This window comes from Lissotriton helveticus, chromosome 7 (genome assembly GCF_964261635.1).
Source record: "Lissotriton helveticus chromosome 7, aLisHel1.1, whole genome shotgun sequence".
Lineage (NCBI taxonomy): Eukaryota > Metazoa > Chordata > Amphibia > Caudata > Salamandridae > Lissotriton > Lissotriton helveticus.
Genome location: NC_136068.1, coordinates 29,787,429 through 29,931,607, shown reverse-complemented (window position 1 = coordinate 29,931,607; position 144,179 = coordinate 29,787,429). Strand labels below are relative to the sequence as shown.

The 144,179-nt window shown below is 44.4% G+C and overlaps 1 protein-coding gene across 2 annotated transcripts; it reads left to right on the top strand.

The window, feature by feature from the left end:
- The first annotated feature begins 24,445 nt into the window (after nucleotides 1–24,445).
- LOC144766590 (cell adhesion molecule CEACAM8-like) lies at nucleotides 24,446–106,511 on the top strand. Of its 2 annotated transcripts, XM_078650383.1 has the most exons (8): nucleotides 24,446–24,593; nucleotides 58,708–59,046; nucleotides 66,990–67,283; nucleotides 72,515–72,799; nucleotides 86,902–87,021; nucleotides 96,035–96,105; nucleotides 96,598–96,651; nucleotides 106,195–106,511. In XM_078650383.1, the coding sequence occupies exons 1-8, from the start codon at nucleotides 24,536–24,538 to the stop codon at nucleotides 106,315–106,317; spliced, it is 1,344 nt and encodes a 447-aa protein (XP_078506509.1). In that variant the 5' UTR covers nucleotides 24,446–24,535; the 3' UTR covers nucleotides 106,318–106,511. The 2 variants fall into 2 exon arrangements, with proteins under 2 accessions (XP_078506509.1, XP_078506510.1); XM_078650384.1 differs by lacking the exon at nucleotides 66,990–67,283.
- Nucleotides 106,512–144,179: the final 37,668 nt, after the last annotated feature.

Sequence of the window (144,179 nt, the reverse complement as noted above, 5' to 3'; positions counted from 1 at the left end):
GTCAAGATGTGTATACCAGAATAGGCTAACAGACAACCCTTCCCACTTGTTGCTAGCACACTCTCTGAATGACCTTATATGAATTGTAAGCAACATGCTGTGCCTTGTACCGCCTTCATATGAGCCCCTGTGTGGGTATAAAAGAACCAAGTTCCTTCTCGTCAGTGTGCTACCTCATACTTTATCGAAGGGTGTTGTGTGAAAGTAGTTCCACCTCTTGAGGTTTAATAAACTCTGTCTTTTCTATTCCAGTTTCTGTGCCAACTTCTTCCTATTGGTCTAAAGGACTTTAAGCAGAGAAGGGCGAATCCCTTGCACTAGTAGGCCTGGCTGGGGTTTGCTACGACATAGGTAGAAGGTAAGTTCCAGTTAAGTAGGTAAGTAGATGATAGTCGATAGCCCCACCAGGGCAGCCTCCCTACTGCACACTCCAACTGACACTCAGCACCAGGCATCCATGCATCCTATGACATCACCAAGCATTCAGCATTCCACTCATCACCAAGCACTCCAGCACTCATCCTGGCCGAGCAGTAGGGATGATGTAGCTAAGGGAAAGGAATAGCAACAGTTAAGTTACAAAAATAAGCATGGGATGAATCTTAATGCCTTTTCCTTACGTTCATGTGGTTATCTATATAGCATTGCGGAGGCCCATCTACTCGTGCCAACATGGTAATGAAAGATAAACATATTGGGGCCGATTTTTAGTCTGCCCGCCACCATAGCCGTGCTGTGACCGGCCACCAGTGGTGCGGCGGTCCCGCACCTGCAATTAGGATGCCACCGTGGCGGTGGCATCCTCTATTCCCAGCACAGCACAGCACCGCCCGCCACAATGCTAGAAATGTACTGTGTGCATTGTCATGCAAAAGGTGACAGTCACCGCGAGGTGTCAGCCACCATGTCCATGACAAGGCAGGGGGGTACCATAGGTACCCCCCATGTGCTCACTCCCAACCCCCCAATACCCTGGGGGCCCGCAACGGTCTCCCAAAAGCAGACTCCGCATTGCTCTCCATGGCGGGGTCTCTGCCATGGAAAGCCATGCTCCGCTGCCCATGCTAATATGGATGGCGGTGTCTAGCAGACACCGTCACCATATATAGCCCCGTTTCCGACCCCTGGTCGATTGGTCGACCGGCAGAAAACCGGCGGGCGGTCTTTCCGTCCTCCGGAGTCCCCCCGCCATACTAATATGGTGGGGGGAAATGGGTGGCGGGTGGGGAAGGATGTAGGGCGGATCGCCACCGCCATGTGGGTGGTGGTGATCCGCCCTACATCCTAATCGACCTCCATTGTGTGCAGCTGAAGCACTAGGGGGCGCTCAAATGTTAAAGAAACGCTGCTTGGCACCTTGAAGTGGAAGTTAACTAAACCTTTGGCCAAAGACAGAGGGATGTTTGAGACTCCTCACCCTGTAGGCTTTGCAGCATGTTTCTGTTGCACTATCTTGAAAAACATGCACACAAGTTTCAGATTGTGCAAGATAACAGCAGGCACAATTCAAGCCCTCAGATTTGCAGGTTGTGGGGGAAGCCCTGCTGAAGTCAGAGCACGTGTCTTCCTTTGTTGAGGAATTGGAGCATGAGAGGGAAATGCAAGGACTCGGGCTGTGGGGGTCTGACCCGCCAGTGGCCTAACAAAACCTCTGTGGGCCCCCCTGCAAGGTAAGGTAAGGGGGCCCCCACTACCCACTCCCTAACTGCCTTGCTGCTTCTGAGTGTTTTATTTGTTTGCAGCTGGACAGCCCAAGGGCCCCCTCTGAAGGGAACGGTGTGGGGCCCACCCTGCCCCGCCGGGGCTGCGGGGGCCTCAGTCACCCCCCGTGTCCAGAGCACAACATGCGGAGCAGTGGATTCAAGCTCAGGAGATCCTGCTGTGCGGTTCATCAGCAGCGCCGAATAATAATAAACACTAACAAGCAGCGACAGTGAGGTAGGTCAAAGGTCGAGCAATGATGGACACCCAAGATATGGCACATGTTCTGCTAAGAAGGAAGCTTACGGTACTCATTTATGGTCCCCACAAGGACAACAGACAGACTGGGGCGGTGAACCTTGGACTTAAACAGGTCTCCATGGGTTACAGTGATAATGACTAGTCTTTGTATTGCATACTCCACCAGACTAGCGCCTTTACAGCGCTGTCAATCACGTATGCTACTGCCATACAACTTAATTGGGCACTCATATCCACCTGGGAAGGATGAAAGGCTGAGTGTATTCCGATGTAGTGTGAAACCTTCAACCTCGGCGTCTGTGGATATCACCTGTCTTGCGAAGCAGGTGTACAAACAATACTTTCAAGGCTTTGGCAGATGACTGAGGCAGTCCACTGCCTTCTCAGAAGAAAGCACAATTGTGGAATTTGCAGTGGTTCTGACACTTGTGGGATAAACACCAGTACTTAAACATACATTCCCTCATTTATGAGACCCCTTGTGGCACCGGAACGTCACTTTTTTGACGTTCCGGTGGCGCAATGTGCAACAGCACATTTACAAGGCCTACGTGGCTTTTCATGGCCTTGTAAATATGTGCCCCTTTCAAGCAGAACACTGCATGAAAGGGGCGTTCCATGAGTGTTGCTGTGGGTTTTTCCTACACCACGCCCATGGAATCCCAGATTTGCGAGAAATTGCAAAGCTGGGAATCGTCAGAAATGAACGCGCCCTCAGGGGAAGCATTAGGGAGGCGCAACAAGGAGAAATGTTTTCATTTCTCCTCGTTTTTTCCTCTTTCTATGTGTGCTGCTGATGGAGCAAAGGAAATATTAAAAAAATTGTAACCCCAACGAAGTTAATTACCTCATAACCTTAATGATACTAATTGTGTGAAGTATGCAAACTAATCAACAAATTGCATTTTATCTAGACATTTACACGTGGAAAACTAACTGCTACTCTAAAAAATTAAACAAATTAATAAAATGTGCTGTGAAATAACATATGTAGAAATATAAATGATTTGCATGTATCTCTTTGTTTGTAGTAAATTCATATAGGGCCAGATGTAGGTGGACAAATACCGAGCGGTAACGCAAAAATTCACAGAATTTCTGCGTTACCAACAGGTATTTGGCTGAGTGCAATGTAGGTGAGTTTAAACCTACTTGCAAAATAAGGAATCGCAAAATAGCAATTTCTTATTTTGCTCTTGCATTTATGGAATCTGAAATACTGATTCCTTAAATGCAATGTACGTAGCACTAAAAAAAAGTGCACTTCAGTCTTAAGGAATCGCTAATTACCACCAACTTCAAGTTTGTGGTAAGTAGCGATTTCCTTTAAAAAAGAACTTCTTTACTTTTTTTAATGTGCCATGTGGCACACATCCATGCCCTTAGGGCATGAATGTGCGCCACATATGCACATTTCAGGGGTGCTCCACCCTTGAAATAGCTCCCGTTATTAGCGATTCCGTAATACCGAATCGCTAATAGTGAATATCTTCCCGTTCATTCCTATGGGCCTCGTAGCCCATAGGAATGAATGGCTAAGTATTCCTTAATAACGAATCTCAATTGGCGATTCGTTATTAAGGAATATTAAGGACTCGCTAATATTTTAGCAATTCCTACCTACAGTCAATTTAGCGAGTCCTTAATAGCGGTTCGGTAAAAATCGCTATTAAGGACTCGCTAAATTGAAGTAACCTACATCTGGCCTTTAGTGGCATAGAATGCAGATGATAAGTAAAACTGCTTTGAATGTAGCTTTCCGCTAGGTGACTTCTAACATGGATATTTAGAATGGTGGGCCAGAAACAGAAGGGCTTATTTTCCTATGTCTAATTTTGTTATGTTTACTTTCATACTAGTTCCCAATGTGGGCTTGATTGGCCTTGTCTGAAATTGACTCCACAGTCAAAGCAACGACCTGCCTTTACAATAAAGTCACTACCAACTACAACATTACCATGCGGAACTTCACCATGCAAGTCGTTACAACAACTTGCTGTATGGGGCGTGTAGTTGGACTTCCGTTGGATTTTTAAGGGAAACACCATCCCTACTGTTGCGTAGACTGGAGTTGGAATAGCAATTTATACTTTTCCAAAGTCCAGCGCCCGCTAAAGCAAGTTGTTGTAACCACTTGCGTAGTCAAGTGATGCGTGGAAACGTCGCAGTTGATAAGTGCATGCGTTGTAAAGGCATACGGGGTAAATGCATCTGGGGTTCCGTCATACAACCCAATTCATGACATCGCAGAGCACTACATCGCACTTGACATCAAAGGAAGTGACATCACAAGTGACAGCAGTTCGTATGATCTCACACGTGTTTAGAAGGGCTATAAGTACTACATTTGAGCACATTACAATAGTTAACAAATGATATTTTGCATCACAGTTGTGCCAAAAAAGTGGTAAACCTTGACGCAAAATTTGGGCCTCGACGTCTTCATTTATATTTTTTAAACTCTGCCACAAACAAATTAGCAACAAGGAGAAACATGGCAGTATATCTGTTCTGCTTAATTGGTTACACAGTCTGCATTTTAAAATATTTTACAGGGTTAAGTCACCTTCCGAAGAGATCAATAGGTGCCCAGTATATCTCATGGAAAAATAATAAAGGTGAGATAATTCTGGAGGTTAGTGCACTTGCTGGTGAGATATGTGGTTTGTCTAGTCTCAGTTTTAAATAAAGTAGCATTAAGGGTTCAAGTGTCTCCTGCAAACAGGTATATGGCAGATTTTTATTTTATGTAGATGGGTAATTGGGTTACTGTTTTAGCACAGAGATCCTTCTGTTATCTGCAGTTCATTCATTGTAACCCTTCTAATATAGCACAGTGAGCTATGAAGGACATGTGACTCCTACACCTTGTAACCCTCACTGTCTCATGTCACACATCCTGTACATGTCAATGTCTCATCAGGGGCAGTGAGCACTACATTCATGCAGTGTGGGAGGGAGGAGAGACTGCAGTGGAGAGGCTGCAGTGAGTTAGGAGAGGCTGCAGTGAGGGAGTAGAGGCTGCAGTGAGGGAGCAGAGTCTGCAGTGTAGAGGAGAGGCTGCAGTTAGGGAGGAGAGTCTGCAGTGAAGAGGAGAGGCTGCAGTGAGGAAGGGAGGAGAGGCTGCAGTGAGGAAGGGAGGAGAGGCTGCAGTTAGGGAGGAGAGGCTGCAGTGAGGGAGCAGAGGCTGAAGTGAAGAGGAGAGGCTGCAGTGAGGAAGGGAGGGGAGGCTGCAGTGAGGAAGGGAGGAGAGGCTGCAGTGAGGGAGTAGAGGTTGCAGTGAAGAGGAGAGGCTGCAGTGAGCGAGTAGAGGCTGCAGTGTAGAGGAGAGGCTGCAGTGAGGAAGGGAGGAGAGGCTGCAGTGAGGGAGCAGAGTCTGCAGTGAAGAGGAGAGGCTGCAGTGAGGAAGGGAGGAGAGGCTGCAGTGAGGAAGGGAGGAGAGGCTGCAGTTAGGGAGGAGAGGCTGCAGTGAGGGAGCAGAGGCTGAAGTGAAGAGGAGAGGCTGCAGTGAGGAAGGGAGGGGAGGCTGCAGTGAGGAAGGGAGGAGAGGCTGCAGTGAGGGAGTAGAGGTTGCAGTGAAGAGGAGAGGCTGCAGTGAGCGAGTAGAGGCTGCAGTGTAGAGGAGAGGCTGCAGTGAGGAAGGGAGGAGAGGCTGCAGTGAGGGAGCAGAGTCTGCAGTGAAGAGGAGAGGCTGCAGTGAGGAAGGGAGGAGAGGCTGTAGTGAGGAAGGGAGGAGAGGCTGCAGTGAGGGAGTAGAGGCTGCAGTGAAGAGGAGAGGCTGCAGTGAGGGAGTAGAAGCTGCAGTGTAGAGGAGAGGCTGCAGTGAGGAAGGGAGGAGAAGCTGCAATGAGGAAGGGAGGAGAGGCTGCAGTGAGGGAGGAAAGGCTGCAGTGAAGAGTAGAGGCTGCAGTGAGAGAGGAGAGTCTGCAATGAGGGAGCAGAGGCTACATTGAAGAGGAGAGGCTGCAGTGAGGGAGTAGAGGCTGCAGTGAGGGAGCAGATGCTGCAGTGAAGAGGAGAGGCTGCAGTGAGGAAGGGAGGAAAGGCTGCAGTGAAGAGTAGAGGCTGCAGTGAGGAAGGGAGGAAAGGCTGCAGTGAAGAGTAGAGGCTGCAGTGAGGAAGGGAGGAGAGGCTGCAGTGAGGAAGGGAGGAGAGGCTGCAGTGAGGGAGGAGAGTCTACAGTGAGGGAGGAAAGGCTACAGTGAGGGAGGAGAGGCTGCAGTGAAAAGGAAAGGCTGCAGGGAGGAAGGGAGGAGAGGATGCAGTGAGGAAGGGAGGAGAGGCTGCAGCGAAAAAGGAGAGGCTGCAGGGAGGAAGGGAGGAGAGGATGCAGTGAGGAAGGGAGGAGAGGCTGCAGCGAGGGAGGGAGGAGAGGCTGCAGTGAGGTAGGGAGGAGAGTCTGCAATGAGTGAGGAGAGGCTGCAGTGAGGGAGGAAAGGCTGCAGTGAAAAGGAGAGGCTGCAGTGAGGAAGGGAGGAGAGGCTGCAGTGAGGGAGGGAGGAGAGGCTGCAGTGAAGAGGAGAGGCTGCAGTGAGGAAGGGGGGAGAGGCTGAATTGAGGGAGGAGAGCCTACAGTGAGGGGGAGAGGCTGCAGTGAGAGAGGAAAGGCTGAAGTGAAGAGTAGAGGCTGCAGTGAGAGAGGAGAGTCTGCAGTGAAGAGGAGAGGCTGCAGCGAGGGAGCAGAGGCTGCAGTGAAGAGGAGAGGCTGCAGTGAGGGAGTAGAGGCTGCAGTGAGTGAGGAGAGGCTGTAGTTTGGGAGGAGAGTCTACAGTGAGACAGGAGAGGCTGCAGTGAAGAGGAGAGGCTGCAGTGAGGAAGGTAGGAGAGGCTGCAGTGAGGGAGGAGAGTCTACAATGAGGGGGGAGAGGCTGCAGTGAGGGAGGAAAGTCTGCAGTGAAGAGTAGAGGCTGCAGTGAGAGAGGAGAGTCTGCAATGAGGGAGCAGAGGCTGCAGTGAAGAGGAGAGGCTGGGGGTAGGGTGTAGAGGCTGCAGTGAGTGAGGAGAGGCTGTAGTTAGGGAGGAGAGTCTGCTGTGAGGTAGGGCGGTGAGTCTGCAGTGAGAGAGGAGAGTGCAGTGAGAGAGGAGAGTCTGCAGTGAGTGAGGATAGGCTGCAGTGAGGGAGCAGAGGCTGCAGTGAAGAGGATAGGCTGCAGTGAGGAAAGGAGGAGAGGCTGCAGTGAGGGAGGAGAGTCTACAGTGAGGGGGGAGAGACTGCAGTGATGGAGGAAAGGCTGCAGTGAAGAGTAGAGGCTGCCTTGAAGAAGAGCGGCTGCAGTGAGGGAGGGGAGGCTGCAGTGATGAGGAGAGGCTGCAGTGAGGAAGGAAGGAGAGGCTGCAGTGAGTTAGGGAGGAGAGTCTGCAATGAGTGAGGAGAGGCTGCAGTGAGGGAGGAAAGGCTGCAGTGAAACGGAGAGGCTGCAGTGAGGAAGGGAGCAGAGGCTGCAGTGAGGGAGGGAGGAGAGGCTGCAGTGAGGAAGGGAGGAAAGGCTGCAGTGAGGAAGGGAGCAGAGGCTGCAGTGAGGGAGGGAGGAGAGGCTGCAGTGAGGAAGGGAGGAGAGGCTGCAGTTAGGGAGGGAGGAGAGGCTGCAGTGAGGGGGAGAGGCTGCAGTGAAAAAGAAGAGGCTGCAGTGAGGGGGGAGAGGCTGCAGTGAGGAAGGGAGGAGAGGCTGCAGTGAAAAGGATAGGCTGCAGTGAGGAAGGGAGGAGAGGCTGCAGTGAGGGAGGGAGGAGAGGCTGCAGTGAGGGAGGGAGGAGAGGCTGCAGTGAGGAAGGGAGGAGAGGCTGCAGTGAGGAAGGGAGGAGAGGCTGTAGTTAGGGAGGGAGGAGAGGCTGCAGTGAGGGGGATGGGCTGCAGTGAGGAAGGGAGGAGAGGCTGCAGTGAAAAGGAGAGGCTGCAGTGGGGAAGGGAGGAGAGGCTGCAGTGAGGGAGTAGAGTCTACAGTGAGGGGGAGAGGCTGCAGTGATGGAGGAAAGGCTGCAGTGAAGAGTAGAGGCTGCAGTGAGAGAGGAGAGGCTGCAGAGAAGAAGAGAGGCTGCAGTGAGGCTGCAGTGAAAAGGAGAGGCCGCAGTGAGGAAGCGAGGAGAGGTTGCAGTGAGGGAGGAAGTAGAGTCTGCAATGAGTGAGGAGAGGCTGCAGTGAGGGAGGAGAGGCTGCAGTGAAAAGGAAAGGCTGCAGGGAGGAAGGGAGGAGAGGATGCAGTGAGGAAGGGAGGAGAGGCTGCAGCGAGGGAGGAGAGGCTGCAGTGAAAAGGAAAGGCTGCAGGGAGGAAGGGAGGAGAGGATGCAGTGAGGAAGGGAGGAGAGGCTGCAGTGAGGGAGGAAAGGCTGCAGTGAAGAGTAGAGGCTGCAGTGAAGAAGAGAGGCTGCAGTGAGGGAGGAGAGGCTGCAGTGAGGGAGGAAAGGCTACAGTGAGGGAGGAGAGGCTGCAGTGAAAAGGAAAGGCTGCAGGGAGGAAGGGAGGAGAGGATGCAGTGAGGAAGGGAGGAGAGGCTGCAGCGAAAAAGGAGAGGCTGCAGGGAGGAAGGGAGGAGAGGATGCAGTGAGGAAGGGAGGAGAGGCTGCAGCGAGGGAGGGAGGAGAGGCTGCAGTGAAGAGGAGAGGCTACAGTGAGGAAGGGAGGAGAGGCTGAAGTGAGTGAGGGAGGAGAGGCTGCAGTGAGGGAGGGAGGAGAGGCTGCAGTGAGGTAGGGAGGAGAGTCTGCAATGAGTGAGGAGAGGCTGCAGTGAGGGAGGAAAGGCTGCAGTGAAAAGGAGAGGCTGCAGTGAGGAAGGGAGGAGAGGCTGCAGTGAGGGAGGGAGGAGAGGCTGCAGTGAAGAGGAGAGGCTGCAGTGAGGAAGGGGGGAGAGGCTGAATTGAGGGAGGAGAGCCTACAGTGAGGGGGAGAGGCTGCAGTGAGAGAGGAAAGGCTGAAGTGAAGAGTAGAGGCTGCAGTGAGAGAGGAGAGTCTGCAGTGAAGAGGAGAGGCTGCAGCGAGGGAGCAGAGGCTGCAGTGAAGAGGAGAGGCTGCAGTGAGGGAGTAGAGGCTGCAGTGAGTGAGGAGAGGCTGTAGTTTGGGAGGAGAGTCTACAGTGAGACAGGAGAGGCTGCAGTGAAGAGGAGAGGCTGCAGTGAGGAAGGTAGGAGAGGCTGCAGTGAGGGAGGAGAGTCTACAATGAGGGGGGAGAGGCTGCAGTGAGGGAGGAAAGTCTGCAGTGAAGAGTAGAGGCTGCAGTGAGAGAGGAGAGTCTGCAATGAGGGAGCAGAGGCTGCAGTGAAGAGGAGAGGCTGGGGGTAGGGTGTAGAGGCTGCAGTGAGTGAGGAGAGGCTGTAGTTAGGGAGGAGAGTCTGCTGTGAGGTAGGGCGGTGAGTCTGCAGTGAGAGAGGAGAGTGCAGTGAGAGAGGAGAGTCTGCAGTGAGTGAGGATAGGCTGCAGTGAGGGAGCAGAGGCTGCAGTGAAGAGGATAGGCTGCAGTGAGGAAAGGAGGAGAGGCTGCAGTGAGGGAGGAGAGTCTACAGTGAGGGGGGAGAGGCTGCAGTGATGGAGGAAAGGCTGCAGTGAAGAGTAGAGGCTGCAGTGAGAGAGAAGAGTCTGCAATGAGGGAGCAGAGGCTGCAGTGAAGAGAAGAGGCTGCAGTGAAGAAGAGCGGCTGCAGTGAGGGAGGGGAGGCTGCAGTGATGAGGAGAGGCTGCAGTGAGGAAGGGAGGAGAGGCTGCAGTGAGGTAGGGAGGAGAGTCTGCAATGAGTGAGGAGAGGCTGTAGTGAGGGAGGAGGGTCTGCAGTGAGTGAGGAGAGGCTGCAGTGAGGGAGCAGAGGCTGCAGTGAAGAGGAGTGGCTGCAATGAGGAAGGGAGGAGAGGCTGCAGTGAGAGAGGAGAGTCTGCAATGAGAGAGGAGAGTCTGCAGTGAGTGAGGAGAGGCTGCAGTGAGGGAGCAGAGGCTGCAGTGAAGAGGAGAGGCTGCAGTGAGGAAGGGAGGAGAGGCTGCAGTTAGGGAGGAGAGTCTACAGTGAGGGGGGAGAGGCTGCAGTGAGGGAGGAAAGGCTGCAGTGAGGGAGGAGAGGCTGCAGTGAAGAGTAGAGGCTGCAGTGAAGAAGAGAGGCTGCAGTGAAAAGGAGAGGCTGCAGTGAGGGAGGAAAGGCTGCAGTGAAGAGTAGAGGCTGCAGTGAAGAAGAGAGGCTGCAGTGAGGGAGGAGAGGCTGCAGTGAGGGAGGAAAGGCTACAGTGAGGGAGGAGAGGCTGCAGTGAAAAGGAGAGGCTGCAGTGAGGAAGGGAGGAGAGTCTGCAGTGAGGGAGGAGAGGCTGCAGTGAGGGAGGAGAGGCTACAGTGAGGGAGGAGAGGCTGCAGTGAAAAGGAGAGGCTGCAGTGAGGAAGGGAGGAGAGTCTGCAGTGAGGGAGGAGAGGCTGCAGTGAGGGAGGAGAGGCTGCAGTGAGGGAGGAAAGGCTGCAGTGAAGAGTAGAGGCTGCAGTGAAGAAGAGAGGCTGCAGTGAGGGAGGAGAGGCTGCAGTGAGGTAGGAGAGGCTGCAGTGAGGGAGGAAAGGCTACAGTGAGGGAGGAGAGGCTGCAGTGAAAAGGAGAGGCTGCAGTGAGGAAGGGAGGAGAGTCTGCAGTGAGGGAGGAGAGGCTGCAGTGAGGGAGGAGAGGCTGCAGGGAGGGAGGAGAGGCTGCAGTGAGGGAGGAGAGGCTGCAGTGAGGGAGGAGAGGCTGCAGTGAGGGAGGAGAGGCTGCAGGGAGGGAGGAGAGGCTGCAGGGAGGGAGGAGAGGCTGCAGTGAGGGAGGAGAGGCTGCAGGGAGGGAGGAGAGGCTGCAGGGAGGGAGGAGAGGCTGCAGTGAGGGAGGAGAGGCTGCAGTGAGGGAGGAGAGGCTGCAGGGAGGGAGGAGAGGCTGCAGGGAGGGAGGAGAGGCTGCAGTGAGGGAGGAGAGGCTGCAGGGAGGGAGGAGAGGCTGCAGGGAGGGAGGAGAGGCTGCAGGGAGGGAGGAGAGGCTGCAGGGAGGGAGGAGAGGCTGCAGTGAGGGAGGAGAGGCTGCAGGGAGGGAGGAGAGGCTGCAGGGAGGGAGGAGAGGCTGCAGGGAGGGAGGAGAGGCTGCAGTGAGGGAGGAGAGGCTGCAGTGAGGGAGGAGAGGCTGCAGGGAGGGAGGAGAGGCTGCAGGGAGGGAGGAGAGGCTGCAGGGAGGGAGGAGAGGCTGCAGTGAGGGAGGAGAGGCTGCAGGGAGGGAGGAGAGGCTGCAGGGAGGGAGGAGAGGCTGCAGTGAGGGAGGAGAGGCTGCAGGGAGGGAGGAGAGGCTGCAGGGAGGGAGGAGAGGCTGCAGGGAGGGAGGAGAGGCTGCAGTGATAAGGAGAGGCTGTATTGAGGGATACTAGTTCTACGTGTAAGTACGCTAGTTCTGGAGAGACCTCGAGCTGATGGTGGGTAGCACACATGTACACTGGTTGACTCTTTCCTAGACAAAAGGTACAAGGATATATGGCACTGCTACCAGAGCGTTGTGGTACAAAATAAATGAGATGAAAGCAAAGTATTAGGGAATTTGTTGAGCACATGAGAAGCCGGCTCCAAGCAACACTGTCTGCTGGAAAAGGGACACAGATCTGTGCAGGGATGAGGAGTTGCTGCAAATGCCACACACGTGCATGGACAATACGGGGCCGATTCACAGAACTAACTTAAGACAAAATCCTAAATTTACTATTTTTGGTATTCACAGAAGTTAGGATTTTGCCTTAAATTTGTCTTAAGACAGACTTAAGACAAACTTAAGACAAAATCCTAACTTAAGTCTGTCTTAATTCGGTCTTAAGTTTGTCTTAAGACAAACTTAAGACAAAATCCTAACTTCTGTGAATACCAAATGTAGTACGTTTAGGATTGTGTCTTAAGTTTGTTCTGTGAATCGGGCCCTACAATCGCACAAAAAGTTTTCAATTGACAAATAAAGAATCAATTTCCAGTCATACCACTAGGTGGCACAGTACACACAGAGCTAGGAATGGGAAAGAAATCGGATCCAAGCGAATCTAAGTATCCGCATGAGACCCCCGAGTGCAAACGCCACAGAGTGACTGCAGTGCTGGTGGTGAGGTAGAAGGCCTTGCATTCCTTTGAAAACAAAAGTAAAGTGGACCTGCGGCCCAGCAAATTGCAGAGTAGTTACCACAAACCATATCCGGAAGCAGAAACAGAAGAATGTAGGGGCATATTACCAAGCCTGGCGATATTAGATTATCGCTGCTTTAGAGGCCGTTTTCGGCCGCTAAGCGGCGATAATTCTATGGCCCTATTAGCAAGCTGTCGCTAACAACACTTAGCGACAGCTTGTAGGCGATAGCGAGCGGTTTGGGGCTCGCTTTGCATGTCAGCGATATTTATCGCTAATGACATGCAAAGTGGGCGTACCCAACCTGTTAGCGACTGAAAGCAGTCGCTAACATCGCTATCACCTATTAGCAAGGCAGGCGTAGCGATGGAAATATTTGCGCTAAGCGCGAATATCTCCAAAACCTACCGCCTGCTCAGACCAGTTCTTAGCCAATATATCCAATGGGAGGTGGATATTCTTACTAAGTCCCCATTGGCGATAATGCATGGATATCGCTGGATTACCAGTGAAATTCACGCATTTCGCCGCTAATGTCGGGTATTTTATCGCTTTAGAGATAAACGTTGCTAATAGCAAGGTATCTCTGCGATAATATCTGGCGAAGCTTGGCAATAAAAAAAACTCGCTAAGCCCATTTAGCGATAAATATCGCTAGCTGTTGGTAATATGCCCGTTAGTGTCTCAGTATAAGCAAGGCGAGCAGAATCCCATCAACCACTAATGTGACTACAAACAAAGCAGGTAAAGGTGCACTCCACAGCAAGATCCATCAGAGGAGGGTACGGTGGATGATGTCATCTGAGGTCAAGGTGCAGCCAACTTGGTCATCCAAACATGGAAAGCATATAAGAGCCACCAGCTCATGCCCCACAAAGAGCTACATTAACCCTAAGGGGGCCACCCAAGATGGATACTAAGGACATGCAGTTTGGGAAATCTAACAGAGCCAACATTGACAGAAAAGAGGTAGAAATAAGCAGCACACGCTGCATCTAGATTAAGTGAGCGATTCAGAGCAGTAGAGCTGTTGTTATAAACTGCTCTAAATGTGAGGAGACTGCAAAAACTACAGATGCAGAAGCAGTCTGCCTGCTACCTCCCTGGGCTCTACTGGCGTCGGCTGGAGAGGCCGGGACCCCAGCTGCACTGCCTTGTACCTCTCTCAGTAGCAGGATGCAGAATGATGGCAGGAGCAGTGCTTAATTTGAGCCAGGGGCTCCTGGTTCTCAGGCCCGCTTGTAAATAAAGACTAATATTGAAATGGGTCTCAATCGGACCTTAGATTGATGTTCTTAACTCTAATAGCTAATAACATGGATCACTTTATATAAAAACATTAAGGTTTCTCCTGTCAGTGATTTAGTTACTGATTTTGTTGTTGTTGCAGGGCCCGATTCACAGAACTAACTTAAGACAAAATCCTAAACTTACTACCATTTCAGTATTCACAGAAGGCACTTACTCATTTTGGTATTCACAGAAGTTAGGAGTCCTAACTTTAGGACTCCTAAATGCCTTCTGTGAATACCGAAAGTCTTAAAGTTAGGATTTTTTCTCAGTTTAGGAGTCGTAATTCTGTGAATACCAAAATGAGTAAGTGCCGTCTGTGAAAACCAAAATGAGTAAGTGCCTTCTGTGAATACCAAAATGAGTAAGTGCCTTCTGTGAATACTGAAATGAGTAAGGCCCCGATGTAGGTAAATCCCATTTACCGATTTTGAAATACCGAATCCTACCGATTCGGTATTCAAAAATCGGTAAATGGGATGTAGGTCCCAACATCTGGATTCGTTACCGAATCCTTAACAATTCTTAAATTACCGATTTGGTAAATACCGAATCGGTAATGCCCATTCATTCCTATGGGCTTTGAAGCCCATAGGAATGATTAGGCATTACCGATTCGGTATTTACCAAATCGGTAATTTAAGAATTCACAAGGGTGCAGGGGGTGTCACTTTGACACCCTCTAGCACCCCCAAAACGGCCATGTGTGCAATGTGGCACACAGACATGCCCTAAGGGCACGTCTGTCTGTCACATGGCACATGTGTACATGCACAGATGTGCATGTACACAGGAATCGTTTTTTTACCATGGATTTGTATTCCATGGTAAAATACCGATTCTGTAAGCCATGTGCTGCCGGAACATAGGCTACCTACATTGCATTTTCGGTAATTTTACCGAATCGTTATCATTACCGAATCGGTAAATATTACCGACTCGGTAAATTTACCGATTCGCTAATGATAACGATTCGGTAAAATTACCGAAAATGTGCCCCTACATCTCCATAGCCCTTTACCGATCGGAAACGGCCGAAAATCGGTATTTTCGGCCGATTCCGATCGGTAAAGGGCTACCTACATCGGGCCCCAAGTGTCTTCTGTGAATACCGAAATGGTAGTAAGTTTAGGATTTTGTCTTAAGTTAGTTCTGTGAATCGGGCCCGCAGTGTTATATAGCGCGGACTCGACCCGAAGGTATTTGAGCACTTTACATGAGCACCAGTTACATTACACAAGAACACATTCATTTCTGGTAGGCATGGGGAGATTAAGCGATTCTCCCAGAATCACAGGATGCTGAGCCCTACCCGGACTCGAACCTGGATCCCCAGCTCCAAAGTTAGCAGCTCTGGCAGTTATGCCACACCCTCTTATGTTTAGCATGTATTATCTTGCTCAAAAATACTATTTAGGTTGCACATTATATGGATCATAAGCATTTGCAATGCAATAGGTCTCACATTTACATGGGTTTAAGCTATTGGCATTGCAAATGACAATGCCTTTTATTTATGTTAACAACCAAAACATAAATAAAGGCTTTGTCATTTACAATGCCAAGAGCTCAAACTGCGTAAATGCGAGACCTATTACATTGCAAATGCTTGTTTTATGTATATTGAATTATTAAACAATTGTTGTGCTGATGTCTAAATTAGACAGACAGACTGTTATAAGTGCTGGTGTTGACAATTAAGTGCTCGTGCCAGCACCGGAAACTACCTGCTCGAATTAGGCACTGCAATTACCAGTTTTACATAGTTAGGAAAGCTCACGGATGGCCCTTTGTCTGCACAACTGTCCCACTTTCCTTGGAAGAGAAAGGCTGCTATAAAAAGAAAGTATGAAGGAGGTCTGAGATCCAGCCAGTCACTGTGCCACTCGCAGGTCCGCCTCAATTAGATATAAAACACGGGTCCCTCTTGTGGGGCCAAAGCCACTTTATCAAAAGATAAAAATATTGGGGCAGATCTACAAAGAAGTGCAGCAGCGCGGCAATGCAAGCCCTTTGGCTGCGCCACACTGCGGCACTTACGAAGCACAGGGATGCGACATATCTACAATAATATGTAGCATTCCTGTGCTCTCCCATGCGCTTGCGCACAAACTGCAGCCATGCGCCGGCATAGGCACCCTTGCACCATGGTGCAAGGATGCCTGCGCCATGGGGAGATTGTTTTTGTGCAGGAAGAGGCACCAAAAACAATCACTGCTGGTATTTTCCGATTTCAATGCGTGCTGTAGAATGCAGCTCGCTTTGAAAGAGGAAAAAACGAGGAGAAATGAAACATTTCTCCTCGTTGTGCCTCCCTACGCCTCTGACACGCATTTCTAGATTTAGGATTCCTCGTAAATCTGAAAATGTGTCTTGTTCCATGTGTGTTACGTGGGAACACCCACAGCAACACCCATGAAACACCCCTTCCACGCAAAGTGCTGCATGTGAAGGGGCCGTATTTACAAGGACAGGAAAAGTCACCCAGGGTGGCTTTTCATCTCCTTGTAAATTTGGAGAAGTGAAATGCGCCTCCAGTACGTCACAAAAAGTGACATACTGGTGGCGCAGGGGGCTTGTAAATCTGCCCCATAGTCCCGAGACGATTCCTAAATCCCAACTCTGCCGTCAACGCCTGCCAGGGATCACCTTTGGGCAGGAGGCGGTCACTGGGGAATGCCACCTGCAGGAAACGGCCAGTACATGCTGGATGAATTCCCGCTGAAAACTGAAAATGACATCAGAGCCATGGCCTGGTCTGTAAAACTGGTGGGGGGGGGGGGGAGTGCGGGGGGCAGATTTCTCGACAATGCTGCTGGGATATAATGATAATTTGTATTATATACGACAAACAGGGCGCGGGAGCGGAAGTGAAAGCACATTATTTTGTGAAATAACCTACATTTTATGGGGGCATATTATCAAGAACGGCGTTAAAATTATCGTCGCTTTAGGGGCAGGAAACTGCGGCTAAAGGGGCAATAGGTGTCTTGATAATATGCTGTAGAGAATTCCAACAGAACCCCATGGTCTGGTGTTAACCTGGGCTACTTTGGGAATTCACAAGGGCATATTATCAAGCCTATTATCGCCGCTTTAGCAGCAGTTTCCTGCCCCTAAAGCGGCGATAATGTTATCGCCGTTCCTTGATAATATGGCCCTTAGTTCTTTCCAGACTGAGAGATGAGAGTGTGTGCTCTCTAAACCGTGTGTAAAAAATCCTGGTGAGACACTATAAACAGCTCACTCACCATAACCGACTGAAATCACCTGCCCCCAACTATTTATCACCAGATACATTTATTAGGGGGGTGTAACAGCCCAAAAGCGCCCACCTGAAAGCACCACCCCAGCCTGAAGAACATGGAGGTCCCCATTCCAGCAGCGGAATAGACCGTCGTCCCCGGATGAGTGCATTTGTAAGGTAGTGCAGAGTTGGAATACACGAGTCTCATTCTCCAGTCTCTGTCGCCATCTACTGGTGCTTTGGTTTTAAACTCCTCTGGTAAAAAGGCCTCGGGATGCAGCGCTCTTACAAAACTCACTCACTGGTTCTGTCTGAATGAAGCAGCCATGGCGATAGGAGGAAAAAGTATTCATTTCTCCACTTATTTTGCTCTTTCCATGTGTGCTGCATTCTGCCGCACACATAGAAACAGGAAATCGCCTTTAAAGATTGTTTATGTCCAGGAAGGTGTCCCTTCCTGCACTTAAATAATTTCCCCTGCTGAGCAGCCCCCCCCCCGTGCAACATGACGCAAGGGTGCCTGCGTTGGCGCTAGGCAGCTTGTTTAGCGTCTGCGCTAAGGGAAAGACATGGGGCCTTAGTTATGAGGCCGTGAGTCACTTTTACGCCGCAGGTGCGTCACTTTTTGTGACGCACCTGCGCCGTAAAAAAAATGTGCCTGGTTGCACAATATTAACAAAGTGACGCATCTGGGTAGATACGTCACTTTGTAAACCCCTGCACCACATTATACCTGCGACAGGTATAATGTATGCAGGGGGGGGGGGCGTTCTGACGCAACAAAGGGTCATAGAAGTGACGCCGTGAAATCTATAACATTTCACTGCGCCACTTCTAGGACACAAATGCATCGATATCTTACGCCTGCCTCACAGCAGGCGTAAGACTAATGCAGGCCCTTTCACATGGGGCTTGACCCATGTGAAAGGACGCATTGCTGCAGTTGCGTCACTTTTGTGACATGCTCCAGCAATGCGTCACTTTTGCGCCATACTGATACGTCAGAAATACTAACGTATCTCTATCTCCTTGCGAAGTGATGCGTCATAAAGTAAATATGATGCATCAATCATGATGCAAGGAGTGCGCACTGAGAAGTGATGCATCGCTGCTTTCACGCAGCGATGCGTCACTTCTCATAAATGAGGCCCATGGGTGTGACGTATTCTTGTAAATATGGCGCTTTCCATTGTTTTGAAAATGTCAGAGTGCAGCGTTGGCAAATTTAGCATTATACCGCGCTCTGAAATGTTCTTTTCCATATCCCCCCTGGGTGTGTTGTATATCCACAGGCAGTACAAGAGGTGTTAAAGTCAACTTAGGATGAAAACCTTTACCCGATGGGCCTGGAGATGCACCTATCAGCAGCTGGACGACTCCACGAGAGCGGCAGACTTGGAAGGAAGAGTAAATAATGCACAGTTACATTACAGTAATATTACAACGCTTACAGAGCATACAGTAACATAACAGTAATATTGCTTACTAGACTTACAGAGCATCATTTATGTGCAGTCACACAACAGTAATATTACTATACTTACAGTCGCACTTTATCAATTGTGTTCAGTTACACAACTGTAATATTACTGTACCTGCAGAATGTAATTTATCATTTGTGTGCATGAACACAACACTATTATTACACGCTTTCAAATGATACTGTGCATAACAGTAATATTACTCTCTGCACTGACAGAGCATACTGTTTCATTTGTGTGCAGTAACATAACAGTAATATTACAACACTCACAAAGCGTAATATTACAATACTTACAGAGCACACGTTATCATTTTGTGCACCCACACAACAGTACTATTACTATACTTACAGAGTGCACTTATCATTTGTATACAATAACATAACTGTAATTTTACCTCTTTCACAGTGCGATATTTATCATTGTGTGCAGTAACACAATAATAATATTAACATACTTACAGAACCTACTTTATCATTTGTGTGCCGTTGCTCCTTGGATATGAATTCACCTTAAAGAAATGAAAAGACAAGAGGCGTTCGGCAAAACAGGAACACGTTGATTTAATTAAACACAGTGGCCTGGAGAGTCTTGAGAGAATGTGTCTGAGGACAGTCTCTCAGATTAAAAAGTGTTGGCTGGTTATATACATCTTGTGATGTACAATAAAATTATTTCTGCATTCTTGAAAAAAGCATCTCTGTTGGACTTGGCCCTTTTGGCAGGTTCATCCCTAAACTTTTTGCCTTTCTCCCCGCCTTATTTCTGACATTTTGTTGGTGGTTTCAGGCCTCTGGGCACCTTAGCACTACTGTCCAGTGTAAAGTGCGTGCACTCTCTGTGTTACATTGGTGAGATTGGCCTGCCCTCCCATAGGAATTCATTGGGGATTCCCTGATCAGTGTGTGTCAGTGGAAATTCATGGTGTGGGAGGAGCAGCGTGGTCGAGTTTAGTATCTTTGGAATTGAAATAATAAATGCTGCACAATGGTGTGCGCAGATTTATTGTGGTTATTTTAGAAATGCCACTTTTAGAAGTTTTTCAAAAAAGGGGAGAGTATGGCCCATGCGGACAGAAGTGGGGTAAGGGCCCAATAACTTTACACGAAAAACAAGAACCCACACTTCGATGAATTTCACACCATATGTTTTTTAGGGATGAAAAAAGATAAGCACTATTTAATGTGTTTACCTTGGCGATTAGTTGCGAGGTAAACACATTAAATAGTGCTTATCTTTTTTCATCCCTAAAAAACATATGGTGTGAAATTCATCGAAGTGTGGGTTCTTGTTTTTCGTGTAAACTTTTAGAAGTTGGCATTTGTGTGTACTATGTGTCTGCCGGCCTGATGTGAATTGCATGTCTGGTTTGTGAGGGACAGGGGCTGGGAGGTGTGTGTGGTTCCAGGAGGGGCAGGGCGAGTCAGCGCTGGGCTGAATGGGACATCTACAGTAGGAGTAGTGGGAGGAGTAATCCCCTGACCCTGAATAGGAGTGTGCCTGCCCTGTACAATGCTGGCTCCACCCCCTGTGGTGTGTCTGATCACCTAGCCCCCACCTGACAAAGGGGAAGATGAGCTTGGAAAACAAAGTGCTCCAAATTCCCCCTGAAACAGTTGCATCTGGTTCCCCCAAACCCTACATTTCAGACAAAGGAATCCTGAATATAAGTATAGGGGCTGCGACCCCACAAAGTTGTTCGATGCTGGGAGCTAGCTGCTGCTGGGGCCCAGGAGGAACTTACCTCCCTGCTGGAGGGCCCTGTGTGCTGGCCTCCCTGGTTCCAGCGATGCCCCCTGGACCCTGGAGGGCCCTTGCGCCCTGGGAGCGCAGTGTCCTTGGACTTCAGGACTTTTTACTGCTTCTTGCGCCCTGTGAGCACTTTTTTTTTATTGTCCCAAGAAGTAGGAGCGTGGGCTGTGCAGCGCTGAGCTGCAGTCCTTTCAGAGGGGATCCCCATCGTAGGGTTTCCCCTGTGATGCTGAGGAGCGGGTACCCACCACGCGTTGGGAATTGTTGGCAAGTGCCCACCCCGCGTTTTCCTGTATTTTCGCGGGTGCCCACCCCGCTTATTCTGATATTCGAATTGAGGATGCCCACCGCGCATTTTGCCTGCTTCCCGGGTGCCCACCCCGACTTGATGTTTATTTTAGCTAAAGCGGGTGCCTACCCCACATGGTGCCGCAGAAGTGAAGGCGACCCGAAAGTCAGGCAGCTTGCCTGACTGTGGGCGGGGCGTAACCAGGAAGCCGCGGCCGAAAAGGAAGTCCCGCTGCCCAATATCCGTCCGGAGCCTCGCAGGCTTCAGGTTGAAGTCCCGGGTCCCAGGTGGGGGCCGGGGTGAAGTAGGGAGAAGATCTCGGCAGACGGGAGCTCACCCTGCCTGCGTGGTTGCTGCCAGACTCAGAGCTGGGCTCCCGTGAGCTGAGGGAGTCCCCGAGCAACCTCCAAAGAACCCCGCAGGCGCAGAGAGCAGCAGAGCTCGGTGGGAGGAGGGCCTGCCAAGCCCTGGTGAGTGGAGCTGCCGCTTGGCACATTGCCAGTGCCAATTCTTAGGTCTGAGTGGACCTCCGAGAGAGAGCCGGCCATTTCAACAAGGCGGCGTAATTGTGTTATTGGGCTTAGAGAGGCCTGTGCCTTCCAGTTTTGGCCATTTTTCTACAGCTGCCCCGCTTGCTAGAGGGGAGCTGCACCGATGGGGGCAATATCGGTTAGAGAGTCCCTGTGGCGCCCTGAGGGCACAGTCATGCCAGGGCCCAATAATTTTGGCCACAGTTGCGCCACTTGACAGTGGGCAACTGCAATGTTTTTGCATAGTTGTTCTGTGGGCACAGTGAGTGCCCAGGCCCACGTTCTGTTTCACAGTTGCACAGCAATTAGCGTCAGCTGCTATGTTTAGGCCAACCTTTTTTGGGGGGCATTTTTTGTATGAGATAGGAGTGAGGTACACTCATCTGCCCCAGCGCAATTGCGCACATGGATTCTGCTGCATTGACAGCCGCCCTGACATTTGGGACATAGGGTATTTTAGCCCTCTGAGAAGGCCAGTTGACCAGGGGGACTGTTGAGTTGATAGGGCGCCATTGCCCTAATGTGATTAATGTGGTGCGCAGGAAATGTGATTCATGTACTGTGTTTTATGCACCGCGATTTATGCCTCTACTGTGGCTTATGTTATGAGGTTTTTGCATACTGTGGTTGATGCTTGTGAGAGTATTCTCTATTGTGAGTTATGCCCCTAATGTGAGTTATGCTTAGGCGGTTATGGTCTAATATGTTTAGGCCTATGAGTTTGGCGCCTAATGTATTTTACGCCTGATGTTTAATTGGCTGGTGTCATTGTCTTTCGTAAATGCTGCCTTCTGATTGATTTTGAGGCGTGTTAGTCCCTCCTTATTATGGCCATGTTGTCATCTGTACCATCCCATGGTTACTGTACCCTTTACTTCCAGTGTTACGCAGTACGGTATGTGTTATTTAGACAGTGAGCACTACTTTTTCCGTGCCGTCTGCGAAGATTTTTTTCAAGGTGGCTGGGAAACCGTGTCACACTGACAGTGCGACTGTGACTGACAATACAGCGCCAAGCTGGATCCTGTTTTACCAGCCATTGTGTGACGCTGCACTTCTCAACAACTGGGCAGCCTTGACTCAATGCAAATATACATGGATTCACTGACGCTTTGGGTGTCAGAGGGCACAGACAAAGGCGACCCTCTGACAGCCTTCTCCTCAGCAGCACCATCACACTGAGCAAGATAATCATGAGCACCATATACTCCTTGAAAAGAGCTGTTACAAAAGGGGGAAAACTAGAAGCGCCGATACTCACTATCTGTGAGTGCGGGCCCATTTAAAGCACTGGTTTTAACACCCCTGAAGGTGCGAGCTTTGTTTTTAATGCATTCTGGGCCGCCCATATCCACACTCCCCACACTGCATGCCATGGGCACCGTGAAGCAGATCGGGCAAACACAGCTGCTACATCTCACATTAACCCCTTTGGTGCTGATGACGGCCCCCGTGCGTCATGCACTACGGCGCTCGTGTGCTGATGACAGCTGGGGGCCGTCATGAACCCGCCTACTTCAAAAAATGCCGCACAGGCACAGAATCGCGGCCGCACCCAAGAGGTTAAGCAGGCACTCAGTGTAAACCCGCCTGCTGTGATCCCTTCTAGCCTAGAGCTGCTGCTGCGTCCTGATGGGTGTCAATAAACGAGGCGGCAGCTTTGTAAGAAGAAGAGACGTTTTTTTATAGATTCTTCATGCTATGTTATGTTATGTTCATTTTTTAATTTGTAAGGCGCAACAGCTACCCAAAAAGGCTTTCCCGGTGCCAGCTTGAGAGGAACAGAAAAGAAGGGACAATTATTGGTTTAACAGCCAAGTTTTTAAACATTTACGGAAATTCTCATAAACATTGTCCTGGCGTCGCTGTTGCTCTGAACAGGATGGAGGCGCCGGCCCGCTGCACGCCTCTAGGCGCACAGGTACATGAATTAAGAATCCTTTGGCCGGGGTGGGGGCGGCCTGAGCCTGGCTGGCAGCTGATTTCAAAGCTGGAATGGATAGCCGAGCACCGCCCGACACCAGCCTCCACAGCCCGCTGTCCTGGTAGGCTAAGACAGCTCTAAAAACAGCAAACAGGGAAGTGCTGTCAGAGCAATCTAGCACAAGCGAGCAGGGGCGGCCTTAGGCATGTGCAAGCTGTGCACCTGCACAGGGCCACCAAACCTCAGGGGCCACCACACCAATATATATCCTTAATATAATAATCCTCTGAGGATGGATACATATTTGCGTGGCAGCCCCTGGCAGGGATTTGGTGGCCTACGGCTCTGTTCCACTTCCAAACACCTCCCCCCCCCCCACTCTTCACTGGCCTCCGCGCTCCGCCCCGCCCCGACCCCCTCTTCCGGGGCCCCCTACCTACACTCCCTGCCCAGGGCCGCCATGAGCCTAGAGCCGCCCCTGAAGCGAGGCTTGAAATGATTCCAGGTAAGAGCCTTGCTCCAGTCATGTTTAGATGCATTTTACAGAGCTGGGCTCGCCTCATAACAAAGAAGTGTATACAAACAATGGATCACAGCTTTTGGGTTGGTAATGTCATGCTTTATGTGTACTTGTTTGTTCTGACAGCATCAGATCTTTTGATTTTTTTTTCCTCGGGTGATTTTTAATGTGTTTCCCATCAATTACGCAAACCAGGAGGTCTCCACCCTATATTGGAATCAATGTGTAAATATCTGTAGGGCTGTGTTTTAGTATACTTTCATGGTTTTTAAATGTGAAAAAACGAATAAAGTTTATTTTGATTGATTGATTGTGTAAATATCAGGCAGATGCTTCCTTCCGAAGTGCCTGGAAATGCAATGTCTGCCTTGAAAGGAAGTTGCACAGTGCAGAATTGGAAAGCTCGGCCACGCGCTGGGTAGATTTTGGAGAGGTTCATAGCAGGCGCCGTGTTGAAATTTGCATGACATTGTGAATGAAGTTAATATGGGAAGCAAGATGCGTCACTGATCGTCTATAAAGTGTGTGCAAAAAAAGTCTTATTGCCACAAGTCAGATGAGCGATACTAAAGGGGACGATGGACGGAGCACTGGAGCAAATCAAACACTCACCCCCAGCCACAGATCTGGGTTTAATCCATCACCGTTCTTTAGCCCACTCCGCAACCCCAGTTCAGACACGGCTATATGCATATCAGTCTGACCCTGTGAGGCATCACCGGCAGGCTGACTCTCCAGTGCTGGGAGCCCCCTCAGTCCTGAAGAGGAAGCAAAACAAGCATTTGCAATGCAACAGGTATCGCATTTAGGCGAGTTTGAGCTATTGGCATTGTAAATGGCAATGCCTTTTATTTATGTTTTGTTTTGATTTTTAACATAAATAAAAGGCATTGACGTGAATGCGAGACCTATTGCTTTGCAAATGCTTGTTATATTTCTGGCTGGCATTTACTCCAGGCAGAGTTAAGGCGAGTGGCAGTGAAGGTGGACGAAATAGCCCTTCCCTAACCCCCATCCCCAGGGGAGTGGCCCCTTGGGGCCCACCAGACCAGCCCCCTCTCCCTCATGTGCACTCCCACGGCGCCCCCATTGTTGGCAGCTTCTGTTTCTGCATCAGAAGGGGGTAGAGGTGGACATTGTTAACCTCTTGTTAACCACAGTGGTGTGAAGGGCACAGGCTCGGGTTCGCCCAGGGCGCTGTCCACGCAGGGGCTGGCCCTTGGGACGTCTGTCAGGTTTATACCTGTCTGGTGATTGTTTTATATCTTCCATATGTACCTTATCTGGGTATTATGGGGAAGCGAGCCCCGTGCACACGTCACGGGTGCATTTACAGCCCTCGGGCCCTGGAGGAACTTCCTGCTGATACCTGGAGCTGCCTAGGGAACCCCCAACCCCTCCAGAGCCCCCACCTCATGATTTGAACCTGCGGGAGGCAGAGGGGCAGAGGAGACCTCCCGGAGGGGCCATGGCTGGAGCGGCGGCGCGGCTGGTGAACCTGGCCTGGGTGCTGCACCTGCTGACAGGTGACATGGGGGGGGGGAGGAGGGCGCTCCATGTGCTGACAGGTGACACAGGGGGGGGGGGGAGGGTGCTCCATGTGCTGACAGGTATCACAGTGGTGAAGGGTGAGAGGCGATGTCTATCAGACATCTCTTTCCGCAGCTTTCCCTCACACTACAAACCCGCCCTCGTCTCTCTTTATTAGATTTGTGATGCAGCCGTTGTGCACTTTGTAAAGGGTAGTCTCTGCCACATGGCGTGAGTTTCTGAGTGAGTGTACAAGAGCAGAGTTTGCACTTTGCAAAGAGTAGCCTCAGACGGTGTGAGTTTTTCAGTGAGTCCAGAAGACGAAAGTTTGCACCTTTTAAGCCTCTGGTGGCGTCAGTTTTTGAGTAAGCTAGCAGAAAAGAGTTTGCCTTTTGTAAAGAGTAGCCTGAGATGGTGTGAGTTTATTAGTGAGTCTAGATGAGGAGAGTTTGCACTTTGTAAAGAGTAGCCTGAGATGGTGTGAGTTTATTAGTGAGTCTAGATGAGGAGAGTTTGCACTTTGTAAAGAGTAGCCTGAGATGGTGTGAGTTTCTTAGTGAGTCTAGATGAGGAGAGTTTGCACTTTGTAAAGAGTAGCCTGAGATGGTGTGAGTTTCTTAGTGAGTCTAGATGAGGAGAGTTTGCACTTTGTAAAGAGTAGCCTGAGATGGTGTGAGTTTCTTAGTGAGTCTAGATGAGGAGAGTTTGCACTTTGTAAAGAGTAGCCTGAGATGGTGTGAGTTTATTAGTAAGTCTAGATGAGGAGAGTTTGCACTTTGTAAAGAGTAGCCTGAGATGGTGTGAGTTTATTAGTAAGTCTAGATGAGGAGAGTTTGCACTTTGTAAAGAGTAGCCTGAGATGGTGTGAGTTTCTTAGTGAGTCTAGATGAGGAGAGTTTGCACTTTGTAAAGAGTAGCCTGAGATGGTGTGAGTTTATTAGTGAGTCTAGATGAGGAGAGTTTGCACTTTGTAAAGAGTAGCCTGAGATGGTGTGAGTTTATTAGTGAGTCTAGATGAGGAGAGTTTGCACTTTGTAAAGAGTAGCCTGAGATGGTGTGAGTTTATTAGTGAGTCTAGATGAGGAGAGTTTGCACTTTGTAAAGAGTAGCCTGAGATGGTGTGGGTTTATTAGTGAGTTTAGATGAGGAGAGTTTGCACTTTGTAAAGAGTAGCCTGAGATGGTGTGAGTTTATTAGTAAGTCTAGATGAGGAGAGTTTGCACTTTGTAAAGAGTAGCCTGAGATGGTGTGAGTTTATTAGTAAGTCTAGATGAGGAGAGTTTGCACTTTGTAAAGAGTAGCCTGAGATGGTGTGGGTTTCTTAGTGAGTCTAGATGAGGAGAGTTTGCACTTTGTAAAGAGTAGCCTGAGATGGTGTGAGTTTATTAGTAAGTCTAGATGAGGAGAGTTTGCACTTTGTAAAGAGTAGCCTGAGATGGTGTGGGTTTCTTAGTGAGTCTAGATGAGGAGAGTTTGCACTTTGTAAAGAGTAGCCTGAGATGGTGTGAGTTTATTAGTAAGTCTAGATGAGGAGAGTTTGCACTTTGTAAAGAGTAGCCTGAGATGGTGTGAGTTTATTAGTAAGTCTAGATGAGGGGAGTTTGCACTTTGTAAAGAGTAGCCTGAGATGGTGTGAGTTTATTAGTAAGTCTAGATGAGGAGAGTTTGCACTTTGTAAAGAGTAGCCTGAGATGGTGTCGGTTTCTTAGTGAGTCTAGATGAGGAGAGTTTGCACTTTGTAAAGAGTAGCCTGAGATGGTGTGAGTTTATTAGTGAGTCTAGATGAGGAGAGTTTGCACTTTGTAAAGAGTAGCCTGAGATGGTGTGAGTTTATTAGTAAGTCTAGATGAGGGGAGTTTGCACTTTGTAAAGAGTAGCCTGAGATGGTGTGAGTTTATTAGTAAGTCTAGATGAGGAGAGTTTGCACTTTGTAAAGAGTAGCCTGAGATGGTGTGAGTTTATTAGTAAGTCTAGATGAGGGGAGTTTGCACTTTGTAAAGAGTAGCCTGAGATGGTGTGAGTTTATTAGTAAGTCTAGATGAGGAGAGTTTGCACTTTGTAAAGAGTAGCCTGAGATGGTGTCGGTTTCTTAGTGAGTCTAGATGAGGAGAGTTTGCACTTTGTAAAGAGTAGCCTGAGATGGTGTGAGTTTATTAGTGAGTCTAGATGAGGAGAGTTTGCACTTTGTAAAGAGTAGCCTGAGATGGTGTGAGTTTATTAGTAAGTCTAGATGAGGGGAGTTTGCACTTTGTAAAGAGTAGCCTGAGATGGTGTGAGTTTATTAGTAAGTCTAGATGAGGAGAGTTTGCACTTTGTAAAGAGTAGCCTGAGATGGTGTGAGTTTATTAGTGAGTCTAGATGAGGAGAGTTTGCACTTTGTAAAGAGTAGCCTGAGATGGTGTGAGTTTATTAGTAAGTCTAGATGAGGAGAGTTTGCACTTTGTAAAGAGTAGCCTGAGATGGTGTGGGTTTCTTAGTGAGTCTAGATGAGGAGAGTTTGCACTTTGTAAAGAGTAGCCTGAGATGGTGTGAGTTTATTAGTGAGTCTAGATGAGGAGAGTTTGCACTTTGTAAAGAGTAGTCTGAGATGGTGTGAGTTTATTAGTGAGTCTAGATGAGGAGAGTTTGCACTTTGTAAAGAGTAGCCTGAGATGGTGTGGGTTTCTTAGTGAGTCTAGATGAGGAGAGTTTGCACTTTGTAAAGAGTAGCCTGAGATGGTGTGAGTTTATTAGTGAGTCTAGATGAGGAGAGTTTGCACTTTGTAAAGAGTAGCCTGAGATGGTGTGGGTTTCTTAGTGAGTCTAGATGAGGAGAGTTTGCACTTTGTAAAGAGTAGCCTGAGATGGTGTGAGTTTATTAGTGAGTCTAGATGAGGAGAGTTTGCACTTTGTAAAGAGTAGCCTGAGATGGTGTGGGTTTCTTAGTGAGTCTAGATGAGGAGAGTTTGCACTTTGTAAAGAGTAGCCTGAGATGGTGTGAGTTTATTAGTAAGTCTAGATGAGGAGAGTTTGCACTTTGTAAAGAGTAGCCTGAGATGGTGTGAGTTTATTAGTAAGTCTAGATGAGGAGAGTTTGCACTTTGTAAAGAGTAGCCTGAGATGGTGTGAGTTTATTAGTGAGTCTAGATGAGGAGAGTTTGCACTTTGTAAAGAGTAGCCTGAGATGGTGTGAGTTTATTAGTAAGTCTAGATGAGGAGAGTTTGCACTTTGTAAAGAGTAGCCTGAGATGGTGTGAGTTTATTAGTAAGTCTAGATGAGGAGAGTTTGCACTTTGTAAAGAGTAGCCTGAGATGGTGTGGGTTTCTTAGTGAGTCTAGATGAGGAGAGTTTGCACTTTGTAAAGAGTAGCCTGAGATGGTGTGAGTTTATTAGTAAGTCTAGATGAGGAGAGTTTGCACTTTGTAAAGAGTAGCCTGAGATGGTGTGGGTTTCTTAGTGAGTCTAGATGAGGAGAGTTTGCACTTTGTAAAGAGTAGCCTGAGATGGTGTGAGTTTATTGGTAAGTCTAGATGAGGAGAGTTTGCACTTTGTAAAGAGTAGCCTGAGATGGCGTGAGTTTATTAGTAAGTCTAGATGAGGGGAGTTTGCACTTTGTAAAGAGTAGCCTGAGATGGTGTGAGTTTATTAGTAAGTCTAGATGAGGAGAGTTTGCACTTTGTAAAGAGTAGCCTGAGATGGTGTCGGTTTCTTAGTGAGTCTAGATGAGGAGAGTTTGCACTTTGTAAAGAGTAGCCTGAGATGGTGTGAGTTTATTAGTGAGTCTAGATGAGGAGAGTTTGCACTTTGTAAAGAGTAGCCTGAGATGGTGTGAGTTTATTAGTAAGTCTAGATGAGGGGAGTTTGCACTTTGTAAAGAGTAGCCTGAGATGGTGTGAGTTTATTAGTAAGTCTAGATGAGGAGAGTTTGCACTTTGTAAAGAGTAGCCTGAGATGGTGTGAGTTTATTAGTGAGTCTAGATGCGGAGAGTTTGCACTTTGTAAAGAGTAGCCTGAGATGGTGTGGGTTTCTTAGTGAGTCTAGATGAGGAGAGTTTGCACTTTGTAAAGAGTAGCCTGAGATGGTGTGGGTTTCTTAGTGAATCTAGATGAGGAGAGTTTGCACTTTGTAAAGAGTAGCCTGAGATGGTGTGAGTTTATTAGTAAGTCTAGATGAGGGGAGTTTGCACTTTGTAAAGAGTAGCCTGAGATGGTGTGAGTTTATTAGTAAGTCTAGATGAGGAGAGTTTGCACTTTGTAAAGAGTAGCCTGAGATGGTGTCGGTTTCTTAGTGAGTCTAGATGAGGAGAGTTTGCACTTTGTAAAGAGTAGCCTGAGATGGTGTGAGTTTATTAGTGAGTCTAGATGAGGAGAGTTTGCACTTTGTAAAGAGTAGCCTGAGATGGTGTGAGTTTATTAGTAAGTCTAGATGAGGGGAGTTTGCACTTTGTAAAGAGTAGCCTGAGATGGTGTGAGTTTATTAGTAAGTCTAGATGAGGAGAGTTTGCACTTTGTAAAGAGTAGCCTGAGATGGTGTGAGTTTATTAGTGAGTCTAGATGAGGAGAGTTTGCACTTTGTAAAGAGTAGCCTGAGATGGTGTGAGTTTATTAGTAAGTCTAGATGAGGAGAGTTTGCACTTTGTAAAGAGTAGCCTGAGATGGTGTGGGTTTCTTAGTGAGTCTAGATGAGGAGAGTTTGCACTTTGTAAAGAGTAGCCTGAGATGGTGTGAGTTTATTAGTGAGTCTAGATGAGGAGAGTTTGCACTTTGTAAAGAGTAGTCTGAGATGGTGTGAGTTTATTAGTGAGTCTAGATGAGGAGAGTTTGCACTTTGTAAAGAGTAGCCTGAGATGGTGTGGGTTTCTTAGTGAGTCTAGATGAGGAGAGTTTGCACTTTGTAAAGAGTAGCCTGAGATGGTGTGAGTTTATTAGTGAGTCTAGATGAGGAGAGTTTGCACTTTGTAAAGAGTAGCCTGAGATGGTGTGAGTTTATTAGTGAGTCTAGATGAGGAGAGTTTGCACTTTGTAAAGAGTAGCCTGAGATGGTGTGAGTTTATTAGTGAGTCTAGATGAGGAGAGTTTGCACTTTGTAAAGAGTAGCCTGAGATGGTGTGGGTTTCTTAGTGAGTCTAGATGAGGAGAGTTTGCACTTTGTAAAGAGTAGCCTGAGATGGTGTGAGTTTATTAGTAAGTCTAGATGAGGAGAGTTTGCACTTTGTAAAGAGTAGCCTGAGATGGTGTGAGTTTATTAGTAAGTCTAGATGAGGAGAGTTTGCACTTTGTAAAGAGTAGCCTGAGATGGTGTGAGTTTATTAGTAAGTCTAGATGAGGAGAGTTTGCACTTTGTAAAGAGTAGCCTGAGATGGTGTGAGTTTATTAGTGAGTCTAGATGAGGAGAGTTTGCACTTTGTAAAGAGTAGCCTGAGATGGTGTGAGTTTATTAGTGAGTCTAGATGAGGAGAGTTTGCACTTTGTAAAGAGTAGCCTGAGATGGTGTGGGTTTCTTAGTGAGTCTAGATGAGGAGAGTTTGCACTTTGTAAAGAGTAGCCTGAGATGGTGTGAGTTTATTAGTAAGTCTAGATGAGGAGAGTTTGCACTTTGTAAAGAGTAGCCTGAGATGGTGTGAGTTTATTAGTAAGTCTAGATGAGGAGAGTTTGCACTTTGTAAAGAGTAGCCTGAGATGGTGTGAGTTTATTAGTAAGTCTAGATGAGGAGAGTTTGCACTTTGTAAAGAGTAGCCTGAGATGGTGTGAGTTTATTAGTGAGTCTAGATGAGGAGAGTTTGCACTTTGTAAAGAGTAGCCTGAGATGGTGTGAGTTTATTAGTAAGTCTAGATGAGGGGAGTTTGCACTTTGTAAAGAGTAGCCTGAGATGGTGTGGGTTTCTTAGTGAGTCTAGATGAGGAGAGTTTGCACTTTGTAAAGAGTAGCCTGAGATGGTGTGAGTTTATTAGTAAGTCTAGATGAGGGGAGTTTGCACTTTGTAAAGAGTAGCCTGAGATGGTGTGAGTTTATTAGTAAGTCTAGATGAGGAGAGTTTGCACTTTGTAAAGAGTAGCCTGAGATGGTGTGAGTTTATTAGTGAGTCTAGATGCGGAGAGTTTGCACTTTGTAAAGAGTAGCCTGAGATGGTGTGGGTTTCTTAGTGAGTCTAGATGAGGAGAGTTTGCACTTTGTAAAGAGTAGCCTGAGATGGTGTGGGTTTCTTAGTGAATCTAGATGAGGAGAGTTTGCACTTTGTAAAGAGTAGCCTGAGATGGTGTGAGTTTATTAGTAAGTCTAGATGAGGGGAGTTTGCACTTTGTAAAGAGTAGCCTGAGATGGTGTGAGTTTATTAGTAAGTCTAGATGAGGAGAGTTTGCACTTTGTAAAGAGTAGCCTGAGATGGTGTCGGTTTCTTAGTGAGTCTAGATGAGGAGAGTTTGCACTTTGTAAAGAGTAGCCTGAGATGGTGTGAGTTTATTAGTGAGTCTAGATGAGGAGAGTTTGCACTTTGTAAAGAGTAGCCTGAGATGGTGTGAGTTTATTAGTAAGTCTAGATGAGGGGAGTTTGCACTTTGTAAAGAGTAGCCTGAGATGGTGTGAGTTTATTAGTAAGTCTAGATGAGGAGAGTTTGCACTTTGTAAAGAGTAGCCTGAGATGGTGTGAGTTTATTAGTGAGTCTAGCTGAGGAGAGTTTGCACTTTGTAAAGAGTAGCCTGAGATGGTGTGAGTTTATTAGTAAGTCTAGATGAGGGGAGTTTGCACTTTGTAAAGAGTAGCCTGAGATGGTGTGAGTTTATTAGTAAGTCTAGATGAGGAGAGTTTGCACTTTGTAAAGAGTAGCCTGAGATGGTGTGAGTTTATTAGTGAGTCTAGATGCGGAGAGTTTGCACTTTGTAAAGAGTAGCCTGAGATGGTGTGGGTTTCTTAGTGAGTCTAGATGAGGAGAGTTTGCACTTTGTAAAGAGTAGCCTGAGATGGTGTGGGTTTCTTAGTGAATCTAGATGAGGAGAGTTTGCACTTTGTAAAGAGTAGCCTGAGATGGTGTGAGTTTATTAGTAAGTCTAGATGAGGGGAGTTTGCACTTTGTAAAGAGTAGCCTGAGATGGTGTGAGTTTATTAGTAAGTCTAGATGAGGAGAGTTTGCACTTTGTAAAGAGTAGCCTGAGATGGTGTCGGTTTCTTAGTGAGTCTAGATGAGGAGAGTTTGCACTTTGTAAAGAGTAGCCTGAGATGGTGTGAGTTTATTAGTGAGTCTAGATGAGGAGAGTTTGCACTTTGTAAAGAGTAGCCTGAGATGGTGTGAGTTTATTAGTAAGTCTAGATGAGGGGAGTTTGCACTTTGTAAAGAGTAGCCTGAGATGGTGTGAGTTTATTAGTAAGTCTAGATGAGGAGAGTTTGCACTTTGTAAAGAGTAGCCTGAGATGGTGTGAGTTTATTAGTGAGTCTAGATGAGGAGAGTTTGCACTTTGTAAAGAGTAGCCTGAGATGGTGTGAGTTTATTAGTAAGTCTAGATGAGGAGAGTTTGCACTTTGTAAAGAGTAGCCTGAGATGGTGTGGGTTTCTTAGTGAGTCTAGATGAGGAGAGTTTGCACTTTGTAAAGAGTAGCCTGAGATGGTGTGAGTTTATTAGTGAGTCTAGATGAGGAGAGTTTGCACTTTGTAAAGAGTAGTCTGAGATGGTGTGAGTTTATTAGTGAGTCTAGATGAGGAGAGTTTGCACTTTGTAAAGAGTAGCCTGAGATGGTGTGGGTTTCTTAGTGAGTCTAGATGAGGAGAGTTTGCACTTTGTAAAGAGTAGCCTGAGATGGTGTGAGTTTATTAGTGAGTCTAGATGAGGAGAGTTTGCACTTTGTAAAGAGTAGCCTGAGATGGTGTGAGTTTATTAGTGAGTCTAGATGAGGAGAGTTTGCACTTTGTAAAGAGTAGCCTGAGATGGTGTGAGTTTATTAGTGAGTCTAGATGAGGAGAGTTTGCACTTTGTAAAGAGTAGCCTGAGATGGTGTGGGTTTCTTAGTGAGTCTAGATGAGGAGAGTTTGCACTTTGTAAAGAGTAGCCTGAGATGGTGTGAGTTTATTAGTAAGTCTAGATGAGGAGAGTTTGCACTTTGTAAAGAGTAGCCTGAGATGGTGTGAGTTTATAAGTAAGTCTAGATGAGGAGAGTTTGCACTTTGTAAAGAGTATCCTGAGATGGTGTGAGTTTATTAGTAAGTCTAGATGAGGAGAGTTTGCACTTTGTAAAGAGTAGCCTGAGATGGTGTGAGTTTATTAGTGAGTCTAGATGAGGAGAGTTTGCACTTTGTAAAGAGTAGCCTGAGATGGTGTGAGTTTATTAGTGAGTCTAGATGAGGAGAGTTTGCACTTTGTAAAGAGTAGCCTGAGATGGTGTGGGTTTCTTAGTGAGTCTAGATGAGGAGAGTTTGCACTTTGTAAAGAGTAGCCTGAGATGGTGTGAGTTTATTAGTAAGTCTAGATGAGGAGAGTTTGCACTTTGTAAAGAGTAGCCTGAGATGGTGTGAGTTTATTAGTAAGTCTAGATGAGGAGAGTTTGCACTTTGTAAAGAGTAGCCTGAGATGGTGTGAGTTTATTAGTAAGTCTAGATGAGGAGAGTTTGCACTTTGTAAAGAGTAGCCTGAGATGGTGTGGGTTTCTTAGTGAGTCTAGATGAGGAGAGTTTGCACTTTGTAAAGAGTAGCCTGAGATGGTGTGAGTTTATTAGTAAGTCTAGATGAGGAGAGTTTGCACTTTGTAAAGAGTAGCCTGAGATGGTGTGAGTTTATTAGTAAGTCTAGATGAGGAGAGTTTGCACTTTGTAAAGAGTAGCCTGAGATGGTGTGGGTTTCTTAGTGAATCTAGATGAGGAGAGTTTGCACTTTGTAAAGAGTAGCCTGAGATGGTGTGAGTTTATTAGTGAGTCTAGATGACGAGAGTTTGCACTTTGTAAAGAGTAGCCTGAGATGGTGTGAGTTTATTAGTGAGTCTAGATGAGGAGAGTTTGCACTTTGTAAAGAGTAGCCTGAGATGGTGTGAGTTTATTAGTAAGTCTAGATGAGGGGAGTTTGCACTTTGTAAAGAGTAGCCTGAGATGGTGTGAGTTTATTAGTAAGTCTAGATGAGGAGAGTTTGCACTTTGTAAAGAGTAGCCTGAGATGGTGTGAGTTTATTAGTGAGTCTAGATGAGGAGAGTTTGCACTTTGTAAAGAGTAGCCTGAGATGGTGTGAGTTTATTAGTAAGTCTAGATGAGGAGAGTTTGCACTTTGTAAAGAGTAGCCTGAGATGGTGTGGGTTTCTTAGTGAGTCTAGATGAGGAGAGTTTGCACTTTGTAAAGAGTAGCCTGAGATGGTGTGAGTTTATTAGTGAGTCTAGATGAGGAGAGTTTGCACTTTGTAAAGAGTAGCCTGAGATGGTGTGAGTTTATTAGTAAGTCTAGATGAGGAGAGTTTGCACTTTGTAAAGAGTAGCCTGAGATGGTGTGGGTTTCTTAGTGAGTCTAGATGAGGAGAGTTTGCACTTTGTAAAGAGTAGCCTGAGATGGTGTGAGTTTATTAGTGAGTCTAGATGAGGAGAGTTTGCACTTTGTAAAGAGTAGTCTGAGATGGTGTGAGTTTATTAGTGAGTCTAGATGAGGAGAGTTTGCACTTTGTAAAGAGTAGCCTGAGATGGTGTGGGTTTCTTAGTGAGTCTAGATGAGGAGAGTTTGCACTTTGTAAAGAGTAGCCTGAGATGGTGTGAGTTTATTAGTGAGTCTAGATGAGGAGAGTTTGCACTTTGTAAAGAGTAGCCTGAGATGGTGTGAGTTTATTAGTGAGTCTAGATGAGGAGAGTTTGCACTTTGTAAAGAGTAGCCTGAGATGGTGTGAGTTTATTAGTGAGTCTAGATGAGGAGAGTTTGCACTTTGTAAAGAGTAGCCTGAGATGGTGTGGGTTTCTTAGTGAGTCTAGATGAGGAGAGTTTGCACTTTGTAAAGAGTAGCCTGAGATGGTGTGAGTTTATTAGTAAGTCTAGATGAGGGGAGTTTGCACTTTGTAAAGAGTAGCCTGAGATGGTGTGGGTTTCTTAGTGAGTCTAGATGAGGAGAGTTTGCACTTTGTAAAGAGTAGCCTGAGATGGTGTGAGTTTATTAGTAAGTCTAGATGAGGGGAGTTTGCACCTTGTAAAGAGTAGCCTGAGATGGTGTGAGTTTATTAGTAAGTCTAGATGAGGAGAGTTTGCACTTTGTAAAGAGTAGCCTGAGATGGTGTGAGTTTATTAGTGAGTCTAGATGAGGAGAGTTTGCACTTTGTAAAGAGTAGCCTGAGATGGTGTGAGTTTATTAGTGAGTTTAGATGAGGAGAGTTTGCACTTTGTAAAGAGTAGCCTGAGATGGTGTGAGTTTATTAGTGAGTCTAGATGAGGAGAGTTTGCACTTTGTAAAGAGTAGCCTGAGATGGTGTGAGTTTATTAGTGAGTCTAGATGAGGAGAGTTTGAACTTTGTAAAGAGTAGCCTGAGATGGTGTGGGTTTCTTAGTGAGTCTAGATGAGGAGAGTTTGCACTTTGTAAAGAGTAGCCTGAGATGGTGTGGTTTCTTAGTGAGTCTAGATGAGGAGAGTTTGCACTTTGTAAAGAGTAGCCTGAGATGGTGTGAGTTTATTAGTAAGTCTAGATGAGGAGAGTTTGCACTTTGTAAAGAGTAGCCTGAGATGGTGTGAGTTTATTAGTAAGTCTAGATGAGGAGAGTTTGCACTTTGTAAAGAGTAGCCTGAGATGGTGTGAGTTTATTAGTAAGTCTAGATGAGGAGAGTTTGCACTTTGTAAAGAGTAGCCTGAGATGGTGTGGGTTTCTTAGTGAGTCTAGATGAGGAGAGTTTGCACTTTGTAAAGAGTAGCCTGAGATGGTGTGAGTTTATTAGTGAGTCTAGATGACGAGAGTTTGCACTTTGTAAAGAGTAGCCTGAGATGGTGTGAGTTTATTAGTGAGTCTAGATGAGGAGAGTTTGCACTTTGTAAAGAGTAGCCTGAGATGGTGTGAGTTTATTAGTAAGTCTAGATGAGGGGAGTTTGCACTTTGTAAAGAGTAGCCTGAGATGGTGTGAGTTTATTAGTAAGTCTAGATGAGGAGAGTTTGCACTTTGTAAAGAGTAGCCTGAGATGGTGTGAGTTTATTAGTGAGTCTAGATGAGGAGAGTTTGCACTTTGTAAAGAGTAGCCTGAGATGGTGTGAGTTTATTAGTAAGTCTAGATGAGGAGAGTTTGCACTTTGTAAAGAGTAGCCTGAGATGGTGTGGGTTTCTTAGTGAGTCTAGATGAGGAGAGTTTGCACTTTGTAAAGAGTAGCCTGAGATGGTGTGAGTTTATTAGTGAGTCTAGATGAGGAGAGTTTGCACTTTGTAAAGAGTAGCCTGAGATGGTGTGAGTTTATTAGTAAGTCTAGATGAGGAGAGTTTGCACTTTGTAAAGAGTAGCCTGAGATGGTGTGGGTTTCTTAGTGAGTCTAGATGAGGAGAGTTTGCACTTTGTAAAGAGTAGCCTGAGATGGTGTGAGTTTATTAGTGAGTCTAGATGAGGAGAGTTTGCACTTTGTAAAGAGTAGTCTGAGATGGTGTGAGTTTATTAGTGAGTCTAGATGAGGAGAGTTTGCACTTTGTAAAGAGTAGCCTGAGATGGTGTGGGTTTCTTAGTGAGTCTAGATGAGGAGAGTTTGCACTTTGTAAAGAGTAGCCTGAGATGGTGTGAGTTTATTAGTGAGTCTAGATGAGGAGAGTTTGCACTTTGTAAAGAGTAGCCTGAGATGGTGTGAGTTTATTAGTGAGTCTAGATGAGGAGAGTTTGCACTTTGTAAAGAGTAGCCTGAGATGGTGTGAGTTTATTAGTGAGTCTAGATGAGGAGAGTTTGCACTTTGTAAAGAGTAGCCTGAGATGGTGTGGGTTTCTTAGTGAGTCTAGATGAGGAGAGTTTGCACTTTGTAAAGAGTAGCCTGAGATGGTGTGAGTTTATTAGTAAGTCTAGATGAGGGGAGTTTGCACTTTGTAAAGAGTAGCCTGAGATGGTGTGGGTTTCTTAGTGAGTCTAGATGAGGAGAGTTTGCACTTTGTAAAGAGTAGCCTGAGATGGTGTGAGTTTATTAGTAAGTCTAGATGAGGGGAGTTTGCACCTTGTAAAGAGTAGCCTGAGATGGTGTGAGTTTATTAGTAAGTCTAGATGAGGAGAGTTTGCACTTTGTAAAGAGTAGCCTGAGATGGTGTGAGTTTATTAGTGAGTCTAGATGAGGAGAGTTTGCACTTTGTAAAGAGTAGCCTGAGATGGTGTGAGTTTATTAGTGAGTTTAGATGAGGAGAGTTTGCACTTTGTAAAGAGTAGCCTGAGATGGTGTGAGTTTATTAGTGAGTCTAGATGAGGAGAGTTTGCACTTTGTAAAGAGTAGCCTGAGATGGTGTGAGTTTATTAGTGAGTCTAGATGAGGAGAGTTTGAACTTTGTAAAGAGTAGCCTGAGATGGTGTGGGTTTCTTAGTGAGTCTAGATGAGGAGAGTTTGCACTTTGTAAAGAGTAGCCTGAGATGGTGTGGTTTCTTAGTGAGTCTAGATGAGGAGAGTTTGCACTTTGTAAAGAGTAGCCTGAGATGGTGTGAGTTTATTAGTAAGTCTAGATGAGGAGAGTTTGCACTTTGTAAAGAGTAGCCTGAGATGGTGTGAGTTTATTAGTAAGTCTAGATGAGGAGAGTTTGCACTTTGTAAAGAGTAGCCTGAGATGGTGTGAGTTTATTAGTAAGTCTAGATGAGGGGAGTTTGCACTTTGTAAAGAGTAGCCTGAGATGGTGTGAGTTTATTAGTGAGTCTAGATGAGGAGAGTTTGCACTTTGTAAAGAGTAGCCTGAGATGGTGTGGGTTTCTTAGTGAGTCTAGATGAGGAGAGTTTGCACTTTGTAAAGAGTAGCCTGAGATGGTGTGAGTTTATTAGTAAGTCTAGATGAGGGGAGTTTGCACTTTGTAAAGAGTAGCCTGAGATGGTGTGAGTTTATTAGTGAGTCTAGATGAGGAGAGTTTGCACTTTGTAAAGAGTAGCCTGAGATGGTGTCGGTTTCTTAGTGAGTCTAGATGAGGAGAGTTTGCACTTTGTAAAGAGTAGCCTGAGATGGTGTGAGTTTATTAGTTAGTCTAGATGAGGAGAGTTTGCACTTTGTAAAGAGTAGCCTGAGATGGTGTGGGTTTCTTAGTGAGTCTAGATGAGGAGAGTTTGCACTTTGTAAAGAGTAGCCTGAGATGGTGTGAGTTTATTAGTAAGTCTAGATGAGGAGAGTTTGCACTTTGTAAAGAGTAGCCTGAGATGGTGTGAGTTTATTAGTGAGTCTAGATGCGGAGAGTTTGCACTTTGTAAAGAGTAGCCTGAGATGGTGTGGGTTTCTTAGTGAGTCTAGATGAGGAGAGTTTGCACTTTGTAAAGAGTAGCCTGAGATGGTGTGAGTTTATTAGTAAGCCTAGATGAGGAGAGTTTGCACTTTGTAAAGAGTAGCCTGAGATGGTGTGAGTTTATTAGTGAGTCTAGATGAGGAGAGTTTGCACTTTGTAAAGAGTAGCCTGAGAAGGTGTGGGTTTCTTAGTGAGTCTAGATGAGGAGAGTTTGCACTTTGTAAAGAGTAGCCTGAGATGGTGTGAGTTTATTAGTAAGTCTAAATGAGGAGAGTTTGCACTTTGTAAAGAGTAGCCTGAGATGGTGTGAGTTTATTAGTGAGTCTAGATGAGGAGAGTTTGCACTTTGTAAAGAGTAGCCTGAGATGGTGTGAGTTTATTAGTGAGTCTAGATGAGGAGAGTTTGCACTTTGTAAAGAGTAGCCTGAGATGGTGTGGGTTTCTTAGTGAGTCTAGATGAGGAGAGTTTGCACTTTGTAAAGAGTAGCCTGAGATGGTGTGAGTTTATTAGTAAGTCTAGATGAGGAGAGTTTGCACTTTGTAAAGAGGAGCATCATAGGGCATGAATTGTTGAGTAAATATAGAAAAGGAGAGTTTACACTTTAGAAAGACTATCCTCTTATGCTTTGAGTTTCTGAGTGAGTGTAGAAGAGGAGAGTTTCCAATCTGTAAAAAGTAGCCTCAGACGGCGTGTGTTTTTGAGTGAGTCAACAAGAGGAGAATTTGCACTTTGTAAATAGTAGCCTTGGATTGTGTGTGTTTTTTAGTGAGTCTACAAAAGTAGAGTTTGCACTTAGTAAAGCCTCTTATGGTGTCAGTTTTTGAGTAAGCCTAGAAAAAAAGAGTTTGCCATTTGTGAAAAGTAGCCTGAGATTTTGTGAGTGTCTTAGTGAGTCTACAAGAGGAGAGTTTGCACTTTGTAAAGAGTAGTCTCAGACAGCGTGAGTTTCTGAGTGAGCCTAGAAAAGGAGCGTTTGCACTTTGTAAAGAGTAGCCTCTGATGGTGTCAGTTTTTGAGTAAGGCTAGAAGAGAAGAGTTTGCCTTTTGTGAACAGTAGCCTGAGATGGTGTGAGTTTCTTAGTAAGTCTAGATGAGGAGAGTTTGCACTTTGCAGAGTGTAGCCTCAGATGGTGTGAGTTTCTGAGTGAGTCTACAAGAGGAGAGCTTGCACTTTGTAAAGAGGAGCATCATAGGGCGTGAATTGTTGAGTAAGTATGGAAAAGGAGAGTTTACACTTTAGAAAGAGTATCTTCTTATTGTTTGAGTTTCTGAGTGAGTGTAGAAGAGGAAAATATCCAATTTGTAAAGAGTAGTCTCAGACGGCGTGAGTTTTTGAGTGATTCTACAAGAGGAGAGTTTGCATTTTGTAAAGAGTAGCCTGAGATGGTGTGAGATTTTGAGTGAGTCTTAAAGGGGAGAGTTTGCGCTTTGTAAAGTGTAGCCTCAGTTGGTGTGAATTTTCTAGTCAGTCTACAAGAAGGAGAGTTTTCACTTTGTAAAGAATAGCCTTAGATGGCTTGAGTTTTTTGAGTGAGTCTACAAGAGAGAGAAGAGTTTGCACTTTGCAAACAGTAGCCTGAGATGGTGTGATTTTAGGAGTCAGTCTACAAGAGGAGCGTTTACACTTTGTAAACAGTAGCCTGAGATGGTGTGATTTTAGGAGTCAGTCTAGAAGAGGAGAGTTTGCACTTTGTAAACAGTAGCCTGAGATGGTGTGATTTTAAGAGTCAGTCTAGAAGAGGAGAGTTTGCATTTTTTAATGAGTTGCCTCAGAAGGTGTGAGTTTCTGAGTGAGTCAAGAAGAGGAAAGTTTGCACTTTGCAAAGATTTGCCTTAGATGGCGTGAGTTTCGAAGTGAGTATAGAAGAGGATAGTTTGCATTTTTAATGAGTTGCCTCAGAAGGTGTGAGTTTCTGAGTGAGTCTAGAAGAGGAACGTTTGCACTTTGCAAAGACTTGCCTTAGATGGCGTGAGTTTCGAAGTGAGTATAGAAGAGGAGAGTTTGCACTTGAAAGAGTAGCCTCAGATGGTATGACTTTTTGAGTGAGCCTCGAAGGGAATTGTTTGCACTTTGTAAAGAGTAGCGTCAGATGGCGTGAATTTCTGAGCAAGTCTAGAAGAGGAGAGGTTGCACTTTGCAAAGCGTAACCTCAGATGGTGTGAGTTTCTGAGTGAGTCTACAAGAGGAGAGCTTGCACTTTGTGAAGAGGGGCATCAGAGTGTTTGCATTTTTGAGTGAGTGTAGAAGAGGACAGTTTCCACTTTGTAAAGAGTAGACTCAGAAGGTGTGAGTTTTTTGCCTGTGATTGCATATTTTATCACCTGTTTTGTGTTTTAAACTTGTGGTTTTCCCTGCCCGTGATTGCTTCCATTTAACGTGTTAAATTGTAGGATTTGCCGTTCAACCTCTGTAGTTTGTCCCTCTCCTTCCTTGGTGACAGTTCAGTTTTTCCCTCCAAATTTCTCCTTTGCTCTGTGCTAAGACCTGTATGTTAAAACAGTGCACCCCCAGCCACCATTGTGTGTTCACAAGCCAGTGAAACCAGCCCCCCTGCCCCCCCGCCCCAGCAACAGGGATAGCATACATCAGAGGGTGCTTCTGTGAGCTGTTTAAACTGTATTTACTGGGGCCTGTGCACTTCGTTTTTTGGCCAGCAGAGGGAGTAAAGTTTTATTCAAACAGTATTGTTAGATTTCAAGTTAGTGAGGCCCTTACTTGCTGCAGTCCAAAGTGTGGATTGAGCCTGTCTGTCTCCTAGGAGATTCTGAACAGGAGAAGCAGATTTCAACTCCCTGGCCAGCAAACCTTGTCTGAGGTCTCTGGGACCTTATATGGTGTGCTAGTGGTTGGTACATGTGTACACTGATTGGTGGTTGTATCAGGTGTTTCTATTTGATTAGGGTTACTGTCCTCATTGGTTGGGTATTTGAGGGTTCTTATTGGTTTCTGGGTCTGTGATTCAATCTTTTTAGGGTTGGGAATAGGGCTAGGGTTAGGATTTCTATTGGAAGTAGGGACTAGGGCTTCCTATGTTATTGGTTGTTGGGAGTAGGGTGGGATTAGGGCTAGGGTTAGACCTTTATTTGGAAGTAGCGATTAGGGCTTCTGGTGTGATTGGTTGCTGGACTAGTTGTGGGACTAAGAATAGGGTTAGGCTTTCAATTGGAAGTAGGGACTAGGGCTACCTGTGCCATTGGTTGCACGGACTTGGTTTGGGACTACTGGTAGGGCTAGGGCCTTTATTGGACGTAGAGGGCAGGGTTTTTTAACTGATTGGGTGCTTGGACTCGGGCTAAGATTGGCTGTAAAGTCCTAGTCTCCTATTGGTTCTAGATTTTAGGGCTAGTGTTGTGATTGGATAGTGTTAGGGCTAGGGGTTCCCATTGGCTGAAGGGGTCACCTGAATACTAGGGCTATAAAAGGCCAGGCTTAGGGCGTCTCAGCCCGGGTGTCGAGGCTAAGGGCAGAGAGGACAAGGGCAGTTGCCTGTTTGAGCCTGTTAAGGGCAGAGAGGACAAGGGCTGTTGCCTGTTTGAGCCTGTTAAGGGCAGAGAGGACAAGGGCATTTGCCTGTTTGAGCCTGTTCAAGACTGGTCGGTACTAGGGCCAGAAATGCTGCCCTTTTTCTCATTTAGCAATACCCAGCCCACATCATCCACATCCACAAACAGAGCAACACACTCACACCAAATGTGCACCACGCACAACACTATGCACAGATTAATGTACCAGCATGCACCACCAACCCAACCAAACCACATCTACACACCCTACTATCGCAACTACCAGTAATCCTTTATTGGGTTCCAAAGTAGCGTGCTACTCGCCAATAAAGAGTCTCAACTCCCCATCAGGGTTACAAGCACTAGATAAATGCAAACCTTTTCCCTTTTCTACCCCTCCCCAAACCTTCTCAATCCAAATAACTGACTAACATATCCACCACTAAAATTACTCTCATGTTTCACCATACTAATTCAACACTAATCCTGACGGGTTCCAGAGTAGCGTGCTACTTGCGCTTCAAAACCCCATCAGGGGTAGCAAGCGCTATATAAATACAAACCTCTTTCCCTCTTCTATCCCACCACCTACCCTTCTCTACCCAAATAACCGAATAACATATCCACTACTCAAATGACTTCATATTTTATTAAACTAATTTTCAACACTAATCCTTTATGGGTTCCGGAGTGGCGCGCTACTCGCCAGAAAAGCGCTTTAACACCCATCAGGGGTAACAAGTGCTATATGAATGCAAATCTTTCTTCCCCTTTTATCCCTCCGCTATCCTTCTCACTCCAAATAACTGACTAATATCCACCACTGAAATTACTTCATAGTTCACCATATTAATTCTCCACTAATCCTTTATAGGCTTCCTGAATAGCGTGCGTCAACAAGCACTATATAAATACAAACCTTTGTCCTCCTCTATCCTTCTGCTTTCATTCCAAATCCAAATAACTGACTAACCTATCCACCACTTAAAATGTACTTGCATTTTTCACTATACTAATTCAACACTAATCCTCTATGGGTCCCAGAGTAGCATGCTACTCGCCGAAAAAGCGCTTCGATGCCTCGTCAGGGGTAGTAAGCGCTATATAAAAGTAATTACAATACAATACAATACAATGTGATGTTCACAATAGCGCACAGTGCTCAACGTGAAGCTGGCAATAGTGCTCAGTGCTCGACATGTACCTCGCCTTAGTGGACAGTGCTCAACGTGAACCTCACAATAGTGCACAGGGCTCAACGTGATGCTCACAATAGTGCACAGTGCTCAACGTGAACCTCACAATAGTGCACAGTGCTCAACGTGAACCTCACAATAGTGCACAGGGCTCAACGTGATGCTCACAATAGTGCGCAGTGCTCAACGTGAACCTCACAATAGTGCACAGTGCTCAACGTGAACCTCACAATAGTGGACAGGGCTCAACGTGATGCTCACAATAGTGCGCAGTGCTCAACGTGATGCTCACAATAGTGCACAGGGCTCAACGTGATGCTCACAATAGTGCGCAGTGCTCAACGTGATGCTGACAATGGTGCACAGTGCTCAACATACATAAACCTGACAATAGTGCACAGTGCCCAACATGAACCTTCCCTTAGTGCACAGTGCTCAACATGAACCTCAGAAGAGTGCACAGTGCTCAGCGTGATTCTCACAATTGTGCAGTGCTCAGCGTGAACCTGACAATAGTGCACAATGCTCAACTTGAACCTTGACTCAGTGCACAGTGCTCAACATGAACCTCACAATAGTGCACAGTGCTCAGAGAGAACCTCACAATAGTGCACAAAGCAGTGTACATGTCATTTCTGACAATGAACTGAAACCTGAATGTGAAACTGTTGTACAAAAGGTGCCAATGGCAAATCTTCTGCATATTTCTGAGATCGTAAAGGTGTGGTAAATAAATAATTAATTACCGGTTCTATTTTTGAATACATTGAATAAACAGATAGCTCAATAAATAAGAGTCAGGATTCGAGGTATCTTGAGTCTTACAGGCTTTAATAAGGCATAAGGGAAGGGACAGGAACGGGATAGCCTGTACGGAATTAGGATGGCAGCTGCACGGGGGCAGGAATGGCAGGATCGCAGTAATGGGATGGGAAAGGGGAATTAGCATATATTAACAGTACATGATATATATACATTTCATTTACAATAGCATTCAATACAGTAGGCGTAGCAGTAGGCGTGACTTGTAGCAGTCGCGAAAGATAAGAGTGAAATGGGTGTAACAAGAGGCGTGTACAGGGCGTATACATAGACATGTGATATGAACGTCACAGAAGTGTCATGAATGGGGCGGAAACATGGAGGGGGCTACCTGAGGAGCTGGGACCTTTAACCTAGTGGTGCGCGCAAACGGGCAATGACGTATTACTAGGGAGAACTGGGGGCTATGACTTCTGCGCTAGAAGAGGAGACTAAAGTCTGCGGAGTCAAGACGACATGTACCTAAGGCATATCTGGTATCTGGTGTTTGGAGTACATGTTGATAGAATCCAAAAGTTATCAGGGCAAAGGCTACTTGACACTAAGACTGGTGCATGCAGTATTCTACATGTATTGCGTGCGCGAGGAATATTCTATGAATATTTATACAGTATTTCTCTTACATGGAGACAGAGAGACTAGACTATAGCTGAAACTATTGATGCGATTCAGTAGCGTAGGAATGCAGAGAAGGAGGGCTGGACTGATAACTAGAAGTATAACATACTCTTGGCAGACAGGCAGGCAGAGCCAGGCCGGGCCGGGCACTGTGAGGCAGGAAGTAAGCGAAGGGTCAGGGATGCAGGTGGGGGCTGTATCGCTCCTCGGAGAGGGTTCAGGAGACAGGAGCTTGAATCTGGTGTCCGGGCCCTTTTGAGGCCTAGAAACGGGGACATTATTCTGAATTAACGTGCACACTGTAAAACGTGGCAACATAGGCCTAATACTCGTTGCTTTCACGAGAACTGGAAACTGGCATACTAGAGCTGGACACAACTATAATTGCGTCTTTAATCGAACATAGGGGGATACATGCATATCGATCATGCACATATAACATAAGATGGGGAACACGTAGGCACATACAACATGGCAAAATTTACTTTTCCACATTCCCTCCTTGTGCCCTACGTTCCCATCAGGAAACATCTACATTCATGATACCATCTATCATTTCATATAGCATCATTTGCTCGTCTCGAATTGTCTTGGAACGGGACTTAGGACTAGGAATACAAGAGGTAGCACATAAGCCGCAAATCGCAGGGCCACATTGTAAACAGAGGCAGCAACTGAATATGATCATTACTGCTATACCTAGGAATGACAATACTTTCCATCCCCAGGCGGAAATTATACTCCAGAGCCAACCGGACCATGTCCAGGTGCCTGGATCCTGGTGTAACTGATGGGCAATTTTATGAAGTCTGGTTATAGCTGAATAAACAGACGGCACGTTATTAGGAATGAAAATGCAGCAACTAGATCCGATGACTCTACAAGCTCCTCCTCTATCGGCCAGTATGACGTCAAGAACGAGACGATTTTGGAGCACGACAAATCTCATAGCAGATTGTTCTTCAGTTAAGTTACCTAGAGCAGAAGTAGTCCCATTCACTACTGCTTCAAGGGTTCTGGTTAACCTACGTATCAGTTTACTATTCTGGACAGGGCCTATAAAGAAGAAGAAACCTTTATTGAAATCTTGATACTGTTCTAGAGTAGTTTCAGTTTGATCGACAATTGGGGACTCGGTCTCCCTTCTATGTCTAATGTGTACTAGGTGTGTGTTTCTGTGATAATCAGATGGGGCTAGAAAAACTGGTGGCAGTAGGAAGGCAATGTAACATGTTCCCTCCCAATCGAGGGGCAGACGAACATATGCGGTCTGACCACAAACAAAATATGAATGACGTGAGGCTTTGAAAATAGATTTCCCACTGTCACTATACTCGACAATAGTAGTACAATCACTATGTCCTACATGTACGGAACCATTCTTTCTGACACATAATTCGCCCTTGACTGGTAGTACTGAAATAGCAGGCAAATCTGGAGTAGTATCGGACTGAACATTCAGGACCATGAAATTCGAGGAATAATTACCTATATCATATACTTCATTTTCTAGATCTAAACCTGTTCTATGGGAAAGACCTTGCTTGTCTGGGAAACATATTCTATTCAGAAGGGACATATCATTTGAGGATGACGTTAACGTGGACCACGCTCCACATGAACCATTATGTGAAAACGGATAAGGAAAGAGTGGTAGAACTCCCTTCGGTATCTGGAAAGGGGGGAGTCGACCACACACCCAACAATTAGTGGCATTGCTGGTCTGGTGTGAATAGTGCAACATTCGGATAAATGTATTGTTACGCATAGCAAGACGATAGGATAGCTCGTGAGGAGGCAGATCACTAAATGTGTGCTCTACTGTAGCATTAGAAAACATATGTACATGTGAAATAGGAAAACATAAATGTAAAGCATAACTTGTGCAGGAAACCATAAGACTCAAAAACATAAGAAATAACAAAGTGACAATGCATCTACTGCAAACATTCTTTCGATAATGGATTCTCTTAGAGTTTTGACTAACTCTCTCTCTATGTGGGTCTATCTCATACATGTCAGGAACCTGTCTAACCGCTTCACCCGAGAGGGACTTAAACAATTAAACTGGCTGACTTATTTTACTAGACCGAAGTTTCTGTTTATACTCCTGCTGCGGAGTTTTCTCTAACAGGGGAGGCTTGAGTTCAGAGTTTGTTTTTAGGCAGTCTTTAGGAATAAGGCAGTCCTTAGCAAAAGTCTTTTCTCGTAATCCATAGAACTTTTTGATATGGCTGAGGTGGACCCACCCCTTTCTGCCCTCTAGCTTGACGGCGGTCCTTGTTGTCAACAACACCATTCGAGGCTCTTTCCACCGGGGTTCCAGCGGACTTGAACGATCAAAATTTCGGACCAATACATGTTCTCCAGGAACGACTTCATGCGGTTTCACCTCGGTGTTGTCTGGAAATGCAGCGGCAACCTGTGAACGACAAGAGTGTAGGGCAGACATCAAGGAAGCTAGGTAATCTGTCAGCATATTACTGGAAACATCGGTAATCTTTCGGGGTCTAGGTGTACCCCACATATTTGGAGGGCGGCCGAATTCGACCTCGTACGGGGACAGACCTGATCTGGACTGTGCGACCATCCTCATATAAAACAGAGCAATTGGCAGGGCTATGAGCCAGTCTACACCTTTCTCTCTACATACTTTAGCAAGGCGGATTTTCAATGTCTGATTATGTCTCTCTACGAGACCGGCTGCTTCGGGATGGCGTACACAATGGAACTTCCACTGGTACCCTAACAGAAGGGAAACTTGTTTCATAAGCTCGGATGAGAATGGCTGGCCGTTATCTGAATACACGACCCTAGGTAATCCATAACGGGGAAAATACTCACGAACCAACTGCCTGGCAGTGGTTGCAGCTGTATAATCTGGAACTGGATATGCTTCTGTCCACCTGGACAAAGCGCATACAACTACGAGGACATACTTGAAACCTCGGCATCGCTCCATCTGAATATAATCCATCTGCAGGACTTCAAAAGGGTGGTCAGGAGGATGGAATCCCCCTTGTTCCACCGGGACACTTTTACCTGGGTTGAACTGGCAACATATCATACAGGTACGGACTTTCTGCTTGGCTGCAGCTCGTAAATGCTTGTTAAACCAAAGGTTCTGGATACTGTCTAACATGGCTTTTTCACCTAAATGTGCTGGACAATGTGCGGTATTAATAATGACTAGAACCATAGAGTCGGGGAGAAACCATGTGGCTTTTCCCTTCGTCAACCATCCTTGATCTGTCTGGACCCCTCCTTGTTCGGACCATTTCTTGATTTCATCGGGAGTAGCATGTGACTGTATGTCTATGACATCTTGTGTAGGGTCCTTAACTGTCATACAAGTAGTCTGTTCTGGAGTGTGTGTCAGTGTCGTGTTAACTAGAATGTCTGGAGTCTGAGCTGTGAGCTTGGCTGTTCGATCTGCTAGATCGTTACCTTGGGAAATGAGGTCAGTGACTTTCGTATGTGCCTTGCACTTCATAATGGCTATAGCTGTCGGTAAATGTATTGCATCTAACAGAGCTTGAATAAGGTGACCATGCTGAATCTTGGTTCCATGAGAAGTCATAAAACCTCTTTCTTGCCAGAGCACTCCAAAGTCGTGTACGACTCCGAATGCATAACGTGAATCTGTGTATATGTTAACTTTCAGGTTCTTGGCACGTATGCAGGCTTGGGTCAGAGCGACTAGCTCTGCTGCTTGAGCGGACAGGGTGTCAATACGATGCGTTTCTATAACTTCGGTTTCGGTAGTCACTGCATACGCGGCTACTAGTTCTCCTGTACTTGTTCTCATACATGAACCATCCACATAAAGTGTCAGGTCGGGATCAGATAATGCAATATCTGTCAGGTCTTGTCTTGGTTTTGTCATGGTGTTAACAATTTCCACACAGTCATGTGTGGCAGGATTTGAAATAACTGACGGTAACAGTGTAGCTGGATTTAAAACGTTGCAGCGTCTGATTTCTATGTGTGGCTGGAACAGTGTCAGTTCATAACCTGTTAAACGTGCAATTGTCAAGTGCTGAGTCTGGGTTCTGTTTAAAAGATCTTCCACAGAATGTGGAACTTGTACTGTCAGGGAGTGTCCCAACACTATGGAATCACTTTGTCTGATAGCTAGTGCTGTGGCTGCAACTGACTTGAGGCACGCAGGCAGAGCCTGGGCTACTGGATCTAATGTGCTAGAAAAATAAGCACAGGGCTTGTATTGTCCTGCTTGATCTTGTGTGAGAACAGATAATGCAGTACCATCACGTTCAGTAACAAAAAGTGTAAAAGGCTTACTATAGTTCGGTGTTGCTAGAACAGGTGCATTACATAAAGCTTTCTTTAACTCATTAAAAACAAGTGTATGTTCCTGGGTCCAAGGGAGGACAGTCGATACGGCTGCCTCCTGTGTCGTTAACTGTATCAGTGGCTTGGCTAGAAATGCATACTGAGGAATCCATTGTCTGCAGTAAGAAGTGAGGCCGATAAAAGCTCGTACCTCCTTCTGGGTCTTGGGCTGTGGAAGACATGCTATTAGCTGGATACGGTCGGGTGTCAACTGCCTACCCCTCTTGGACAGTAAGTGTCCCAAGTAGACCACTTGCTGGACACAGAATTGTAATTTGGAAGGGGACACCTTGAGCCCCATCTCGGCCAGAAAATACAGGACTTTAAGTGACGCACGTTCGCAGTCACGTTCAGAACGGGCTGTGATCAATAGATCATCGACATATTGGAGCAGGGCAGTGTCAGTTGGCATGTGAATATTGTCTAGTTGTCTCTTAAGTGCTTGACTGTAAATGCTAGGACTTTCTGTGAAACCTTGAGGAGCTCGTGTAAATTTATACCTCCTTCCATTTAAACAGAATCCGAAAAGGAACTGGCTGTCTGGATGAATGGGAACACTGAAAAATGCGTTCTTGAGATCAATAACTGTAAAGAACGTAGCTTCAGAATCAATGGCTGTCAATAGAGAAGAAATATCTGGGACTACTGGGTACTGTGGAATGATACATTTATTAAGCTCTCGGAGATCAATCACTAATCGATATACTGGAGGTGCATTTGGATCAGTACGTTTCAGAATTGGAATGATAGGAGAATTACATACATTGGAGTCAGTTTTTACAACCACTCCTTGAGCAATGAGCTCGTCAATAATTTTGGATAAGGCTGCTACAGCCTCAGGTGGCACTTTGTACTGTCGGATTCGTGGTAATACTACACCTTGTTTCAGAGTCACACGATGGGGTGTGATATGCATACAACCTACATCAGTTGGACCTTGCGCCCATAAATGCTGTGGTACATTCAATAATCTTGGATCAAAATCACGTAATACATAATGACCTTTGAAGTCTCTTAAAAACAATCGTACTCCTTCTGGAGAGCAGCATATAACTGCTCCTAACTCTTTTAATGTCTTAATGCCTAACAAGTTTTCTGGACATGACTTTGTGAGTAACAAATCTGTAGTTCGGGACAATGGACCAACTTCTAGAGAAACTGGTTTCGATATTTCATTAACAATTGGCTTTCCTGAAAATCCAAGGGAAACATTTCTTGAGCCTGAGAGCGGAGCCCCTGGAACCTCGTCATGACTGATGGTAGTCCTACTTGCCCCTGTATCAATCAGAAACTTTCTGTCTTTCCCTAATACTTGACTGTGTACATAGGGACCCTCTTGATCTACAGGTATCTCGATGAGAGGCAAGCCTACCTCCCTCTCTAGGCTGTTTCATGAATACGGCTGATAATCTGGATACTCGGACTGTGCATACTGGTACATCTGCTGTGTAACATGCTGTGTTGCAGCTATAGGCTGCGGTACTGTAACTGTCTGTTGTGCATTCTGTGGTGGCTGAGAAGTTTGTGAAACTTGTTCTTGTCTAGGCGGACGTGGTCTTTCTTTAGTCTTACCAGTAGCTATGTTGTGTTTCAGAACTGCACACTCGTTTATAAAATGACCGGGCTGTTTGCAATAATTGCAGGTCCCTTTAACAGGAACTGCAGGATGACTGACTTGATTCGTACCCCTCTTCTGACTGTCTTGTGGAACAGATTGTGCAACTAATACTTTCATTTTCGTGTCTTTCATACGTCTCCTTTCGTGTTCTTGCTCTTCCCTGATTCTGTTCTGGTGATACTGGAGCATTTGTAACATCTGTGACGGAGTATTAGCTTGCCAGGTACTTTCGACTTTCAGTACTCGATTTTTAACTTGTGGACTTGAATTCTCGACTAGTTTAGTAACAAAAAGATGAGGGTATGATTCACTACTTGTTTTCAGACCACTATTAATAATAAAACATTTCTCAAATCTAGAATAAAAATCACTAGTATCTTCGTCTTGTTTCTGTTTACAGGCTGAGATGGCATCCCAGTCTTCCTTTTTCGTGGCTAGTAACCTTGGCAAAACTTGTATCAATAACTCGGGCAATTCTTTAGCTTTATCCCCAAGACCGGTACCTGGTACTCGTGTATTATCTTCAGCTTCTAGAGCTGTCCAATCTATCTTTTTCTCTCCCACCTCCCATTCTTTTTCTTTGAGTTTTTCATATATGCCTGCAGGCAACAGGACCTTTAACATTTTAATGATATCAGGATACGTGTATTCTCCCATACGGAGCATGTCTTTTAATTCTCGGTGGAACCCTGCTGGATCTTTGTCATGACAGGGAATTAACTTCTTCATTTCTAAGAGTTCCATCTTTGTGATGGGGGTGTAGACAAATACTCGTTCTAGACCACCACCCTCTTTCTTGACTGGATGTACTTCTCGTAACGGATTCTGTCTATCTATGTAGAGTGATTTACTTTCTGGGGGTGGGGCGTGGACAAAACGTGGATTCAGAAACGTTCGGTATTTATGGCGCTGTTCTAGAATGATACTAATTAAATCGGTACCTAGACCTTTCCATCTGTACTGGAGTAACTCGTTTAATACATCATGTAATGGACCTGGATCGGAATGCTGATCCTCATACAGTGTGATGAGGTGCTGGATCATATACATACCCACCAGTCGTTGCTCGGCTGGGGGCAGTTTCAGAAACGTTTGAGCCACTATTTCGTCAGGAAACGTGGCGGAATCAGTAGTCCACCGGACCGCTGATCGGGCTAGTTCTTGTTCATGCATAGTACTAAGCTTGCTATAACCTATTCGTGATTTCAGAATTTTATCTGTAACCTGGAATACTTGTTCTAGAGAACACTGTTCTGGTGCTGGAGGAGGAACAGTCGTCTTGTAATCTAGACGTGAATGTCTGTCGGAAAGTCTAGTTCTACCTACATACGCTATTCTGTCGGGATTCTCGCTGTCTACCTCTTCACTGGAAGAGTCATTCTCTTTCTCGGTTGCTCTACTTACTCTTTCTTTCTCGTGTATACTTACAATTTCTTTTCGTATTTTCTTGTACATACTCTCTATACAGTTCTGTGTCTTGTGTTTTCCCTCGGCTATATTGTCACTCCACCTGGTCAGGACTTTCATTTCCTCCAGATCTTTTTCCGGACAATCTTGTTCCCTTATTAAACAGTTAATTAGAAACTTTAGAAGCATGAGCTGAGTCTCGACTTTTCTTTGAGCCATGGCTTCGTGAATACTTTCTGGATTCACTCCTGTACGGAGAAAACGATATATTCTGTCTAGATGTTCTCTCATATCGGGCAAGGTGTCCAAATAATCGGTCACCCGTCTTAAACGTAATGAATATATGACCATGTGGCCATCGCCTGGAACTGGATCATAACGACATTCAGTAAGTGCTCGTTTGATATCTACGTATGTATGAACTTTTGGGGTACGCTGTAACGCTAGTTCATGTAGCGTCATACGTCTGTGTTGAGGCGGGGTACGAGGAGAACCTCCCCCCGCGGCTCCTGAACTAGAGTCGTCGGTGTGCACTGTACGTGCTGGTAGAGTGACTGGTAGAACGGGTACATGTACTGTGGACTGGGCCGGGGGTACTGTAACAGGTGCTGTAACATTAACTGGACCCACGGGACCAGTGACTGGAGGAACAGGAATTACATTATTTACAGGAGCAGGCGGAACAGGATTTGCATATTCTGGGACTGTATCGTCCAAATAGGACGAGAGAAAAATATCAGCTGCGGTCGGTTTATGACGTAGCTTAGTCGGGACCAATGGCGGCGGAAAATTACTGGATGCCTCCGGGGTTGCTTTGGGCAAGCCCTCGGCAAGAAGAGGGTACATACCCTTAATGAGGGCATTCCTCTGTCTGTCTGACTGTTCTGCTTTAACTCGTTCACCTATTTCGATTAATTCCCTTTCTTGGGCTCTTTCTGAGGATTCTCTACTTAATTCTGCTTTTCTGATTTCTTTTTCGGTTCTTTTATGAGATTCTTTGCGCCATAACTCGATGGCATCTTTCTGGGACTGTCTGGCTTTCTTTTTCCATAATGCTTCTTCTACTCGCATGATGCACTCGGCATCCCATGTACCTGATACAGGCCATCTATATTTCTCTTCAAGATCTTTGGTGTAATCAGACCATAAGTCTAGATATATTATGGCATCTAAGCCATGCTTATGATACATAAAATGTCCTGGACTGTCCCTAGGAGGGACAGGGACTGCTTCCTCGAGCAGCCCTTTTCTGGTCTGTAACTGACGTAACTTGGAGAATAGAGGCATTCTGTACTTGAATCTGAACACAATACAATACACGGTAAACACAATAATGACTGGAAAAACAAATCACTCATACCACGACATTGAAAACACATTAAATAACGTTAAAATAACAGTTTGGACAGAATATTACCTGGTATACTGGGAACAGAACACATGAATTTCTCGAGAACGAAACTTACTAGAATTACTAGATGCACTGCTGAAACAGTACGAAACATACCGGTCCCATAAAGAGACACGTCTGGACCCGTATCCACCTAGGTGAACACTTCGTGTTGGATCTGTGTACCCAAACCCACGGACCAGAGACAAATTAATGACTCTGTCTAGATACTACCCCAGCAACGGTACTCACCGGGCAGCAAGAACGGAAGGCCTCGGACTAGACTGGACTGCTACGACGTCGGACTACGAACTTCGGAAACTTTGGAAACTTCGGAAACTTCGGTTACAGGTGGGCCTCCGGATACCTCGGACCTTGGACTCTCGGCTTGGGCTCTGGTCGGGACTCGCCGCGTTCCACACCGCCTCGTCTGGATGCTGGACCGCAACCTCCGTCTCCTCCATGGGCCTGAGGGATACTTGAAGCAGAAATATCTGCACGTGCACGGTATGGTTCCGTCACGGCTGCAGAGGGTCAGGGGGCCTGCGTGGCTTCGCCGGCGCGTGGGGAAAGGGCAAGTCCCTATTCGGGCGCCATTATGTGGTAAATAAATAATTAATTACCGGTTCTATTTTTGAATACATTGAATAAACAGATAGCTCAATAAATAAGAGTCAGGATTCGAGGTATCTTGAGTCTTACAGGCTTTAATAAGGCATAAGGGAAGGGACAGGAACGGGATAGCCTGTACGGAATTAGGATGGCAGCTGCACGGGGGCAGGAATGGCAGGATCGCAGTAATGGGATGGGAAAGGGGAATTAGCATATATTAACAGTACATGATATATATACATTTCATTTACAATAGCATTCAATACAGTAGGCGTAGCAGTAGGCGTGACTTGTAGCAGTCGCGAAAGATAAGAGTGAAATGGGTGTAACAAGAGGCGTGTACAGGGCGTATACATAGACATGTGATATGAACGTCACAGAAGTGTCATGAATGGGGCGGAAACATGGAGGGGGCTACCTGAGGAGCTGGGACCTTTAACCTAGTGGTGCGCGCAAACGGGCAATGACGTATTACTAGGGAGAGCTGGGGGCTATGACTTCTGCGCTAGAAGAGGAGACTAAAGTCTGCGGAGTCAAGACGACATGTACCTAAGGCATATCTGGTATCTGGTGTTTGGAGTACATGTTGATAGAATCCAAAAGTTATCAGGGCAAAGGCTACTTGACACTAAGACTGGTGCATGCAGTATTCTACATGTATTGCGTGCGCAAGGAATATTCGATGAATATTTATACAGTATTTCTCTTACATGGAGACAGAGAGACTAGACTATAGCTGAAACTATTGATGCGATTCAGTAGCTTAGGAATGCAGAGAAGGAGGGCTGGACTGATAACTAGAAGTATAACATACTCTTGGCAGACAGGCAGGCAGAGCCAGGCCGGGCCGGGCACTGTGAGGCAGGAAGTAAGCGAAGGGTCAGGGATGCAGGTGGGGGCTGTATCGCTCCTCGGAGAGGGTTCAGGAGACAGGAGCTTGAATCTGGTGTCCGGGCCCTTTTGAGGCCTAGAAACGGGGACATTATTCTGAATTAACGTGCACACTGTAAAACGTGGCAACATAGGCCTAATACTCGTTGCTTTCACGAGAACTGGAAACTGGCATACTAGAGCTGGACACAACTATAATTGCGTCTTTAATCGAACATAGGGGGATACATGCATATCGATCATGCACATATAACATAAGATGGGGAACACGTAGGCACATACAACATGGCAAAATGTACTTTTCCACAAAGGGAAACATTTTAGATGTCGCAGCTTTGCAGATTTGTATAATAATTTGGATTGTTTTGCAAGAATTCTATCTGCCATAAGTTCGACCTTAGAGGAGATGATGCCTGACTCTGAGTGTGTAAATCGGAGACAGCGAGTACTGTGAAAATGAATATATGACGTTGCAAAGCAAACAAACAATTACAACACATGCCTTTACAACGTGGTTTTTACATCGCAACTACCAATACAATGCATGGTTTTACAACGCAATCCATCACAACACATTTTTAGAAACTACCATTACAACGCATACCATTACAATGCATAATACTTTTGGGGTAACAGTGGGGTAAGTGTTGAATAGTGTAGGGGTAAAAATTACTATTCCCACTCGAGTGATTGCAACAGTAGGGTAAGTGTTGGATAGTGTAGGGGTAAAAATACTATCCCTATGTACCCCAAAACCAATACCCAACATAAAACTAAAAAATACCCATTACTTACCTTATAATACATTGTAATGGGATGCGTTGCAATGGTATGCGTTTTAATGGCATGCGTTGTAGTGACATGCACTGTAATGGCATGCGTTGTAATGGCATGTGATATAAAGGCAGTTGTGTTGCAATGACTGCGTTCTAAAGGTAGTGCGTTGTAATGTTTTTTTCCCTGTGAAAAATGTTATGGGAAAGAATGGGAAGGTGATCTAAATGCAAAAGATGATGTCTCCACAGTGCAAACTGGAGTTATGAAAATGCCTGAATGCGAGATTGAGATTGGAGGAAAGACCATTTTGGTTCCAGTGGTTTCAGGATCACCATATGACATGATTGACGATAAAATGTGAGCAGAGAGTTTTGCAAATGAACAGAGTGACCTGAATGCTCCAGATATAAATCATGTAAGTGATCCAGCGCCAATAACAAAAATTGATCAGGGATCAATAATCAATAACATCATAACACAATGGCCCATATACATTGACCCAGAATCCCAGATGCGCTGGGGTCAATTTATACATTCCAACAATTTCTTTCCTTTTTACAGATTCAAATGAGACATCTTTTAATAACTAATCTTTAATATCAACTTTCCTTCTACTTGGTCGATGGACCAATTAGTTGAATAGTTGATGGCAATGATAACTACTAACTTACCAACCATTTAGTCAATACAAATTACCACAGACTCTCGATAAAGTTAATAATGCATTTTTATCTCAAATATGAAGGGTGAATGCTCAGGTGCATTTGGTCACAGATTACAAACACTGAATCTCACGAAAGGAGAAATTATATAAAAAATACAAACTCATCCAAGTTAAACAATGACTGTATGGAATGAAGGAGTCGATAGAGTAAGAGACAAACGTTATAGCTACTATTTATGCCAAACATAATATACCTAACGGAGGGGATAGATGAAGAGACAATAGTTCCATCTAAATAATACATATCAATATATCATTGACAGAGTAGATAGGTGGAGAGACAAAAGTTTCAGAGACAAAATAGATTAATATTTAGATTCTGAGAACGATTTAGGCTAAATACAAACCTATTGGTCTGTAGGAAAGAGATCCACACGTCCTAGTGAATGGTGAGGGTTCCCCAAAACAGAATCAAGGAACAAAGGGTATTAGGACAGAACAGGACAGGTCAGGAACAACTAGGCCTCTCTGCAAACCGACGGAGAGCAACACTTCTCCCCTCTTTTCTCCTGTTCGCCTAAGCTCTAAACCACACCCCTAAAGGCACCCCAATTATACTCTAAAATTGACATGTCCATCCCACAATTGTTACAAACTATCATCAAACTCACAAAGGGATTGGTGGGCTTGGGAGGTGGCGTGGTCACACCACCATGATTTCACCTTTTAATTCGACAACTTTATTGCTGTATTAGTTCCCAGGGTCTGAATCTAGGTCTGTTCTCACGTTACCCACATAGATACAAAATTTAACATTTTCTTCTCACAAGTTAACATCATCCGCAGCGTGCATCTCCGGTCCCAGGCCTGGGTACAACATTTGGAAGTCGTCTGACACTCTGGCCGTAACCCTTTTCATGTCATCTGCGGTACACATCACGTCTTGTCTTGCCTCATGACAGAGGCCTCACTCCTTAAAGCTCTCCGTCCCACAATAGCTAATTTTACAAAGATGGCTGCTTCATCCAGCACACTAAAGTAAATGAAAATGAACATTTATTAATTATATAATAATTAAACCTTCACTGTTTACCACCCACCCTGCACTATTCCCCATTAATGTTACCTAGCATAAGCTTAGTGCAAAAGCGGCATTAATTATTACTTTAAAGCGGGATGCAGCATGCAAAATACTGGTGCACATGCGGCCTGTTCATGCAATTTCTCCATTTTCTTTTAAAGCACACAAGTTATTACAATATTATTCATTTACGTGTTAGTTCAAGCATGCGCAAAGCAGCACCTTTGTATTCATGTTAGGTGTACGTTAGTTTTACTACAACTTCTTACTGTTAGTACATATTATGGGGGTATAAATTGGAGCTGATTTCATTTTTCGAAACCCTGCTCCATCATAAGTTACATGGGTGCAAATATTGATGTCTTAGGTTGTATCATTATGAAAATGTCATATAAAGACTGAGTCACACCTGGGAAAGCATATGGTGCCAAGAGTGGTTACAATTTGTTTGGATGGCATCACCAAATGGACATGGGAATTACCCTGATTCTGAATGCTCATGAGCAAGTGATAATAGTGAATGTCAAAGGTGATTGTGAGAGATTTACCAAGAGTTCCCTGAAGTATTCATGGATAATGTAGGCTTACTGAGGTACTTTGAGCACAGGATTGCTCTAAAAAAATAGTGGAAAACCATGTGTCCATAACTTGTGAAAAGTTCCAAATGTAATGCTTAAACAACATACAGCAGAGTTGGATAGATATATAAAACTGTATTTAAGAAATTGAGTCCTCTAAGTAGTTGACACCTGCAGTGTTAGCACTAAAGGTTGGTAGTAAGTCTATACTCATGTGTGTTGACCGCTGAGATTTAAATAACTGTATTTAGACAGGTGTTTTTCTAAGAGTGGGATGTATTATGGTCTAGAGTAGATGTTATCTCTTGTCTCTGTCATTAGTGTATTGGAATGCCATGTATGTAATATGGAACACCTTGTATGTGATAAGGCGTTGAGTTCCTGGAGGTTCTGTTCTCTGGTAGGTTAGCTCGAGCTGGGCAAGGAGCTGCTGGTGGTCCTTGATGATCACCTGACTACATCTTCATCTTTTTCTACAACATTTTGTGTGGTGTGTGCTCTTACCACAGTGCCTATAGAGAAGAAGGAGCATATTATCAAAGCCCATTTCGCTGCTTTTTTGGCATTAAAAGCCAAAAAAGTGGCAAAATTAACATCGCCCTATTAACAACGCGTCGCTAACATGCATTAGCGAATGTTAGCAGCCGTTTTGCAAACGCCTCAGTTTGCATCGCTAATGAGATGCAAAGTAGGCGTACCTTTAGGAAATAACTGGAAAATTATCGCTAACCCCGCAACAAGGTATTTTCAAGCCGGCCTCGAAACAGCGTAGCGATGTGAAAATCTGCGCTAACCGCGGATATCGTCTAATAGTACCGCCTGCTAAATTCTTGACTTATCCATGTACACAATGGGAGGTGGATTGTAAAGTTACAACCACTTCTCCCTATTATCAACATTTTCTTCAGCGCTGTTCTAACCTCGCTGGTTTTTATGCGATATTGATGTCAATCACCGGATTTCACATCGCCTGTTAGCAAATCCTTGCAAATACCCTGCTAACATGGCGCCAGATGCTTTTAGCGATATTTATCGCTCGTTTTTGATAATATGCCCCGAAGCGTTTTCTTTGAAAACTCTGAGTGAAAGTTAAGCTTTTCTCTGAATATTAGATGCTCTTGATGTAGGTTCTAAAAATATTTACTGAACTATAAATGAAAGGATTTAAATTCATAGAAAGTGTTCCTGAAAGAGGAAGGATATATAATCAGACTTACCTTTTTCATTTTTTGTAACCCCCAGGGTATGTTTCCTGCATCAGCATCACAGTAATTGAAAACCCAGTGTATGCTGTCTTGGGCGAGTCCTGCTACCTGTGGGTGAATGCGACACTCACGCCTCAGGCTGAGATACAATGGATCTTTGGTTCAACAAGCGAGGTTGTGGTGTTACGATTCCCTGATATAGAGCCAGCCTACCCCGTAGAGTATGCCAAAAGGGCAGAGCTCTACACGAACAATGGCACCCTGCGGCTGGATGAGGTGCGCTTGGGCGACCAAGGCAAGTACACTTTGAGCGTCAAGGGCTTCAGCGGCACCCTTCCAGTTACATCTTCTGCCACCATTGACCTGGTGGTGCTTGGTAAGTAATTTTGACTCTTATAGGTCATCAGGTATGAAGAGAGAGGATTTGTGAGATCTGAGTAAGCAAAGTCTAAAGTGATAGGATTAATGTCTTCAGACTATGGGGCATCTCCCCCTGGTGGGGCATGAATTGATGTCAGGGAGAAACAGGCAGTGGTCAAAAGGAACACTTGGTATGCCTCTGGGGAATACAGACAAACATTGTCCAGAAAACAGTGTTGACTTCTTACTGAAAGGAAAGACTGTGAGCCACTCTGTACTGAGTAATCAGTAACGCCATAGATGGGAGTAGTTTTAAGGGGGGCTCTCTCCAAATAATACAAGGTCTGACCCCCTAATGAGTGGTATAATGGGTCACACTTTCAAGACCTCCAGGTTGGCAGGTCTGCCAGTAGCAAGTTGGCAATCAAGTGCTTGTCTGTTCTTTTAAGAGTGATAACTGAATGTAAGTGCAATGTTCACACTTTTAAATATGCTGAGAGTTGCAAAGTGGTGTATTTGTTTTGTAAAACACCTTCAGCCAGTCGTGATATTTTTAGGTAATAGTAATGCATTTTCAGACTTGTAGTTTCGCATTTAACATTGTATGGATGGGCTCTAAAACACCAGCATAAAAAGTGCCTTTGGCAAAAAAGCCAGAACAGTGTGAGGTGTCACCTATGGCACAGGGCTAGCTGCTAGTTGGGTGTCATATGGTGAAAATAATACAAGGTAAAAATGAACTTTAATTTTCTTAGAATGTCTCTGATACCCTCTGAAGTCCCTTGCACATTTTGACCACTGGGCATACACTATTTCATCAGTATTGTATATGGTATTGATTGGTATAAACAGGTAAGATAGAACATTACATTAGGAATATGTGTTCATATGCCCCTCTTCCAGTCAATCCCATATGTGTTGCTGGCCTCCTATGTTTTGCACTGCTTTTTGATAAATTGAACAGCACTACTCCAAAATCAGTCTTGTGTATATTTGTTAGAAAATATGGGCCCGATTCACAGAACTAACTTCAGACAAAATCCTAAACGTACTACCATTTTGGTATCCACAGAAGGCACTTACTCATTTCGGTATTCACAGAAGGCACTTACTCATTTTGGTATTCACAGAAGACACTTACTCATATTGGTATTCACAGAAGACACTTACTCATTTTGGTATTCACGGAAGTTAGGAGTCCTAACTTTAGGACTCCTAAATGCCTTCTCTGAATACCGAAAGTTTTAAAGTTAGGATGTTTCTCAGTTTAGGAGTAGTAAAGTTATGAGTCCTAACTTTAGGACTCCTAAATGCCTTCTGTGAATACCGAAAGTCTTAAAAATTGGATTTTTCTCAGTTTAGGAGTCCTAAAAAAATCAAATTTTTAAGACTTTCGGTATTCACAGAAGGCATTTAGGAGTCTTAAAGTTAGGAGTCGTAGCTATACTACTCCTAAACAGAGAAAAATTCTAACTTTAAGACTTTCGGTATTCCCAGAAGGCATTTAGGAGTCCTAAAGTTAGGAGACCTAACTTCTGTGAATAATGAAATGAGTAAGTGCCTTTTGTGAATACCCAAATTAGTAAGTGCCTTCTGTGAATACCAAAATAGTAGTAAGTTTAGGATTTTGTCTTAAGTTAGTTCTGTGAATCGGGCCCTATATCTTTAAATCTCATTGTTTACATTTTATCGAATACATTTTCAAAAATGTTTCCCATGTGGGGGCATTGATTAAACGATTTAACCCAAGGAGATGCTCAACATGAAAGCTTAACCAGCTCTGTGCACCCGCTCAGTAGGGCAGTAGTGTCTGGACCATGCACAATGACAGTGTAGAGGATTCCTTATCACACACACCGACTCAGGGACTATTAAACAACCTGCCTGTTGGATTCAGTATTACGTCACTGAGGCTTGATTCTCAATGGATGGCCATCACATCTCTAATGTGGAGGTTAGATATAAGTTCTGAGAGACGGTGTAGGAACCCTCGGACCTGCCTGTGCTTACTGGTCACCGCGACAAATGGTTCCTGAGTCTCTATCAAACCCCAGGTTATGGCAGAGATAAAGAAAACAGGATTCCAAATAGAATAACAATGTCCCACAAACACCCGGCAGTGCTGTGATATCTGCTGACAGTTAGCTCAGTATATGGGCAGGACATTGGACATCGCTGGCGGGGCCATCCACCCATACCAATAGGACCTAAGCTTCATGGGATAGTCCATGGTTTAGCATCACTGTGTCCTAATAGGATCAAAACATCCCAGAGAGATCCTGGGCAGAGACAACAATGATGACCGCCACTGCCACTTCCACTGTCACCACCACTGCCACCACCACTACCACCACCACATCCACTGTCACCACCACCCCCACATTCCTTAAGGCAATCTCATAAGGCTACCAAATATTGATAAGAAACCACTCCCCTCCTTCTCCTACACAACTTTTATCAAACAACAAGATCCTTGGTAGACAATGGATAGCGCTTGACCTCATCACTCTCCAATGACAGATGCGCAGAGTGATTCCAAGCAATGCGTTACACACGTTCAGGAGTTCTAGCTTTAAAACTGATTGCCTTCAAAACCTACTCAAAACTGGTACAAAAAAGCACCAGCTGGACACAATGTATTATTATTTGCAAAAGTTCATAAAAACACTTGAACATGTTGCAACATGTTGGCATCAGAGCACAAATCATGTGGGGGTATCTTGCAGGCTTTTATACAAGTGCATACATTGGATATTTTTTGTGTGACACTGGAAGTAGTTTGGGGATGACTCAGGCCATTTCTGTGCTCCTTTCTTCTTTGCACAGTAGGACAGGCTCTAAAAAAGACTGAAATGTTCTATTGGTGACAAAAGAGTGGATTGAAAGGATTCTGATGAAGCAGAATGGCACAAAATGAATGAGCTGGCCTGTTGATTACGGACATGACGTTGCTCGCTCTGCAACTCAGTGCACAAGTCCTCCTGTCCAATAAGCTTTAAAGGGTTTCATGTGATTTTACTGAACTCTTTCATCTATTGTCTCATTCTGACCTGAGAAAAGAAATCCGCGGAATCCCGTGAGGTCCTTGAGAGGGTGATTGCTGGCCAGCAAGCCATCTTTTATATATAAAGAAATCCTTTTATTTAAAGCCAGGCCTGCTCATGGGAAGCGGTGCTTTACCTACAGAATGACAACAGCTTCTTCCCACTTGTTTATTTTTTTGGACACACAATTTCTGGTATATAATATGTAACAATATTTTGTATCAATGGCAGATCTCTGTGGGCTTACTGGTCACAGCGGTTAGTCTTCCAATAGGCTGCTCCCTCCGCTCCTCTAAATTTCAAATTGATTCTGCGCGTGATCTTAATATTACTCTCCCCTCTAACTGCGAGGCACTGAATTTACCACACTCTTAGGGCCCGATTCACAGAACTAACTTAAGACAAAATCCTAAACTTACTACTTTTGGTATTCACAGAAGTTAGGATTTTCTCTTAAGTTTGTCTTAAGACAAACTTAAGACAGACTTAAGACAGACTTAAGTTAGGATTTTGTCTTAAATCTGTCTTAAGTCTGTTTTAAGACAAAATCCTAACTTCTGTGAATACCAAAAGTAGTAAGTTTAGGATTTTGTCTTAAGTTTGTTCTGTGAATCGGCCCCTTAAATTTTACCTGATTGCTCTTCCCCGGTCCGTCGTGACTGTATGCCAATTCTAATGAAATAAAATGAAGAATTATGTAGCGCTACATGTACCTGGAGGTGTCTAGGTGCTTTGTTTGCAGGTTTTGGAGGAGAGCCCTTATAATTAAGCCACCATCTGTCTGACCAGTTGACTGGCGTATTGCCGTAGAGCGTGACCTCAGTTTTAGATGTATTAAGCTTTGGACAATTGTCTTGCATCCACTTCCCTGTGTGGCTCATGCATTCTTTGAATTAAGCTGCAGTGTCAGTGGACGAACTGTTGATGGATACTATTTTTTGTCTATCGTCCGCTTAAGATATAGAAAAAGTATTCCCTTTGAATTAACTGTCAACCAATGAGCCATATTCATCCCTACACTATGCAAAATCCTTTCATGAATGTATACTTTCAAAACCCCCCAAATATAATTATAAAAACCACAAATTAAAATAAAAGGCACATAAATGTATTCAATTTTTTTAAAAAAACCTTTATTGTAGCATTCAATAATAATACAAGCATGGGCCTACAACCGCAGGGGCCGGCTGCTAAACAAAATTTAAGACCCCATATATCACAATACGACACAGCTCATTAGCCGACAGCCCTGAGGTCCGGCAGCGATTCAGGATAGAACTTGTATTAGAATGCACAACTGAGTACCAGGATGAGACAGAGGTTCCATTTTATATTAGTTAAGAAGGGATCAGGTGGCATACAATCAAACAGAAGAGTACGGGGGACAGGGCAAGAGACAGGATATGCACGTAAGAACCGCTATAATGGAACATTGGCGCCAAAGCATATGGATCGATGCAAACGACAATACAATATACATTCAATGTTGAGCGCCAGTTCTCAGGGCCTGCCCACCCGGGAATCAGGATATCATAAAAGCATAGGCACTAAATACAAGTACACAATAAGAATCCTAATGATTCATGAGCTATACTGATCCTTTAAGGAAGAAAAAGGGAAGGAAAGAAAAAGGCCATTGAAATAAAAAAAGGCAAAATAAAAAAAACCCGTTCCAATCCCCCACCCTGCACCCCTGCAAATGGCTACAGCCTAACCCCACTAGCAGCGTGCCAGTCGCCCCTAATAACTAAAAACCCCAAAAGTAGGAAAAAGAATGGAGGAGGGCATATCCATTTGGGCTCCCAGCCCCTTTAATCCCCCCGCCAAAAACAGACACCCCCTATCACTAAAAACCCACGTATGACAACACTTATAGAAGAAATTAGGGGGCACCGTAATACACCGCCCAGCCGTTTAGATCAATCAGTTGCAGGTCGAATACCCGTAAAAGCCACTCTAACCCGTCCCGACCTAGTTGATCTTAACCTTGGCCCTTCCGAATCAGCACACAACCCCCCCCAGCGAGACCCAAAGGCACACAAAAGAGTAATAGAGGGGAAGAGAGTCATCAAGAATCAAGCTATGGCAACTCGTATGCAGTGAGTCCGCAAGAACTTCAGACGCAGAAGAGCTCTCCCTCTTAAATGGACAGTCCCAATGTATCTTGCCCAGGAGTCGTAAAGTCACCAAAAAAGGAGAAGACGACCACAAAATGAATGGAAAGTCAAGAACAAAAGTCTCCGGGAGGGGAACGCCTTTCGATACCTCCAACGTCGATAGAGGTGGAAGGTTCGGCAATACACTGACGACCTCGGGGACACCTTCCTCCAGGGCACCAGCCGATGGTTGCAATACTTGCTTCCTCACGGGGTTCTCGCACAGAGGCAAAATTGGCCGCGGTTTGAATGGCTGCAGATTGCTGTTCCAACAGTAAGGAATGTATTCAATTTTAAATCAATAAAGATCACTAATACAATTCTTTAAAAAGACAGCAAACTCTGTCCACAATTCATAAAAACTATTCGTATAATTGATCAATTAAAAAATAGGTGCTATCGTCACCTTCCTACAGGCTAAAACGCACTGGTGGTGCCAGGTTTGCTGTCCTGGCGCCCATGTTCTGGAACTCTCTCCCTTCCGACATACGCTTCTGTGACACTCTTCTTGAATTCAGAAGTTGTCTTAAAACCTGGCTAATTTGCCAAGCCTTCTAATTTTGAGCTCAAACTTGGGTTCTGAAGACATGGTAGCGCCAAGAAACCTCCTCGGTGTATGTGCGCTTTATAAATGTATTTTAACATAACATAACATAACAGAGACAAGTGACATATTAAAAATTATCAGCAAAACATTAATTCGATTGAATCTATATCGCAGTCATATCATATAGAAAGATTTCTGACTCCATAGTTCCTCGGATTTAACATCACAGGAGCGTTGATGCGTTTCCGTGTGCACACAGATATAGCACCACCTTCATCAGGACTTTTTGTAATAGTTGTCTCTTTATGAGGAATAGCACATAATCATGTGTGCCTGTGTCAAAAATAAAATGCATATATCAAATATAGTATGTACATTATGTCTCCCTAGCCACAAAGGTTACAAACTAAAATATATTACAATATTACAGTGCTACAATATTCCCTAAAATACTTCAAAATCGATCACAACATTGCATAATATTTATAATTACAGTAGGGTTCTTAAAAAACTCTTTTTGACCCCACTCATTCCATACCATTAAAATAAAAGGCATTGAGTCTTGAAACAATCTTAAAGATAAGGATATGATTGTCCTACTCCTATTACCAGGGTTTCACTATTACCAGTGTCCAGGTCTGTGTGCCATCACTAAGAGTTTCACAATTATCAGTGTTCAGGTATGTGTGCCGTCACTAGGAATTTCACTATAACCAGTGTCCAGGTCTGTGTCCTGACACTAGGAATTTCACTATAACCAGTGTCCAGGTCTGTGTGCCACAGCTATTAATTTCACTATAACCAGTGTCCAGGTCACCACCAGGAATTTAATCATATCCAGTGTCTATGTTGGCGTTCCACAACTAGGAATTCACTCTATCCAGTGACCAGATCTTTTTCCAATTCCTAGGAATCTCACTATAACCAATGCCCAGGTCTATCTGCTATCAGCGAGAGTTTCAATATAACCAGTGTCCTGGTCTGAGTCCTGCCATTTGGAATTTCACAATAACCATTATCCAGGTCTTTGTGCCGCTGCTAGGATATTCACTAGAAACAGTGTCCAGGTCTGTGTGCCATCACTAAGAGTTTCATTTTAACCAATGCCCATGTCTGTGTGGTGCCACTAGGAATTTCACTATAACCAGTGTCCAGCTCTGTGTGCCACAACTAGGAATTTCACTATAACTAGTGTCCAGGTCTGTGAGCCACTACTAGGAATTTCACTATATCTAGTGACCTGGTATGTGTGCCACCAGTTAGAATGTAAGTATTGCCAGTGTCCAGGTCTGTGTGTTCCATCCGTAAGAGTTTCACTATAACCAGTTTTCAGGTCTGTGTGCCAGCAGTAAGAGTTTTATGATAACCAGTGACCAGGTCTGGGTGCCAGCAGTAAGAGTTTCACAATAACCAGTGACCAGGTCTGTGTGCCATCAGTAAGAGTTTCACGATAACCAGTGACCAGGTCTGGGTGCCACCAGTAAGAGTTTCATGATAACCAGTGACCAGATCTGTGTGCCACCAGTAAGAGTTTCACGATAACCAGTGACCAGATCTGTGTGCCACCAGTAAGAGTTTTATGATAACCAGTGACCAGGTCTGTGTGCCATCAGTAAGAGTTTCATGATAACCAGTGACCAGGTCTGTGTCCCATCAGTAAGAGTTTCATGATAACCAGTGACCAGGTCTGTGCTCCATCAGTAAGAGTGTCACGATAACCAGTGACCAGGTCCAGATGACCGCTGAGATTTACACAGTATCGCAGGGATCTGCTCTAGCACCAGTATGTTGAATTGAACAAGCTACCATGGCCGGCTCTGGAGCCAGCATTAGGGATTTCACGATATACATCCAGTGACAATGTCCCAAAGTCAGCAAAAGGCGCTTCACAGTTTTTGTCCAGTGACATGTCCAGAGCCTAGTTTAAGGAACCCCTCTGTTCATTGACGAGACCTCAGTAACACTAGTGTGGACTTTGTGATGGACATTATCCAGGTGTCAGTCTTTTTCACTGGTATTTCACATGTCCAAGTGGCTCAGAGTGGAGCTGTGGCAGTGCCAAGGTCCCAGGTAGGCACTAGAGACTTCACACTGTGCAGTGCCAGCTTCCATGGTGCAGACTGAGGATTTCGCAATGTGTGTGGGGCAGAGCCCTACCGCCCATACCCCGAGCCGCTCCTATTGCTCATCTTTCCTATCCTTTCTGTTACAGATGACACCATCCCCATTAACATTTCTGCCAACCCAGTGAAGGACGGCTACCTCGATGGCCAGGACTCCCTGAGCCTGGCTTGTACCCCAGAAACCCCCCAGAGCAACCTCAGCTTCTCCTGGATGGTGGACGGCATACCTCTGGTGGTAGAAGGGCTGTATAACCTGTCTGCGGACCAGTCGGTGCTGGTCATCTCACCTGTCCACAGATCCGACGACAACAAGAGCTTCAACTGTAGAGTCCAGAACCAGAGCAGCGTTGGCAACAGCCAGCCCTTCCGGCTTCAGATCTACTGTAAGACCCTGGGTGTCATGTCCTACTGTTAGCGCCACTGAGAGCCACAGCACAGCTATGAGTACAAGGGGGACAACGTTGAGCACTGCATAACTGATAAGCACAGCACAGCTACAATGGGAACCACACAGAGAATTAGATCACTGAGAACCACAGCACAACTATGATGAGAACCTCAGAGACCTTCAGACCACTGGTACCCACAGCACTCTGCACTCCATTACTGATACCCACTGCACAGCTACAATGGGAACCACACAGAGAATTAGATCACTGAGAACCACAGCACAGCTATGATGGGCACCTCAGAGACCTTCAGACCACTGGTACCCACAGCACTGAGCACTTCATTACTGATACCCACTGCACAGCTACAGTGGGAACCTCACAGAGAATTAGATCACTGAGAACCACAGCACAGCTATGATGAGAACCTCAGAGACCTTCAGACCACTGGTACCCACAGCACTGAGCACTCCATTACTGATACCCACTGCACAGCTACAATGGGAACCTCACAGAGAATTAGATCACGGAGAACCACAGCACAGCTATGATGGGAACCTCACAGAGAACTAGATCACTGAGAACCACAGCACAGCTATGATGGGAACCTCAGAGACCTTCAGACCACTGGTACCCACAGCACTCTGCACTCCATTACTGATACCCACTGCACAGCTACAATGGGAACCTCACAGAGAATTAGATCACTGAGAACCACAGCACAGCTACAATTGGCACACCACAGAGCATCACACCACTGGAACCACAGCACAGCTACAATGGGCACCTCACAGAGAACTAGATCGCTGAGAACCACAGCACAGCTACAATGGGAACCTCACAGAGAATTATATCACTGAGAACCACAGCACAGCTACAATGGGAACCTCACAGAGAACTAGATCACTGAGAACCACAGCACAGCTACAATGGGAACCTCACAGAGAATTATATCACTGAGAACCACAGCACAGCTACAATGGGAACCTCACAGAGAACTAGATCACTGAGAACCACAGCACAGCTATGATGGGCACCTCAGAGAGCTTCAGACCACTGGTACCCACAGCACTGAGCACTCCATTACTGATACCCACTGCACAGCTACAATGGGAGACTCACAGAGAGTTAGATCACTGAGAACCACAGCACAGCTACAATGGGAACCTCATAGAGAACCACAACACAACAATGATGGGCACCTCACAGAGCATCACACCACTGGAACCACAGCACAAGTACTAGAGGCAAATCACTGAGCACTGCATTACTGATTACCACAGCAAAGATATAAGAGGCACATCAAAGAGAATCAGATCATTGAGAACCCAAGCACAGCTATGATGGGCACTAGGGTAGTCCTTCCTTTTGTTATGTACCTTGTCCAAAGATTGCGGAGGTGAGACCTACAGCTGGCAGAGGCTCCCAGAATCCCAGGCATCAGCCCTCTCTCCCTGCTCATTCCTGCTAACAAATCATGGTTACTTGAGTCTTAGTCCAATTGTAGGGATTGAAAACAGTAGTAAGAATGGGTCCCAGGGACCCTTCCCATTTGGGAATGTAAAGAAAGTTAATAGGAGCGTAAACAGTGGTCCAGGAAACCACAGACAATTTTCAATCTGACAAATCAAGAAATAAACATCCCACTGTCCGTTAAGGAAAATGGGATGCATTTAAAAAATAAGTTTACTTTATTTAAAGACACTCATTGAAATGATGGTCAGTTGGCCCTAGCTGGCCACCATCTCTGTGATGGTTTATGGGGACCTGTGTACCCTGTCCCTATTGTGTGGTTTTGCATAGTTTAAAGTAAGGGTGAGGGAAATACCCCATTCAAATACAAGAGTTTTGATTTGCCCTTTTGAACTCATAGTTACAAGAGCTTTGATTCGCCCTTTTGAACTCATAGTTAAAGGCTAACAGCCTGAGACAGGCCTTAGAAGGCGGTCCACCACCCGCAAGAGGTCAGAGATAATGACCGTCGCGCCCCAGGTGGACCACCAGCTGCAGAGAGGCCGAGATAGTGACTGTCGCTCCCCAGGTGGACCACCGCTCGCTGTGGGACAGAGATAGTGACCGTCGCTCCCCAGGCAGACCACCTCCTGCAGGGGGGCCGAGGTAGTGACTGTTGCTCCCCAGGCAGACCACCTCCTGCAAGGGGGCAGAGATAGTGAACATTGCTCCCCAGGCAATGGGGCAGAGATAGTGACTGTTGCTACTCAGGTGGATCACCGCACGCAGGGGGGCAGAGATAGTGACCATCGCTCCCCAGGTGGACCACCACCCGCCGGGGGTTGAGATATTGATTGTCGGTCCCGCAGGGGGGCAGAAATAGTGACTGTCGCTCCCCAGGTGGACCACCGCCGGCAGTGGGGCAGAGATAGTGACCGTTGCTCCCCACGTGGACCACCGCCGCAGTGGGGCAAGGATAGTGACCGTCGCTCCCAGGTGGACCACCTCCGCAGTAGGGCAAGGATAGTGACCATCACTCCCCAGGTGGCCTGCTTCCTGCAGGGGGGCAGAGATAGTGACCATCGATCCCCAGGTGGACCACCGCCTGCAGTGGGGCAGAGATAGTGACCGTCGCTCTCAGGTGGACCACCGCTCACAGTGGGGCAGAGATATTGAATGTCGCTCCCAGGTGGACCACCGCCCGCAGGTGGGCAGAGATAGTGACCGTCGCTCCCCAGGTGGACCACCACCCGCAGGTGGGCAGAGATAGTGACCGTCGCTCCCCACGTGGACCACCGCCGCAGTGGGACAAGGATAGTGACCGTCGCTCCCAGGTGGACCACGTCCGCAGTAGGGTAAGGATAGTGACCATCACTCCCCAGGTGGCCTGCTTCCTGCAGGGGGGCAGAGATAGTGACCGTCGCTCCCCAGGTGGACCACCACCCGCAGGTGGGCAGAGATAGTGACCGTCGCTCCCAGGTGGACCACGACCCGCAGTGGGGCACAGATAGTGTCTGTTGCTCCTCATGTGGACCACCGCCCGCAGGGGGGCAGAGATAGTGACCGTCGCTCCCCAGGTGGACCACCACCCGCAGGTGGGCAGAGATAGTGACCGTCGCTCCCAGGTGGACCACCGCCCGCAGTGGGGCACAGATAGTGTCTGTTGCTCCTCATGTGGACCACCGCCCGCAGGGGGGCAGAGATAGTGTCTGTTGCTCCTCATGTGGACCACCGCCCGCAGTGGGGCACAGATAGTGTCTGTTGCTCCTCATGTGGACCACCACCCGCAGTGGGGCACAGATAGTGTCTGTTGCTCCTCATGTGGACCACCGCCATAATTAGAGACCTCTGGCCGCCTGGTAGGGCTCTCTGTGCCCTCAGAGGATCCGCAGTGATGATGACGCTAAGAAGGTTTCTGTGACTGTCATGCTTCCTTTGACCCCTCAGCAAGCTTTTTCATTTTCTAAAAACAAACTCCCAAAGTGGGAGCTTCCTTCTGGAAAATGACCCTGTCCCTGTCTCCTGAGGGTTTTTCCTGCTTGATTTTGTTGCCTTTACTGGTGATCCAGAAGAGACAGAAGAAGTGAGCCCATCTTCTCAAAGTTGGGTGGGTGGTCTGATGTATTCACACAAACTACCCCAAGTCTGTCAGGCTGTCGGTGTAGGGGGTTCCTTGGCAGAGGCAGCGGACACGCAACCAGCACCAGCATGACACCCCACCCTACTCTAAACCTACCTGTCAGACTGTCATTCTGGCAGACAGGGTGCTCCCCTATATTTGTGGGGGAACATCAGGTCCTCCAAATTCTGAATCAGGCCTGAGTATGAGTGGGTCAGGGGAGGCACAATTTATTGACTGCCCCGGGTTTGGAATTTATCAAGTGCAATAAACTGCACCTATTATGACTATTTAAGAATAACTTGGATTTTTGGTGCTCACCACAACACAATCTGCATGTCATAGTAAATCCTGTACCCTAGTCCACTTTTTAATTCTGGCAGGTTTGACCTGACGAAATGCGAAGAAGGGTGGGGACTTTATCTCACCCTAACCTCTAAGGGCCTCATTTATGAGAAGTGATGCATCGCTGCGTGAAAGCATCATATTTACTGTATGACGCATCATGTCGCAAGGATTTACAGATACGTCAGTATTTCTGAAGTATCTGTAAGCGCAAAAGTGACGCCTTGCTGGACTGTGTCACAAAAGTGACGCAACTCCAGCAATGTGTCCTTTCACATGGGGCAAGCCCCATGTGAAAGGACCTGCGTCAGCCTTACACCTGCTGTGAGGCAGGTGTAAGAAATTGACGCATTTGCGTCCTAGAAGTGGCGCAGTGAAATCTAATAGATTTCACTGCGTCACTTCCATGACCCTTTCTTGCGTCAGAACGCCCCCCTGCATACATTATACCTGGCGCAGGTATAATGTGGCGCAGGGGTTTACAAAGTGACGCATCTACCTAGATGCGTCACTTTGTACATATGGTGCAACAAGATAATTTTTTTAAGGTGCTGGTGCCTCACACAAAAAGTGACGCACCGGAGACATAAAAGTGACGCACGGCCTCATAAATGAGGCCCTAAATTCCTACAAACCCAAACTAGGACCTCTGTCCCACCGCAAACTGCATCCATTAAGGGTGAGGTTTTCCCAGAGAAAGAAATACTTTCTTCTTCAAGGAAGTGATAATGGATGCTAAGATATGTCTTTCTAAAGTAAAACTTTATTTTAGAAGTTAAAACCTGCGGTTGTGTGACTAACAGTTATGAAAGTATTGTGGTACTTTTTTTAACAAATAAGCTTCCCTTTTAAAAGTTTCAAAAGTAAAAAAAAATAATAATCTCAAGATTCATAAACAATATTTACAGCATTTTAACTGATGCCAATTTTTTATGGTAAACAAGTTATGCACGAATTTGTAAAAACAAAAAACTATGCAGTTTGTTTTTTTCATCTCATGGCTGTTTTATATAATATATGGCCCTGAACTAGAATTTTCAGTGGTAAGTGAGAGGGATGCTTCCCATTGCATGCTTGCTTCTAGGATTAGAATGGTATGCTGAGGGCAACAATTGTTGCAAGAAATCCAAAAGCCTTTACATTATGGATGTTGACAACTCCAAATCTGCTTCTATAGTTGACAAGGTATTCCCCTTCTGGGATCTGAGGCCTGTTCCATCTCTATCACACCCTAAGAATCCTATATTCTAACATAAGATCATTCTGTTAAAGATAGGAGGCACACTTCAAAAGTTGTTTATCTTCTCAGACCTCCTAGATATCACTATGCCCAGCACCCTGGTGAAGACCACCTCTGGAGGGGATTTGCAGCTTGATTGTCCAGTCTCCGCCAACCCTCCGGCCTCTCGCAACTGGACTAAAGGCCTGGAGAGCTTTGTGACCAGCGAGCAGAACAAGTACCAGCTCCTCCCCAATGGGTCTTTACTGATCAAGAACCTGACCCCGGTGGACTCCGGCTTCTATGGCTGCGAAGCGCGGAATGTGGCAGGCAGAAGGTTCAAGGGACTGACGCTCCTGGTGCAGTCTTACCCAGGTAGAAACGTGTCCATCTCCTCTTCCATCTCTGTCAGATTATTCCTCTCTCTTTCTTTGTATGGCCATTGTGGACCCAACTCTTTTTTGTAGGCCTTTTCTAGTTACCTGTCAAATATTCTCTGCAAGATACCATGCCTTCTTGTTCACCATGAGTCCCTTATAATTTCTAATTGGAAATTCTCCTTTCCGAGGAGACCCTTGTGGTTGCACCTGGAAACCTTCACGCCAAATAGTGGATATTCACCGCATTACTAATTTTGTGCACAGGATCACTGATTTGGTATTCTCGAGGGACCCGTGAGGAGGCATAAATGTTTCATTTAAAGTTATGAACTAGTCATAATCAAGTACGGCCTGGGGCCTTAACCGCATGCGCGCTAGCGGTTTTCCCGCTGCGCGCTGCGATTTTAAAAATCCCCTCGTTACGTGACAAGGTCAGCTCGTCATCCGCATAGCGCAGGTAACGCTCATGACGAGCTGACCTTGTCATAAGCGTAGAAAGGGTTAATCTGCACTACCCGCTTACTTACTCCAAGAGGCAATGCACAGACCTCAGGCTGGAGAACTCAGCCGCTCTGAACCCTTCTGTAGGGAGCTCTCGGTCCCAAGTGCAGAGATCTCTTCACAGGCAGGTGCAGGTTTTAGTAGAGAAAAAATGTGGGAGATACAAGGGGGAGTGGTCAGAAAATGAAAAATACTGCCCATAAATGGGTGGAGTTTATGGAAATTTAAATATGCGTTCATGGATTGCAATGGTCACACCCACAAATGGCGGACACAGTTGAAATTCACAAAATACACATCTAGTGCAGTCCTACTAATGATAAAACAGGCGTAAATGCTATTTACTAAAACCTTGGAGTAAGTCAAGCACTACACATGGCAAAGCATGGGTACTACAATACGCAATCCTGAAAACCAATGGAGGTACAGAAAGCACTCAGGACATACACAAACAAATATAACATAAACATGAAAAAAATATATATTTTAATTAATGTTTATTTTTAAATATTCGTTACACTAGAATATTGTTTGTAAAAAAGGCTAATCATATTTTAGTATAAGTAAATATTAATTGTAATTTAATTTAGATGATAATTTAAATTAATTTAAAAAAAATGTAAACATAAGTTGCAACAAAACTTGGAACTGGTTCTCTAAGGAGTGAGATTTAACAAAGTAATTCATATAAATTATTTGCAAAACAAAACTATTTAAATATATAACTTCAACTGAAAATAGGATGCAAAATTTTTGAGCTGGTATGTTGTGCTTTGTTAGTTTGATAGTCCTAGTAGACGAGAAGTTAGGAAAGCATTTATTGTTTTGTTATTATTTTTTTAAGTAAGTCAACAAATAATATATTATTTTTCTATATTACTTTGGACACAGAGATTTTTGCTCTGTTGCCGGACAGCTTCACAAAAAGTCAGATTTTTTTTAAATTCAGTGATTGGATTAGAATAACCGCGCCCTCGTTTGAGGGGGTGTACACTCATAAATGTAATCTGGGGGAATGGTGCACTCCATTTATCTACCATATTTAATTTACTTATTTATTAGTTTTGTAGTGCATGCTGGTGCCAAAGACAAACAGAAGAGGCATCCTGGTAGCAGGACCCTCATTCCAGAAGACTCAAGCCTAGGCCTGCAAGTCTAAATAGTGTGAAACAGCCATCTCTTTTTTAGCTGCTTCCTAAATCTGGTAAGGTGTGTCTGAGACCAAAGGTCCAGCACGGGCTCATTTCTGGCTTTGACATCTGATATGCAGAAGAAGATCCTTTTGAAGGGCTTTGCTTAATCTGAGAACTTGAAGAAGTAATGCGGCAGATGAAGGAGGAGACCTAGAGGGAGAGTATTGGTGAAAAAGACAAGTAAATGAAGGACCATTGAGAAAGTGCATACGTGTCGAGGCGGGTTCTAGGGCAGACAAGCACCACTATTCTGTATTAGCTGAAGTCGTTGGACATAATGAGCTGGAAGTTCCAAAGAAGAGACATTGCAGGTAGTCCGCTGGGGCTCCAGCGATAGCTTGCATGAAAGGAAAGTGAGTAAGCTGAAGTAAGAAGGAATGAATTTACTATAGCACCATCAGATGTAGAAGACAAGAAGATAGAATCACACCCATCTAACTCTGGAAGAAGAGAGTGCAGTCAAAGAGAGCCTCAAGATGGCCTACTCTCTGCGCAGGTACCAGGAGTTGGCCTGGGGAGGTGTAACCACCTGAATTCAACACCTCTAGCATGTCTGACTTGAGCCTCAAACTTTTGTTAAGACATCCAGTTACCCATCACTTTTAGTCCCACACAGACATTTGTGGAGGTGGCTGTCCCAGTCTCATCTAATCTAAGAGTAATTTAGGTATCAATTGCGTTAAGCGTGCAATACAATTGGAAACTGTCAGAAATGGGGTCTCTCGTTGGCAGTGGTTGGCACCCTCTCCAAGTAGTGACCCTCGCTCTAGTCAGGGTAAGGGAGTGACACAGCTAAGATAACCTTTGCTCACCCCCTTGGTAGCTTGGCACGAGCAGTCAGACTTATCTCAGAGGCAATGTGTAAAGTATTTGTACACACATGCATAGTTACACAGTGAAAAGACTACAAAAGGAGTTCACACCAGCTTAGAAAAATAGTCAATATTTATCTAGAGAAAAGAAAATACTAAAACAACAAAAATCCAGCATAACAATTCAGAATATCACTTCTCAAAGATTAAGCAAGTTTAGTTCCTATAAATCAATGGATGCGTTTCTTTCAGTATAAAGTACATGAGATGCGTCAAAAGTCAAAGAAGAAGCAGGCGCAGAGGGGGTGAGGTGCTGGAAAAGCAAAGCAATGCGTCTCTCCTTACTTCTCAGGAGAAGTGATGCATTCCTTACTGACAGGGGAGGTGATGCGTCTGTTCCTTACTACTAGGCAGGGGAGGTGATGCATTGGTTCCTTATTGAAAGGGGAGATGATGTGACACAAGACCTCGGTTCCTTATTGCGATGTGGTGTCGATGAAGAATGGGCACCTAGAGACGATGCTTCAAAAATCCAGATGCGCTGCATCAATGTGACAGCAGCAATGCAGGGGCAGCATCTATTTTCTAACCTCGCAGCCGGTGCTGTGCGGATATCCCAGCATCAAGCAGGTGCTGCATTGAAGTGGGAGTGGGTGTCATAGAAGTCGGCGACATGGTGCTCTGGACTCACGCTGCAGCAATTTTTCTGATACGCAGTGACTGCGAGCTGGGGCCTGCAGTGAAAGTCATGGTCAATGCACCAATCAGGAACCACGCATCAGGGCTGGCAGTGGCGAGGTGTCGATCTTCTGCAGCAATGCGTCGAAGAAACAGATGCTGTGAGTCGATGCATTGTAAAAATTACTATTCCCACTCCAGTGAGTGCAACAGTAGGAAAGCGTTGGATAGCATAGGGGTAAAAATTACTATTCCCACTCCAGTGAGTGCAACGGTCGTTAAAGCTTTGGATAGCGGGAGAGTAAAAATTACTATTCCCACTTCAGAGAGTGCAACAGTAGGGAAAGCATTGGATAGCGGGAGTGTAAAAATTACTATTCCCACTCCAGTGAGTGCAACAGTAGGGAAAGCGCTGGATAGCGTAGGGGTAAAAATTACTATTCCCACTCCAGAGAGTGCAACAGTAGGGAAAGTAATGATTTAATATTAAAATAAGATTAAATTAATTATCAAGACCAATCAAAAATGTATTAAAAACAATTACCAATTAATGAAAATTAATTACCAATTCAAATAATTATTTACCAATTAATACAAATTAATTACCAACTGATAATTAATTATCAAACAAATAATTAGCAATACATAAAAAAAATGTACTTCATTACAATGAAATTACTTCCCACGCTAGTCCCCTATGAACCAAAAACCCGCTCTAAATAATAAATAATACAATTAACATAATTATCAATTAATCAATTAATAAAAAATAATTACCAATTCATACAAAATAATTACCAAATAATAATTAATTATCAAGCAATTAATTATCAATACATATAAATGAAAATAAATAATTACTTTATTACAATTAAATTACTTCCCACCCTATTCCCCTATAAACCCACAACCCGCTCCAAATAATAAATAATACAATTAACATATTTATCAATTAATACAAATTATTTACCAATTAAGAATTAATTATCAATCAATTAATTATCAATACATATGAATACAAATTTATATTTAATGTACTATAATCAAATTACTTCCCACCCTATTCCCCTAGAAACCCACAACCAGCTACGTAATTAATTTACTCAAAAATTAAATTACATAACATTCATTACTTAAAAAAATTAACCATACATTACAAAAAAATACATAATTTTGATACATATACTACCATACATAACACTAAAAAAAAATCGATGTTATCGAAATCTGTTTTAAATTCGATATTATGGAAATCGATATTTCCTACCTCAATCTTGATTTTCTGACTAACTATATTTTGGTGATTCGATATTCTGGCCTATCTATGTTTTGGAGTCGATATTCTGTCCTGTAGATATTTTGGATTCTATATTTTGGGCGTTCCCCATTTCAAAGACAGCCAGAGGCGCAGAATGGGTAAAGCACAACGATTCCAACGTTCTAAAAGTGTTTTTTTTCAAACGCGCAGTTTAAAAAACAACTTCACCAAATGATGTATTCATAAATTGTGTGTTCAGAGACCTAAAACTCCAAATCTCTGTCTGCTCCTAATGGGAAAACCCCATGTTACCCTATGGGTGGGATAGGCCGTGCAACAGTAAAAAACGAAATTAGCAGTATTTCACTATGAGGACATGTAAAACACAAAAGTACAGGTCCTACCTTTTAAATTCACTGAACCCTGTACAGGGGGCTGCCTTGAGCCTACCTTAGGGGTGACTTTCATGTAGTAAAAGGGAAGGTTTCCACCTGGCTAGTTTAAAACTGCACACACAGATACTGCTATGGAAGGTCTGAGACATTTTTTAAGTGCTACTTGTGTGGGTGGCACAATCAGCGCTGCAGGCCCACTAGCAGCATTAGATTAACTGGCTCTGGGTATCCCTGGTAACCTTTACTAGGGACTTACTAGTAAATCAGATATGCTAATCATGGATAAACCAATCATCAATACATCTTACACTGAATGCACTTTCACCTTAGCACTGGGCAGCAGTGGTAATGTGCCCCGGGTCCTAAAACCAGCATAAACAGATCAGAAAAATAGGAGGAAGAAGGCAAAACGTTTGAGGATAGCCCTGTAAAAAAAGGCCAGATCAAATAGAGACTATTGATAAACAGTGGATCGCAATATTGATTAGAGCATCAAGGAGCATAACGTAGAAAGTGACAAGAGTTGGGCTGACGGAGAAGGTTCTGTTGGGATTTCTAAAGTGAAATGGTTGAGGCGCCATTTGATAAAGGACATAGACTGAATATACCCCAAAAGAAACAATAGCAATCCAGCGTAGGCAGAGGTTAGAAGAGATATAGTGGGAATATAATCAGAAAATTGAGCACCAGTAGTTTTAAAAGCTATATTAGTTAACAGCTGGACATTTCCCATGGGGAGCAGGGTCAAAACTGATTTGCATATGGTTGGGTCCAAACTAAAATGGTGTGACGAGCAAAGAAATTATAAATGTAACTAGATCTCTGACTGGGGGTGAATATTTAATTTGTTCAGCATTCCGTCCATCATCGGTTCTTTTTGCATTTGTCTATATATAAAGAGAATAGGAAATGGCCCAACTATCCAAGGGACAGGGTACCAGTAACAAGTAAAAATTCGTAATACCCTTTGAATTGCTCAAAACGTACTAATCAAATTCATTCATGCGCACTGCATGATTCTACTCAAAGTCATCACAGAGAAAATCCAATGGTTATGAATGCAAATACCTCTTGATCATTAAGTTATCTCAAAAACGTGATTAGCTCAAAATACAAATTCATTTTTTATTATGTAATAAAAGCAATAAAAGTTATCAATACAATATATACACAGAATCATATCCTACTAAATAAAAAAATATACAAAAACATATACAAAATATACACAATAAACATAAGAAGAGACAAAAAACTCCGCTGTATTGACCTGACTCATCGGGATGTTAATTCATTAGAATCTTTTGTGCATTTATCAGTAATCATAGCCCAGTAAGGCAGCAGTGAGATTGGGTGGTAGTTACTGAGTAGTCTCATTTTTTTAGCAGAGGAACAATATGAAACTTTTCCAAATGAGAAGACACCATACCAGATAGAAGAGATATATAAACCACTGCAAACCAGTTATAAAAATACTAGACTAGTCATAGGATTCAACAAATTAAAAACTTGCGTGGGACATGGATCATCCGGAGAACCTGATTTCACTGTATCTACAACTTTTAGAATTATTTACGGAGCTTCAAACTTAAAACCTGAGAAACGAACAGCAGGCACCAGAGGATGAGTGGCTGAAGCTGAGGAATTCTCCTTTAAAGAAGGAAAGGATCGATAAATTATGTAGATTCTCACTACAAAATGCATAGCAGATAATTCACAAAACTCCTGTGAGAAGGGATCCAGAGGATAGAGGAATTTAATAGCTCTTTGAGAATTTTATTCTTACTGAATAAAAGACGATTAGAACAGTATTCATGGTTTACAGACCTGAGTTCGAACCTATAGATCTCTGATGAAGGATATCTCGGCCTTGGTATATGTGGATAGGTCTGCGTGCGGAGGGTCTACCGGCAAACTTGCCTTTGTGAATAGGGCACTGGGATTTTGTTTTTAGAAACACCTCTTCTTTTGGTGGCCTAATCCTCTGCTGTCATCTTGTGAGAGACTCCAGAAGTGACAATGGTGTGTGTCTGGCACAGTGTCAGATAGTCTCTGGTAGTGCAGTCTCTCTTAGGTCATTTTCACTACAAGTGGCATGTCATGCTCTATGGCACTACACTGTCTCTAATTATTTTCACTGTTACTAATGTAATTGGTCTTTCAGGTACTGCCTCTGAGTTTCTGCTGTGCTTTCCCTTTCAAGTTCTTTGCTGAATGTCTGCTGGGATGTGTCTTATAGGTGCTGCCTTAGTGTGTCTGCTGTGATTTGTCTCTTGGGGTTGCCTCAGTGTGTCTGTTGTGATTTGATTTTCATGCACTCCCTCAGTGTGTCTACTATGGTTTGGATTTTGAATACATGACGTTACAACACAAACAATTACAACACATGCCTTTACAACACGATTTTTACATTGCAGCTACTTTTACAACGCATGATTTTACAACGCATGCTATTACAAAGCAATTTTAGAAACTACCTTTACAACGCATTCCATTGCAACACATACCATTACTACGCATACCATTACAACTCATAATACTTTTAGGGTAACAATGGGGTAAGTGTTGGATAGTGTAGGGATAAAAAATACTATTCCTCCTCCAGTGAGTGCTAAAGTAGGATAAGTGCTGTAGAGTTTTGGTGTAAAGATTACTATTCCCACTCCAGTGAGTGCAAAAGTAGGGTAAGTGTTGTATAGTGTAGGGATAAAACGTACTATTCCCACTCCAGTGAGTGAAACAGTAGGGTAAGTGCTGTATAGTGTAGGGATAAAACGTACTATTCCCACTCCAGTGAGTGAAACAGTAGGGTAAGTGTTGGATAGTGTAGGGGTAAAAATTACTATTCCCATGTACCCCCAAACCCATACCAACCCAAAAACTAAAAAAATTCCTTTACTTACCTTATAATGCATTGTAAGGGCATGTGTTGTAATGGCATGTGTTTTACTGACATGGGTTGTAATGTCTGCGTTGTAATGGCATGCGATGTAAATGCAGTTGCATTTTAACAGCTGTGTTATAACGGTAGTGCATTGTAATGACTGCATTGTAATGGCTGTTTCCCTTGGAGAATATGCACTCTCTCAGTGTGGCCGCTGTGATTTGCATTCCATGCACTCTGTCAGTGTGTTTGCTGTGATTGGTATTTCATGCACTTTATCAGTGTGCCTGCTGCAAATTGTCTTTCAGGTTCTGCCTCAATGTGTCTGCTGTGGTCTGTCTTCCAGGTTCTGCCTCAATGTGTCTGCTGTGATTAGTCTTTTAGGTGTTGCCTGAGTGTTTTAGCTGTGTTTTGTCTGTTAGGTCTGCCTCAGTATGTCAGCTGTGATTTGTATTTCAAGTACTGCCTCAGTCTGTCTGCTGTGATTTGTATTTCATGCACTCTCTCAGTGAGTCTGCTGTGATTTGACTTTCAGGTTCTGCCTCAGTGTGTCAGCTGTAGTTTGTATTTCATGTACTGCTTTGGTGTGTCTACTATGCTTTCTCTTTCAGGTACAGCATCTGATTGTCTGCAGTGCTTACTCCTTCAGGTACTCCCACTGAGTGTTTGTTGAGTGTCTGCTGGGATTTATCTTTCACCGACTGCCTCCGAGTATCTGCTATGATTTGTCTTTCAGGTCCTCCCTCAGAGTGTCTGCTGTGTCCTGTCTTTCAGGTTCTGTCTCTTGCATTCGACATATTGCCTCAGTGTGTCTGCTTTAATTTCTCTTAGACCAGTGCTTTCACTTTAAGATACTATGTCAAGTCAAGTCAAGTCATAAAATTTGTATAGCGCACTACATACCCAGAGGGTTTCAAGGCGCTTAGGAAGGGGAGGAGGATTATTTGTCAAATATCCACGTTTTAAGCTGCTTTCTGAACGCTAGGTGATTCTGGGTGAGGCGAAGGTAGGCGGGGAGTGAGTTCCATGTTTTGGCAGCCAAGTATGAAAAGGATCTGCCTCCCATGGTGGTCTTGTTGATGCGAGGTACAGTGGCGAAGGCTTGGCTGGAAGAGCGAAGTTGGCGGGAGGGGGTGTAGAAGGACAGTCGAGAGTTGAGGCAATCTGGACCGATGTCGTAGAGTGATTTGTGTGCGTGGGTAAGCAGTCGGAAAGTGATCCTCTTATTGACGGGTAGCCAGTGGAGGTCTTTAAGGTGACCAGAGATGTGTTCGTTTCGTGGGATGTCTAATATGAGCCTGGCTGAGGCGTTTTGGATTCGTTGTAGTTTCTTCTGGAGTTTAGCGGTGGTACCTGCGTAGAGGGTGTTTCCGTAGTCCAGTCGGCTCGTGACTAGAGCGTGGGTGACTGTTTTCCTTGTCTCGGAGGGGATCCAGCGAAATGTTTTTCTGAGCATGCGAAGAATGTTAAAGCAGGAAGAGGATACGGCGTTGACTTGTCTGTTCATTGAGAGTGAAGAATCCAGGATGACGCCAAGGTTCCGTGCGTGGTCTGTCGGGATGGGTGCTTTTCCGAGGGCTCCGGCCACCAGGAGTCGTCCCATGCAGAGGGGGATGAACCTAAGATGAGCACTTCTGTTTTGTCTGAGTTCAGTTTCAGACGGCTTTGTTTCATCCATTCGGCGACTTCTTTCATTCCTTCGTGTAAGTTAGTTTTGGCAGTGCTGGGGTCCTTGGTGAGAGAAAGGATTAGTTGAGTGTCATCCGCGTAAGAGATGATGTTGAGGTTGTGTTGGCGGGCGATGGTCGAGAGGGGGCTCATGTATACGTTGAAGAGGGTGGGACTGAGTGAGGATCCTTGAGGTACGCCGCAGATGATTTCAGAGGCTTCGGACTTGAATGGTGGGAGGCGGACTCTCTGGGTTCTTCCTGTGAGGAACGAGGTGATCCATTCCAGTGCCTTTCCTTGAATTCCGATGTTTCTGAGGCGTTGTAAAAGGGTGCTGTGGCAGACTGTGTCGAAGGCTGCAGAGAGGTCGAGGAGGATGAGGGCGACTGTGTCTCCATTGTCCAGTAGAGTTCGAATGTCGTCTGTTGCTGCGATGAGGGCGGTCTCAGTGCTGTGTTTGGCTCGGAAGCCAGATTGTGAGGGGTCGAGTGATTTGTTGGCTTCGAGGAAGGTGGCGAGCTGGTTGTTGACGGCTTTTTCGATGACTTTGGCCGGGAATGGAAGAAGCGAGATGGGGCGGTAGTTTTTGAGTTCGGTGGGGTCTGCTGTTGGTTTTTTCAGAAGGGCGGTGAGTTCAGCGTGTTTCCAGTCTTCCGGGAAGGTGGCGGAGTTGAGGGAGCAGTTGATGACGTCTCGGAGGTGCGGAGCTATGACAGAGTCTGCTTTGTTGAAGATGTGGTGAGGGCATGGGTCTGTGGGGGATCCTGAGTGGATGGAGTTCATCAGGCGGATGGTGTCCTCCGTGGAGATTGGGTTCCAGGCGTTAAGGGTGTTTACGGGGGGAAGATGGTCAGCAGATGGTAGGGTGGGTTGGCTTCCGGGTTGGTTGTCAAAGCTGTTGTGGATGTCAGCAATCTTGTTGTGGAAAAAAGAGGCTAGGGAGTCGCAGAGGGTTTGAGAGGGGGTGATGTCGTTGGAGTTGGCCGAGGGGTTGGAAAATTCCTTGACGATGTTGAAGAGTTCCTTGCTGTTGTGGGCGTTGTTGTCGAGTCGATCCTTGAATGCTGTTTTCTTGGCTTTTCGGATCAGTTGGTGGTATGTACGGGTGGCGCTTTTGAAGGCGTCCTTGTTGCTGGTGGATGGGTCTTTTTTCCAGGCCTTTTCAAGGGAGCGGCAGAGTTTCTTGGACTTCTTGAGATCATCGTTGAACCATGAGGCCTTCTTGTTGCCAAGTTTGTGTTGACGTTTTTTCAGTGGTGCTAAGGTGTCGGCGGTGTTGGATAGCCAAAGGGTGAGGTTGGAGGCGGCTTCGTTGGCGTTAGAAGAGAGGGCTGGGGAGGTTTGAAGGAGCGATGTGGAGATCTGATCCGTGGTGATTTTGTTCCAGTTTCTTTGCAGAGTTGGTTGGAGGTGGATGATGGGTTTCGGCTTGTTGTAGGTGAAGTGAACGCAGCTGTGGTCAGTCCAGATGAGATCCGTAGTGTGGCTGAAGGAGACATGGTTGCTGGAGGTGAAAATGGGGTCGAGTGTGTGACCTGCGATGTGGGTGGGGGAAGTGACCAGTTGTTTAAGTCCGAGGTTGCCGAGGTTGTCTAAGAGGGTGGCGGTGTTGCGGTCGTTGATCTTTTCAAGGTGGAAGTTGAGGTCTCCCAGAAGGATGTAGTCTTTGGAGGGGAGCGCGTGAGGGGTGATGAAGTCCGTGATGTCTTCACTGAATTTTGCGCGGGGTCCTGGTGGTCTGTAGAGGAGAGTGCCTCTGAGAGTTGTCTTGGGGTCGATGTGGATCTGGAAGTGGAGGTGTTCGGAGTTAGCGAGGTTGGCGTCGGAGCTGGTAGAGATGCGGATGGATTTCTTATGGACGATAGCGATTCCTCCTCCTGTATGGTCGGTGCGGTCCTTGCGTGTGATCTTATAGTCATCAGGGATAGCGATGGCGATGTCAGGGGCGGAGGAGGCGTTCATCCATGTTTCCGTTAGGAAGGCGATGTCTGGAGAGATGGTGTCTAGTAGGTTCCATAGGTCGATGGCGTGTCTGTGGACCGAGCGGGTGTTGAGCAGGATGCATTGTAGGTGGTTGGGGTCGGGAATCTGTGGTGTGGTCGTAGCGGAGATGTTGTTGGTGCCGCTAAATTTGCAGGAGAGGCAGGAGAACGGTCCATGGGTGCGTCCAGGAGCGGCTTGGACGCAGTTGGGGGCGCGACCGGGGTTAAGGGCTAGGAGGGTGGCGGTATCGTAGGTAACGCGGGGGGGCTGGCCAGCGCGAGGGGCAGGGGGTCTGGCGCTGGGCGCGGTCCAGGCGCGGACGGGCGTAGACGGGCCTACCTTTGGCGCACCTTCGGCGCGGATTGGGCGCGGTCGCTGCGCGTGATCGCTGCGCGCGGGAACAGCTGTCATATATGGATGGTGGAAGGGGAGGGGCGAGGGCGTCTCAGCTGGGAGGCGGGGCGGGCACACGAGGACGACGAGAACAACAGACAAAATGGAGTCGGAGGGGGGAGGCACAGCGGATCGCTACAGGTAAACGCGCTGGTAAGGCTAGGGAAGCGGACACAATGACACCACGAGCAGGCGGACTGAAATTAAAAGGCAGCGAATGAAGTACAGACACAGAGCGCCAAAGCAATCAGTAAAATGAGCACAGTGCGCCAATGCAATCAGTAAAATAAGCACAAATACAGAGCGCCAATGCAATCAGATAACAGGCAGCGAGCGAGCACAGCCACAGAGCGCCAATGCAATCAATAAAGTGAGCACAAGCACAGAGCAACGCAAACAGTTAGAGGGCAAGAAACGCTGGGATACCAGATGTCTGGAGGGACACTGGGAGCGACCCCTCAGCCCGTGAGGAAGGAGCGAGTCACGGCGCTTGTAGGGGGAGAAGAGGTATTTGATGATAGTGGGAGGGCGTCTCAGCTGGGAGGCGGGGCGGGCACACGAGGACGACGAGAACAACAAACAAAATGGAGTCGGAGGGGGGAGGCACAGCGGATCGCTACAGGTAAACGCGCTGGTAAGGCTAGGGAAGCGGACACAATGACACCACGAGCAGGCGGACTGAAATTAAAAGGCAGCGAATGAAGTACAGACACAGAGCGCCAAAGCAATCAGTAAAATGAGCACAGTGCGCCAATGCAATCAGTAAAATAAGCACAAATACAGAGCGCCAATGCAATCAGATAACAGGCAGCGAGCGAGCACAGCCACAGAGCGCCAATGCAATCAATAAAGTGAGCACAAGCACAGAGCAACGCAAACAGTTAGAGGGCAAGAAACGCTGGGATACCAGATGTCTGGAGGGACACTGGGAGCGACCCCTCAGCCCGTGAGGAAGGAGCGAGTCACTATTTGTGAGTGTCTGCTGTGCTTTGTCTTTCATGTACTGCCTGTGAGTCTGTGCTGTGCTTTCTCTTTCAGGTACTGTTTGTGAGTGTCTCCTGTATTCTGTCTTTCAGATACTGCCTTTGAGTATGTGCTGTGCTTTCTCTTCCAGGTGCTGCCTATAAGTGCCTTTTATGTGTTACTTTTCAGGTAGTTTCTCTTAATGTCTGCTGTGCTTCTTCTTTCAGGTACTATTTGTGAGTGTCTACTGTGCTCTGTCTTTCATATACTGCCTTTGAGTATGTGCTGTGCTTTCTCTTTCAGGTACTACTTTTGAGTGCCTGTTTTGCTCTGTTTTTCAGATACTGTCACGGAATGTAGCTGTGCTCTGTTTTTCAAGTGTTGTCTCGGAGTGTCTGCAGTGCTTTCTCTTTCAGATACTGTCTCTGAGTGTCTGCTGTGATTTGTATTTCATATACTTCTTCCTTGTGCCTGCTCTGGTTTGACTTTAAGGTACTGCCTGTGAATGTCTGCTGTGCTTTCTCTTTCAGGCACTGTCTCTGAGTGTCTACGGTGCTTTTTCTTTCAGGTACTGTCCCTGCACGTCTGTTGTGCTTTCTCTTGAGTGTTTGTTCTTTCTCTTTCAGGTACTGTCTCTGAGTGTCTGCTGTGCTTTCTCTTGATTGTCTGTTGTGCTTTTTCTTTCAGTTACTGTCTCTGAGTGTCTACTGTGCTTTCTCTTGAGTGTCTGTTGTGATTTCTCTTTCCGGTACTGTCCCTGAGTGTTGCAAGTGCTTTCTCTTTCAGGTACTGTCTCTGAGTGTTGCAAGTGCTTTCCCTTTCAGGTACTGTCTCTGAGTGTCTGCTGTGCTTTGTCTTTCAGATACTGTCTCTGAGTGTCTGCTGTGCTTTCTCTTGATTGTCTGTTGTGCTTTCCCTTTCAGTTACTGTCTCTGAGTGTCTACTGTGCTTTCTCTTGAGTGTCTGTTGTGATTTCTCTTTCCGGTACTGTCCCTGAGTGTTGCAAGTGCTTTCCCTTTCAGGTACTGTCTCTGAGTGTCTGCTGTGCTTTGTCTTTCAGATACTGTCTCTGAGTGTCTGCTGTGCTTTCTCTTGATTGTCTGTTGTGCTTTCCCTTTCAGTTACTGTCTCTGAGTGTCTACTGTGCTTTCTCTTGAGTGTCTGTTGTGATTTCTCTTTCCGGTACTGTCCCTGAGTGTTGCAAGTGCTTTCTCTTTCAGGTACTGTCCCTGAGTGTTGCAAGTGCTTTCTCTTTCCGGTACTGTCCCTGAGTGTTGCAAGTGCTTTCTCTTTCAGGTACTGTCTCTGAGTGTCTGCTGTGCTTTGTCTTTCAGATACTGTCTCTGAGTGTCTGCTGTGCTTTCTCTTTCAGATCTTGTCGCTGAGAGTTGCGGAGTTGACTACGTCCTCATCTCGTGTATCGCAGTCACCGCTGCGCTCCTACTCCTATCACTGTCCTTCAATGTGTATTATTGCCTACGAAAGAAAGCCGGTAAGACTTGCTCATATCACAAGTGTGGAAGTGTATCTAAGATTTATATTTTGTGCATCATTAACAATGTGTAATATGCATTTTCATGTACGTTTAAATCTACAGACTGGCATGGAGGAATTGCCTTTTACATTTCCTATGATGTGTAGAATTGTGTTTAATAATTTGCTTTACTTGTGTCACAACTCCCCGGGCTCGATAAAATTATACTGACTGTCGTGGCTTGGTCCTAGGACCCTCCCTACCTGAACCCTGCAAGTGTTCCACGTAACTCGACCACGTAGTGGTGGATTGTCAACAGTGCTTTTTCCCATCGATCGCAATGTTATGTTTTTCATGAATTATTTTTTATTTATTCAATATTGCTTCTAAAATCCATAACTCCAGTTATGTGTATGCTATTTCATTCATTTGGTGTCTAAATTAATATACAAATTAACTTTATTTGTATAAATCGGTGTCGGATTTTTATAAGAAGTATTCCAAACAATAGTTCAGGAGACCAATAACAAATCACAATTATGCGATTAATCAATTGCAAACAAATTTCACTTTACAACAGAAAAAAGAAAAGCAGGAAAAAGGGGATAAAGAAAGGGGAAGGGAGACATAAATCAACACTGTCAACAAAAGATTAAAAGATATATCACAAATGTATTATGAATAGTGCGCTCAAACAATATACTTGTTGGTTTATACAAAAATGAAAGACATATAAAAGAAACCAAACATGTGGCAAACCGTAATTATGTTATGGGAAAAAGGGTACAACATATACAACACTTATGTGTCCACTGAAATTTATAAGCCACAGGTGCGTCGACGGCGTTTCAACCACAGTCAAAAGTTTGCGGTCATCTTCAGGACAGAAACATTTCATTGAGCGTCAAAGTTTATTTAAAATCCAGGCAGGAACATTCACATTCATATTTTGTATATATACACAAAGGTTTCCAATTTTGGTTTATACAAGGGCAATTCCCATTCCGTATAGGTCAAATATGACTGAAGTTATTCCACTGGGATATAGTCAGGAGAAAAAACGGATTTTCAATCCTCCATCAAGGGCTTTGGAAATCACCGTGGCAGCAGGATCCTCGCGACCTGTGTTTAATCCATTATAACAGGCTCATTATTGATAAGCCCTTGATGGAGGATTGAAAATCCGTTTTTTCTCCTGACTATATCCCAGTGGAATAACTTCAGTCATATTTGACCTATACGGAATGGGAATTGCCCTTGTATAAACCAAAATTGGAAACCTTTGTGTATATATACAAAATACGAATGTGAATGTTCCTGCCTGGATTTTAAATAAACTTTGACGCTCAATGAAAGGTTTCTGTCCTGAAGATGACCGCAAACTTTTGACTGTGGTTGAAACGCCGTCGACGCACCTGTGGCTTATAAATTTCAGTGGACACATAAGTGTTGTATATGTTGTACCCTTTTTCCCATAACATAATTACGGTTTGCCACATGTTTGGTTTCTTTTATATGTCTTTCATTTTTGTATAAACCAACAAGTATATTGTTTGAGCGCACTATTTATAATAAATTTGTGATATATCTTTTAATCTTTTGTTGACAGTGTTGATTTATGTCTCCCTTCCCCTTTCTTTATCCCCTTTTTCCTGCTTTTCTTTTTTCTGTTGTAAAGTGAAATTTGTTTGCAATTGATTAATCGCATAATTGTGATTTGTTATTGGTCTCCTGAACTATTGTTTGGAATACTTATTGTCTGCCCCTGGTTCAGGTTGGTGGGTTGCCTCTGTGGTTGTTGAGGATTTTTATAAGAGTCATGTCAGTTACTTATGGTCGATGTTAGTAGTCTGAAATGATTAACACATGTCCCTCTAGTGAAGCCGGACTGCTCTTTGCCACACTACCAGGACTGAGCTATGGGTTTATTAGTGGGGTTCCGAGGACCTTCTCTGCGGCATTGTGATAGTATTGCATGGTAAGGACTGACCCCCTTGCCAAACAATGTTGCACTTTTCTACATTGGTGTTACAGGGGTGCGGATACTGAACCTGTTTCGCAGTACCACTTGGCCATAAGGGATTTGGACATGGTAAATTGACTTTAGCATCATAATTAATTTTATAGCAATGTTTATGATTTTTTTCAAAGTGGATTGTTAGCGCCCTGTGTAGACCCCATTCCAAAAGTACAGTAAAAAAGTATACGCAAGTTAGGAAAAAGTTTTTACGTTTTTGGCAAATTTTTGAAAGGTCCCAACTTCTAAAGAAAAAAGTTAGGCCAAATGGAGGCTTCACAGTATCTTGACCTGATAGTCATCCCAGCACTGAAGATCAATGATCTTTGTACAAATTAAGAGGTATGCCCTACTGGAAAACTATCAAAAAGGAGGAAGTCGAGGGAGCTCTCAGCTCCTTCGAGCAAGCCAAGCTAGATTGGGAGGGTCAACTATTAGAAGATGACCTTGAAGAAGGTAAGGGTGTGGTCCTTGCTCAAGTTGAAAAAGATGGGGAAGATGGTGAAACAAAACTCTTTACCCTATCCCAGACCACCTTCACCAGTGGGAAGTGACAGGAGCCACTCTAGTGGAACCTCCACTGGACGGGTGGTAGGAAACCAGGAGGAACAGCTTGACCAACTCTCATTGGAGGAGAAAAAGCTGGACCTTGAGGGATGGAAACTAGCTCTTGAGGTAAGAAGGGTGAAGTTTGGCTTGAGGCCTAAAGATGGTGGCAGGAACAATAGTTCAAGGGAGAAGGAGGAATCCTTTGAGCCAGAAATCCCCAAAGGGATTGTCCCCAAATATAGTGGTGGTGATGATATTGACAAATGGTTTGCATCCTTTGACAGGGCCTGCAAAATGAGGTTAGGTCACAGCACTGGGGCTCTGTGCTTTGGGAGTTATTCTCCCTGAAGGGCAGAGATAGACTTCTGACCCTTAATGAATATGTGGCTGAGTCCTATCAGCATATGAATGAGACCTTGATAGAAGGATTTGGACTCACTACAGAACAGTGTAGGCTTAAGTTCAGAGACACACATAAAGTTCAAAACTAGACATAGGTGGACTTTGTGGACTCTTCAGTTAAAGCATTGGAAGGCTGGATAAAAGGCAATTAAGTGGACACTCGTGATGGGCTGTATAATTTAATTAGGAAAGAGCACATTCTAAGCAACTACGTTAGACAAGTTAAACAGTATCCTTCGAGATTCCGAGATTTCTAGTCCTAAGGAGTTGGCTAAGAAGATGATGAGTGCATAAGTACAAGAGTACCAAAAAATCCCAGGGGTCTGACCTTGAGAAGGGGGGTAAGGCCCACAAAAAGCAATGGGGGAGGTGGTAAGATCACCAAAGATACTCCCTCAGGACACCAGAAACCCTAAAAAAGAAGACAGTCGAGCCCAACTCAACTCTGACAAGCAGAGGCAGGGTGACCCAGAGCTTAAAATACTCTTTTACAACAGGTGATGCAGTCTGTCCCAAAAGGTGGTTAGCACAGGGCTGTCCAGTGCAGTCACAGGGAAGGTCTCCTCGGATAGCTTTTAACCGGGAGAAGCTTCCAGATGGCAAGCTGTTGATCCCTGAGGGTGGGAGTAAGCACTTCCACTCCATTCAGGTGAATGGGATCCCCGCCACTGCCCTCAGAGACAGAAGCAAGTTAGGCCCCTGACCCTTCTGGTCATGTTGGGTTGCTCAAGTGTTGGGTAACGTCTGTGGATAATTGAGGAGGTGCCCAGCAAAAATAGCGTTAGAAGAGGTGGGCACTTCACTACCCAAGTTAAAGAAGTAGAAATTTAAAACACGGCTGATGTTAATGTCCAGTTTAAATCGAGTCCTCATACAGTTGAGATGAGACAAATTTCCTGTGGGAAGGACTCTGACAGGAGGATGTGAGGCAGAGTAGGCCCTGCAATAGATCAGCCAGTTTTCTTTACATTCTCCCTCGCTGATAAGACAAGAAAACTCTCCCAGGTTGGGCTGAATTTCCTGGGCATGTTGACTGTTTTTTTTGTTATTTTTAGATCTTATCTTGTTTCCAACAAACACTTACAGTGAAGCCATTACCTGATCCATAAAAGTGATATTTTTATATGTGGTACAGCAGGTTACCCGACAAAGAAAAAGAATACATATGATATGCAAGAGACACATATGAAAAAACTGTAAGAGACATGACATATCTAGGAGCAGATAATACCAAAGGGGAAAAAATATTAGGCGCCATGAGACAATACAGTGAGTGACAAATAATATAAATAGCGAAGGAGGGCATATAGCTAATCGGTTGTTTCGTCATGTGTAGAGTCAACCATAGATAATAAATAATTTTGCAGTGGATTCCAAATATCCTTAGGCCTGGATATAACGGGCTGCAGAGAGGCATACAATTCAGAATCAGTGTCACAGAAGGATAGGTCTTTCAGCCGAACGGCCACCGTGGGAAGGGTATGAGTTGGATGAGTGGAGGAGTGTGGCTCAATGGTTAGAGCGGCAGACCCTGATGCAGAGTTCTGGCCAGGGGACCAGGGTTCGATTCCCGCCTCGGCGGGGTCTCGGGCTCAATTTCCTCGGACCTGTTCATTCTCGCCTCGGTGCCTATTCTAATCACGGGCCCCACGCTGCAACTCTGGGCAATAACTTGCTTAGCCTCCACACCGGCCCCAACAGCCCTAAGGATGCCTGGCTTCACCCTGGGGGTGCCCAGGAGTGGACACTTCACAGGGAAAGCCAGGAGGGTGTTCCACAGCGGTATGAGTATCAGCACCAGGAAGCCGAATAGGCGACACCGCAAGGTGACCGTCTGGTGACAGTGCGCTCTATAAATACCATGACATTTACATTTACATTTACATTTACATATGAGTTCCCCAGTGTTGGGAGTTTTGTCGATTGGCTAATTATAGAGCAATGGCAGTAAAACGACAGAGACCCATTGGCAATGGTTTAACATACCCCAATAAAGCCATGAGGAGGTCAGCAGAGAGTGACTGCTCAATTCTGAGCGACAGTGGAAAAAATATCCTTCCAAAAGGACGCTATCACCACACAAGTCCATGTCAAGTGGTAGACGTCAGCATGATCTGCCTGACATTTTGGGCACCAATGGGATCTAGGTGGGACAATTTTGGCCACCGCATCAGAGGTAGTTTAAGCTCTGTGGAGATATTTATAATGTAATATCATATGTCGATGATTGCCTGAGACAAGTTTTGTCTGCGTAAAACAGTAATACCAAACCTTGTCCAGAATATGGTTACCCAAGTCATGTTCCCACACAGCCCTGGCTGTCTCAGCTCCAAAAGGCTTTAACTGTAGAGAATGATGATATAGTTTAGGGACTAGGGGCCCGATTCACAGAACTAACTTAAGACAAAATCCTAAACTTACTACCATTTTGGTATTCACTGAAGTCACTTACTTAAGACAAAATCCTAAACTTACTAACATTTTGGTATTCACAGAAGGCACTTACTCATTTCAGTATTCACAGAAGTCATTTAGGAGTCCTAAAGTCAGGAGTCCTAACTTTACTACTCCTAAACTGAGAAAAATCCTAACTTCTGTGAATACCGAAATGAGTAAGTGCCTTCTGTGAATACCAAAATGAGTAAGTGCCTTCTGTCTTAAGTTAGTTCTGTGAATCGGGCACTTAATGTTCCTAAATTCTACTCATTTCAGTATTCACAGAAGTTAGGACTCCTAAATGCCTTCTGTGAATACCGAAAGTCTTAAAGTTAGGATTTTTCTCAGTTTAGGAGAAGGAAAGTTAGGACTCCTGACTTTAGGACTCCTAAATGACTTCTGTGAATACCGAAATACGTAAGTGCCTTCTGTGAATACCAAAATGAGTAAGTGCCTTCTGTGAATACCATAATCTTAGTAAATTTAGGATTTTGTCTTAAGTTAGTTCTGTGAATTGGGCCCCAGATGACTATTGTCGAGGGACGTAATCATAGGCGGGCAGCACCGCTCGCAACTTGCTTTACATACGATGAAATGTGAATCTGTTCATAGTTGACGATTGCCCCCCAGCCATCGTAGAGCTGGGCATGAGCACACCATCTATAAATAGGTTGCCCGCAATCTGCAGGTTGTGGGTATCCAGAGTGCGCTGTACCATTTGCTCCCGAGTAACCGGAAGCCATGGGTGGTTTATAAGTGGGATGCGTGGGGAGTAGAGAGTGAGAGAGCGCAAACTGACTTAAATGTATGAGTACATCACACTTACCTGTAGTAAGCACAAATCATGAGGAGAAATGCCATGAGTGCTAATAGTATCTGCAATTATATTCTGAATGTATAGCTAATGTAGAGATTTAAGTAGAAGTGGAACTAATACAGAAATGTGTGACATTATATGACTTTATTAGACGTGATTATTTCTGAATTGCATGTCGTGAAGATGTTAAAATGTAAGATGGCAGGTGGTTAAACGCAGAACGTGGTAGGCCTCAGGGCCAGAGCTGGAGGGAAAGGGAAGGTGGTTCTTTTCACGACACGGATTGTATTAAGGTTTTTGGTCATTGCATTAAATAGGCCATGATATATAGTGATGTTTACTAAATAATAGAATAAGAGTATTAACATGCTTTAATTAAATGAAGAAGTTGAATGCTATAATCATAATGAGAAATATTGTAGGCCTGAAATGTTTTAGCATTGATTTACACGTACATGTCTGGGCTGAGAAATGTTGCAAGCCTTTTTCTTTTTAGAAGTATATGAGAGTTGGGTTCTTGGCTACAGATATCTGTCTGCAAAGGAAGAGGGGGGATCCAATTATAAATGAATGAATAGAGGCCTGTTCAGTAGACGGCCCAGACATGGAGGAGGGTTCTGGAATGTTTGAGGGGTATCAGCGGGCCGGAGAAGAGTCTGAGAAGCAAGGTCAACTCTAACGCATGAGGCCCAAGACAAAGCATCATGGAAAAAGCCAGAAGTTGCACCACGTGAGGGGCGTTCCGCAAGGGGCGTCTCAAATGTTGTTGACTGTTTTGTATTAGGGACAGCACCCCTGGGTGGAGTTAGAGCAGAGACCTGAGGACCCTTTAGAGAGCGGATGGGTAGGCAGAGAGGGGTCATGACTGGAGAACTTTAGGTTTTCACCAAGAGACTTAGAGTGAGTGACTTCCCTTGGGGGTCATTCACTGCTGACACCTTTGTTAGGTTGGGATTTGGTTAAGTAGGGATACCATCTAGAGCAGGGTAGGGATAGCCTAACCTTTGCGTTTTCCTCCAACCTAAATGAAGGAGAGATATGCGTCTATGCTGATAGCTTTATTATTCTTAGAACTTGTGTTAGTGATTTCTGTTGCTCGTCTGAGGGCTTTTCGAGAGCACATGTATGTAATTGGACCTGTGTATCTCGTGAATCTCATTCTGAGATGCTTGTATTTGCAGCTTATCATTTCTTTACAATAAACTTTTGAAAGCTAGAAGTTGTTTGTGATCTTTGGGAGTAGAGTCCTTTCATGGGTGAACTAACTTGGAAATAGGTGCACTTTCTTTCCTTACAGACAGGCAACAAAGGTTCAGTCGACCAGATCGAGGTTTGGATCAATAGATATAAGGTATCGATCAAAATCTCGCCCTTTCAAGAGCATCTCCACCAAGACAGCGTAAAAGTTGAAACCATGCCCAACTAGTAGTAGCAAGAGTCTGTATTGTGTTAGGGTCTTGCGGAAGCCCTGGGGGCTATATATGGTAGCCAGTGGAAGGTGAGCTAGCTGTGGCCGTAGTAAGTGTAATGCGCTCGAGCTATGTAAAAATAAGTTGTAAGTCTGGGACTCCAGAGCCGCTGTGATCATAGGGGAGGGTAAGGACGTCCCTGTGAATGCGAGCCCGCGAGCCGGCCCGTATGAGCCGAATTAGCAGCCCCCGTGGAGAGATGGACAAACTGTGGGTCAGGGCAATGGGAATATGTTTAAGAAGATAGAGAAAATGAGGTAGCAGAACCATGTTAATGATAGCTGTATGCCCAGCCATACCCAACGGGAGTTTAATCCACCTTTCCACCTGTGTTTCGAATACACCCCACCAGGGGCAAATCAATGTCACAAGGCACAGTGGCGTGTCACGTGGCGTATGGGGTCATAGCTCAATCCCTGCAGCAGGCTCTTCCTGTGAAAGTCTCTCATTGTCACTCAACCATCTCTCTTTCAGCCTCTCCCTCTATTTCTCAGTTTATCTATCTCTAGCTGTCTCTTTCACTCTCTCTTTCTTACTGTTCGAACCTCTCTCATCATGCTCTCCCTCTCTCTCGCTCTCTCTCTCGCTCTCTCTGTGTCCCACTTCTCTCTCATTCTATGTTTCTCTCTCTTTCTCCTCTCTCTCTCTCCTTCTCTCTCTCCCGCTCTCCCTCTCTCTCCCTCTCTCTCCTCTCTCTCTCTCTCTCTCGCTCTCCCTCTCTCGCTCTCTCTGTGTCCCACTTCTCTCTCATTCTATGTTTCTCTCTCTTTTTTCTCTCTGTCTCTCCCTCTCTTTCTCTCTCTCTCCTTCTCTCCCTCTCTCTCTCTCCTCTCTCTCTCCTCTCTCTCTCTCTCTTTCTCTCTCTCTCTCTCTCTCTCTCTCTCTCTCTCCTCTCTCTCTCCCGCTCTCCCTCTCTCTCCCTCTCTCTCCTCTCTCTCTCTCTCTCTCGCTCTCCCTCTCTCGCTCTCTCTGTGTCCCACTTCTCTCTCATTCTATGTTTCTCTCTCTTTTTTCTCTCTGTCTCTCCCTCTCTTTCTCTCTCTCTCCTTCTCTCCCTCTCTCTCTCTCCTCTCTCTCTCCTCTCTCTCTCCTCTCTCTCTCTCTCTCTCTCTCTCCTCTCTCTCTCTCTCTTTCTCTCTCTCTCTCTCTCTCTCTCTCTCTCGCTCTCCCTCTCTCTCGCTCTCCCTCTCTCGCTCTCTCTGTGTCCCACTTCTCTCTCATTCTATGTTTCTCTCTCTTTTTTCTCTGTCTGTCTCTCTCTCTCTCTCTCATCTCATTGCCTCCCACCTACAATATTTAAACCAGCTAAATTTTAACTTTAGAATAATCTGTTGTTCACAGTGACGTCAAAGCCCCCGCACCCAGAGTCTTCTGAAGGAGTAACCAGAATGCCCCAGGCAGGGGACACCAGGGTAAGTGTATATTATTCTGTGTGAGCACTTTTGTAAGGTGCACATTTTTCTAGCAGCTTGAAGGTGACCAGTCGCATCCCTAGCAGAAGAAACAGGAAGGGATAGAACTGGACAGGTGCTTGTTCTCAGTGTTGGTGTGTGTGTGTGTGTGTTGATGTGTGTGTGTGTGTGTGTGTGCGCGTGTGTGTTGATGTGTGCGTGTTGGTGTGTGTGTGTGTGTGTGTATCCCTCACCTCCATCACCCTTCGCCTACACCCTTTATCATTTGATATATTTTAACTAATATGGGCTGAGGCAATGGTATGCATGAGAGTCATACATGACAGACCCCAGCACTAAGGCTTGCTGGTCAGATGTCAGGCTTCCTAGTGTAAACTCACCTTTAAAGAGAGAGTTGTGCCAGGTGCATGCATCCCCCAGACAAACGCTTCTGCATAGACCATCAATACTGCAGCAAGGCAGTAAAACTTTCTGTTCACTTTTCCTTCCTAGAGCCTGGGGCCAACCCTCCCCCCACGCCTGGGGCATCATGAGAAGCCCTACTCGGTGAGTATCCAACTTTCTCTTCCCTCTATCTCTGCACCCTTTGGAAGTTTACTGAAGCTGTCATCCACAACGAAGTCTTAGAGAGAGCAGCTGATCCAGTTCAATGGCGAGGACACGCTGCTGCTTTAATTAAGCATTGGAAAGACAACAGGTCTGGCTTTTCACTAAAGTGTTTGCTAATTTGGGCAGTGAGTTTGTGAATGTCAGTGTTATGTAAGTAGGTGAATGTATGTGACTATGGATGAATGAAAGATTGAATAACTGGCACATGGATGGATGAATGGTTGAGTGCTGGGTGAGAATAGACAAAAAGGCTTCAGTAGTTTTACATCAAACAATTTCCCTTTTGTTATAGTTTGCCATTGACTGTGTTCACCAGTGAAGTTGCAGGCATGTGTGTGTGCGTGTGTGTGTGTCCGCCAAGGGGTGAGTATATGTTTTGTTCGCATGTGTTGAATGTCTCACAGTATCTATCATTGTAAAAAAAGAAGATTCCTTCTTCTATTTACAACTTAAACTAGTCTGTAATATCATAAAAACAAAGGGGCAACATAATATACCAAGGAACATGGGTAATTCGATATACATGTATATGGTCAATATTCTAGTAAGAATCCCTCGTTAATTGTTTGCCATTCAATAGTAAATCTGTGGACATGTCCTCCCTGTTAACCACTAATATAACAGGCAGTACAAAGGATAACTATTCTGTGCAGATTATTGTGTAAACAGATCATACAGATATATTCAAGGCAGTTCAACAGTATCAGGGTGTTCCTGGTGACGGCACAGTGCAAGTGGTGATTGGTTTCTTGGATGTATACGTAATTCGCATCCGAACCCTATCGCCAGGTTGATACCTCGTTTCTGTCCTGAGGAAGACCCAGTTTAACTTATTGTGTTGAGGTCGAAATGTTAACATTCTTGCAAGTCCCAACAATTAATGTATTGCTGGCCTTCATATAATCCTGAAAGATTATTTGTTTACATTTTGATGTAAATATGTCCTAGTGGTTATATATTGTCTGTGTACTGTATCCTTTGTTCATCCTCACGTCCACTGCGCCATCACCAGTAGCATCTTGATATATTGGTGAACTACAAAGTGCATTTAATCTACCCACATGTGTGTCTGGAAGAAATACTTTCAGTCCTCCCATTCTTGCCTGACTGGCTGCAGCCTAAACTCTGCGGTCGGGTATATCAGGAGGGAACAGTTTCGGTCTGTTGATGAAAACCTACTTGGTTAAAAACAAAGGTAAATAAATGTTTATTGTTTTAGTTCATTAAAACCATAACAATTTTCCACTTATATAATAAAAAATCACGATAAAATGTTGGCATTTTTCTTAAAACCTTAAAAGCTTTACGTTCTCAGGTATTATTATACAAGAGTATACAAGAGTTTGTTACATGCAGTAAATGGGTTCTGAACATTAGTTAATCAATGTACCACTATATAATCAAACGGTTACATTCCAGGCTTGAATCTGAAATGACAGAAAATCTCACTTTAATTCTGTGTAAGATAAAGTTTTTAGCATATTGGGGCGATTGCGAGCTGTTCTGTTTCTAGTGCCTGCTCATAAGAGTTAAGAAACTTTGGCCCACATGCATCAAGCATTTTTGGAGTCACAAACGATGCGAATCCTTAAAATCGGCCGTTTGCGATTCCAAAAGTGCTTTTTGGGATGCATGAAGCAATTTTAGAAATCGTAACATTTTTGCAATTTCTAAAATTGCGATTGCTTTTAAGAAGTCGCAAATATGCGATTTCTTAAAAGCAATGCATGATTACTTGTAAAATTGTGAAATCGCAATTAGGGGGTCAAATTTACCGAGTGGTTGAACCACTCGGTAAATTTGCAAAAAGTGTTTAAAATGCTGAAAATGCATTTTTTTCAACATTCATGTTACGGACACACATGTCCTTAGGACATGTGTGTGTGAAACATGATGCGAAAAATATATTTCAGGGGTGCATGGGGGGGTCCTTTGGACCCCCCCTGCACCCATGAAATTTTCAAAGTGCCACTCGCAATTTGCTAATGCCTTCCCATTGACTCCTATGGGCCTTTTGGCCCATAGGAATCAATGGGAATTGCGAAAATGCACTTAAGAATTCTGTATTTATTTGGGATTCGGTAAAAATTGCGATTTTTACCGAATCATAAATAAATACCGAAAAAAATGATGCATAGCATTTTGCAATTCTTAATTTGCAATTCGTTATTTTTCGCAAATTAAGAAGTGCAAAATGTCTCAATGATGCATGTGCCCCATAATCAATTGACAGTTCATTAGAGTGTCAGTCGGGTCCAGACCTGCTATTATAGCCAATCTGATAAAAAATAACTTTTATTTATGAGCGTGGTCTCCCCTAAGGGTTCCTTTTAGAAAGTTGCCATTTTTCTGCCTAAACCAAATGTGCCTCTCTGTCAGTGCCCAGGACCACAGGAGTCTTAATGGCTCTCCTGTTATGTGCTGCATATTACTGCCAGACAGAGGGCTAAAGATGCTTGAGTGTGGGGACAGGTGTTCCTCTCCTGAGCAGGATTGCCTGGGGTGGGTGTTGTGCTCAGCCTTTTCTTCTGAGTTTAGGGGTAGCCTGAGGGTTGTGCTCACCCCTTCCTGCTTTCTGGAGCTGCCTGCTCCGTCACTGGCAAATGCAGCCCACACATGGAACTGCCTGCCCTCTGGAGAGAGTGGATCCAGACCCAGGGGAAAGAGAAGAACTGACGAGAACCAGTGAGGGTTAGAAAAAGGGGGTGGCCCCCTCACTCAAGCTGGCACTTAGTATAAAAGTGGCATCCTCAGAACCTCTCATCAGAGTGCCCTTGGACCTGAGAAGTTTTAGAAAAAGAACTGTGCTGCTGTCTGAAGGAGGAAGGGTCAGTTTGCTGGCTTCCTATTTGAGCTACATTGACACAACAAGCTTCCAGAGGCGTCCCCCTGCACCCGACCAGCCCCAATGTAACCTGCCTTGACCCTGCTGCTGGCTTCTGCTGGAGTGAGCCCTGACCCTCAAGAGATACCTCCCCAGGACCTGGACCCTTGGGTGGTGCCAGAGTGTACTTCACTTCTCCAAGGTAAAAACTACAAGAACTGGACTCTGGGTGAACATCCAGGGGTTCTGGGCTCTTTGCATCAAAAAAGAACCATCCTAGGTCACCTTGCAAGAACATTTTATCAAAGCCCCCCCCCCACCTCTCTCCAGCGCCTTGAGACCCTTACGGGTGAGTAGTTGCGGTTAACAAACGCCTGATTGATTGAAAGTCGATATAGAACCTGCATTCGACTGCCAACACGAGCGTCCCATCTACAGACTCCAAACTTCATCTGCATAGTGCTCTTCACATCGATAATAACCACCCTGCGTTTCCTGCCAATGCAGAGCTCCGAATAGCACCCAGAACCAGCTCTTTGCACCGACATCGACCACACTGAGAACACAAACCCCCGACTGATGCTCCTTGCATGAAACTGGACTAAGTTAGTCAGCAAACTTTCCACCGGGATGAAACCAGTCAGCCTGGACGTTTGACTTTGATTCAGTCAAGTGCGACCGGATAAACACGATTGGCGCTTAGCACTTCCTAGCGCTATTTTACTTAAAACTTTAATAATTTACAACCCCTGTTTTAGCTATTTGATTTTTTTTATGTCATTTTTTATATGTTCTCTATTCTTCTAAATTAGTTTGTGATTTTTTGGGTGTTGTGTTTTTACTTTATTATTGTTTGACTGCTTCATAAATACTTTACACATTGCCTCTAATTTAAGCCTGACTGCTATTGTGCCAAGCTACCAAAGGTTTAAGCACAGGTTGATTTAGTGACTTTTGCATTCCACACTGTTAAGGAATGAGTTTATATTCGAGCTGTCACCCCTCTCAACTAATAAACGAATTTCCTACAGCATGGGTCACATGCATTTGTGTTTTTTCTTTTCCTCGATGTCAGGGCTTCAAACCAGCTGATTTGGCCTATCAGAGTCGAGTTTTCTGACTGTTTTCAGTAATTAATGAATGTCTGAATTTAGTGTCATTATTTCACCCTCCCCCCCGCATCCTGGGCCCTTTATGCCGCATTTTTTGTCTGAACCTCTACTTTTAGGATCTATACCATGGACCACATTTCTTTGACTTGGATATTTAGACATCCGAGGTCCTTGTGTCTTTAGTTCCCTCATGGTCTTATCACTTCCCCAGAGTGTAGTCCCAGAACAGGGCATTATGATTCCCAGGTCAATATTTTTTCCTGAGGCCAAAGACAATGCCATGAGCCCTCTTATGATACATAAAGGCTGGAAAGGTCTATATGCTTGTGGTGAATGGCTTCTAATTTGTCAACTGGTGTTGACAAACACTATGTACGCTTTTGTTGCTAGGGTAACCACCGCACACCTCCCCACCCCCAACCCCACCAGGAGTTTTGTCTGTGCAGTTCTTAGCAGGTATTGCTTCTTCAGCAGTCTTGGCCAGCTCTCCTGCGTGTCAGTCTGAGCTGGCCTAGCGTAACATTCCGTGCCACCCAGTGGCGTAACATAGCCCCTGTGGTGCGGGGTTGCCCCCCGAACTCCAAGGCCTGAGAGCTGTTGACTGAGTCCGGAGGGGGACCCCTATATGTACTTTGCAGGGATGGCTCTTCAAGTTTTATTATGCCACTGGTGCCACCCAACATAACACAACAGGTATCTACTAGGGTCCACGCCTGCTCTCCTTCACTCGAGGTCTCCTCTAAGCTACTGCTTCACTCTTGTGCCGCAGCGGAGGTCGTTCCTTATTCTCGCCGCCAAGACCTGAAACAACCTCACTCTTCCCCTTCGAACCTCCCCGTCTCTCGCAGACTTCAGGAAGGGTCTCAAGAACTGGATTCTTGTCTAAAGGACATCAGGGGTGATACGCCGTGCTACACACATACCTGATTGATTGATGGTGTCATTTTTGGCTCACTGCATTTATTGGCCTGAGCTTTCTTCTGCCATCTTCCATCTGCCGTGTCTAGATTGGGGGGCGTGGAACATCTCTTATAATCCTGCGCTTCCAATTTGCATCTAGATTTGTACATCAGCTCATGTGGTTGCCTCAAGTCCAGATGGTTTACCACCCAATTGCCATTTCAAATAATTGGGACATTACAATGTATTAGTGCCAGCCATGACTGAGGGAAGGAAAACACTACCTACCCCCTTGCCAACTTGTCTATGCCCCCTCCGTTTTGATTTCTTGTGGGTAGAACTCCACAAAATGTTTATCTCCACAAATTGTTATTCAGTAAATGGTAATTGATGACACTGCTGAAAGGTTGTGATTGGTATTAATATTATCATTGGACAAAACTCATTAGCAATAAGTATCTGGTTTACACTTTCAAACTCCCTGCTTGACGTGGGCAGAGAGCGATTAGGCCTATAAAGCAGAGAAGTCTTTCCTGCTATGAGTAACTCTTACTTGTTAGAAAATCTCTCTCTTTGCTTGGCCACCGCCATTTTTCTCTGACTGATATTGTTTTTTTTTACATACGCGCACTGCTGTCCAATCACCAGTGTTTGTGCCCTGACCCCTAAAATGAGGCAAATGGGTATATTCTCGAGAGGCATGTTTACCTATCCAATAGGGCCAGAGGCTAAGGCGCAGGAAACCACGTCAATGGTATGAAAAATGAAATGCCACCTGTGGGCTTCAGCACGTGGTATGCCATTCAATAGGAGGTAGAGGTGTCCAGGGCCATGTAGGGTGTTTAGCATTTAAAATTGGATTCCTTAAAAGCCATTTAATTTTCTCTGTATACTGCAGAGGCTTGTTCTCTAAGAATAAGCCAACGTACAGTTAAATCGTTAATATTGATACATTACAGTTAAAGTATCTTTTAAAAGTTAGATGTTGCCTGGCTGATGCTCCGGTGGCCTAATTAGCTTTAGTTTGCGTGCAGCTGTCCACTGTCAGTGTGTTTCCCTTAGTGAGATGTGAAAACTGTTCCCAGAGCAGAAACAATGGCCGGGGTCTTGCGGCTGTAAGGTCTGGGTGTGTGGAACATGGCTTAAACTCTCTCTGGAAAAGCAGTTGTGGAATGTTCAGGAACTTGATTAAATTCAATGTGACCCTGAAGCAGAGATCGGCCCGGGACCAGGGTTCAATTCTCAACGCGGCAGGGTCTTGGGTCAATGTCCGCGGACTCGATAATTCTCGCCGAGGTGCCTATGCTAACCATGGGTCCCACTCTGCAACTCTGGGCAATAGCTTGCTTAATCTCCACAGTGGCCCCATCAGCGCCGGGGATGCCTGGCTTCACCTTGGAGGTGCCCAGCAGGGACCATCTCACAGGGAAAGCCAGTACGGGTTCCCCAGTGGTATACAGCGCCAGGACACTCCGAGATGGAGTAACAGTGCGCTTTACAAGTATACTTACATTACAATGCCGGTGTATTTAGGAAATAAGTAAAAACACGTGCTGCATGTCCTTCCTTCTAATAATTCAAACGGTGCACAGAGATAGGGGTTCCTTTTTTATCTGCCATTGTGTTTCTTTCCCATTAATTGTCTTTTTCCCTCTTGACGCCTCTTTTGTTGACAATTCGCCATGTGCAAAGTTCCCCATGTAATTTGGCTGTACTCAAACCTGCACATGGAGTTTGTTTTGGTGCTTTTATGAACGTACCTCTATTTTGTTTGCCGTCATTGTTAATGCTACTAATCTGATCTGAAGGTAGCATGGTAGAAGCTCAGGGCGAAGCAGACTACAGAGTCTTAGTTACACCCAAAATCCCTTCAGTACTTCCAACAACATGTATTTGCAATGCAATAGGTCTCGCATTTGTGAGTGTTTGATCTATTGCCATTTATTAATGTTTTTAATAACCTGCAAATGATGTGTAAACACATAGGGCCTGATTCACAGAACTAACTTAAGACAAAATCCTAAACTTACTACCATTTTGGTATTCACAGAAGGCACTTACTCATTTCGGTATTCACAGAAGGCATTCAGGAGTCCTAAAGTTAGGAGTCCTAAATGACTTCTGTGAATACCGAAATGGTAGTAAGTTTAGGATTTTGTCTTAAGTTAGTTCTGTGAATCAGGCCCACACTTTGTACTTATAGTAAGTACTTGCTTATAAAAAGCAAGGCTGTGAGCAAATGTGACTTATTTACTGCCAGCCTTGCTTCTTGCAAACAAGGACTATAAGTACAAAATACGTGTTTACACACCATTTGCAGATTTTGAAAACACATAAATAAAAGGCAGAGTAATTTACAAAGCCAATAACCCAAAGTCTTGCAAATGCGAGACCTATTGCATTGCAAATGCTTGTTCTTATTATGTTTTTCTCAATTTTTAAAAATTGATTGTGAAGTTTGTATCTTGTTGTGTTTTGACTTTTTAATTACTGTGGTATTGCTAAATACTTTACACACTTTCTTTGTGTTACATCTATTTGCTCTGCATTGTAGCTGCCAGGGCTTGAGCCCAGGTTTAATTGACTGAAACTGTGGGTTTAACCTGGCAAGGATCCCAGACCTATTACTTGAGGAGAACCCACAGCCCAACCAATGACCCATTTTCTTACACTACTGCAAACTCCTGGGGGCACAGGAGACAATAGCATTTAGCTCCTTGCTTCTGAATGTGTCTTCTGAGATGGTTTTGCCATCCTCGTAATGACATTAATGGCTAACGTGCTGGTCTGCCATCTGGAAAAGTTTTACTTCTCCACTAAATCCTCCCTTCTGTGATGATGGATTCTGAAGATCCGTAGATAAAGAAAGCTGCTTTCTTTTCTCCATTTGACCAGCTGGAACTTGACACCCCTCCATTTTACCCTTGTGAATATTCCCTCCTGCTGCTTGAGTTTGGAAATGGTTGTTAGAGTCGGGAGGAGGAAACAGTCTTCTGTGGACACATTTCCAGCCACCATCATCTCTGAGTTGGCTCTAAAGCCACAGAGACACTTTGATCATTTTAATGTTAATATAGGACAACGTTTAGCATCATTTTGGAATGGTTTTTGCTTCTGTGTAACTTATGAGCCCTTTATCGAGTTTTCCTTATTTCATTGATATGAACTAATTTATTTTTAAGTAATGATTTTGACATTTTAAGCTATTCGAATTGCAGAGGACATATTTATCATCCTGCTACCCTACTACCTGCAAACAAACGAGATCTTTGCTGACCTAGTGATCATCTCTGTACCTTCGAAGGAACAGCTATCGCTGCAATTCTTCACAGTTCCTCTGAAGGTGCTAAACATCTGGTGCTGTGACTTGCCAAACTGTGTGTGTCTCAGGAACTTTCAAAGTGAGAGTTTGTTTTTGAAAAACAAATGAATAATGCCCCCCCTGCCCACCCAGAGAGATTTTTATGCCTCTGCGTGGGGCTCATTTTTGTGTTTTTCTGATCGTGACCTCAGACTTTTCTTGCCACTGATAGACAGAAAAGAAGGACATGAGACTTTCAGCCCTAAATAGGGTGGGCAGTGAGATGTCCTTACTGACAGCCATCCCTCCATCAGGCCATTGGTGTAAACTTTCTGTGGGCGGAGCCAACAGGGCACAGCTGGTGGCCTGCCAACCCTCATTAGGGTGGGAGAAGGTGAAGCTAGGGTTTGGTGTAAAGGGAACTCCATCACAGTAACATATCTACCAAACTCTAAGTCGGGCCCTTTGCTTCTCTCCCCAATATGTTCCCAGGCTTGATGGCCTGCAGGAATCAACTTGTTCATGCTCTGGTGTCTAAATGAGATATTACACCCAAATCACAGCCTTTAAAACCCTGAGGGGCCTCATTTATGGAAAGTGACGCATCGCTGCTTGAAAACAGCGATGCGTCACTTTTCACTGCGCCCTCCTTGCGACACCAATGATGTGTCATATTTACTGTATGACGCATCATGGCGCAAGGAGTTAGAGATATGTCAGTATTTCTGATGTATCTGTAAGTGCAAAAGTGACGCATTGCTGGAGTGTGTCACAAAAGTGACGCAACTCCAGCAATGCGTCCTTTCACATGGGGAAGCCCCATGTGAAAGGGCTTGCATCAGTCTTACAATTGACTCATTTGCGTCCTAGAAGTGGCGCAGTGAAATCTCATAGATTTCACTGCGTCACTTGTACGAGGCTTACTTGCGTCAGAACACCCCCCCCTGCATACATTATACCTGGCGCAGGTATAATGTAGCGCAGGGGTTTACAAAGTGACGCATCTACCTAAATGCGTCACTTTGTAAATATGGCACAACAAGGCACATTTTTCACGCCACTGGTGCGTCACAAAAAGTGACGCACCGACGGCGTAAAAGTGACGCACGGCCTCATAAATGAGGTCCTTAGTCTACTGGTCACATAGATTTTTTTTCAGTCACTTATTTGAACTACAACATTGTTTACACAAATAACACTTGTATTTCTTTATTATTAACTCTTGCACCAGTTCAGTGAGGCCATCTTCCCTCCAGGTACACTTTGAAGTCTCTGGCGATTATTTGGTAATGAGAACAACATTTTTAATTCAGTCCTGACTGATTCTCTCCTGTTTTCTGTAGGATCTGATACCACCAACGAATGACTATGAGACACTCCAGATGTGGAAGGAAGGCTCCTCGTCGAAGGACCGAGTGAATCCGCCCATGAAAACCAAGAAGGGGAAAACAAGGGGCGGGAAATAGAGAGATAGATAGATTGATACTTTGTTAATGATTCAAGTTATTTAAAACCATCGCAATGTAACAAACGCCCAGAGAAAAACTGAGCTTTATGAAGTCAGAAAATATCTTGTTTTGCTCAATCATGCTTACTTCTATCAATCTAATAATCCTAAAAGTGTGTGTGCCTTGTGTCTTTAAATTACGATTGTAAAACAGGAGCGAGTATTGTCAACATCATCATCATCATCAAACCACTTTATTCGGTTAAGTTAAAACCATAAAAGCACAAACACAAAAATACAGACATATATGTGCAAAAATACAAAATACAGTGTCAACAATATAATGCAATCCGGCAGTCAACAAAGGAGGGTGAAAGGGGTGATAAAGAGGTGACCTGCAAGGGAGGGTGAGGAGAGGATGGACATTGAAGGACTAAATGACGGTGAAGAGAAGAGATGGGTTAGAAAACCAAAAGCAAGGACAGAACAAGGAGGTGGGGCAGGAGGAGGGATTTCTTTTTGTTTTTGTCACGACTTGTAGGGAGCGCAGAGGACATGAAGGTGTAGAGTGGGGGAAAGTCACCTATCAAAATGAGCTCCCGCATACGCCGGGGAAGAGGCCTGGGCCAAAGGGATAAATTCATGGTGGTTTGTTACCACAGAATGTGTAGAAAAGTTAATTGGTAAGACTTCTCATATTATGGTATCATTAAGACAAAGTCTGTAGTTATAACTCACCAAACTGGGCACATAAGTTCATTCCCAGAACTAACTTAAGACAAAATCCTAAACTTACTACCATTTTGGTATTCACAGAAGGCACTTACTCATTTTGGTATTCACAGGAGGCACTTACTCATTTCGGTATTCAGAGAAGGTAGGAGTCCTAACTTTACAACTCCTAAACTGAGAAAAATCCTAACTTCAAGACTTTCGGTATTCACAGAAGGCATTGAGGAGTCCTAACGTTAGGACTCCTAACTTCTGTGAATACCGAAATGAGTAAGTGCCTTCTGTGAATACCAAAATAAGTAAGTGCCTTCTATGAAAACCAAAATAAGTAAGTGCCTTCTGTGTATACCAAAATGCTAGTAAGTTTAGGAATTTGTCCTAAGTTAGTTCTGTGAATCGGGCCCCCTGTAATGATGAAAACGGTAGTTGAAAAGTGTAATAAGTTTGCATTCAAAAGTCATTTAATACTTGTTAATTCTCTAATACATAATATTTCTTAGACTAATTTTGACCTGTTAATTACTAAGATGTTTCTCAAGTGCCATTGGCCCCAGTCTACCATTAGCCATTCAAGTCACATTCAGCATTGGTTAGAATAGATGGTTTGTGGTGTCATCTTGAGATGTTGGTGCTAATAGTAGAAAGGAAGACCAGACACTAGTCTAATGGCATCCACTGAACAATAACTTTTATCTTCATATTTTCCATAAAATAAAACACATGATTTTAAGAATGAATTTCCAGGTAAGTTTCTGGTGTCCACATTAAATTATTACTCTGAGATTTTAATTTGAGGTTTAATGTTCATATAGGTCAAGCTGAGACTTAAAGGACTTGGGGGCATTTCATCAACGGGGTGCTAAAAAATTATTGCCGCTTTTGCGTCTGTTTTTGGATGAAAAGCGGCGATAGTTTTATCGCCTATTCAGCAAGGTCACGCTATCGCGTGAAACCTTGCATTAGCGCTTGTTTACTGAACGCCCAGCTTTGCATCTCTAATGAGGTGCAAAGTGGGCGTTCCTGCCCTGACATTACTGGAGAAATGTCGCTAAGCAATATTTCACCAATTAACAAGGGGCACGCTAACCTGCAGAGCGACAAGCAAAGTAGCAATAACCTCTGTTATCGCTACTTTCCTTACGCCTGCTTCGAGACTGACTTAGCCATGATATCCTATGTAAGGTGGATATCATGGCTAAGTATGCCTTTCTCTATCATCTCGCTAACGCCAAACTTTGTGAGATTATCGCTGGGTTTCCAGCGATAATCTCACATTTGCCAGTTAGCGCTTGGAATTTTATCGCTTTTGAGATAAGCGTTGCTAATAGCACGCTATCTCAGCGATAAAATTCCACGTTACCCGGCGATAATTATCCTAGCGCTAAGTGCGCTTAGCGATAATTATCGCCGGTCCTTGATGATATGCCCCTTGGTATTACATGCAAGTCCACAAAGCCGTCTCACAGTAAAGTGTGCTATGTTCATTGGTTTCTTGGCGCTGGAATTAAGTTGGATGAGGTTATTGGGAAACAAGCAGACTAGAGTGACTACTTTGTACTTTCATTTAACATAAGTATCTGTGAGAACAAATTCGTCATTGAAGGTTATAACCCCTAACAATATAAAATAAATTTGAGCTTTCAAAGCACAATTGTCCAAACTTTCACTAAAGAATTTGTCCCACTTAGAAACACTATCACTAGATACGTTAAGGAATTGTTTTTACTAGATCTAAAAGATATTAAGGTATGGAAAGTGGACAGGACATCACGGAATAACCCAAATACTGAAAATATAACGAATCTGAAAGAACAGTGGAAGCTTTATAAGAAGGCCAGTTATAGGTTTGCTATCTGTTTTTACTGACCAGGGTGTGTATTTGGAATAGTGAAGTGTGTTTGGTGGACGACTGGGTGCGTGAGGAAGAAGTGAAGCCGTTAACCCCCTTCAACAAGAAGAATCTTCTCCTCCGTCTCGGTTGCCACCATTTTTCAGGCTGATGAACAGCTCAAGGTCTGCTGGATCCCATTTTCAAAAGACTGGGAGTTCTTCAAGGTGTGATAAGAGGAGAACAGAACGGCTTGCTTGACTTTGTTCAACCACACGGGGTCCTCCTGCACGGAGAGGAGTGGAGAGTCAATTATTCTCGCCTTCAATTATTCTTGGACATTTTAAAGCCTCAAACTCGTTTTCCTGCCAATTATGGTGTTACATAAATGATGTAGAAGAATAGAAGTAAATCTCCACCAAAAAAGCAGCATTTGTTGTTATTTTGTTTAATTAAGGGGAAGTACCTTTGTTTGGTGGAAATCATGCTCCCTGTCTAAGGTCTTGTCTCCTTCATAAGAAGATTTGGTTTGTTGAGGACCAAACACATCACAGAAAATATATCTTCACTGTATCACTGGAGACATTACCTTGTAGTCTTTCACAAAGATTTTTTGTAGAATATGCAATAGACATACATAGATGTAGTGTCAATGCTAAATTCTTAAATATAATTTATTAGCCATAAAGTTCTTTGAGAGCAAAGTTTATGCAGCTGAATGACATCTTGACCTCGAGCTGCTTCAGGCATGTCTAGCACAAAATTCAAATTACAGATGGATATACCCCCCTAAGCAATGCAATTTACACAGCACTTGGTTCTCAAGCAATGAAGACAGTTGTGTATCAATTAAACTTGTAACAACTCCTTCCTACTACAATCAATAACATTAGTGAAAGAGACCACTTTTCCCACTGTTGATGCAACCTAGAAAAACATTTGCAAAGGCTGGAACATAAACATCATGCCTGACTTCCTCATCTCCCCTTGCCACCTGAAGCAGAACTCTGCAAAATGTTATTCTATTGTTAGTCACTGAAACCTACACATGTGTTAGTCCTGCAGCATGGTACACACAGGATGTAGAAAATAAGGAGTCAGTTAAGTTTCATGACTTTCGCCTAAGTGCTCACAATGCTCCCTCTTGGCACTGGGTGCCAACCTGACCACTCAATAATGCTCAAATGCCTACCCTCTTTATTGTCTTTATATTTCTTCTTCCCTGCCTCCTGGTCCCTGCGTGTATCCGTTGAAGCTTCTTCCCTCCTTTGCCCTTTCAACTGTATACAGTTCTTTGCCACATTTGCAATGAGAGAAAAGAATATTAGTATCTCACCCAGTAATATGTTACTATGTCGTCTCAAGTCCAGTTAGGGTCTTTAAATCAAACCTTAGCTCAGTCCTGGGTAGCGGTGCCACAGATCAGTCAGGCTTAACTCAAAGGAAAATAAGTGTAAAGCATTTATGAGCGCCAAAACAAGCAATAAGTAAGAAAGACAACACAATAAAAATACACTACAATTTATAAAAATAGAATATATTTTACCTTTAATTAGACACAAAAATATCAAACATAAGATGGAAGGTACCAAACAGAGGATTTTTGCAAGATTTTAATAACTCTCTCCTTTTCACTCTAAAACGTTTTAGAAGTTTCAAAAAGTTCAGTAAAGTACAGCTTTTCACTCTTAGCAGTAGTCGACAACCATTGAATGTGAGGGTCTGGGGAAAAGTCAAAGTTTCAAGCTGAATGCGGAGGGTCGGATGAGGGGGCCAGGGTGATCCCCGTCAAGATTTGAGCTTTTCTATTTCTTTTTCTTGGTGATGGTGAGGTTGGCAGGGTTCTCTGCAGCCTGAGGCCAGCGTTGGGCCCGACTTCGCCCGACAGGTGAAGTCCAGTGGTACAGTGAAGTCTTGGTTTGCGAAGGTGTTTGAGGCTACCCAAGACTCAACAAGTACCAGAAGTCTATGAGCAATGGACTCTGTGCCCAAAACATTATCTTTAGCCTTTGGCTAGCAAGTTTCAGTTCTAAGCAAAAAGAGAACCCTCAGGCTCCAGCCAAGGGTCCGGGATCTGGGAGGCACTCCTTGGTCATAGGACTCGATCTCACAGGCTACACCAGTGGAGTCCAGGGTAAGTCCAATGGCTACTGGTCAGCTGCACACATTGTAAGTGCAGGCTTCCTTCTCTTTTGTGTCCCTGAAGCTTAACAGGAGGCTAGTTAGCTAGGCCTTGTAGTCAAATCCCTGAACCTTGGCAAAATGGGGAGCAGGTCCAGCCCTTTGGGGGTCTCACCACCAAGTAGACACTAGTAGAGACCTTTTCTTTCTGCAGTCCTGTCTTGGTTCAACAGGTGCAGCAGGTGCAACCTTCCTGCATGCTGCCTGTCTTTCTGAGGCCTACAGGCTCAGCAGGCGCAGTCCTTCTTCTGTCCTTTCCAAATCCAGCAGTGGCCTGAGGCTGCAAATTGTATGTCAATGTCGAGTTTGGATGTGGGGAGGACTCAATTGCCAATGAGGCTACAATTCCCACTGGGTCATACTTCCCACTATTACATTATTTTATGTGGGGTTGGAACTAAACAATCCCAGAGTTCATCTGAAATGTTGTGACCCTTCTTCATTGGGTCAGAGCCAATGGCACACCGGTGTCTCCAGTATAATTAACCACCCTTCCTTGAAAACCAGTTCTGCAACAGGTTTTCCAACTCTGCAGAAGATGCCAGTCTATCTGGCAATACAGAGGATCGGGCAAGCTAAGGTGAGATTCACATATACCTCTTGGAAGCAGTAGCCCCTTTGAAGCGGGCCCATCCATGGCCACCAGCCTTGAGCATATCCGGCAGGAGCAGGTGACACCTCATCTCTCCAGCAGACCCTTTGTTCCCCTTCCTGGGAGCTCTTCAAAACTTGAAGTAGAGGGGCAGAAAGGCTGTCTTAGGTGACAACTGCTGTAGTTAGTCAGGAACCGTTACCAGAACTTTGCGACAAGAAAGTTTGTGACTTTCTAAAGTTACTTTTGCATTAAAAGTTACTTTAAATCCAAAGTCTGCATTTGTTCAGGTTTTATGTAACATTTAAATTATACACTGGAGTATTAGGTTTGTTAGTCCCAAATGGAAGTTAGAACCTGGCGCTTGAGATAGTTAAATTCCATGTAAGCCAACGGGATGAATGGCTTTACTACAGAAAACAACAAGTTTAAGTTTTCACTAGGAGTTGGGGAAAAATGATGTTACACTGATGGAATTCATTGAGTTTTGCCACGGAGTACAAGAGTTTCCGAAAAACTCCATCAACCACCGCGTGGTGGAGATTGTCCTCATGCATGGCTCGCCAAGATTATGTTGGCAAGAGCAAATGAGAATTTGCTTCTCCACGTGCAAATTGGAAGCCCTATAATGCCTCCTGGCAAGATTTCTCCAAGCGAACAGTCATGGCAGGCCGCTACCATTCATGTTGAGAAAGCTGCCTCTTGAGTAGAAAATGTACTCGAGCGGCAGAAAGAAGCAGCTTGCTCTGGCGTCCCGCGGGGTCCCGCTCATCCCGACTTTACAGCACAGAACAAGCTCCCAGCGCTAAAAATTTGCATGAGCAGCACGTTGTTCCAAAATTACACAACTCGCAGAGCTCCACGGACTTCTTATAGAGTTTTTACGTAACTCAGTGGAATTCCACAATAGTGAAACTCCTTGAGTTTCAAAAGCCCCTAGTTTTCACAGTAAGGAAATTTAAAAGGAATATGCCCTTCTTTTTAATATTTAGCACCCTGCATTATGGGCTACTAGGGCCTAGAGCTAAATTACAGATATTAACAAGCTTTGGCGGAGCCAATAGGGCTGGCCTTAGCAGTAGGATGCAATGATTATTTCATATTTATTATTACTTAAACGTATTCCACAAAGATAAAAAAAGATGAGAAAAAAGGAAACAAGCCACTGTGTAAAGGTCCTAAGTTTCCAACAACATTTTAAATTAAAAAAAATAATTAACTGTTGCATATCATTTTATTACAAAAGTATGGGTATTTCCTGGCAGGCACATAAGCTTTTATACATTTTAAAATGCTTTACTGGCATTGCATTCCTGTAACCTGAAGACTTAGTTTAGCCAAATTAAGAAAAAGGCAAAGAATGTACAGACTAACAGATTGGGAATGTTAAGTTTTGACCCATCAGGTCCGACACGAAAGCACGAATCATATCAGCTGGACTTTGAGATGTGATCTGAAAAATGCTCACTGACATTTCATAGACACAAGGCATTGAAATTAGGCAATGCCATGACTGTAAAACACAAGTTAATGCCCTGAAGGTAATTAGTTACATTTTACTACTTGCATGTGGCAAGCGAAGCTCATTTCACACAATTCTCAACATGGCCTTTCTAGGAAAGCACCCTTTTTTGGATGGTCATCCCCCCACCCACACACTTTTTGCTCCCATGGTGATGGTTATGACTCCGTTACTGGAGCCAGAGGCTCATACCCCAGTGTCAGTGCTCTCTCCTTGAAACTGTTGTGTGAATTCAAAACCCCAATTGACAAGGACTTTACCCCCCTTGTAAGTCCTTAGTATATCATACTGGTGGTACCCAGGGCATGGGTGGTAAACGGGTCCCCAGGGCTTGTAGCACGGTTTATGCCACCCTTAGTGAGCCAAATAAACTACTGTCAGCAGGCCTACCATTGCAGAATGAAGGAGCAGTGGAAATTGCTCGAACTCGACCTTGTTCCCACCATGTTTGGCAAAGTCAAAGTACTATCTCTGCTGTTTCGGGCTATTGATCGTCCAGGAAGCGCGATCATTACTTTGCGGATAGCAACTTATCATGGTTGCGAAAATGAATACTTTATAAGTAGCGGTTGGTCGTTTATGTACAAATCCGGACCTTTATGTTACATAGGATCCATACCTAGGAGCCCGTTTTTCACTTGTTAAGTCACATCCTCGTATTTTGATTGATGCTGCGGTCCGTGTTATATTTGGAAATAACTTGATGCTTTGTATGCAGGTCGATGGCCATTATTCAATTTTAATGGTGCCACGCCTCATATAGACTGCAGCTTGCTTCCACTAATCTGGCAAACAAATAAGATATCTCTCTACTATATTTATGCCTTGATGAAGTCTCTGTGGGGGACGAAACACGTGTTGGTGATGTACATGCTGGGAGAATCTATTTTATGAAATTTGAATATCAATAAAGAAAATATTGAAGAAATTTAAAGTGGACTTTATTTAAATTCACCTTGGAGTATTTGGATCACCCTCACCTATTGGAATATTTGCTCTGTTCTTTATTCTACTTTCTATGACAGTTAGAGTTGTCTTGCTGAGGGCTTAATACTCAAGCCCTGACTGAAATATCTGTGACCGTTAGGAGTGCTGTAATCAGAATCTCAATTCTCAACATACTATCTCTGATATATGTGACTTTCTTCTAAGGAAGGTCTCCTAAAGCCTAGGAGGCAAGGTGCCTCATATAAGAGGTGAGGACATGTAGGTGGAAGCATATATAACCCGATAGTAGCCCTTACCATTAAAGGACACTATAAGTGAAAGATGGGTACACAGGATAACATGGGCTGACACAGGGCAAACCCATAGTTGGCAGCTCCATTATGGTACTGTCTAAATATGTCATATTGGTACGAAACAATGCTTTCCATTTCAGCTGAAAAAGCAGCTCTCCTGTGGGTCTCGTTCAGCAAAAGGGACAGCCATGACAACTCTGGGCCCGATTCACAGAATTAACTTAAGACAAAATCCTAAACTTACTACTTTTGGTATTCACAGAATGGATTTATGACTACTACCTTTACGTCCACACTCGGGCTGGAAATTCCGGCCGGAGGCGGGGCTTTCGGTTTGGAGGCGGAGCTTGCAGCCCGGAGGCAGAACTTCCGGCCCAGAGGTGGAGATTTCAGCCATGGCTAAATCCCCACCTATGAGCCAGAAGCTCCGCCTCCAAGCCGGAAGCTCTGACTCTGGGCCGCAAGCTCCGCCTCCAAGCCAGAAGCTCCACCTCCGGGCCCGAGTGCAGACGTAAAGTTCGCAGTCGTAAATCCATTCTGTGAATACCAAAAGTAGTCAGTGCATTCTGTGAATACCAAAAGTAGTAAGTTTAGGATTTTGTCTTAAGTTAATTCTGTGAATCGGGCCCTCTGTACCCGGGCTCCACATGCCAGGTAAAATTGAACTGACTTTCATGGCTTGATCCTTGGACCCGCATCACCTTTACCCTGCAAGGTTACAACGCAACTAGACCTGCAAGTGACCGATTGTCGCCAGTGGTAATTCCAATTGAATTACATTTTCATTGTATTATTTTGCACTGATTTTCTATTGCTTCTAAAATCTATGCCTTCGGTTATGTGAATGCTATCCCATTAATTTGGTACCTAAATTAAGATGAAAATGCACTCTACTTTTATAAATTGGTGTCGGAATTTTCTCGAGTCATGTCAATTACTTATCGCCCATAATGGTACTTTGAAATGCTTAACACATGTTCCTATAGTAAAGCCAGACTGCTCTTTGCCACACTACCAGGACTGAGCTAAGGATTTATTTGTGTGAATGCAAGGACCATCTTTGGGGTATCATGAAAGTGTTACATGGTGAGGTCTAACCCCCATCCACATAAAACTCCACTTTCCTACATTGGTGTTACTCGAGTAAACAACAAATTCTACCCAGGAGTGGTTGGGGAGTTTCTGGCTGTCCCTGAATCTTTGGCCATACAATTCCGGAGTAAGCCCAAATTTGACAATTCAAATGGTCTTCATGGTGGTATACTTTGTTTGGTCCCCAACCAATGATGTTAGATGTCCCTCCCAAATGTTGCATGTGTTTCCATAGACCACCCCTCAGTGCTCCTCAGGAACCATGTGAACCTTTAGTGCAACTTCATGAGCAGAAAACCACTTATCAATGCCATCTCCTACCACATAACTGGACACCAATTCATTGGGTGCACGACCATCCGGTCTCCATCAGGTACTGTGTATGCTCCCACCATCACTGCTGGAATCTGACTGCTGACCTTGATGTCCAGCTCTTTTAGACTCAGTTCATGAGCCAGAAGGCTAAGGCTCTCTCAACTCGTTTGACCTCCCTTAAAGCCTTTTTCTCTTCAGCCACAAGAAGAGACACTGTTTCCTACTCTCACGGGGAGCTCGAATTCAGGGGTGTCCCTCCTCAACTGCTGCAAGTGGCTCCTCAGAAGAGTCATTCTCAGATTCCCCCATTACTTATTTCTCCGTAGAGCAGGCTTCTGCCCAGGCCCTCAGCGCCTATTGAAATTCCACCATCTCCTGCAGAAGTCTTTAAGCTGGACCACGGTGTATGTTTCCCAGTAGGGCAGCTCAAATTCCATGACTCCCATTGTAGAACCAGCATTCAGAGACATGATGTAGACACAAAATTAAAAGATGCAAACCAGGGAGAAAGAATTCGAAATGGTCTTGGATGTGGATGGGTAGTGTACACCAAGTTACTGTGTGCTACTGCACAAACACTATTCATATTCCACCGCTGCCACATATGTTAGAAATTGGGTATCTGATTGGCAGAGGTATGCACCCTGTCCATGCAGGAAAAACAATCCTTGTCAGAGTAAGCCACAACACACCCTAAATTATTCTGTGATCACCCTCTGCTAGGTTGGCACAGAATGGTCAGACTTAACTTAAGAGGTAATGTGTAAAGTATTTGTGCCACACTTCAAAAAGTAACAAAGTGAAAGCATCACAAAAACACTCCACACCAGGTTAGAAGAATAGATTATGATTTTATAAACAAAACAAGGCCAAAATGAAAAACATCAACAAGTAGAAGCCAAGCTGCAGGAAAGTCACACTTTCAGGCCAACCACGATGGATTGTGGGCTGGATACAGGAACCCTGTTAGACCAAAGCTATGCATCTGTGTCGCGTTAGGCAGTGGGCGGGATGCGCCGAGATTCTCCACTTGGTAGTGGCGATGCATCAGTTCTGAGTGCGTTACACCTGTTACGAAGGCCATGTGTGGCTACTGCTCTCACAGCAGGAGATGCAGTGATTCCCTAAAGGCTGTACGCTGGTACCGAGTGCAATGTACCAGCTTGGTTTCACCCTTCGACAAGGATGCACCTATTCCGACCCATGCAAAGGCGAAGATTTGCCTGTTCTGATGATGATGCGTTGGTTCTGACAGAAGCATTACTTTATACCCACTTTCAAGGGCCCAGGACTAAATTTGCAACACTTGGCAGGGCAATACTGGCAGCAAGCAAATTCCGGGTGTAGTATCAGAATGAGTTGAAGTCTTTGATGTCCCTGAGCTGTAGAACAGGAGTCAACCAAACAAGCCCTTAAAGCCACTCTGGGTTCAAGTGATGCAGGTCCAGGCCTTCTCGTCAGGCAGGAAAACAGAAGGTGGCAGGGTAACTCAGCAAGGCAAGAGTCCAGCAAAGCAGCAGTCCAGCAGAGTGGCAGCCCTTCCAGCAGCTCAGCAGTTCTTCCTGGCAGAGTGGTCACAGGTCCAGAAGTGTACTGAAGTCCTGGTGTCAGAGGTCCAGTACATATACCTTGCTGGGCCTTTGAAGTAGGAGAGACTTACAAGAAAGCTTTGAGGTACACAGAGGCCCTCCCTTCCTGCCCTGGCTCCAGACTCACTACAGGGATTATGCAGCCCTTTGTGTGGCAATAGGACACAGACTATTCAAGTGCAAGTGCCAGGCATTCCCTCCCATCCTGCCCAGGATTGCCCATCAGGATGTAGATGGCCACACCTAAGCTCCCATTATTTGTGGCTGTCCAAAGGGAATGCACAAGCTCAGCTGTCACACATCCCAGATGTGAATTCAGAGACAGGCAGCAGGCACTGGATGGCTAAAGTAAGTAAATGCCAACTTTCTAAAAGTTGGTTTAAACTATAGGGGTCACGTCCGTTATGGGGGCCTGGAAGGACGTTTGCCAGGAAATTGCGATTACATTCAAACACGACGAAAATAAAAAGGAGGCGAACAATCACTTGTTAACCATTGGTGAAAGACGAATCAACCCCACAAGTAAGAGAAATGTCAGAACAGGCTTGTTCCATGCCGTTAACAGTGAGCGGCATTGATCAGTTAAACGAGCACAATTTATTTGTTGTAGGGCGGAATTATAAGCCCCCGAAAATAGCTTCGGATTACTTCGATCGAGAATAAGAACACAAGGTGGCAACCATTGGAACATACGTGTGAAGATTTGAGTAAATTACCAAATACAGTTAGAACTGTGACAATAAGGGCCTGTAATGAACAGACTCATATACTTACAAAACTAATTCTACCATGTTTAGGTACACTACCCTTACAGAAGAAGAAATGATAACCAAAAAGTGAGCGAAGCAAATTGAAGAGTACAAGGTACCTGATAAGCATTCCATAATTTATCCGTCAGAAGTAGAGACAGGAAGGGAGATAAGATGTGTTATTTACAATTTATGATTTTTATTTTGTTAATTATATAGATTACACCGTGGTCTAAGCCCTGATGATAATCCCCTAAGGCAGAGGGGGATTGGAAACGCGTCGGCACGTCCATATTCGTCTACGAGGGACCTACATCAATTGGGACTCTAATGAGGGTGTCACCATATGAAATATACCCTGAGAGAGAACCTTTTAAAATACCCTTATCCCCGTAGTCTGTCTGTCTTAGCGCCATATAAAATTGCATAATGAAAATTGTCTTAGCGCTGGCAGGCATCTTGCTTTATTGACTGGTGTAATTGAATGATTTGATTTTAATGTCTTTTGCTTTAGTTCATGAATTTATGAATATATGTTTGTCATGAGGTTTTAAAGGTATACAATGTTGAATGAGATGTGTATTCCTCTAATGCATCAAAAATGATGAATTGTTGCTTTAAAATAATTTGAATTTAATACAATTGTTAAAGTACAGTACAATGACTCAAAGCTTTGTATTTTGCATCTGCTGAATAAATTAGCAGTACATAAACTGGTGGCCAGGTAACTCTTTGAGATAAAACTTTCTAAAAGTAGCATTTGATAAACTGTAACTTAAAATCCAACTCCGCCATAAGTTGTAATCATAAATTGTGAGTTCAGTGACACCAAACATATAAAGTATATTGCTTCACAATTGGGAATTACATTTTAAAGAAGCAATAAGGTAGTCCAAATGTTATCTCCCCGTGGTCATACAGGGCCTACCTTAGGGGTGAATTATATGTATATAACAGAAGGTTTAGGCCTGGCAAGAGGTTTACCTTGCCAGGTCGAAGTGGCAGTGTTAATGCACATACAGGCTCTGCAAGGGAAGAGGTGTGGCGCCGAAGCCAGGGCGACTGACGCTGGAATCAGGGGCTCACAGTTCAATCCCCGGCACCGGGGGCAGGTCAGCCCTGCATCAAGTGACTCTGGGCAATATCTCACTTAATCTTCCCGACGGCCCCCAGCGCCGGGATGCCTTCAGGTAGCTGTTCGCGCTTTACAAATACTGGATTTATTTATTTATTTAGGACTGATCCATGGTTAGATGTCTACTCAAGTGGGTGGCACACTGAGTGCTGTAGGCCCACTAGTAGCATTTAATTTACTGGTCTCGGACACCTCTAGTGTGCTTTATTAGGGACTTATAAGTACATTAATATTCCACTTGGGGTTAAGCAATATTACTATGTTTAGGGGAGACAGCACAAGCACTTTAGCACTAGTCAGCAGTGGTAAAGTGCACAGAGTCCTAAAATCAGCAAAATTAATGTCATAAAATGGAGGGAGGCAGGCAAAAAGTTGGACGAAGATGACCCTAAGGCTTTCAGGTCTAACAGTCATTATCAGAAGAACATAGAGATGGATAGGACACACCATCAGAGAGAACAAGGATCCAGCAAAAGAACAGCTTTCTATTGGACCCAAGAAGGCGAATGAAAAAGAGGCAGGCCCAAGAATTTCTGAAGGTGCACAGTGGAAACTGAAATGAGAACCCTGAAACACAGTAGGGGCGCAGTACAGAAACTTGCCAAAGACAGGCACAAGTGGAGGTCCATTTTTGCTACTGTACATGCCAGCGGGCATAACGAAAGTAAAGTAAGTAATGGCACCCTGTGAGGAAGACCCCGGGGTGGAAAACCTGAATGATCCCCAAACCACAACCGAGCCAACATGGACGCCTTACCGCCTGGAAGACGATGAAATGTCCATACCGGAAATAAACTAAGACTTCTCCATTCCGCAGGACGCGTCCATTGGCCCAGAAGCGGAAACCCTTGGAGGAGGTAGACCGGAAGTTCCGCCCGACCAATCGATAATGCGGCACCAAGGTCACGGGCAGCAGAAGATCATCTCTGCTGAGTCAGTCAGGAAGAGAGAACCGGAACAGGAAGATGCTGACTGCTGGAGAAACGTCGAGACAGTACCTGACGTCGCTGGAACTGCCAAAACCGGAATCACTGATGAGAAGGACGGCGAGGCTCCTGAAACGTAGATGGAAGACTGGTGGAACCTGGAGGACGCACGAGCTGCCACAACTCTGGAGAGTTGTGGCTTTTAGCAGTACGTGACGGGACAAGGAGGAGAGGGAGCCGGCATACAGGGAGGGTGAAAGCATGGGAGAAACATCTTGGTGATGGTTACTCTTCCCTCAACTCCGCTCTTTTTGGCCTCACCTTTACTTGACACGACCCTCAACCCATTGAGAAGTCGAACACGCACAATTTTGGAAACCGCCTAAGCCTTTAATTAACAAAGGCAAAGGGCTAGTCCCACGGTTATATGACCGTATTTTGGTTTCTTTTTGTGGACCCCATTTGTCTCCTGTATTTTCTTTCCTCCTTACTACACGTGGTTTGATGACGATAGCAAACTACCTCGAATGCCATACAGACCGCTCCTTTTCTCATTTGTTTTCTCGAGTACACTCCGGGGAATGTCTGACAAAATATCGATAACACAAATATCGATATACAAAAATATCGAAGTCAAAAATATAGGAATCCTATCCCTAACAAGGTAAGTACAAATATATCGAAAAAAATATATAGAATGACAATAATATCGTTTTTTGTAAAATATCGTTTTTTTTTATTAAATAAAAATCTAATATTAACAAAATAATACTTATAAATGTAATAAACATATTTAAAAATGTACTATAATATTTAAAATTAATACATAATGTAATACAAATTAATATTAATAAATATATAATACATAATATATTTTTCATTAATATTAACTCTAAATTAATTATTTTCATAACTTATAAAAAAATAAAAATATAATAAATTACTAATACATTTATATACATAAAATAATCACATAAATAACAATTAATAACAACATAATACTAATAAAAAAGCTAAATACATTTTAGATAGTGTATGAGTAAAAATTACTATTCCCACTCCAGAGAGTGCAACAGTAGGGAAAGTGTTGGATAGCGTAGGGGTAACAATTACTATTCCCACTCCAGAGAGTGCAACAGTAGGGAAAGTGTTGGATAGCATAGGGGTAACAATCACTATTCCAACTCCAGAGAGTGCAACAGTATGGAAAGTGTTGGATAGCGTAGGGGTAACAATTACTATTCCAACTCCTGAGAGTGCAACAGTAGGGAAAGTGTTGGATAGCGTAGGATTAAAAATTACTATTCCAACTCCAGAGAGTGCAACAGTAGGGAAAGTGTTGGATAGCGTAGGGGTAACAATTACTATTCCAACTCCAGAGAGTGCAACAGTAGGGAAAGTGTTGGATAGCTTAGGGGTAACAAATACTATTCCAACTCCAGAGAGTGCAACAGTAGGGAAAGTGTTGGATCGCGTAGGGGTAACAATTACTATTTCAACTCCAGAGAGTGCAACAGTAGGGAAAGTGTTGGATAGCATAGGGGTAACAATTACTATTCCAACTCCAGAGAGTGCAACAGTAGGGAAAGTGTTGGATAGCGTAGGGGTAACAATTACTATTCCAACTCCAGAGAGTGCAACAGTAGGGAAAGTGTTGGATAGCGTAGGATTCAAAATTACAATCCCAACTCCAGAGAGTGCAACAGTAGGGATAGTGTTGGATAGCGTAGGAGTAACAATTACTATTCCAACTCCAGAGAGTGCAACAGTAGGGAAAGTGTTGGATAGCGTAGGGGTAACAAATACTATTCCAACTCCAGAGAGTGCAACAGTAGGGAAAGTGTTGGATCGCATAGGGGTAACAATTACTATTCCAACTCCAGAGAGTGCAACAGTAGGGAAAGTATTGGATAGCGTAGGGGTAAAAATTACTATTCCCACTCCAGAGAGTGCAACAGTAGGGAAAGTGTTGGATAGCGTAGGGGTTGAAATAACATACTTATAAAAAATAATTAATTATTACTTAATTACATTAAAATTAGTTCCCACCATATTCCCCTATAAACTCACAACCTGCAACAGAACACATTTATCAATTAATGAATTATTTAAAATTAATTACCAATTAATTATAATTATTTACCAATTAATAACAATTAATGTATGCTCCCTACTAATGAATAATTAATTCTACATAATTAAATTACTTCCCACCCTATTCCCCTATAAACCCATAACCCACTACAGAACATATTTATCAATTAATCAATTAATTAAAATTAATTAAAAAGAATTCTCAATTAATTAATTAATAATTCCTACAAATTAATAATTAATTTAACATAATTAAATTACTTCCCACCCTATTCCCCTATAAACCCATAACCCGCTACAGAACATATTTATCAATTAAGCAATTAATTAATATTAATTACAAATAATTCTCATTTAATTAATTAATAATTCCTACTAATTAATAATTAATTTAACATAATTAAATTACTTCCCACCCTATTCCCCTATAAACCCATAACCCGCTACAGAACATATTTATCAATTATTCAATTAATTATTTAAAAATTATTCTCAATTATTAATTTATAATTCCTACTAATTAATCATTAATTTAACATAATTAAATTACTTCCCACCCTATTCCCCTATAAACCCACAACCCGCTACAGTACTAAAAGACAACATTTAATTAAATTACATTAAAAATAAATTATTAAACATAATAAATACAATATAATATACACAAAATTTATTTAAAAATCGATATTAGTAACATCGAAATTATTTACTTCGATATTACTGACATCGATATTTAAAACTTCGATATTACTAATATCGATATTAAGAGTGTCGATATTACTTACCTTCTATATTATGTCCCTTCGATATTTAAACTTCGATATAATTGTATATCGAAATTTAAAACTCGATATTTTGTCTGTGTACCCACTCCGGGACCCCATCTACGTTCCACCGACGTCCCTGACCCATGGACCTCTAATTCGAACAAGGATCTCCCAAAGAAGAAGTACTTGAGTGCCCTGTGCTGGAACAGACATTATTGACTTATTTTGTTCATTTAGGACCTTCTCAGTTTCCTCCATTGTGCTTCCTCAAATCCCAATAAACATTGCATTATTCACCCCATACGGCCTCCTCGCTTCTGTTTCCGACTTTCCCTCCGACATTTGGTATCAGAAGTGGGATCGTAGGAAATGGAGGCCGTAGTAAAGAAGATGGCAGAGGGACAAGACCGCCTCGAGAAAATTATGGCCCGGTTCCTAGAGACCTTGGAAGCTGAGAGAGAGGCTCTCCACAAGACTCTCACAGGACAAGGCCAAAGTCAGGAAAAGACTATGGGAAAATTAGCAGAGGTCCTTGGACAACCTCGGGGAAATACGGCCCCTCCCTCTGTAGTATCACAGAAGTACGTTCAATGGGAAGATCCAGACTTCTTCCTCTCTAATTTTGAGAAAATGGCACGAGCCACCCAATGGACGGAAGATCGCTGGAGACAATATCTTGGTCCTCTTCTCAGTGGGGATCTCCAAGCAGCCTACCAAGCCGCCAATCCCCTCAGAAAGACACCCTATCCGGAGATCAAACGGTGTATCCTGGGGCGCATTGGTATTGATGAGGAAACATACAGAATGCGCTTTCGTAACACCCGGGAAGGACCACAGGAAAATCCCTGATCGCTCTGTTATCATATACGGGACACAGCGGATCGTTGGTTGAGACCTCTTACTACCTCCAAACAAGCAATATTGGAAAAAATCTACTTAGAACAATTCCTCTCCTCCTTACACCCCCCTATTCAAAGGTGGGTACGCCAACACACTGATCTGTCTCTGGACAAAGCTGTAGAGGTTGCAGCAGCCTACTTTAGAGCACAGGAGTTACAGAAGGGTACAGAGGAAACAGCTTGGAAACAATCCAGTTGGCACCCTGTGAGGCACCCCTGGCAAATGCCTAACCCCCGCAAACCTGAGACCGTAACTATAGTACTTGGTCCTTTGACTCTGATTCCTAAACCACCTATCCCCTGGAGGACCCCAGTGTTATCATTGTAGGACATTCGGTCATAGCACATTCCTGCTCACAGAAAGAGGAACCCATGGAAGTAGGATATACCCTAGAGGGTGACCCCATCCTTTCCACCATCAAGTAGCTATTAATGGAGAACATCGAGTAGCTCTTATAGACTCCGGAAGTAGACAAACCCTGATGCGACTACAGGTTATCCCAGGCAGACCCCCAGTCCCTACAGGAGTAGTAAACATTCAGTGTATTCATGGGGATAGTAAGATATATCCCATGACTAATGTAGATATACAACACCGACCCACACAACCCCCGGTAAATATGAAAGTCGGGCTGCTCCCTCATCTACCTGAACCGTTCGTCCTAGGTACCGATTATCCCCACATTCATACCCTACTGAATGAAAAGGAAAAAGACGGCACTGACTGGAGAGAAGAAGCACCCTTCTTTAATGAGTTAGATCCAGGGTGAGCTCCCGGGAAAGATAGGAAGAGCAGACAACAGCAAAGGCAAGAGAAGAGAAACGGAAATCCTGCCTTTCTGAGCAGTACCACTTCTCCTCTTTGGGATCAAAATAGGAACTTCCGTGCAGCTCAGAGGGTGGACAACACACTCCAAGAAGCCTGGAAACAAGCGAAGGATGAAGAAGATCCTATGCAAGTAGGTCCCCAGTTTTTTACACACAGGGGCTTGTTATACAGAAAGGAGGGAAAACATCTACCTACATAGCTTTTGGTACCCATCCCCTTTAGAGAGAAAGTCCTCTATCTGGCACATAGTCACCTGTTAGGAGGACACTTTGGTGGGGAAAAACTAAAAATCCATACTGGAAAGGTTTTACTGGCCCGGTATTTATCAACAAGTTAGGAAATGCTGTAGCGAGTGTCCCATCTGTCAGAAAACCAGTCGATATGTTCCCCCTCGGGTTCCCCTAAGACCCTTGCCTGTAATTGATGTCCCTTTTTTGAGAGTGGGAATGGATATCATCGGGCCCCTTCTACCCTCCCGTAACGGATATTGGTATGTTCTTGTCCTTGTGGACTATGCAACAAGATTCCCCGAAGCCGTGGCTCTTAGACAACCTAATACCACCCAAGTGGCTAAAGCAATGATTAACATCTTCGCTTGCGTAGGATTTCCAAAATAAATACTTACCGATCAGGGCACACCTGTCACTTCCAGGCTGGTGGGTCCTGTATTTTCTTTCCTCCTTACTACACATGGTTTGGTGACGGTAGAAAACTACCTCGAATGCCATACTGGCCACTCCTTTTCTCATTTGTTTTCTCGAGTACACTCCGGGACCCCAGCTACGTTCCACCGACGTCCCTGACCCATGGACCTCTAATTCGGACAAGGATCTCCCAACGAAGAAGTACTCGAGTGCCCTGTGCTGGAACAGACATTATTGACTTCTTTTGTTCATTTAGGACCTTCTCAGTTTCCCCCATTTTGCGTCCTCAAATCCCAAAAAACATCGCATTATTCACCCTATACGGCCTCATTGCTTCTGTTTCCGACCATCCCTCCGACACACCCTAATATACATTGTACTGGTAGTCACTGGTAAATATAAGTACTCTCAAATCTCTAACTATAGAAGACTATTTTTTAAGCATGTGTACACATGTGCATGAAGAAAAAAACACAGTTCCTCAAAGTGAAAGTAGCCAATGGTTAAAGTGGAATGTCCCATTTTCTGATGCTGTGTCCTTTGGTGAGAAGAAACATAATTTGAATGGCTGGATATTGAGGTTTGACTAAAAGCTGCTCCAAAGCTATGTATTGTATTGGGATATTTTGGAAAATATGTGGCTTGCAAGCCATTCAAAGCTGTCTACTGGTAAGACTCAAGAAACCATAAACTGATTGAGGGTACAGATATCACATGCCGCTTGAGACTACTGCATCACAATTGGTTAGAACTAAACAGTCGGCCCCTTGGAACAATGAAAACCTGCGGTGCAGCAAAAAACATTGTTAACGCCTTGAAAGAAATTGACGGATATATTATAATATGACAGACAAAGACATTTATAGATTAGCTCTAAAGGAGTACTACTCTCAGATACTGCAAGAGAAAAAACTGTTCTTTGAAAAGAAAATTGAACAACCAGATAAAAATCCGCGCTCATTGTTTTCTCGTGCGCGACAGCCTTCACGTGTCTCAAGCGCTACTGTTTTCTCAGCCCCGAGCTTAATTACCACAAACTCAGTAACACTGTCCCAAGCTCAGCGCTGCCGCTGCCTCGTGTGCTACCATTGACTAAACTGTTTTTGTTTCAAGCAACATTAAATATTGAACATTAAATATTAAAAATGGCTTACCAGTGCAGTGCATGACCGCTCTATCTACTGAAACACACGTCAGATGAACAAGTGGCCTGCTTGTTCAATGCATTGAAATTGTTTGAATTAAAAGTGGACTTACAAAGGCATACGAAGAGAAAATAATATGAATACTGTACAAAAAGGAGATACTTACCACAATTGAAGGAAAACTATATCCACACTGTTATTATTTTGAATATTTATTTTAAATTACTGATTTAATTTTTTATTTCAGCTTATTATTGTAGTTTGTGGTTTTAGTGAATTGTGGTAGTTTGTTATTTTCACTTTTTGTTGCAGGTATGGCAGAACAGAGCATGGCTGCTCCCCCTATTTTTGTAGCCGTGCCAGGTGAACCAAATATTCCTTGCAAGAGGTGGACGAATATATTTTTCACATACATGTTGGCTATTGGTGGGGACTAATATGGTCCGTTAAGAAGGCAAGCCATATTGTTGCATCACTTGAAGATAGAAGGAAGAAGGGTATACGATGATGTTTCCGAAGTATCTTTGGGAGTAGGAAATGGCCAACCTTTAAATGTTTATGAAATGTTGTTGCAAATGTTGCATTTTACACACAATCTAAGTGTGGTTTTTGAAAGACATACATTTTTTTGCCGTACACAAGCTCATGATGAGGAGGCATTGAGTTATGTTGCAACATTGCGAGGTCTGGAGGTAACCTGTGAATTTCAAAACTTTATGGAATTTCTAATTCGTGACCAAACTGTGAGGTGTACGAGAGACAAGAAAGTTACAGAAAGACGTCTATCTTTGGATCCTACATTAGAGCATGGAACACTCTGCTGTTTGGATGAAGGAAATTGATATGGGGAAATTGAGTATAAGATCTCCAGAAAAATAAGTTCTTGCACTTAATATACAAGAAGTTAAGGTGAAAACGTCTACTGAAGTAGTAGACCCTAATGCCGATAGAGTGGATGAAAGAAGGAAAATCATATGTTACAGATGTGGTTGCCCTGGGAATATTGCTTCTAGTTTTGCATGTGGGGCAAGAAATGGGACATGTAGGTCTTGTGGGAGGAAGGGACACTTCGCTAAGGTATGTAGGTGTAAGGGGAATGAGCAAAATCCTTGTGTGAAAGTAGTGGAGAACTTGGGAGAAGTTCAAGCGGAAATAGGGCTGTCTATTGAAGAAAGCGAGGTTTCAAACCAAGATTACAAGTTGCAAGGTGATGAAAATAAGAGTATACAAGTGGAAAGTGCAGGAAAATTAGAAAAGCCCCATTGTAATATGATAATATAATATATTAAAGCTGTGGGTTATGGTGGCAAGAGGATTAACATTGTAGGTATGGAATGGATGGATATATTCTTCAAGAATAATGGCGTACATGGCAGAACAGAACGTATGTACCGGAAGAAGGGTTTTAATATTTTTGGGTGGTATCACCAAAAAGACTTAAACATCATTCATGATTCTAATGGAAAGGAACCAGTGATGGTTTTAGAAACTATGCATGAATGTCAGCTGCCTGTACAAGACATTGATTCAGAATGGGGTAAAAAACTAGTTCAATCTTTTCCACATGTATTTACAGATGAACTAGGTGTGCTGAAGAAGTTCACTCATCGCATCATTTTGAAGAAAAATGTTGTTCCGGTAGTACATATAGAAAGGTCCACACCATTGTTGATGAGAGAGCCACTCCAAAAAGAACTTGATAAAGTGTTAGCGGGTAAGATCATTGAACCCATCGAATCCTCAGAATGGCTCGCTCCAATAGTGGTTGCTCCTAAGGAAGGCAATAAGATTCGTCTTTGCATAGACTTGAGGGATCTTAACAGGAATAAATGGGTGGGACCGTCAACCATTACCCAATATTTCACAAATGATAAGTGTGATGGGTGGAGAAAAAACATTCAGCCTTTTAGACATGTCTGCAGTTTACGACCAAGTGAATTTGCATCCAGAATCTCAACCTCTGACTTCTTTTGTCATACCTCTATGGGTTTTTCGTTATTGTTGAATGCCATTTGGTTTGGCATCAGCCTCTGCAGTTTTTCAGAGGATCAAGCAGAATATTTTTCAAGGGATGCAGAGTCTTATGTTTCCAGGACGATATTATGGTGGTGGATAGATCATTTGAAGACCATGATGAATTGTATGAAGTACTGAGGAGAATTGGAGACCACCATGCATTAACTATAAAAAAGGAGAAATGTCAACTAAGAAGGGAACAAGTGAACTATCTGGGGCATGAGATATCTGCTAGCAGGATTAGACCAAAAAGGAGCATTGTGAAAGCAATTGTTGATGCTCTTCACCCTGGTGACAAAGAGCAATTGAAATAATTTCTAGGTCTTGCTGAGTACTGTTCTAAGTTTGTATCTAATTTTCTGATATAGTGGAGCCAATGAGAGCATTGTTGAAAAAAGAAGTGCTGTTTGAATGGGGTACAGCAAGTGAAACTCTGTTCAATGATATTAAATAGTCACTGGTTCATGCACCGACCTTGGGTCAGTTTGATGTTTAAAAAAACACAGTAGCAACGGATGCAAGCAATGTGGGGTTAGGTGCTGTGTTAACCCAGGGAGTTGATGATGGAGAGAAAGTGATTGGATTCGCATTGCGTTGGTTACAGGTTGCAGAGAGTTTGTATTCTGCTACCGAGAAGGAAGCGTTTGCTTATTGTTGGAGAATGAATCACTTCAGATTTTACTTATGGGGTTTACCTTTTGTGCTTAGGATGGATCACAACCCCTAACTGCACATTTTCACAGGCAGAAGGGGTCTTGGGGAAAATGTGAGACCAAGTATTTCTAGGTGGCTGCTATCTGTGATGGATTTGAATTTCTCGGTTGAATTTGTCAGAGGTAAAAGAAAGTAATTGCTTATCATGTACGCCTGTAGAAGGAAAGGAGTTCATTTCTTTGATGACTGAGGTGGAACGATTGACGACTTTTGTTGATAGAGAACTGGCTTTGAGACAAGAGGAATGGATGGAAGCATTGTGCGCAGATGAGGAATATAGAGAGTTGAAGGATGTGATAAGTGATGGTAGGCAAAACACATTAGTTTTGAGTGAGGGTTTGAGACAGTATGTAAGGTGAAGGATGACTTGAGCATTCAGGCAGGTAAGGTTTTGAGATGCAGTCGTATAGTTCCGCACAAAGCGTTAAGAGGGAGGCTGATCAAAATTGTGCATGAGGAACATTTGGGGAGGAGCATGAGTAAAAGGAGGGTAAAGCAGCATTTTTGGTGGCCTGAAATGGACAAGGAGGTGGAAGAGGTTGTTAAGGATTGTTATGCTTGTAACAACAGCGATAAAAGCAAGGTAGTTCATCAACCTCCTTTGGGGTGCATAAAGGTTCCTGATCAACCATGGGAGAAATTGGAAATGGATTTTCTGGGTCCTATAGAAAGATTGGGTGTCAGGAATAGATTCTTAATTGTTTTGGTGGCTTACCATAACAAATGGTGTATAGTCAAGTCTGTGGAGCAAATCACGTCCATGAAGGTAATTGAGTTTTTAAAAGAGGTGTTCATGGAAGAAGGGATACTTAAGGTATTAGTCACAGATTGTGGTGCAACTGGTTTCCACTGCCATGGTGAAATTTCTTGCAGAGTTGGGAATCAGAGATGATAGGGTGGCTTTGTTTAGGCCACAGGCAAATTGATTGGTTGAGAGGGTCAATCGTACCCTTATGACAATATCAGTTATCTTTGCTTAATGAATTGGCATGGAAGGAAGAATTAAACAAAATGGTGTGGTCCCATAGGGTAACACCTCATTCGGCTACTGGAGTTTCACCGTTTGTTGCCCTTAAAGGCAGAGAACCTGCAACCAAGGAATCTCCTGTGTGGTTGCAAAAGAAAGATCAAGTTTGGGTGGATCGTTAATGCACGGTGGCAAGAGTGAGAGAGTCTCACAAATGTAATAAAGCAAATTGTGATAAAAGAAACGGAGTGAAAGTTGTTGGAATGAGATGTGGTGATTGGGTTGCAGCAAGGAAGTTTGGATTCATAAAGAAGGGAGAAAGAAAGTTTTCTCAGCCACATAGTGTGATTAAAGTGATGACATCTGTGGTCAAACTTGATGATGGGAAAGAATCGAGTATGGGTAACCTATGTAAAGTTAGGGTTCCAGATATGGCCAAGTGAGATGCAGTGGAATTTCCTCATAATTTTAGCTTCTAATGTACATTTAATATAAAGAAATTTCTCAATTTATTTACTTATTTCTTTACTTATTATTTAGAGTAATGTTAACCCCTTCGCAGCGGCACAAATTCCACCGCGGCGCAGGAGTGTGGGGGGTGAGCCCAGCGCTTCCGTGCTTGTGACAGAACCGTGTCGTCATGAGACATGGGTGGCGTATGCTTATGACGGCGTGGTTCTGCCACGAGCACGGAAGACGTTAAGTAGAGATTTTAGATATCTGTTATTATTCATTTATGCATTGTGGGGAATTTACTGTGTATTTTGGTATTGGAATTGAATTATTGGTGAAGAGGGGGAGATGTGTGGAGATCTTCTGTAATTGTGGAACTTGATGATGCAATGGAATAGTATTGTGGGGGGTTCTAGTGAAGGCTGTCAGTTGGTGAAGCTGGAGGTTGCTGTGAAGCTCTGAAGATGTACATGTAATAAAAGAAGATTAAACCTTCAAACCACTGTGAGAGTGGTTACTACACTTACCCTTACTTACAAAAACCAAGGCCAATTCCAAAGTTCAAGCCAACTATAGACTGATTTCCCTTCTCCCTTAGAAAAGCATGTTAACTCACACTCACTCTCATTCACTGCACACTCTTCTCCACCTCACTGAATTTCTCCTCTTTGTTCACTGCAGCTTTGCCTTGTTCACTGCGCATTTTCCTTTGCCCTCACTGAATGTCTCCTTTCTCCCACTGCAGCTTCACCCCGTTCACTACATACTCTCCTCCCACCTCACTGAATCTCTCCCCTCTCCCACTGCAGCTTCACCTCTTTCACTGCACACTCTCCGCCCACTTAACTGAATGTCTCCTCTCTCTCACTGCAACCTTTCCTTATTCACTGCATACTGTTCTCCACCTTTTGTATGCCTCCTTCTTCACTGCTCTTCACCTTATTTACTGCACTCTCTCCTCCTACCTCACTGAATGCATCCTCCTCCTTCACGAAAGCTCCACCTCGTTCTCTGCACCCACTTCACCACCTCATTGAATCTCTTCTCTCCCCCACTGCAGCTTCACCTCATTCACTGCACATCCTCCTCCCATCTCACTGAATGTCTCCTCTCTGGCACTACAGCATCTCTTCATTCACTGCACATTCTTCTCACTGAATTTCTCCTCATTCATCACTGCAGCTTCACCTTGTTCACTGCATACTCTCCTCTGCGTATTAGCTTGGTGGTTCCACTCTCAGCTGATGTTCTTTACGGGGCTACCCATAACATGCAACCTGAGCTGACCAGAGGTTTTAATCATTGGGTCATTGTCCTGTCCCTACACTCAACCAGATGCCGCATCATCCAGGAGATCCCAAAACTGCCCCTCCTCTGAGCTTTCTCTATAAACATTTACTCTTTGATCCAGTGCTCTGAAATATCTAACAGAACTCCACTAAGCATTCCAAGTGGGAGGTGTCATCTGGCGCCACAATTTACAAATCTCCCTCCTAGCCAGCAAAATCTGGTAAAATACCAGTCTTTGTTGGGGCCCTATCGGGACTGAAACTCCCCCCAGTGCAGGAGTAAAACCAAATAGTATAAGAGATGAGCTTACCTCCACGATGCGACCCAGGGCTCTAGAAATAGTCTTACCCACATGTGCCCAAAATTCTTGTATCTTGGGGCAGGAAATGAATACGTTGACATCATCTGCATTCTGATGGCCGCATCTCATACAGCTGGCAACTCCACCTCCCTTCATCTTGGATAACTTAAGGGGAGACCAACAGATTCCATGGAGTGTAAAAAAGTTTTTATTTCTGAGTGCAGCAGATTTAATCAAGGGGTAAATAATATCTAGAGATACTTGCCATAAGGTTTCCAGCTCCTCGCTCGGCAAGTAGATCTCCCAGATTCTGTATGGTTGATCCACCTTTCTGTCTGTAGCTGCCAAGAGATGGTTATACCATTGCACCACTTGTTTTTTTTCCTAGGAGCTAGATTCTGTAGTTTGCTTTCCATACTGATATCGTCTATGAGTGACCAGCATTGACTCTTACACCAGGAAGAGAGCTGATAAAACTTGAACCTTGACAGAGTACAGTTAGTAATATGGTTCCAATATTCCCAAGAATGGCATTTATCACCCAGTATGAGGTCTTTCCAATATACAACTCCTGCCTCTTTTAGTGGGTAAGCAAGATAGTCCAAAAGACACTCTGGTGTACCGGGAGAATCCCAAACTGGCACCCAATCACTATAATAAGATAGTCCTAAACAATCTCGGCAGTCCGACCACAATCTAGCCGCCGAACGCAGAGTCTTTAAAGGGATTTTCTTGACAAATTTAGGAGAGCCGAACTTACACATGAAACCTAGCTCCTCTTCCCCTACTAACATGGCTTTAAACATGCAGCCTATCAATGAATTATCAGGAGAGAGCAAAAACATTCTACAGCTCCTTAGTTGGTAGGCCTAACAGTACAGCTGGAAGTCTGGTATGGCCACCCCCCCTCTCTGAAGTTTGCGCCTAAGTTTTTTCCAGGATAACCGGATCGCTTTACTTGCCCAGAAAGGGATGTTGTTAAAAGGGTATGTGTATTTTGGGAGGACACACATCTTGATCAGATTAACTCGCCCATACAATGATAATGGGATGCTCTGCCATCTTTTTAGTGTGACATCGACCTCCTTTGAGACACTATCTAGATTAATCTTGGGGATTCGGGCGGGGTCCTGAGTTATTATAACTCCTAAGTATCTAAGTTCTTTAGCAAAATTCCCCTCCTGATCGGTTATGTTCCAGGCCATAATCTTGGTTTTCTCTGATTTAACCTTATGCTCTGAGCTAACGGCTCTATATATAAATCAAATAAAATGGGAGAAAGTGGGCAGCCCTGCCTAGTTCCACGCCCTATCTTAACTACAGGGGAGAGATTGCCATTAACCAGAATCTGGGCCCGTGGAATTTATATATTTCTTTCAACACGTCCCTAAATCTATCGGCGAAACCGAAGACCTTCAGAACCCTATCCAAAAGTTGCCAGTTCACCCGGTCGAAGGCCTTGGCTGCATCAACAGTAATGGTTGAGAGAGGGAGACCCTGCGACGAAGCCAAGTCAATCGACCCAATTAAAGTATGTATTAAATCGGACATCTGTCGGCCTGGCAGGAAGCCCTTTTGATCCATGTGGATTATTGGCCCAACAACTTTGCTAAGCCGACCATTCAGGATCCCAGCAAAGACTTTATAGTCAACATTTAGCAAATAAATCGGGCGGTATGACTGACATTGACTTGGATTCTTCCCTGGTTGTAAAATCAGTGCAATGACTGCATCACTCCAAGAGTCAGGCAGGGGAGATGTACCGTCTAAGATCCCATTAAACAATTTCAGCCAGACCCTTAAAATCATACAGACCTCAATCGGTATATCATCAGGCCTGCTGCTTTCCCCTACTTCGCAGCATCTAAGATAGTTAAAATCTCTGATCCTGCTAGGATTCCCTGGCTGCCCTCAGGTAGTGTAGGTAGTGTAGGGAGATGTTTATCTCTAAGCCACCCATCAATATGATCTTCTGCCATCTGAAGACGATCTTCGTACAGTTTCTGAAAAGATTGTGTGAAGACTCATTCTATACTACCCTTATCCTATACCACTTGAGAGTCCACTTTAATTTTGGTGATCTATTATTAGCTCTATCAACCCTGTGAAGAGCAGGAAGAAAAAAACTCTGCTTCCAGTTAAAGTGACTCCTTCCCTTTGGTCATACTTTATGGCTAATACTCAGGTCACTGGGAAACCTAGACCTCAGGCAGGGACGGACTCAGCGACACCCCTAGCGACAGCTGAGAATCAGATCTTACCGCTGCAATTCCTGTTTCCAATCGTGATACCCTGTTAAGTGAGTCCCCTATGGCTTCTTTGGTAGAAGGTGGCAGCCAGATTGAATTAGATGAGCCAGATGACTCATCCCTGATCTCCCCGACCTCTGCAGTACGAAGCCCGGATTCACTACACAGGATGTTAAAGCAATTATCAATTGAGAGCGGAGTACGTTTTTCGACTTCTGAATCAAGTCAAAAGAAGATTCAAGATACTTGCACTAGCCTAGAGATAAATCTTACAGCATTGACTCACAGGATGGAGACTCTTGAGAGCAGAGTGGAGGAATTGGGATTAGAGGTCAAAGATAACTCTAATGAGGTACAGAGAGTGAAGAATAAAGAGCGGGATTTAACAGAGAGGTTGTAGAGGTTAGAAAATATCTAGAGGCGGAATAACATCAGGCTTTTAGATTTAAAAGAAGGCTTAGAAGGAGATAATTTAAGGCCTATGTTATCAATCTTTTGAGCAAAGCCTTTCCACAAATTGTTACAGCCAATATCTGGGAGTCTGAAATCCAGAGAATACACAGGGATCCATTTAAGTTGAATCCTGCCCGGAAAAAGCCCAGGAAAGTACTAATCTACATCTAGCAATGCCGCCACGAAAAGGCATACGGTCATTGCTTTGGGGGCCCGTTGCGGGCCCCCAGGGTGAAGATGGGGGTGGGGGGTGCACATGGGGGGTACCTATGATACCCCCCTGCAGTTGCATGCACAATGCGGCAGGCATCGCGCACTGCCTGCCGCTTTGTGCATGCAAATGCACAGCATGCATTTTTAACTTTGCGGCGGGTGCTGCTTTAAGCAATGTTAAAGATACGGGATGTGACCGCCAGGGTGGCGGTCACATCCTAATTACAAGGGAGGGATCGCCGCTGCCCCTGCAGACGGTCCCTCCATCTCGGGGGTGGCGGACGGATGCAGGTCCGTCCGCCTTCATAATAGACCCCTAAGATGGGTTGATAAGATCATTGCAACAGATTGGCAATGTTCTTCAAAAGGGGTTGCTGTGATAATTAAAATGAATTCAGGAGTAGAAGTAATTAAGTCTCAAGTGGATGGCGGAGGGTGTTGGATTATAGCTACAATTAAGTGCTGGGGACAAAATATACAATAGTTAGTTACTATGGGCCTAATGACAATGATACCACTCCCCTGAATAACTTTTGTCTCGCACTAGCAGACTATGATTCAGCTTGATCTTGGGTGGAGACTTTAACGTACTTGCAAAATGAGTGACTTCGAGCAGGGGGAGAACTGTGGTAAAGTTCTTGCAATGAAAAGCAGGGTAGAGCTGCATACTCTCCTCTCACCTCACTGAATGCCTCCTCCCTTCCACAGCAGCTTCATTAGCGGTGTGCTAATTACTAGGAACAGATACTGCTTCACAAGAAAGGCCCCAAGCTTGACAGCAGAGACATGCGAATGGCATTCACAGCCAAGAATACCAATAATTCTACTGCAGCGGACCCAGAAGATGCGGTTAAAATATGGTGACGTCACTGGCGCGTGCGCCCGGTCACGTGACCGCTAAGATGCATGAGAATTGTAGTTTCACACCGCAGAGCTGCCCAGAACTGAGTATCTATTGCAATATGGTGCAACCTCCTCTGATCGACACTCTAGGACTTGTAGGAGGAGGTTAGAGCCAAGAGGATAACAAGTGTGGCATAGGTGGTGCGCAGCTGTGCGAGCCACCTAATGGTTAAACGTGGTCATTAGACCGGATATAGGCCATCTGTGGAAACGGCAGTACATTGAGGATCCAGTAGCGAGTGATTACTTGCTTGGGTGCCTGGTTTAGAAGTGCAATAAACAACAACCCCCAAAGGCTATGGGAGCACATCCTGATGTGTCTCTAATCCACAGACTGTAAGTGGATGTGTTCAAAGAAGAACACTAGTGTCAACACATGAAACATCAAGTTGACCCACACCCATAGATGTATATGGGGCCTGGAATAGAGTTACATGACCATTCAGGACTTGCCCAAAGAGTAAGGGGTGGCCGAAGGGGAGTGTCTCGACCAGAGTCTCATAATGTGTGAAGAACTCCATGGCAAAATGCCACGTAGGTACCAAGGTGGCATTGGATGGTATGAGCTCATGCAGGAAGCAGGTATTATGTTACTGGATAACAGAGATAATCTCAATCACTTGGAAAGGGAAGTCCAAGGGACAGCATCATTAAGTCCTTTACTATCACTCTTCAGGCGAAAAACCCATCTCTGCTCTCGATAAAAGAATACCCTTTCTAGTGAGCCCATGTCTGTAGTGTAGTTGGGTTTGTCAAGGACCATCCAGAAAATGCTGTTGGCTGAATGTCGTTTGTCCAAAAAGTGTCTTGTGAGTTTAGTGTTTGTTATCTTACATCGGATGGAACTGTGATGCTCTGTAATCCTATTCTTAACCTTGCAGGTGGTCATGCCCACGTAGATAAGGTCACAGGGACATCTCAGGAGGTAGATCACTCCCTCTGTGTTGCATTTGGTGTGTTTCTTTATCTTCCATACTGTACATAGCTCTATATCAATGTCTTGTGTAGAATGTGTGTAGGGGCAAACTGCATAGGAATCACATGGAAGTGACCTGTGATGGACGGGAGAGACAGAGAGATTGTGTAATCATTTTCTCAGTTTAAGACAGCGGTCTGCTATCCCATTTGAAGATCCTTAGTGTGTTTATGAATACACCATGATTTCACTTGCATACTACCTAACTTAGTGAGGGGCGGATTCACATAACTAACTTACGACAAAATCCTAAACTTACTACTTTTGGTATTCACAGAAGGCATTTAGTAGTCTTAAGTTAGAATTTTGTCTTAAATTAGGATTTTGTCTTAAATTAGGATGTTGTCGTAAATTAGGATTTTGTCCTAAATTAGGATTTTGTCCTAAATTAGGATTTTGTCTTAAATTAAATTTAAGGCAAACTTAAGTGGTTGGATCTCTCAATGCAGGCAGTCACGGGTTGCCACAACCGCTCACGTTGAGAAACCTTCTGTTCACGTTGAGAAAGTTGCTGCTTGAGTAGAAAATCTACTCGAGCCTCAGAAAAGAAGCAATGCGCATGGTGCCATTTGCATTGATTTTCTAGCGCAAGACAAACACCTGGCACTGAAAATTGATGCGAAAAGGCATGACCAAGCGCACTCCACCGCTTCAGGCACTCCAGGTAGCGCGGTAGAGTTTTTGGGTCTCTTTAACTCTGCCCAGACTTACTAATAATGACTCGCAGTGGTATGTTGAGTGCTTTACGACGGAAATGCGGTCGCAGAAGATTTTCTTTTTACCACCCAATTCAATTTGGTGGTAACCCATTCGCAAATGTGAAGGGGTCCCAAGGGGATCCCTTCCCCTTTGTGAATGTATGCAAAAACATTTTTTTTAAGAACAGGCAGTAGTTCGGCCTACTGAAACGTTTCATTTTTCTTTTTGAAACGCATCTCGTTTTCCATTTCCATTTAACAAAACAGGCTGCATTTTAAAAAAAAAGTTGCTTATTTTAAAAGCAAACACAGACATGGTGGTCTGCTGTCCCCAGCAGGCCATCATCCCTGTGTTTTTAGCAAATCCCCAATCGGTCTTAAATTGCGACCTGCCTCATGAAAATTAATGAGGAAGGTCAATTGCGACCCCATTAGGAATCGCTAAATGTGTCAAAGACACATTAGTACATAGGTGTTTATGATTTCCGAATAGAGAATTTAAAAAATTTGCTATTAGGAAATTGCAAACGGAAATGTTAGTACAGGTGGCAACTGGTTCTTTTGAAAGCCAGTACATTAAACATGCGTCCAAAGTACCTTATTATGAAGCTAGATTTTATTTCCACATAACTGTTTCCAGGCTTGTTCAAAATCAACATCATCTTGCTTGGGTTTTTACATGCTGCTATTGTTTGTTAGACATAGGTAGAGTAGACAAAAAAAGGTTACAAACAGAAGGTGTAACAGGAAGTCGTTATAAAGTGAAATCTGTGTTGGGACCACTTACGCATGCCCGAATTGGCTCTCTGTGGCATTCTTGATCATCATGACCCGTTTCATTTTCCTGTGACTGATTACTTGATGTTTTAGAAGTAGATTGGCTGTCAATAAGCTCTCGATGTCACCCGATCTTCAGAGGTAAAAAGCTGTATAAGTTCATTAAATAAGACTTTGTAACATAAACAGGAGGGTTGCATTACTAGGTTGAAAGAATATTGTGAAAAACAGTGACTACAATAAAAGGGATCAGCTCCTTTCGCCAAAGCCCTCCTCTTCGCCTGAATAACCCTGCGCTAGTGCACCAGTGGTTCCAGTCCTCCCGTGTTAGTGCCAGCTCCTGGAGTGGGTAACACACCTGCGCACCATAGCCATCTTGTGGCATGCACTTCAGGTTATGATATATACAGAGTTTCTTGAGGATATGTGATTGATCCTCAGTAGGTACAATTCTGCATCAGTCATTGCAGTGGCACAGTACCTGCCACCCTGTACACTCTCACAGCGAATTCAGCTCCATAGCACATTCTTCTGCCCCATGCCCCCTAAGTGCTACCTAACACAAAAATATATGCATGTTTTGCAGTTGGTCGATTTTGCTGCCTTTTTACGTTACGCAAAGCCCTGACACCTAAGACCCGCCCCCTCCACAAGTATTTAACATGTCAACACTGCAAGGCTATTGGAGCCTCTGGTGGTATCGGAGTTGCCCCCCAATTAGATACCCTGTCACAATACAGTTTTCATAAAACCATGAACTGGACCTGCCACGAGACTAGAGCCCGCTGCTACATAAGCACCAAAGGATGTTAGTGATGTATACCCCGTTGAGGGCAGACACACAGCGAAAGTGTTTTTGAGTTGTACATTGAAATGCAGAGGTACAATCTCATTTGTTAATATAATTGGCCCTTCACTGCTTTGTTCTTATTGGCTGATTCTGCCTTTTGATAGGACACAGTTTTCATTTTAAATCATTTGAACTTCAAACTTCTGAGGCTGGCTGGTGCAAATCCATAAGTACACTGCATCTCTGAATACAAATTGCATTTTCTGTTGAAATGTCTTGTTTATGGAAACCCACATTATTAGTAAAGCTGAGTCTGTCTCAACTGCCACTGTGTTGTGGTGCCCCTGCAGTATTTCAGTTAAAGTGCAATTAAAGATTAGCAATTACACACTTCCTCAGATCAACAGGTGAATAACATGACCATTACTCCTTAGAACCAAACAGTATTAATGAAGAACGAGCCACTCTGGATCAGATCTTATGAAGCATACGAAGTGTAGAGGAAGTGGTAATCAAAGTTTGAAGTTTTCTTGCCATTTTTATATTGTGCTAATTAATCCTAGTCGGTTGTTAGTGTCAGAGCACTGCAGAGCCAGCCAATCAGCATAATTTCACTCAACCCCACACAGTCCTACGCCACACAGTTCAACTCCACACCACATAATTCTACACAAAACCACATAATTCAACTCATCATCACAAAACACAGCATACCACATACATCCAATCCACACCACAGAATTCCAAATCACGCCACAAAATTCAACAGCTCACCACATAATTAAACTACACTATATATCACTCTAACCCACAAAAAGCCATTCCACATAATTACACTCCATGGCACACAATTCCACTCCACATAATTCAAGAACACTCAATACCACATAATTACTATCCACATAATTCAAGAACACTCAATACCACATAATTACTATCCACATAGTTCAACTGAGCATCATGTCACATAATTCCACTACACAAATCCACGCCACACAATCCCACAACTAAGAATTCCAATCCAAACCACATAATTATTCTTATTTGCACTTATGTAACACCTGGCTACCCAGCTGGTTTCCTGGTGCTAAGCATAATTCCACTTCACACCACATACATCCACCCCACTCCATAATACAAGAGTAACAGACATTTTCATTTGCAACGCCAGTAGCTCTAACTCTCTCAAAAGCGAGAACTATTGGCTTTGCCAATGCTTGTTCTATGGGTGCAGGAAGTGTGGAGGACAGGGGGGATTTATACTCCCCAGAGTGGGGTGGACATGGGGGACAAGGTTAGAGGGAGGCAAGGAGGACAATAAATGTGTTGGGATCTGAGTTTCAGAGCCCACCTCATCCGTCGCCATGAGATGTGTCAGGTGGACCCTGGAGTGGCGGGAGTTGCTGTGGGCGCTGCCTTTGAGGGGTCCTGGTAATCCAAACTTATATAAATCTGCCTTGCCTGGATTTCGCGGAGCCTCGTCTTTACCGAAGTCATCGGCCGCACCCACCCGCCGCTGACAAAGCGGAGGATGAAAGAAAGCGTCTTCATCCCGGCCTCCGGCAGCTCTTCAGAGGCGCTATATAAGGATGCCGGTGCTGCTGCACCCCCAGGGAACCCGCAAAGGGTTAGCCAGAGAATGGGAAGGCAATGACATTTCTTTCTGCATTTGAAAGATGGCCAAAGGTTGAATGCAACTGAGCACTGAACAGCTGCTCGTCACAATTTACATACAAATCTCCTATCCTGTAGATCTAAATTTACATGTGTCTTCCAGGGAAGCAGCGTTTGCAAACAACTGGCAGGCTGTATTGTGAAATTCGTTATCAAGCCGCCTATCTCAATTCAGGGAACTAATACATTGTTGTGTTTGAAACCTCTTTTACTATTGTTTTCAGTTTACATCACACTTTACATATCACTTGTGAGCAGCAAAGCGATTACATATATGTTTGCATGTGCATCTGCAGGTTTGAGATCCATGTCTTCGTAAGGCTACCTACAAACACAAACGATAACTTAGCAAAACGATTCAGTCAATGAATGTTTTTCACTGGATCCTGAGATCTAGTGATTGTGGTGTAACTTTGCCGCGTGGCTGGTAGCAAACCATCAGCCCTTTAAGTCTGTTCCTGAGGCTTGGGGCGCCCCTTTGTCAATGCAAACAAATGTTATATTACACTGGAGCGCGTCAGGCTGTGTTATGCTGCAGCCAATCTACTCATGTGCCCTCCTGTTGTGGTCCTTGCATAGGGCCTATATTCAACAAAACTCTGCAACACTTCACACCACAACTCTGAAACTTGGCGCCTAGACACCCCACCTGCCTGCTCTCGCCTCAGTGCCTCGCTGAGCCCAAGCTTCAACACCCCTTGTGCATCTGGCAAATGTTGGGCCGTGATAACTTTTCCACGTGACAGCACCAGTTGTTTGGCCAAAGAGAGTGCCTGATAGTCTTTATGTACTTTTTTGGGGGGTTTGGGACGAGGGAACCCACCTGATAAACAAAAACCTGTCCTACATGTCACCACTCTATGTAGAGGCCACCTAAATGCTGTTTTATCTGAGCCCATTTTCCCTAATTTGCATACAGTCCCACAACATCTGGGAGTAATTTGCATATTGAGACCGGCATAGGGCACAAGGGCTAGGGTCCCTTTCATATATCTCCCCAATTTTCATGGCAAAGAGGTATGACTGGTGTAGACAGTTCAATTGTATATACTTCAGCCTGGTGTTTCTTGACACTTTTTGAGTTTATTCTAGTATTGCCTCCCATTCCTTAACCTTTATCTCATGGCCTGTACTACTCTCCCATCTTTCTCTGGGCTAGTCTTGACGCCCCCTCCTAAATATTCAACTCAGCGCTGTATAGAGACATGCAAGCATGTTCTACCCTCCCCTATCATCATGAGTGCTGAAACAATGCATGCTGGGGCAGTTCGACCAGTCCTGTGTCTCATATTCCAGCATAAATTCATCTCAGCACACCATAGTTTCACAACTGTCCACAGTCCAAGCCATGTTTGTCCGTAAATCCCTCCAGGGAGATATTTTCTGCATTGGCGTAACATTCTTCCACCGTGAGTATCCCCACCTCCGTCCAATGCGATAATTGCAGCCAAAAACAGGGCTCCGCGTCTGGGAGCCCAGATTAGGGGATAAACCAAAGCATACAGTGGCAGTCCAGAGGTCCTTGCAACGCGTTGTTTCTAAAATTTCAATGCTATCAAAAGTATTAAACTCGGTCTAGGGGTTTCGGAGGACTTCCTCACTAGAAGCACAATCAGAGCCCCCGGGGAACATCCTTTACAACGCAACTTTTACAACGCACTACCATTACGACGCAACTTTTACAACGCATGTCATTACAACGCATTGCGCTGGGGGGCGCTCTAGTATAGGGAATAGATTTAATTTACTATCCAACACCTTCCCTACTATCCACCGGGACTGGAGTTGGAATAGTAAATTAAACTATTCACTATTCAGCACCCCTTAGCGCTATGCGTTGTAACAGCATGCGTTGTAAAAACTGCGATGTAAAGGTAGGCGTTGTAAAAATATGCATTGTAACGTCATACATCCAGAGCCCCCTGGTTTGGTTCTTACCCCGATTGCCCCAGTTGCTCAACGTTCACATCATCTATCCATTGTGCTCTGCACTGCAGTTGGGCTGCCAGATAATATAACTCTTAGTCAGGAACCCTAGGGACCCGTCCAAAACTGTGTGTTTAATCGTCGCCAACGCAATACTCTGTCTCCCTAGGTTCCATAATAGTGGTCAAAAGAGAGTGTCTTACTATCAAAATTACTTGATAGGGTTGTAAACCGGGAGGTTAATAAGAAGTACTAAAGCCTGGACAGGGCCACCATCTTGGCAAGAGCGATCATTGCCATATCCGGCAGGCTGAGGGAGGGCCACAATGCGACTGATCCTTTCAATGCCCTTAATGCGACTCCGAAGTAACCATCTCGCAAGTCTATTTGTCAATGATAGATATTTACCTCAAATATTTAAAGGTATGAGCGGCCCACAGCATTCCCATTCCAGCTGGGTCCGCTTCTTGCCCATCCCAGCTAATCAAGATGACATAAGACTTAGTAGTATTTTTCTTAAGTCAATCGATCAATCAATCAATCAGGGTTTGTAAAGCACGGCTACTCACCCAGGAGGGTCTCAATGCACTGGTCCGGAGACCCTTCCAAACTCAGCTAGAAGGTGCATGGTTAGCCTTAAATCCGATGTCCCACTGAGGACAGACAATGATAAATTGCCCCCCTAAAATGATATAATGTGCACCCAGTCCCATAATAGGATGCCTCTGCCCCCCACAAACCTCTGGCTGACAGCCACTCGAAGGACAATAGCAAAAGGAAGGGGAGAAAGGAGACAAACTTGTTGTGTCCTGTGATATATAGAATATTGCTGAGATGCATACTATCCAGTTTTTACCCGGGCCGCTAATTAACGTACAGTACCCTAATCCGTTTAATCCAACCCGCCCCTAAATTAATTCTGTCCATAACTGTCTCAAGATAATTCAATTTTTCAGTGTAGAAGACCCACCTTGTCTGCGTATCAACTTTACTACATACTTGTGTCTCATCTAGAATCCTATCTAGTCTCCTGAGATTACCAGTCGTGTTACAGGTGGATTTGAAGCCATTCTTTGCCAGATGGACCAAACCCAGCAGATGCTGGTGGCGTCTTGTTGCCAAAACCTTACTGATGATTTTAAAATCCAGGTTCAGCATTGAAATATCTATATGATGAATCAATGTCTCGATTCTTTCCAGG

Coding starts and splice junctions, on each gene's coding strand:
- LOC144766590 (XM_078650383.1), top strand. CDS start 24,536: ATGGCTGGAGCGGCGGCGCGGCTGGTGAACCTGGCCTGGGTGCTGCAC. Junction 72,800..86,901: donor CCTGGTGCAGTCTTACCCAG/GTAGAAACGTGT, acceptor TTTCTCTTTCAG/ATCTTGTCGCTGAGAGTTGC. Junction 87,022..96,034: donor TTGCCTACGAAAGAAAGCCG/GTAAGACTTGCT, acceptor TGTTGTTCACAG/TGACGTCAAAGCCCCCGCAC.